Below are 110,413 nucleotides of genomic sequence, written 5' to 3'. Positions count from 1 at the left end.
AACACTAGCTCAGAGTGAGGGCTTGTAAACTCAAGACTTCTGACCATAGCAGTCTTCATGCTTAACCAAAGCTCGGCAGCTAGGATCTCATACCAAATATTGATTATATTGGATAATATATGTTTATTTTTAAATAGTAACCTTTAAATCTTAAGATTTCAAATGACCTTATTAAATTGATGAAGATTTACAAACTACTTTAAAATATCCTACATTAATATTATATGATATTCATTTGTTTCATACCTCTGTTGAATGTTCTATGAGCGTCTTTTCTATCTTGCTGGGCTCGACAGAAGTGATCTATAAAACCTCACAAATATCCGAAAGGTAATCACGCAGGTCATTACATTATAATAATTGTCTGTAGGGGGTTTGTCATTAGGTCTTCTACCACAACTGCCAAACGGCACACTGAACCTTTTTGAACCATTGTGCATATGAAGGCACACATCACGCCAATGTCTAACAAGGGAAGAGCGTTATTGTCCCTCATCCTTTCCTCAAGACCATTCTTACAGCTTCTCGTTACTGCACAGGAATCCATTAGTATTGAGACTAAATTCTCCCATGGAATGTCATTTGTTTCAAACAAGTTCTCAATAGCAAGAATAAACTCTCTGAATCTACTTTCACCACTTCTATAGAGGTTAATTGTTCAAGAATAACCTTCTCTTCATCATAGTCATAATAGTTACAAGATATTGTAAGGACATGCTGGTTGTTGTTAGCGGTGGCCTCATCCAAGTTAAGTGAGAAAGGAGTCTTCTTAAGTTTATCGACAATCCTTCTTGAGACAAAATTGTCCCATGGAATTTCATTTGTTTCGAACAAGTTCTCTATAGCTAGATTCAAACTTTCTTAATCAACTTTCACCACTTCTATAAAGGTTAACTGTTCAAGAATAATCTTGTCTTCATGGTGGTCAGAATAATTACGTAAGATTGTAAAAATCATGTTTGTTGTTAGCTGTGGCCTCATCCAAGTTTATTGAAAAAGAAGTTTTCATTAGTTTTTCCACAGTTCTTTCATCATCGTTTCAACGGACCAATTCATAAACCAACTTGTAGGAGGCAGGTGTCTGATCTATCGTCAAGTTTCTGTAACACATTTGGATCATTATCTAGTTCTTTCACCAAATTGATCAGGACTGATGCATTGATAATGAGTTTTTTCTATGCTTTAACTCCAATAATCATTGTCTACAAAAAATAATGAAATAAATTTAAGTAACAGAAAAAGCTGAAATATGCAAACATTATACAATAAAATTTCATGAAAAAAAACCTGAGGGTGAATGCGAAAAGGATCTAAGTGCCATTAGATAAAGAGGATAGATCCTTTTCGCTTTCACCCCTCGCCCTGGAAAGTTTCATCAACAGGATTTTGCCAGATTGTGTAGTATATAATAATGCCAAATATAAAAAATAAAATGCTAAATCTGTTATCAAAAAATGGAAATTGCTCTGCCAAAGAATAAGGGGATAGGAAAGTATTTCTTTCGCCCGCCAGGAGGTGAATATCACCAAAGTAATAAAAACCTATCTATATCTATATTTTTTGTGAGCATGTCATTAAGAATATAGAGACTAAATCAAACTTTATAAATTTCCTCTGCACATTTGCAATTCTGTCTTCAAGTGATATTACACGAGCTGGCGTTTCAGATTCTCTAGGTTACATGACACTTTCTTGAACATTCGATGGATGCCATAGTTGCTATTTATATCCATTATTTCCCAGTGAAAGATGTTGGTAATTTTTCATTTGTTTTTATTGTCTTTACTGGTTTCGTGTAATCAACAGATGAACAGTATTCAGCAAGTGCAATTTCAACCTGTGATCCGTATGGTAAGTGATGAAGGGATCACAAACCACATACTCAGCTGTTCGGTCCATTTCCAACTTGCAGTCGCAAGATGACATATATTGCTCCCATTCACCAATGTTTCTAGCCAATCTTGCTTTGAATTTATTTCTACTTTTAGAATCAGCCTTTCTGCAGTGATGACTGATGGGCAGCCCATGCATTTTGAAGTGGCACTGGAGGTGGTACATTTTCACATATGATATTTGGTTTTGCTGCATTTTTTAATTAACAGGACTAGCTGTAAACGCTGGTAACATTTGGTCACACTGTGAGGTCGTCTCATTTCTTCCATTTCCATTTACTAACTCCGAAATAATGACAAACAACCACATTCAATTACTAATTTGTATTTAGCGCTCGGGCAACCGACTGATATGTACATGTAACAAACATATTTATCATATATATTTCATATTAACACTGTATGTATTTTATAATACTTTAACATGAAAACACATCATATCATTTACTTTCTATACCTTCGTTTTCTCGTGTTCATCGGCTGCCCAAAGCTGAATGAGCCTAAACTGAGACTTGCATGTAAACCACGTGCATCTATCTAACTTGAGACACCTGACAGAGATATTCATGGATACAAAGGGAAATCAAGTTTCTACTAATTCATTGCATTCAAACTTAGAAAATTACATTATCCTGGGGTGAGGGTATTGTCAACAATGTTTTCAGTGTGGCTCACTACATCAAACAAATGATGTATATCTAGCACCAATCGTCCCGTCTGTAAAGCCGCAGTTTCAGGAGCTGCCTATGTAGATTGAAGTCCTATATTTCCAGCCATTTCTGCTTTTTTGTTTTTGGCATTAGTTGTTTTGCAACTTCTTTTTTCATTTTTGGTATGATTGTTTTTTTGATTGAGCTGATCATCTTGGATTTCACTGGCACTCAGTCTCCCTGTTTTGACCTTACTCTCTTTAATCCTGACTTGATACCGCGCTTAACATTAAAGAATTAAAGCATCCTGTAGGGCATTGGAGGGAGAATTCCCTTTCAGAACCACATTGTATGCTTGTGTCACATATGGAAGCAGAGTGTTCTTCATCTTCTGAAATGCAAAATTAACCATATTTATGAATTAAATCAATTGATCAATAATGATCAAATTTGAGAATTTGCTAATGTAAATGACTGGATGGAATTTGTGCTTTCATCTTAAACTGTTTCGGTGGATTAACAAAATAATGGAAAATCCTAAAAAAAATCCATAGTTTTGGGCAACTTGACCCTTACTAAGCTAACCACCCTTTGGGCAACCCCACCTTACTAAGCTACAAATATTAAAACATGTCTGAGAAACCAGTAACTCTATAGTGTCATATGACTGGTCAGGTGACAGATACAGATATCATACACATGTAGCAGTAAACAATAATCAGAGCGCAGAATGCGCAGAAATACTATATGCGGCAAGGACTCAAGCGTTTGTATCTAGGGCAACACAGACCTAAACTGGCTGATTGTTTTGTGCATGGGTGAAGAAGAAGGACAAGTAGGAACTCATTAAAATTTATTTCAAAAATGAAGCAGTTAACATAGGTGAAACGTGATAGGAATTTAAGATGTATGCTTCTTTGTTGAATGTGTTTGTAGTGTAAAGGTAAGTGTTCGAAGATGTGAATATGGAACGGGAACATATTAATTTACATGAAGCTGATAAGATACAAATGAACACAGCATATTGTAACAGGACATATTGTCTTGGACCTTTTTCTCGTTTATCCTGACTTGATACCGCGCTTAACATTAAAGGAATAAAGTTCTTCGGGAGCATCCTGTAGGCCATTTGACAGAGAATTCCCTTCAGAACCGCATTGTATGCTTGTGTCGCATATGAAAGCTAGAATGTTCTCATCTTCTCAAAATTAACGACACATTTATCAATTGATTGAACTGATCAAATATTATCAAATTTGAGAAAGTTCCATAACTGCTAATGACTGGATTGCAATGTGTACTTTCATCCTAAATGAAAACTGTTTTGGAGGTTTAACATATATGACAAATTAATGGAAAGTGCTAAAAAAGGGGTTCTTCAGTTCATGTTATAGTATGGTCAAACCTATAATTCAGGCTTTCAAGCGGGCCCTTCTTTTCCTTACTTTTTTGTTAGGCTCCTACTTTTCCCCACTTTTTCTTGAAAAAGCCCTACTATCCCTACTTTTTTGTAAAAAAAAGTTCGAGAAATAATGGAAAAGTTTAAACTAAATGCATTATTTGAAATTATCTAAATCTTGATTTTAATAAGAAGACATTTCTAGTATTTTGTAGGATTAGCTTGATGCAGTAGGTCTCCAGTGCTGCAAGAGGTGTTCATGATGAGAAAGAGTGGTGCATGTTGACAAGTCAAAGACACCCATTTCAGGTTCATCTTCTCATCCTGTGGCTAAATCCCTCTTGAAGCACTGATTTCTAAGCAAAGATAAATACATGTACATTACAGTTGATGAATAGGTTTAGTAGTCATTTATTTGCATCCGAAAAGGAAAGTAAAGAGCCCTACTATCCCTACTTTTTGCTCTTAAATCACTATTTTACCCTACTTTTTCCAAAAAATCCTCCTACTTTTATCCCTACTTTTTTGTTAATGGTCACTTGAAAGCCTGTATAAACATAAGATATATTTAAATACAACACAAGACAAATTGTCAAAAGACATAATACAGGGAACTATACAATAGCCACGCCTGTGTAATGGAACAAAATAGAAAGAAATAATGTCAAACTTTGCAGTTTGATGTCCAAGTTTTTAAAAGAATGGTTAAAGGAAAATAGAAAGTTAGTCTGGTGCGGTGATGATATAAATATCGACCAATGAAATTGTAAGTTAAATATATAAAACCAGTTTAAGACATCACCCGATACAAAACATTGTACATTCATGAAGATTACATGGACTTAACGAATAACAATTACATGGACAGCACAAGTGACATAACAAAACGGACTGCTGGGGTGAAGTTGACCTGTCTACATCTAAAAGTAGCATTAAATGAATTATATTGAAAACTAATTAAAACATGATTTAAGTTCATTTTAATTGACAAATTAAAGATTGAATTACATTTATTCTTTTTGATTGTCTTTGCAGCTAGCCTTATCAGTACACAAAATATTTTAATATGTCTATCAAAAGGTCCGTACCTAAAATCCTCTTTCTCAATTTCAGAGCAGTATTTTTACGCCTTCAGGACATATTTCAAAGTAAGATACTCTATGTTCCAACCTGTGTGCTGGTATATTTACTGTAAATTATATTTCCCATCACATTGAATGTTTATTCCCTTACTTGGCCATGGAATTTGGTCAGTGCAGCAGAGTAGCCTTCCCATTGGATAACAATTTAGTTCAATATTAACTTTGTATTTCTTTTATTGGTTTAATAGCAGATGTTAAAAGTATGTCTTTTTTTAACATATACTCCTTGTATTTTTGCAGCAAATCAATGCATTCAATCACTCTACATGCTAATAAAAAAGAACAACTGCAAAATATTACACTTGTTTTGTTTGTCTTATTTATTAATGAAACATTTTAAAAACATTACCATGTAAAAACATTCATTTTGCAAAATATTAAACATACACTACTTGACAACTGTACAATATCAGTTAGTACAATGTGGTCCATGTTATACAATAACTCCAGTATCTCTCTCATATGAACAAAATGTGTTTAACAAAAACAGCAAGTTAAAAAGCAGCACTGATTTGCTAGACAACTAGGGATTGAATCTGAATACTATAAAAAAATATTATATGACTAGATTATTATGTGACTGACTAGAAATACTTTTGTATAAAGGTACCTATTATATACATTTACAGGGTTCTCAATAAGAATTGTTGTAAGAGGCTTTCAAATATTTTGAACAGGCCCATATATTCGAGCGTCGCAACGCTCGCCTGCTAGGGGGGTCCGGAAATTTTTTGATTTCTAGGTGTCAAATCGTGCATTCTGGGCTATTTTGACCATGATAAGGGTAGTTATTGTTGAAGACAATATAACACAATTTTGATTTAAAATGAATTACTTTATTGAAAAAAAAAGAATCCAATTTTTTTGTTAAATATTAAAAAAGTAAATTTTGGACAAATCATGGTAAGTTAATTAATACTGACCACTTTCGATTATCATGTAAAACGTAACAAGAGATCCTTTTCGACGTGCCGGTAAACATTGGAATGTTACTGTACACAAAGAGTTTTTATGTCGTTTATTTGTACAATAGATAAAACATATTTTCTTTTTTTTTTACCAGTGGCTGTTCACGGCGAAGTGCAAACAAACTTTTTTCTATTTTTAACCTCGCCATCTTTTTTTGCGACGTAGGGGCTCAAAAATAGCAATTCTGGAAATTCCGATAATATCTATAATAAGCCGACCAATGAGAATTAACGGCTCGGTACGCGTGCAGTTCAAAAAGGTTAGATGCGCAGGTCACATGCGCAGGTCACATAATTTAGATTACGGTTTCCGGCAGGATGTTTACAAAATTTCTTCGATATCATTTTTAAGAATTCGCCGATTTGAACCGGCCCAAATTCATTTTGAAGCGGCCTTTTAAGCCGTCGGCCGGTTCCTTTTGTCGTAGTGATATCGGACATTCTTTGAAGTTAAAAAGTTTATTGATTGTTATATATCGTTTTAAAGGTATTAACAATATGATAGTCTTTATTTGAATTAAATCCATTTATCTATAAGAAAGTTATGGCCAAATGAAATTTGAAAAAAAATAATGTTTTTCTGGACCATTTCTGCCGTTTTCCCACGTCTCAAAACAAAAGTGGCAAACTGTTATTCAGCATTTTATTTGCCATGTTTTAAGCTCTACAATGACAAATACTATGTTTCTATGTATTTTTTTCTGAAAATAGGGCAAAATATATTGTCAGTATGTTTGGTGAAGATTGAGTAATAACTCACTGACTTACAGAGGGGACAACCTATGAAGACAGATGAGATACAATGTTGGACAAAGCATGACTACACTCTGATCTGACTAATTCAACAAGTCAGAAATGAACTTAACTGTAGAAACATGTTACCTTTATCATTTTAATATAGTTCATCTAGTCTTAAAACATACATGTCACACAAGTATCTCAAGGTCGTCCGATTCAATGTCGCTGTCCAGACGATGATACGTATATACAGCCTCGTCCCCGTCATAGACAATGTTGAACCATGCAGGGAAGGAGGGAACCTAAAATAAAGTACAAAATTTAGTTTCATTTCAATACCAATGTTTACTATCTTAAACGTTTTTATTGAAGCCCTGGGCAGAAAAATAATTTTAACTTCTGTATTTACTAGATCTAGTTCTTCCTTCTTCACTTCTTTGTTTCAACTTAAACATATGTTTTATTCTAACCTCATTTCTTTTCACTTCTTACTTTCGACTTCCAAACTGCTCCTGATTTGGAAGTTATGGGTTCGAATCCCAACACAAGCATCTGAAGTTCACATTCCCTTCTTTCAGCACGATTACCAATTAGTTCCAAAGGAGTAATCAAGAGTAGACTGATAAGTTGAAAGAACTTGTACAATGGACGTAAAATGAAGAGGTTTAAAGTAAATTATGTTCCTTAGACTGCCAGTGGTCAAACATTAAAACTTATACCGGGATAATACAAACTATGTCATATGTCATAGACACAAGTATTAGTATTAGTACTATTATTAAAACTACAGTTAGTAAGTGATGAAGTCTAAAAATCTAATGTTAGTAAGTGTTAAGACAATTCACCTGTGAGATTATGCAACCTGTGTACCATGCTTCCACAGTCTGCCCATTTCTGTTTTCTTTAAACCTGTGCCGTACACGCTTTCCTAACAGTATATGCTTTTCCACATTACTTTCAACGTCTCTGACAATTGCCTGCCTTACAATTGATTTCAAGTTTCCAGACAATTCTTCAACACTGAGACTTTTTCTTTTCCCATCAACAGATTTTGTCACATTGAATGCCTTCTTCTCCTCCGGTAATTGAAGAAGCACTTTCTGTCTGAATTTCAGTTGAGCTTTCAGTGCATTTATCTTGTCTGTAATGCTATTGTATGTTGCCAACATATTATCAACTTCGAATTCGGACTGCCACAACCCAAAATGAACTATGTCACTAGTACATTTCTCCTGTATTCTCAATCGTTCACGGTCTAAACTCTCTTTCTTCTGAATTTTCTCTTGCATTGCTATTCTTCTATTATTTTCTATCTCATGTATTCTTGCTTTGTACTTAAGTTTGACAGACTTTACTTCTTTTGAGGCTTCATGAATCAACTTGTTTCGTTCTACTTCATCTTTAGAGTTCAACCAGTCCGATGTCCGATTATTTAAGAACATAATGCATGATTCTGCGGCTATGGTTTTAAGGTGTGGTTTTGTTCGCATTAAGTGATCCAATTGCCCAAATATACTTTCCGCAAAACACGAAGTCTTGGGAACACCCTTGACTTTGTTTACATCACACTCCACAAGCTTACCATCTGGAAGGTGGTCTTTGTACAGTTTTTTTACATAATGTGCACAGAGCAGCAAGTATTACTTTCAAAAGTCCCTGACAAGCTTCATCATATCTACTTGGCCTAACAATATAGTCATAAATACAATCTCTCTTGACATGCTCATTAAAAATCTGTAGGTCTCCATTCATAAATTGTTCAGTGTTGTTTGCAGCATCCTGCAGAAATGTTACAAGCTCCAAATATTTGGCATTCATATCTACCATTGAAACATTTCTATCTTCCAATATGCACCACAAAGGTGATGTAACCATTTTACTAATCAAACCAAGAGCTTTCAGTCCTGCAACATATTCATGAACTTCCAAGTCAAACAAAATTGATTTCAGCAGTCTATTTTCTGCTCCTACATTCTTCAAAAAAACTTAACATATGTTCATGCAGGAAATACACAGATGCAGCATTAGCAAACAGAATGTTGAATCGTGAACCTCTATAAGATTTAAGGGGCACGGAAGTCAGATGATTGTCATGCAAGAAGTCATGAATGTAAGTTCTGAATGCACCTTGGCAACCGCTTTTTTCTTCGCCACCGCTACCGACACCAAAGGCTTTGGAAGCCACCCTGACTAATCTGCATGTACCTGGTTCATAACTTTTTCGGAACGATTTGTCATAGATAGGGCTTTCATTGTCAAAAATGCTATTCTCTACTTCTAGAATACACTTCTGAGTAGACTCGGCATAATTGACTAGTGCATGCAACCCACAAAAGTAATTATTCAGTGATTCCATGGAATTCTTTTCATCTTCTGTAAAAGTTTCATAATTTGAATACACCAAGGGTAGTACTTCTGTTCTATATGTACTTAAAAGATCGTTAAACTTCACTTCGGTTGCAGCACGATCAGACATAGTGGCTGTTATATGCGCGACTATATCTCTGGATGTTTCACTGTTGCTACACTTTGACGCACAATCCAAGTCTTCCAAAATCTCTTTTAGAACACTTAAAGTATTACTGGCATATTTTGTTTCTATTTCCCTAAGTCCTAAAACCCAAAAATTTCCTTCTGTATCAGTCGCCTCATACCCCATAAACTTATTGTCAAATTTTGAAGTCTCATCTGTCATAAGGCAAGTATGTTCTTCTTTTGAAAAAACTTCACCTAACTGTTTCTGTGCTAAGCAGAGTCTCTGCAAGTTCATTTCAAATACTGTAGAGGTTGCTGGAAGTCTATTGGGTTCGACACTAACCAATTTTAATACAGACTTTACTACATCTCCGACTTTGGAGGCACTTACATTAAGTTTGAGTAGTTCATAAACACAGTTTTTAAATTTTGAGGTGTACTTCCTACTTTTTTCATCATATACATCTACCACTCGATTTTCATTATCAATATCTTCTAGGAGATTAGTTACATACTCTAAATTCTCCTGAAGCAATCTGATCTCTTGTTCCTTATCAATAATCTGCTTTTGAAGGTCTTTTACCAGATTCTGATTGTCCCGGCAACATGTTCTATTAATATTTTCTTCTAGTTTTAGAACCTTTTTTTGAGCATAAGTTTCTCTTGCAGCCGTTCTTTTCAAGTTAAGTTTAAGAGCCTTTACTTGCTTTTCTTTGGAATTCAGAACGTTAATTACTTCACACTTTTCATTTTCAGTTGCAGCTAACTTCTCAATCATAAACTGATTTTTATTTTTTTCATCAACTAAAGTCTCTTTAAGATTCAAACTTTCATCATTACTGACCCGTTTACCTCTTTTGAGTATCTCCACATGGAAAATTATACCTACTTTTCATAAATTGGGCTAGTTCTTCAGCGGCTTTAGGCCTATGTTTACTTTTTGATAACTTATCAGTTCTATCAATAAAACGTTTAACTGAAACCTCAAAAGCCTTTTCTGTAGGCTGAAGACCACTATGCTGTATTAAAATAAAATCACTGCCATTTCCGGGTCGCGAAAACAGGTGACAAAATATTCGAAATGGCCGCCAATGCAAGGTCACAAAATTCAACTGGGCTGCGCGAAAATGCGTGGACATTGTTTTCTTCAGGGAATATATACTTCAAAAGCCATACTAACTGACTGGATGTGTTCTATAACATGGTTCATACAGAAGTTTCACCAAAATATTTAAGGACTTTTTAAGGACTAAATAAGGCCCAAACCCCTCATTATAAGGTCCTATAATCTCAACAACCTTACCTTGTAATTTTTATAACTGGCTTAGTTCAGCAATGCAGACTCAACATTCTTTAAGCTGTTGGACCTTCTCATCTAATTTCTTACTTATCTTGTCACTTAACGACATTTTGTCCTTTGCCTTTTGTCTCAAACTGTTTGAATGGGCAATAAATTATAAGTCTTTCAGTGCAGCTGACACAATTTCAAATGACTTGCATGTTGGTTTTGCAATCTTCTTTTTTTCAACATCCTTCACAAATTGTCCAATATTTCCCCACACCTCAATAGCTCTGTCAACAACAGGAACATTTTCCATCCACCTATGGGTTACAAACTTCATTGGCATTCTAGTAGACCCACTGCTTTTCTGATAATCCTCTTTCCTAGCAGGACTGTCCTTGAATAAGTAATACATGCTTGAGAGTACAGATGAGACATCCCAGGTGGTAGCATGACACCCTGTTTTAAATGCATTATGTACAATATGAAGTACACATGACCCGATGTTGATCAAACTTACTGAAAAGTCCTGCTCAATCTTTGTTGTTATCATATCCAAAAACTTCCAATTAACATTTGGTCCATCCATTGATATTTGCAACATGTTTTTTGTCTGCTTCTCTAAATCCCCAATCCCTTTCTGGAAGTGTTGAAGCATGTCCTCAGCAGTCGCATGTCCCAGAAACTGGGATCCCATGTATCTGGTGTGAACTAGACCATTGGTTCCCCAATATCTTACATGTATATCCATTTGTTTAGCTTGGGATTTCTTATTTAGACTCTCGTCAAATAAAACTACAAAGTAACCACTTTTAATAATATACTTTTCACATGTTCGGCAATGCCGAAGCAACAAAGGTAGGCAGTTTTTCTCTCCACAAGCAAATCTGTTGGCGATTTGACTGTCTGGAAACATCAATTTGAACAATTTTGATGTTTTCATTTGATTTATAAGAATTATGTGTAGTTATCGACTGCATTGTCCACAATATTTCTGCTTTTAACACATCGTTTGTTTGTACAAAGCTAGAAAGAGCAGTGCGCGGAATCGGAATCTCTGGTGCTGGTGCCGGTGGGTGGCGTATTATCAAGTCATCTATATCCCCACTAGCTGCTTCCGAAGGCTTTTCTGTCGATGACATGGTCTTTGGTTTTGGAGAAATGGTGAAAAAGGTGCTTACCGTGTTCTGCGTTTTCGGCTGCTCAAGATTTTTATGTCGGGTACTTTTTGCGTGCGATTTCACTGCGAGTTCGCCCATTTTGCAAAGATCGATCTCTTTTCGGCATAAAACGCAATTGGCTTTAAATTTGCAGTCCTTAACTTCTCTTATCCATGGGTATGTTTGTATCCATTTCACGTTAAATACACATTTTCCAGGCATGCTTGTTTTGTTCCGAAGAAACCGCGACTTAAATTTCTATTTTTCAGCAATGTGCTTTCAGCATCCGATAACGAGATGTAAGCAGCCCGCTGATTGGCTACTTCGCTCCAATGCATTACGTCATTACTTACGACGGTCACTGTAACTATGGGCAACTTAATCACAACATGGCTACTTAGTATCTTCATTGACGAACAGAGAGTAGTTCATAAACATTTTTCTTCCGACTTAAATCATTTTTAAGGCCAATAAAATCTTTTTAAGGCCATTTGCACCTAATATAAGGTGTTTTAAGGCCTTTCTGGCTTTTAATCGACTTTAAGGTCTTTTTAAGGCCAACCCTCTAGAATTAAGGACTTTTTAAGATCGTGCGAACCTTGTATAATGTTCCAGTCACTGGCAAATAAGCCTTACCCTCTCAAAAATTGCCATTTTTTTATACTAAATTTTCGACTTCTTTTGGAGCGAAACAGTAACATGTGACACATCGTTGTAACAAGCATTATTTCCCCTACAAGCTGATTATAATATTCCCAGAATTTAGAAGATATCCAGCCAATGAGACACTTTTACATCATGCTCGGTATCATGTGATTGTCCAAAATGGCAGCGCCCATGTTTGACAGTTGTCAACAACAACGGCTCTTTCACGACGAATTACAACAAGAAAAAGCGATATATGAATGTATAAAATAAGCAAAATAATGAAACATTACTTACTTGTTTGTAGGATGTTTCTAGCTTACGATATAGCGGCAGTATTTGCGTTGTGTCAGAAGGCAAATTCAATATGGCGGATACGATCGATATCACTATAGTTTTGAGAACCCTGTGATTAAGTCCAATAGATCTCATCAGCTGTATGGCTCTCAATCACTCTTGGTCATACAAAGTAGCTGACATTGTGAGCACCTTTTTCTTGCTTTCTCTTATAGCTTTATCTTAATTCACCGAGAATAAACTGCTTTGAAGCTTATTGACTAATTTCTACTGACACCTAGGAGCCATGCCATGGCTAAACTTGTAGCTGGCTGTTGTGTGATCCAAGCTTTGACAAGTGCTTTCATGTCCTTCAGACAGAGCATTGGTGAGAATAACAAAAGTAGGCAGAGGAATTTTACTTATAAACACACATTTTCACTTGTCAGTCAGAAAATACCCTGATGACTGCAACATTTAACAATGCTTCTCAAACACACTCCACATATAAGAATCATTTTCCAAAGTTCTCATACATTTTCTGAGGGGAACATGGGTTTCTCCCACTCAGATCAATTTGGGTTTTTCCAGTTAAAGACCTGCATGGCCCACATTTGTATATTAATTGCCATTTTTAACATACCTTCAAATTGATGCCTCTGACAAAAATGCTTTTATTAAAGCCTTATCATATGCTATGATGGCTCTAGTCTTTTCTGTTCAACATGTATGTATTAGTTTGTTTAATATTTTTGCTAAATATTTGCTTAATCGTGGGCCAATTGTCTTTCATATTTTGTTTGTCATTTGTTTAAATCATAAAAACATGTAAAACAAACACATATCATATATTTGCATGTTTTATTTATTTTGCATAGTTATACTGTCAAACTAAATGTATTCTAAAAATAAATAAACAATATAAAGAAAATCATGTTTTCAGCCTCGTTCTGGTTTCTGTCCCATTGACTGGTTCCCTGTAAATTGTGGCTGTTGGTCCTGATAAGCTGGGAGTCAATTCTATCTCCTGAAAAGAAAGAAAGTTAATGTACAAAGTATTTGTATTAGAATTTTACATTTGGAAACTTGTAAGTTGTAGAGTAACATCAGAAACTGTCATAATGCATGTGTGAAGTGCCTGTTGGTGCATGATACACCAATTCGAAGATTTAAATTGCCTGTCAATCAATCTACTTTGTTGATGAAGTGGGCGTACATAACTCATTCCATACTACCACAGTTGTCATTGATAAGTAAATGCTCTCGTATGAGATGTTAAAATCTCTCAGCTACAATAATGAAGGTTTTACGGCGTAAAGGAAGTGGCAGCCTGTGTGGCATATTTTGTTCTAAGAAAGATCACAAAACAATATTTTCTTATTTCATTGAATGAAGTTGCTGTTTTACCAAATCAGCTTTTATTTTATCATAATGGCCGATCTGAACATGCAAAGTTGAACTACGGTACACCGAGGCAAGAGAGCTGCGGAGCAAACATAAACGCTCTTCTGTTTGTTTTCTGTCAAAAAGGGCATAACTCAACAGTTTTCTAAGTTGAGAGTTATGGATCTTGTTATGCATGTTCATATTGGTTCTGACACATATACCAAGTTTCATTTGAATTTCTTGAATGGTTTTTGAGTTATGATCAAGGTTCAAGGTTTTGCACTATGCAAACAGTGACATATAATTATGTGGTATTATATTTCAATTAAATAGTTCACATTTTTAATTTATTTATCGACCTGAGGAGTTAATCATTTGGGGGAATTGTTGGAATTTTAGAAAAATGTACAATTTCAACTTTTGAATCAGATACGTTTGTAATACGGACCCTGGGGACTTGATTACAATCAGTCTCAAGTCCAAGTGTAGACTCGGACTCAGAATACCAACCTGGAAGAAAAGTCACTGTGAAATGAATATTTGCATAGTTCTATCACTTGAGTCTGAACTCAGACTTCTGACTGTTTGTATTTATGGCCCCTGGACTTTTATGCCAACGGAATTTTTTGATCAACAACCCAAATGATGTGCCTATACATTACCTATTTTACAAAGCTATAAATAGACTAGACACCAGATGGTCCAAAAATAGGCAAATGCAGTATTTCCTTAAAACAAGCCTTAAATTGTCATAGCCAGCTAGTGACAGGCTGATAATACATTATATTACATGACTCAAATAATAAACGCAACAATCATGTTGCTGTCTCATCTGTGTTTCCCCATTTAAAAATACCGCATTATGGTTACCTTGTTTAAATCATATCTATTTTATAAGTACAGATAAATATACTGACGCCATTTTTAAACTTACTGGGATTAACGTGGTAGACAACCCCAGTAAATTTCTTATTGGAAAAATGTGTCAAAATTGCAATAGATGCATCTGTCGTAAGTGATGCATACATCAGTAAGTAAGATTCAATGCTATGTACACAACTATATCATTTTAAGAAAGTTTTAAATAATTTTCTTTTTTTCTTGTGATTGTATCATCTGGTATCTAGTCCCTTTAAAATTGAAAGCAAAATCAAGCCCATAACAAACCTGAGCTGGATGGAGAAAAGAAACAAAGGCCAGAAAGAGAAGATCGAGTATAACTGCTATCACGAACAGCTTGCCGGCGAGAGGACCGCACTGGTAGTATCTGAAAATGGTCATAGCATCAAAATAGTAAGAACAGTTTGTAATTTAAGAGAGACGGCTTGCCACACTGGGAGTAACTGTTAACTGTTTAAGTTTTAGAATTTTATTTAGAGTTATTTGAAGCACTAGCCAGAATTCATTTACAGATATATAGGTAATATAGGTTTTTTTCCACTTTGAAGGGAATGGTGGCAGGGCTTTTTGAAAGGGGAAAATTGGCGAAAGTTAGGCAAAAATGGGGAAAAATACCATATATATATATATATACATATAACTTGTTTTCAAACCTTTTAATCAATAACCATATCAACATAATCATGAATGGCACTTTATTGATACATTTGCTAAATTTTAAGGGGTCAGTGCTCATCAAACAAAAATAATATTTTTTTCTTTTTTTTACCTGGGTTGGGGAAAAATATATACTGGTACTTTGTCATGAGGGAATCAAAACCTTAACTTTTTTCTTCAAGAAGCAAAGTTTATACCTCCTAATCCTTCTCTGTAGCTCCCGATGTGGCAGCGTACAGACCATATCGTAGACCTGTTCAGTTCTTCGGGCTACATTAGGCCATGTGTACATGTCTGCTATTTTCCTGTTTGCCTCAAATGGAGGTAGTATGTTGCCATGGCGATGATTCAATATGGCTTCCTCTAACTTGTCCAATAGATCTGCAATAAAAAGTATATTAAATATTGGCTGATTAACTTGTCAACGGGAAAATGATTTTTGAAAAACATCCAAATGAGCACATCTTCATCAGATTCATAGAGAATGGTGTTATAGAAATATTCAGTATAGAGCTTTAAAGGTTTTAAAACTGCATTTTAAACACACTTAATTTTTTTATATTTTTTTTTGCAACTGACTAAAAACGGTAGGGTCGGCACCAATTTTGTACATCAGGTTCCCTGAATCAAATGTTGTTTTTTTAAGCCTTAAAGGTAATATGATAAACACATTAATTTTTTGACAAACAGACATTGCAAGTGCAGACAAGGGGAAAACTTTACATACAAAATTTATACCCTGAAGCAGCAGAGATTTGGCAACTATAAACCACCACAGCTCAATTACGTAACAATTTTTTTCATAAGATTTAATTGGCAACCCCAACAACTGTTAATCGCTGTCATAAAGCATGGACAAATTCTGATAGCAGTGCTTTGCATCAAAATTTTGAGGAAATCCTGATGTACAAATTTCAGAATTTAAGCAAGCCTGGTTAGTATTGTATTAGTACAGGGCTTGCAGATTTGTAATTATTTTGATCACTGGTTTATCGTAGCCTTACCAGACACGCTTGGCTCAGCCAGTTTGATCATCTCCGGGGGTAACACCTCTGGCACCCCTCCCACCCTCGTACTCACCACCTGCAGGCTGACAGAGAAATATCAAATTGACAGACATTTTAAAAACACAATTTTACTTGTACAAAAACATATTTGCTTGGTTAAACGGATGTCATTTGACAGGAAAGATATAGTTACTTTTTGAAGTCACTGATATAATTACAAGTCCCAACTCATTGGATCTTAATCACTGATGTATCACATTGCTTCCGACACATGTATGTTTCGAAGTTTTTGCATATTTTTCCAGTTTGAAATATTACTGGGTTTGTCTTCCACGTAGTCCCAGTTAATTCAAAAATAGAGTCAGTATATGTTTCTGTACTAATCAAGTGACTTGTACATGCTAAATATACACACTATAAACTGGGAAACTATTGTGCGCTATATTTCAACAGGTAATCTCAGCGAAGACAGCAACAAAATTTTATTTTAATCATGTAAAACGATGTATTATCAGCCTCATACTACCTAGACTTGTTTTGAGGAAATACTGGATTTTTCAGTTTTGAACCATTAGGTGTCGTCTCCCTTTAATTATATTTCTTTATACATAATAAAGTACAACCAGGAAACAGAAACACAAGATTTAACAAGAAAAACAGCACAAGCTGTTGCAAACGCCTGTCTTGTTGTTGTTTTTAAAGTTAATAAAGTGGCATAACTCAATTATTAACAAAGCCAGAGTTCCAGAGTTATGAGCCTTGCTAAACAAGTGTGTTATTAGGATACTGTTCAAGATATTCACATTTCAGTGAACAATTTACCAGTAACAATACAGTGTATATATCTTGAACAGTATTCTAATTATGCCCCAGAAAAAAAGCAATTGAATAACAAATTACTATGCTGATCAAGACTAGAACAATACCTTGATTTTTTATTCCTTGAAAAACAGATAAAGTTGCACTTCAATATTAGATACTGCCAGGCCTTTTTCTGCCCATTTTGGGAAAATATGCAATTTTGAGAAAAAACTAGAACTGTAAGCCAAAGGCTAACGAATACCCCCCAACCCTTCCCTGTCTAGGTTGTTTGCCCTGGCCTTAGTTATGGTATCATTAGAAAGCACAAGGCAATACATTTATTTAGTTTATTTAGAATACCTATTACTGAATCAGGGACTGCCATGGCACTGCAGCAGAGATCACAAAATGGTCACTATAGTATGTTGGTACTGTGTCCACACTTATCCCCTCCAGGAGCCTGTTGCAGTGGAAATGATAATGACAAAGGAGTAGGCCACCGAAGCGAATATTACCCCACTCCCACCCACCTCAGGGGAGATAACAAACCTGTTTCTCTCATTTTCACCATAAAGGGGTCATGACTCCTGACAGGATATTCCAAAATGAAGGTGGACGGGTGAATTTGACAGTCTGCCAACCCAATTTCTGTTTACCCACCCCCACCACCTCCCCCCCACACATGAGTACCAAGGAAATAATACAGGTGCACAAAATCACATATACAAAGGTTCACATCATGGTCATGGATAGCTGAAAGTTTGAGAAAAATATATTGAAAAATGACAAAGGAGTAGGCCACCAAAGCGAATATTGTAACAAATTTAAGGCCTGTATGCACCTAACTTCAGGACTTTTGATGGTCTTTTTAAGGACAAAATCAATTAAAGGTCTTTTTAAGGCCATGCAAACATTCTGATTAATACAGGTGCACCAAATCACATATTCAACAGTTCATATCATGGTCATTGACATCTGAAAGTTTGAAAAAGATTTATAGAAAAAATGAGAAAAAATGACCAAGGATTAGGCTAGACAAAGCTGTATAATTTTTGCCTATTTTAACTTATTCAGGGGCCATAATTGGAGACATGATCATGTGATTCCAACCACAATCACAGGGGCAAATGTTCTCACCATGGCTAAAAGTTTGAAAAAGATTCATTCAAAAATGACGAAGGAGTAGGACGAACAAAACTAATTTTACCCAATTTAACTCATTAAGGGGCCACAACTCCACTCAGGATCATGTGACTCCCACCAAATTCATGGAGGCAAAGGTTTACATCATGGCCATTAATATTTGAAAGTTTGAAAAAGATTTGCTCAATAGCTTCAAAGAAGAATCCTGAACAAAGCTAATTTTGCCCAATTTAACTCATTAAGGGGCCACAACTCCACTCAGGATCATGCGACTCTGACCAAATCCACGGAGGCACAGGTTTACATCATGGTCATTAATATTTGAAAGTTTGAAAAAGATTTGTTCAATAACGACAAAGATGAATCTCGGACAAAAAAAAACGGACGGACAGACAGACAGACAGACGGACAGACGGACAATCCGATTCCTGTATACCCCCCCCCAAACTTTGTTTTTGGGGGTATAATAATAATCACTTTACATAAACAAGAGGCCCAACAGGGCCTATGATCTAATGGCATGGCTCTTGTGGTCATTTTCAATCCAGAGCATGTACGTATGAGTAACACTTTTTGTGTTTGGGTTAGCTGAAAATGCTCCATGTTCAACATTTGAGGACAGAAAGTGTTGTAAGCAGATTAGTTGCATGAACTATTTTGATATGTGCCAAGTAAAAGGTAATTTGAAGGTAAAAGGTATTTGCTTTCAAAACTCTACTCATGATCAAAATTTCATTTCTGTAGATTTAAACATAAAAAAGTTGGTCAAAAGGTCAAAGTCAAGGTCATCCGAGGACAACATTGATGCTCGTTTGGAAAACTGTACACATGGTCAAAATATAAGTTTCTTTTCCCCTTTCAAAAGACCTTAAGTGGCTGAAATATCAATCTGTGTGAGTATAAATATGATAAATATCTTTTGCAATAAATCATGACAGATTTATGAATGTGATAAAAACCAACAATTTCTGATCTCATTAATCTCAAAAACTTTACATCACACAATTCATTAGGATGTTGATTGAAAAAAATATTATATTATTTGCTAGGGAATGGGTCCAATAATCGGACTCGTGGGAACTATAGAAAAAAGGCCTGGCATCTGATAGTATAATCTAAACACAAAGCTTACCCACAGCATGCAGCCTCCACTATGGCAATACAGAAAGCCTCTGTAAGGGATGTGTTTATGAGAATATCGCCTTGAACCAGCACCTAGGGATGGAAATTTGTGCCTAAATCATAAACGATCATCTGCATATACATTTAAGCAAATTGAATTTTTAAAACAACAGTTGTCTCAGAATCGACGGATTTGAGAATCAATGCCTTCATTCAGTCATATTAGATTATTCACAATAGATCAAAACTCAAATGTTTGGTAAAACTGCAGAAAAGTTAATTTTTCTTCAAGAGTAAGTAACGCTTTTAGCCATAAAACATCAATTTTCGAACCTAAATATGAGAAATTGCGATCTGATCTTTTGTGCTCACAATCAAAATGATGATAACAGACAGCAGACAATGATTGATTACAATAGCTCTAGTTAACATTAGCATTTCAGTCAAAATAGAACTACAAGCTACTATGATGTCCCATACATCTCTAACTTGACTGTGCTCAAGGGCGCCAAGGAATGTAACTCTGTCTTGTAGTTGGTGCTTTTCGCGAACTTCTTCTAGAACGATACGCTTTGGCCCATCACCACCTACAAAAACGTGAAAAGATGGTTCACCATGAAGTATACCAAAAAAAAGAAGAAATGTATTGCAAGTCATAACAGATTTAGTTTTTGTTCAAGATTATTGATTTGACATACCAAATAAGCAGAATTTACAATTCTTTTTTACTTGACAGTCTACATGAAATAGACACATGTTTTTATTGGAAATAAAGCCACCTCGGTCAAGATCGGTCAATAATCTTGGACAACAACTGAAATTATGTAGCTTATTGTTATGCACAAATTGGCAAGCCCTTCCTAAGCTATGTTTAGTATAAGTTTGCATTTTGTCTGCTTAATAATCTGCCTTTCATAAACACTTAATAGACATATCAAAATTTTAAAGCTCAAAACATTGTCAAACTGACATCAAAATGTAGCTGCCTTTAATAATACGTTTGTCTAGACATACCATTATCATAAAACTTATAACATTAACTTTGAACTCACCAATGATAAACTGAACATCAGAGTGCTGAAAGCAGATCTCTGGTATAATTCCGGCCAGCAAATCCATGCCTTTCCTGTACACTAGTCGACTCACTACCACAATTGTAACTGCAATTTGTAAACATGTTGAAGAAGGATGAGAGTGGTCTAATGGTATACGTATAGGTGTCTACCTCTCACCCAAGAGATTGTGGGTTTGATCCTAAACAGAGGTACTTTCTTAGTGTGTAAACTTACAATCTAGCAATGTTGCCCAATAAGTAAAATAGTGGAGACACACATTTTAAACCTTGTAAAATTGGCCAAAATCAAGAAATAGATAGACCTTATGTACCTACAGTACCCAGATTTTGAAAAGTAAACAAGAGTACTGAGAAGTGAACGCAAATGCTAGTCTGTTGTTTTTCTTGTTGTTTTTTCTCGCAATCAAACAAGGGGCTTAACTCCACAGTTATCAAACTCAATGCCTTGCCAAGCAAGTGGCAACATGTGTACAAAGTTTCATTTTTATTTTGGAATGTTTCTTGAGTTACGGCCATGGGTCAAGTTTTTGTACTACTACGCAGGCGCTGACGATGACACCAATGACAACAAGGCTATGACAATATCTAACAAGACGCCAATGCGGCAACGCCGCATTAAAGCCGTATTTTTATTTGACGATGCAATTTTGCAAACCGAGGATAAGAGCTAGTGACATAGTATTTTTAACCAAAAAGACCCATATTTATACTTATCGGAGATATCGTTCATACAAATAGCCTGATGAACAGAAACTATTCCATTTGTGTGAGGAAAAATGAACATTTTATAATTACATCAGCTTTTCCAATAAGATCTGTCCCAGAGACCTAATTTTTTACCCTAGATGACACGCTTTATCATCTAAGATTTCATGTACACAAATTTTTTAAAGTCTTAAAATTTCTGGCACAAATACTGTATGTATCCTAAAGCACAGTTCAAGTCACAAAAGGGCGTGTCTATTTAGACACAAAAGAAGGAAAATATTAAGATCCTGAAAATACAATCATTGACTGTGGTGCTGACAGGTCAATGGTGTGTGTGCCAGTGTGAAAGCATGTGTGCGTGTGTGTGCATGTATGTAAAGTAACCAAATGTCATAAAAATTGATAAAAAAAACCTATGATATCCTTGAGAAAAAAAAATGTAAAAGTTTCTTGAAAATCTATTATACTTTAATGTGACTAAGATATCCTGGAGAAAAAAAAGTGTAAAAGTTTCATGAAAAGTTTCATGATTTTTTTTTTTTTTAATTATGACTTCAGGAAAATATTTCCTAATATTTGACCTAGTGACTAGTTTTTGATCTGAAGTGACCCATTTCACAAATGTTTAAGACAACAAGTAGACAAATATTCTGAGCAAGTTTCATAAAGATTTGACAAAAATTAATGAATGTTTATGGCCGTGGAATTCTTCCTCCTAAGATTTGACCTTGTGACCTAGATTTTGACCGGGGATGACCCATATTAAAAAAACTTCCAAGATATTATGAAGACAAATATTCTGACCAAGTTTCATAAAGATTTGACAAAAATTGTTGAATTTATGACGTGATGTGACCTAGTGACCTAGAATTTGACCCGGGATGACCCATATTAATATATATTCAAGATAACATGCCGACAAGTAGTCTGACCAAGTTTAATTACCATTGGATAAAAACTCTTGATTTTATTACATAAAACGAAAACTTTAACGCAGAATTGTTAACGCCCGCCCGGTTTTTGCCATTCTATAACCTTGTAATTTTTCGATGAAAAATCCGGCTAAAAATAGAAAAGTAAATATTTTATTATCATCTTTTATAATAATTACAGTGTAAGAGAATCAACATTTTTGTTTTTGTGTCAACCAAATTAACCATACTTTCCCAAGTTTTGATAAATTATAAAAATTGCAATATGCAAACACATATTCAAACCTGAAAAGAGATGTCTATATTTGTATTTAAGTAATTATTACTGTACCTATTACCATAATGATTGAGATTATACATGAGGCACAGCTTGAGTTCTGTATGATTTTAGTCACAAGGGTTGGGTTTAGAAAGGGTTTACTGTCAATAAAATATATTTTTTCAAGTTTACCGTGCAATTAGAAGTGTGTGTTTAATGAAAAATCGTTGTTTATTGTCTGTATTCTATTTATTGCACTGTAGTGTCTGATCAGAGAATTAATGCATAAGCAAAAACAAAGAAAACCCTCTCCAATATGGTACAAATCACAACATAGTATCATAGCAGGTAACAGTAAAATGAAAGCCTTCTATAAGCCCTTACTTTTTTCTGGATGTCTTTTTGAAGGATCAGGTACAAACATAGATGCGTCCACAGCATTTGGTATCACAGATACAGTTTCTGGTGGGATGGCTGCTCGCAATACTGTGTTTTCTTTACTGAAATTTATTAGTGCAATACTGTTTTTTTCTTTACTGAAATTTACAAGAGTAAACCAACCATGGAAAGCTTTTCCACCTAATCTTCAGTTGAAATTGTGTGAATAAAAACTAGTGATGTTCCGATGATCGATTATAATCGAAAATTGATTGGTTGGGCCTGAAATCGGCGACAATCGATAGTATTTAGTTATAATCGATTATCGAAAAAAAAAAAAAAAGTAAGTGCTCAGATGTTATCTTTAACAAAATGGCTGATGAAAGCCACAGTGAGCAAAAAAATGAACTATTTTTTTATACAACAACACTTAATAACTTCCATCATAGACATAAGGGATATGCATATAATGATTAAGAGTTTAATACTGTACATGACTAAAACTACAACTCGGGTACTATCTAGTATTTTAAGAACCGATTGTACTATCGATAATTGGTTACTTGAGTGGAACAGATCATCGATAGTAAAATTGCAACCGATTCCCAACACTAATAAAAACTGTTTAAAATGGAGTATGTAAGCCTGCTGTCTTTATAATTTTAGGATAGATTTTCAAAAGTATGGATAAAAGCCTAGGAGAGAGTGACCTTTATCTGTTAGGAATTAGCGCCAATACACAGGACTGGTGATCTCACATGAGTATTGCAAGGCAAACATCAAATCATGACAGTTTTGTTTTTTCAGTCAACCATTGTAATCATGTTTACTAGGTTTATCTTGAACATTTTCAGTAAATTAGACAGTTGTTTTTGGAAACAAAAACAGATGTCTTCACCCTACTCATTAGGTAAAATGACATTTCACTTCAGTAGATATGGAGTGGAGTGTGGATGTTGTGTCGATGATATGAACATTTTGCCCAATTTTCATGATAATCCTTCAAGGGGCTTTATAAGAGATATAGAGTGGGCATGGACTATGGCTCAAACCTTTGACCTGAATGTGGGTTCTGCAAGTCGTCCCAATTTGATGACCCAGCTCATGAAAATCATTCCAGTGATTTAGGAGATATGGAGAGAACAGAAAAACTATGGCTTGAACATTTGCCCTTGACCTTTAGACATCAAAGTGTGACGGACGAAAGGACAAACGCATAAGCAATTAGGAAGACAGTATATTGTATTTTTTGCATGATCCAATGCCAATGCAGACAATAAGGCTATGACACCAACTTGACTTCTGTTTAAAATGTTGAAAAGGTGCCCGCCTCACACACAAGAGGTTGTGGGTTTGATCCCTACCAGGGGTACTTTCTGAAGTACTCTCGTAAAGGACAACAGTACTGGTTTCTATCTAGGAAACAGACTTGACAGTTTTATATCAGAGTTCAGCTGTCCCTAAAATCATGCTGAAGTAAATTAGTATAAACTAAAGCTTAGACAAGCTTTGTACCTTGTGTGTGAGACACAGATAGCATGATGACAATCAGCCAATGAGAACTTGAGCAGTTTGTTGGTGAGAATTGAGCTAGCATCTGCAAACCCAAACAGTGAATGGTCCGTAAACACAGTCTTCAGCCCCATGTTCCGAGCATGGAACATCGCTTCATGGGCCATGGTAGAAAAGGCCTGAATAAAACAAATGATAAAAAATAATCAAAATGTTAATGTAATTTATTACAAAATGATAGAACTAAAAATATATAGTAATTGAATTAAAAAAATATATTTCAATCCCATTCATTGAAAATAGTCTGGCTCACAAAACAAAAAATTGTGGGAATCAAAAGCGCTCCTTAATTAAAAAAATATTTTGGGCAGACTATGTTTATACTGATTTCATATTTATTTGTCTGTACCACAAAACTGTAACAACAGCGCCATTGAGCGATTTCCAACACTGTTTTTTTAGTCAAACAAGGGACATGACTTGAAGTTTTTTTTATAGTTATTGCAAAGGTTAAGTTTTTGCAAAACTATCCAGCTTCAATGACAACAACATCAAGGCAATACCTCAATTTGTTTCAAGCAACAGATAAGGCAAAACCAAATGTAACTCACAGAGTGCCCATGCACTATGCTGATTTGTTCCCTTATAAATATGTTCCGCAGCAGTGGAAGTGTGGTCAGAATGGTCGGTAAGATACACTGGTTGTACATGGTTGGAAAGGGGAGGTAATACACCTGTAATAATATTATAACACATGTCATGGAGTAAGAGTCCTTGGATGGGTGCTTAAATATGAGTATTGTAGTGACTTGCCTAAGAGTTTCTCAAATGTGTATAAACATTGAAATGCAAAGATTGAATATCTTTAACAAACACTGCTGAACCTTGCCAAAAGAATAAACATGAAAACAGGACTATCTTTTATAAATACATTCAGGTTTACATATTTCTATATGCTTGGGAATCCTAGGATTATTCACCCTTTCCAGAGCTACACTTTAAAAATCGCCCATTATGACAAAAAAATCAAACAGCTGTTTGTACCGGTATGATTAAAAATAATAAATAGGGTGTAACGTTCTTCGGAGTATTTTTACCGTTCTAGCTAGCTGTTTTGACTAAATTTTAATCCGGTTTGTTAAAATAGATTCACTATCCTAAGAAACTTACAGAAGGCTATAAACCAATAAGTTAGTAAAGATGTTTAGATTAATTAGGTCTTGTAATTTGCTGGGCAACATTCCAATTTTGTGTAAGTTCTTATATAAATATGAACTATAAAAGTTCATTAAATAAAATTAGTCATTTATTTTTGTATTTTAATGTACCAGCACACTTTAGAAATCGCCATTACACTTTAATGAATGGCCCAAGGGTGTACCATACACTTTACTAGATTGCATAATAAGGGTGTAACATACACTATAAGTAAAAGTTATCTGTAGCTCTGACCTTTCTCTTTAAATATAGTTTGTCCAGTGTTGACTTAAAATTATACCTTCATTATGTGTTAATAATCTGGCAGCATCACCAAGTTTGATAACTAAAAACAAGGACAGAAGACAAGCTTGCTATTAAAATAAACTGACACACAATTTATCAATATACCTTGAGTCCATTCTTGAGGTAGCGTACACCTCTTCTGCTGCCATAGTAATGTGTGACAACTATGACCTTGTGACCACGGTTAATGAGACACTGAGACAGATGGTAAATATGGCTCTCAACACCTCCTTGGTTCGGGTAGAAGAAGTCGGAAACCATGCTGTAAAGTAAACCATTTGTAAGATCAAACTCACTGAATAAACAAATTAAGGATAAAGAGAAACAGTTACAAGATCAGAGTTTTAATTCTTAAGCATTCATGTAGATTATTTTTTGAATCACACTGAATTTTGTCCATCACTCAAAAAACTTTGTTACAATCATATGAACAATTAAAACATATGACAATGCCAACATGCAGGGCATGGGTGACAAAATTGAACAAAGAAGCCTAAGGCTGAGAGGGGATAAATGTTACATTTCCTAACCTTGTGACATTTGCGAGAAATATTATTTGCTAGTATCAACACAGTAGGGTAAACCCTTTGAAATACCAACCAGACGTTATGCTTCATTTTCCCGAAATTTGCGTCAGCAGTACAGGTTACTTCTTCACAATCACATCATTCTTTCAAGGATCCCCACTAGCATACAAAATGAAAAGCAATATTGTTAAATACTGATGACCTGCATTATCACATACTGGTTGATGTTACATTTCCTAACAGGGAACAAATCCCGAACACCTGATAAAACATGCGTTTGTTTACCGCGATCGATTATTCGATGATCTATATCAATACAGAGGCTTGCCTTGGTCACACTTGCAAAGTTTGACCTTGTTATGTTGAGTATTTTTGTCTAAAAATGCCATATAATGTTAAACATCAAAATGTAGCACATGGGGAATGACGTCAGAGGTCACATGCCCTTCTTTGATTGCCTTGCAGTTATGTTGACCTACATTGAAGATGGTTATAAATAGAAATCACGCTTTTACATTTAAATCGCATGTTTTGAAAAACATCAGAAACAATAAATAACTTAAACTTGCAGTTTAGTGTTTATTCAATATAGCATACTTATTAATTATAATTGTTTGACCATGTATTTTTGCTTTTCAAATTTCAAGTGTTCGGTATTTGTGCCCTCCATAACATAAATTGAAGGATGGTTTTACTGTCTATTAAATGAACGATTTTCAACATAAAATTGAAAAGATCGTGAATCTGTACTTTGTTGTCACATTAACCAAAGATGTTTCATAAAAAATTTCAACTGACAACAACAAAAAGTACAGTATTCAAGATACTCCAAAAACAAAACTCCAAAAGTTTACGGATTTGTGACCTTGGCCAGTACAGCATAAAAAAATAGTCAAATTTTCTACAGTGATTTTGGGACATGCCTGTTTGTGACAATAATTGGTTCTGTAACGTTTGACTTACATTGTCCGAAATTAAGTCGGTATCCGAAATAATGTAATTCATATTATACATTACGGTCTTCAAATAAAGTTATTTTTTATAAAATCGTCCACATCAAAAAGAGCTGGTTCAAAAAACAATATTAAATTGTGTTCCAATTAAAACTTGACCCTAAATGTGTGTATTAGAAACCAAAAATTATATTTTATTACTTTCTTAAAGCAGCAGACAACAGTAACAGCTGGAGGTAGCACTCGACACAATCACTCAAATAGGGCATTTTGGAATATTGATGGGTCGGTATGAAATGCATACAACAAAGAAATAGTGTAACGCATACAACATAGGCAAAGAAGGATTTTCACATTTGCATACAACATACACAAAGAAGGATGTTGAGAAACGCATACAACATAGAATAAGAACAAAAATATTGACAGTGAAATTTTATTATTTAAATCAATAAATTATTATGTTTATGAATTTAGTCAAGTGAAAAATAGTTAATTCACTTTATTTTTGAATTTTGCTTTTAGAATTAAAACCTAATTGATTGTTTTTTTAAAAAAAAATATGTTTGAATAGGGAAAAGAACCTTATTTCAATTCATTAAAATTGGTTTAATGGTTTAATATCTAGATTTATACAAAAACAATTTATTATTTCTTTTATGAAAACTTTGAATTTGGGAAAGGAAAGACACGGAACAACAATAACAAAATATAAATTTTAAGATTACCTGAAGAAGCATGAGGATTATAAAACCAAACACAGAATTACTTTTAATAACTTTCATTTCATCATAAGATGAAAAACTAAACCATTTTTTGGCAGTTGTTCTTGTATTGTAATAGGTGAAAATAGGATTTATAAGTTCTTTTATTATTGCAAAATGAGAAATAGAGATAATTATTAATATATTTTGTAAAGGGATAAACCTCAGATGTTAAATTTGTTTAATAGTTTAACTTTTAATGCAAAAAAAAACAACATTTGATCTTTCCGTATCCAATACATTCATCAGTACAAACAATCCCAAATATATAAAATGATCCTTTTGAAATTATAAATTGAAAGGAAAAATGAGTAAAAAGGGTAGGTATATATATTTCGTGTAGTAAATTTGGTTATTCTGTTAGATTAAATTTGTAGTTATTACATGTGCATATTATATTGATTGCAAATCCAATCGTTTGTTTGTTCTTTATTCACACATTGTTTATTTAAGGGATGCCATAAAGATAGGTGTTAGGTGACAAATGAAAAATATATAATGAATCATGATTATGTCATTAATGAATCATGATTATGTCATTAATGAATCATAATTATGTCATTTGGACACCTTATGGCAGACAATACACATAAGTAATCTCCAATAACTAGTATTTTATTGGACAAGTGACCCTTAATTTTATTGGATAAGTGACCCCTACCAATCTGTATATAGTACACAGTTTCTGTGTATTGATCTTAATCTTTATTGAATTTGATGATTTTGTAAATCTAGACAACTCATTAAGTTTAACGCCAAAGAAAACACAAAATCCTGGGAAAGCAAAAAACACTTTTTTTACTCTGCATTAACGCCAAAATTACTAATTAAACATCAAGGACTCCAAAGCAGGAAAAAAAAAAGATTTTTTTAAATTAAAGTTTGAGGCAAATTGAATTCATAAAATCCCAAAAAGAGAACCATTACCAGAAAAAGAAAAAAATGTGAAAGCTTTGTATATCTTGAAAACATAAGAAATTATAATGAACCAGTTTCAGAAATGTTTCTTACTGGTCAACCTTAATTTGACTGTTAATGACAAAAACTTAACAAAAAGCTTTCTTTGAAACATATGGAAGCAGCACATATTTTGTATAGAAAACATTTACTTAGTAAGTAATACTATATAATGTCTCCCACTTTTCGATGAGGATGAAGAACGGTGGAAATATAATTTTAAAATGGACCCAACAATTTCGCCTGCATGTCAAATTCACCAAACCCGTAAAGACCAACAAATATTGTGTTAACACACCTTCAGATAATTCAACAACCGCTGAGGAATTTCTGTGTTTTTCATGCAATATTTAAGTAAAAAATTACTCATTATAGTAAACAAATGAATGTACATTTATCATGTGTGAACTCTTTACATCCCACATGCTTCTTTGTTGTATTCATCATTTTCTATATAATATATTTATGCAAATGTGTTGTTCATTTCGGATACATTTTATAATTGTAACATGTAATTTACAATAATTCTTAAAAATACATGTATGTCTTTTCACTTGGGAAGAAACATTTTAGCACACTGTGACAGGGGTTCTCTCGAAAAAAAATACCCTATATATAAACTCTATCTATCTAGGGTTGGTCGGAATGATGGAAACAAACTTCTTCTTTTTTACATCCTTTTGGGATATTCTTGAAAGTGTAATTTAACACTACTGCGTATTGGTATTAGTAAATGTGAGAACTAACCGATGGTTAAAGTTTGGCCCAACAATGATATGTTGTAACCGCTCAAGCGATAACGGCGTTTAATTCGACATTTACCAAGCGTCTGTTAAAATGATGCTGACAGGTGGCGGGAAAAAGGAAAATGACAACAGAGGAAACTGACATACACACAAGTTTGAATTTATCATACTCAAACACACTTTTAATTCTGCTTCGTTATTGCCTAGAGCATAAGAGCATCGCGGACAAGTGACGCCATCAAAGCTGTAAAAAGCTACCCGACAAATTGGCCCCTTACCAAATTGGCCCCTAGTTGAAACAGGAACCTATTCGGCCCCTTACCAAATCGGCCCCACCCTGTAGACATTTCGGCCCCTGATTACGGAGACGTTTCGCCCCTTATTTTTTTTATTAATATTACATGTTATATAAATACGTTTTTGTTAAAATTGTTATTAAAATAGATGTTATAATGTAGATGAATTAAAAAAAGAAAAAATGTCTTTGATCAAGGCATTCTTTGTCAGGCATACTGTGTTGTGAGTGTGAACAAGACGTTCAAAGATGTGTGAATGAATTAATGTCTTTAATTTCTTAATGTGTTTGACAGTCATTAAAGCTGATATGAGTAGATAGACCTCGTGCAAATGGTCATGTATTTTCAGTCTCAAGTATATATATATTAAATAGGTTTAATGTTTAAAAATTTCTGGAATGTGAGTTACCAATCCTTTCTTCGAGATTTAGCTATATGAGCCAGCCAGCCGATCCCCCCAAAAAAGCGAGCTTTCCAATAATGGTAACCCCATTTATCTTCAGATTTAAAACATACATGATGCTAAAACAATATGAGGTATCATCAAAGCTGTTGTCATTAAATTTACCCAATATGTCAAATATTTACTTATGTCGGCCCCTCGCGCATAATGTGGCTCTAAAAGATGCTTCTCTACGTTTGTCGACATTATAAAACACCTCTGTCATTTGTCGGCATTTATAAAATAAACATGTATCTGACATTTACTGTGGTTATCTGATTTGTGAAAATATTTGCAATATGGTATATACAATTTCAATTGTTATTTTATTTATATTTTCATAACTATCTTTATAGGCATCTCCAGAGATTACTTTAAGGCCAAACAAGGTCACATGTTAGCAATTCCTCAAGAATGTGGGTGCCATCTACAGTGGATGCAGATAGATGTTGATACAGTATACATAGTTTTGACATTTGGTACAGTGAATTTAATGTAGTTTAAAAATACCTTAACATTTTTTGTGTAGTAAATGTATTGTTTATGTATTTTTGTTACATTTATTATGCCCCCTTTTGAAGAAGAGGGGTTTTTATGCTTTGCACTTGACTTGGTCCGTCCTTCTGTCGGTAGACCAATGCTTGTCCAAGTGATAACTTGGCAATCCCTGGACCTATTGTCATCAAACTTGACATGCAGGTAGGGCCTGACCAGTAGATGACCCTTATTATTTAAGGGGTCATCGGGTCAAAGGTCAAGGTCACAGTGACCTTTAATGGTAAAAGGATTTTATAGCTTGTCCGAGTGATAACTGAACAATGCCTAGACCTTTGGTCATCAAACTTGACATAAAGGTTGGGCCTGACCTGTAGATGATGCCTATTGATTTTGGGGGTTATCGGGCCAGAGGTCAAGGTCACAGTGACCTTTCATGCGAAAACGTTAACAATGCTTCTCCCAGTGACATCTCAATAATGCCTGGACCTATGATCATAAAACTTGACATGGAAGCTTGACCTGACCAGAATATGACCCCTTTTGAATTTAGGGGTCACTGGGTCAAAGGTCACAGTGACCTTCAATGATAAAAGGTCCCAGTGATAACTCTACAATGCCTGCACCCATGGCCCTCAAACTTGACTTGGAGGCTGGGCCTGACCAGTAGATGACCCCTATTGATTTTGGAGGCCATAAGGCCAAAGGTCATGGTCAGAGTAACCTTGAATGATAAAAGGTTGTCCAAGAGATAACTCAACAATGCCTGCACCCATGGCCCTCAAACTTGACTTGGGGGTTGGGCCTGACCTGTTAATGATCCCTTTTGACTTAAGAGTCATCGGGTCAAAGGTCAAGGTCACAGTGACCTTGAACGCAAAGAGCTTGTCTGTGTGATGACAATGCCTGCACCCATGACCTTCAAACTTAACATTTTGGTTGAGTGTGACCAGTCGATAACCCCTATGGATTTTGTGGTCATAGAGTCAAAGGTCATGGTCATAACTCATATTCATCTTTAAAATTTCGTCATATTTACTTATTCCCTGCTGCTAAGAGGATACAATTTTATCTGCAAATATCAGTCATCAACTGTACATGTTTAAAAACTGTACCTACTGTCCTCACACTTAATGGTCATAATCTTAAAACTGCCTCAAAGGCATGCAATGTCAATGACAAATCAGCTTTCATATCGGTCCATGCATATTTCAATTGTTCAAATAATCCTGACAACATGGCGCTCAGGGGGGGGGGGGGGGGGGGGGGCATAATGTTTGACAAACATCTCTTGTTTATAGTTGTTTTAAAATACAAATAAATTAAATATATTACCTTTTTTCTTCCAATATTTTATCAATATTTTCAGTAATATATGTTTTTTTTATGTTGAATTACAAATCTCATTACAACTTATATCGAAATAATATTTGAACATTTCTACTGTTTTAATTGTATTTAATATAAAAACTTAATTAAAATTAAGGGGCTGAAATGTCTCTGAAAATCAGTGAGAGGCTGAAATGTCTCTGATGGAAATCAGTAAGGGGCGGAAATGTCTCTGATGAAAATCAGTGAGGGGCTGAAATGTCTCTGATGGAAATCAGTAAGGGGCTGAAATGTCTCTGATGGAAATCAGTAAGGGGCTGAAATGTCTCTGATGAAAATCAGTAAGGGGCGGAAATGTCTCTGATGGAAATCAGTAAGGGGCTGAAATGTCTCTGATGGAAATCAGTAAGGGGCGGAAATGTCTCTGATGAAAATCAGTAAGGGGCGGAAATGTCTCTGATGAAAATCAGTAAGGGGCGGAAATGTCTCTGATGGAAATCAGTAAGGGGCGGAAATGTCTCTGATGAAAATCAGTAAGGGACCGAAATGTCTCTGATGGAAATCAGTAAGGGGCCGAAATGTCTCTGATGGAAATCAGTAAGGGGCTGAAATGTCTCTGATAAAAATCAGTAAGGGGCGGAAAAGACTATTCAATATTTTTTAGGGGGCGAAATGGCAGGGCCGAAACGTCTCAGGGGCCGATTTGGTAAGGGGCCGATTTGTCTCGCTCCACTGTAAAAGCCTTATACAAGTTATAGCATATATGGCATATTTACAATTGAAATAAAAAAAAAATGTGGCTGTTGCTTAGTCTGTGTATGTCTGCAGAGCGGTCTTGAAGCTGTCTACAGAGGTGATATTCACCAGGTCTCGAGGAAGGGAGCTGTTTTTGTATTGTTTGTAGTTAGGCCGGAGTTCAATATAGGCATTGTAATGTCTCCTTGTAGCATAGTAACGCTCTGGAGTAGCATAAGGTGTATACTGCTTTATGGAAATGGGTTAGTCTCTTCATCGAGTCTGTGTTGAAGTGATTGCCAGTTCATGTTGTTGAGCATAGTTGCGCTGTTTCAACATGAGTAGTTCGTGTTGACTCTCTTGCTTGACTTAATCGATGGATTGAACAGGATTTGTCAAGGGATTGAACATCCTGTTCAAAGTAGGGGTCCCAGACTGAGGAGAAGTATTCAAGATGTGGTGGTACTAGAGAGTTGAACGCTTTTTCTTTTACATCTTGCTTGCAGTTTTTAATATTATATGTATCCTCAGGATGAGTTTTTTTTAGTTTTTCTTCTAATGTTGCCAATATGAGTTTTCCAGGTTAAATCTGATGTTAATTCGACTCCCAGGTATAGAAGATCTCTGGAGGTGCATTGCCAGGCGAGTAAGAGACATCCCTGCCAACGCTAACATTGTTGTTATTTATTTCTGCTTTTAATACTAAAGTCAAACCCAATAAATCCGCAAATTGGCTGTGCCTGACTTCTGCAAATTCAGTGGTTTGGTATGGTTTTACTTGATGGGTAACCAGTACTAGGATATTTGGACCTATATCACGAAACATGTTTTCCATCTTTTCTTTATTTTTCAGAGGCTAAAAGCTGCTGTTCACCACACAACTCTACAGATATGTAATGAACACGCAGATGAGAAAAATGTACAGCATAACAAGATGGTTGTGGCCGCCATCTCCGAGACGACTTGGAAAAAATGTGAACAATTTGCTACAGATCTAGAGCTCTTTGCAAAGTACTATTTTTGATATTTTTAATCATTTTTGTCCTACTAAACTTAAGAATATTCCATGTACATGTATCTTCTTAGTTTCGCCATACAATTTTATAATTGACATTTTAAAATAATTGAAATAGTAGGTACATTTAAATGTTAATAATTACTTGTCCAGATGTTTCCAAACATATTTGGTATGATTGAACTCAAGTTTTAGAACATGTATAATCTATGTTGTATCTATAATTACTTGTCCAGATGTTTGCAAACACATTCGATATGATTTCCAAATGATATGATTGTATTTATGATTGGTATGGTTAAGCTCAAGCTTTAGAAAATATATTATCGGCCACTTACATTTTCATTTAACAACTTGTGCCATAGATATGTGTGGTCAATGCGGTCAAAAAATTGTTGGTAATCAATAAACACACAGTAAAGTTTTTCTTTTTCGCTTGGAACTTTTGAGATAATACATTGTAAAATAAAAATACAGTCAGATACAGATTTCCCTTTCTGAAAACCAAATTGATTTTTTTTGTGAGCTTTTCATTCACATTGGACCAATTTGTTAGTCTATTAAGGAGTATTTGTGGAGTATTATCAATGTTGTATCAATTTCAGGCATGTAAAAAGAAGCACAATCAATGCAGATGATGTTAAAATGTTGATAAGGAAGACACCCAAATTGGTATGACTTGATTTGTTATGTCAGGTTTCATTGTCAACCACATTTCAGACTTTATTCAACAAGCCCAAATTCTTTTATGTTTATATAATAATGGGTTTATAACCCACAAGCCTAAATATATACAGTAAAACTGCAATTGCTCAAGAACGCCTTGGACCCAGTTAAAACCTCGAATGTTCTGATGTTTTGAACAACCCAAGTGTCCATTTAAGTTTGTTATGAAATCTCTTACAATGTATTTTCAAAGTTTGAAGCCGTCAGTTTACTTCGGCACGGATTACGTATTTTGTTGTGGAAATCACTCATATGTTTAAAAGCTGTCATTTACTTAGTGTGAAAATGTAAAAGAAAAAAACAATATATGAGAATAAATAGCAATGTTTATTTAAAAAAAAATCTAAACAAACAACATGAAAATATGATTAAATTCTTGTCATTAACTTTTGACAATTATCTTCTCAAATGTCCTTATCAAGTATTAGTGGTCATGCGTAAATGGTGATAATCAAGTTTGGAAAACCTTATCAAATTCCCTCTCTTTTTTCACTGAACTTTTACAACTTCTGAAAATGTTAACTCCTGCGAATTGTATGTTAATATTTTACATGCTTTTGGGAAAATGTGTGAAATTATGACATCGAGGTAATCATAAGGTTTTGAGCGTTTGTGTATTTAGGACTGACAATGGTGCTCGACTCCTCGACTTTTTTAGGTTTTGATCCAGTGTCAGTATATTATATATGAAAAAAGAAGGTAATATGGAAGAGACTTAGCCTCGACTTTGACTTTGATTGATCGCCTTTTTTCCAACGACAGCCTGTTCGAACAATCTCAGTTTTACTGTACGGCTATGTATGTAAATGACAAGTTCCTAGCAAAATGTCCTACATGTGAACCTTTGGCAATGGCAGAGAAGTAGATACATGTGTACCTTCCTGCCTTTATAGAATTAAATGCTTAAGACACGTTCTTTTGTTTTGATTAAAGCTTAAAATATTGTTATAAATCCATACAAACATGACATAATTGGCAGTAAAAACCTACTTGTTACTTCAATTAAGCACAATTTCTACTATTTCTTGTGAACTTTTGTGACTCCCTTAGCACCCTGTCCTTTTTAATGTAGCACCCTGTCCTTTTTAATATAGCACCCAGTCCTTTTTAATGTAGCACCCTGTCCTTTTTAATGTAGCACCCTGTCCTTTTTCTGCAGCACCCTGTCCTTTTTCTGCAGCACCCTGTCCTTTTCTATGTAGCACCCTGTCCTTTTTCTGCAGCACCCTGTCCTTTTTAATGTAGCACCCTGTCCTTTTTCTGCAGCACCCTGTCTTTTTTAATGTAGCACCCTGTCCTTTTTCTGCAGCACCATGTCCTTTTTAATGCAGCACCCTGTCCTTTTTCTGTAGCACCCTGTCCTTTTTAATGTAGCACCTTGTCCTTTTTAAAGTAGCACCCTGTCCTTTTTAATGCAGCACCCTGTCCTTTTTAATGTAGCACCCTGTCCTTTTTAAGTAGCACCCTGTCCTTTCTAATGCAGCACCCTGTCCTTTTTAATGCAGCACCCTGTCCTTTTTAATGTAGCACCCTGTCCTTTTTAATGCAGCACCCTGTCCTTTTTAATGTAGCACCCTGTCCTTTTTCTGTATTACCCTGTCCTTTTTAATGTAGCACCCTGTCCTTTTTCTGCAGCACCCTGTCCTTTTTAATGCAGCACCCTGTCCTTTTTAATGTAGCACCCTGTCCTTTTTCTGCAGCACCCTGTCCTTTTTAATGTAGCACCCTGTCCTTTTTCTGCAGCACCCTGTCCTTTTTAATGCAGAACCCTGTCACTTTTCTGTAGCACCCTGTCCTTTTTAATGCAGCACCCTGTCCGTTTTAATGTAGTACCCTGTCCTTTTTAATGTAGCACCCTGTCCTTTTTAATGTAGCACCCTGTCCTTTTTCTGTATTACCCTGTCCTTTTTAATGTAGCACCCTGTCCTTTTTCTGCAGCACCCTGTCCTTTTTAATGTAGCACCCTGTCCTTTTTCTGCAGCACCCTGTCCTTTTTAAGTAGCACCCTGTCCTTTTTAATGTAGCACCCTGTCCTTTTTAATGTAGCACCCTGTCCTTTTTAATGTAGCACCCTGTCCTTTTTAAAGTAGCACCCTGTCCTTTTTCTGTATTACCCTGTCCTTTTTAATGTAGCACCCAGTCCTTTTTAATGTAGCACCCTGTCCTTTTTAATGTAGCACCCTGTCCTTTTTCTGCAGCACCCTGTCCTTTTTAATGTAGCACGCTGTCCTTTTTCTGCAGCACCCTCTCCTTTTTAATGTAGCACCCTGTCCTTTTTCTGCACCACCCTGTCTTTTTTAATGTAGCACCCTGTCCTTTTTCTGCAGCACCCTGTCCTTTTTAATGTGGCACCCTGTCCTTTTTAAGTAGCACCCTGTCCTTTTTAAGTAGCACCCTGTCCTTTTTAATGTAGCACCCTCTCCTTTTTTATGTAGCACCCTGTCCTTTTTAATGTAGCACCCTGTCCTTTTTAATGTAACACCCTGTCCTTTTTCTGCAGCAACCTGTCCTTTTTAAGTAGCACCCTGTCCTTTTTAATGTAGCACCCTGTCCTTTTTAATGCAGCACCCTGTCCTTTTTAATGTAGCACCCTGTCCTTTTTCTGTATTACCCTGTCCTTTTTAATGTAGCACCCAGTCCTTTTTAATGTAGCACCCTGTCCTTTTTCTGCAGCATCCTGTCCTTTTTAATGTAGCACCCTGTCCTTTTTCTCCAGCACCCTGTCCTTTTTAATGTAGCACCCTGTCCTTTTTCTGCAGCACCCTGTCCTTTTTAAGTAGCACCCTGTCCTTTTTCTGCAGCACCATGTCCTTTTTAATGCAGCACCCTGTCCTTTTTAATGCAGCACCCTGTCCTTTTTCTGTAGCACCCTGTCCTTTTTAATGTAGCACCCTGTCCTTTTTCTGTAGCACCCTGTCCTTTTTAATGCAGCACCCTGTCCTTTTTAATGCAGCACCCTGTCCTTTTTAATGTAGCACCCTGTCCTTTTTCTGCAGCACCCTGTCCTTTTTAATGTAGCACCCTGTCCTTTTTCTGCAGCACCCTGTCCTTTTTAAGTAGCACCCTGTACTTTTTCTGCAGCACCCTGTCCTTTTTAATGCAGCACCCAGTCCTTTTTAATGCAGCACCCTGTCCTTTTTAATGCAGCACCCTGTCCTTTTTCTGTAGCACCCTGTCCTTTTTCTGTAGCACCCTGTCCTTTTTCTGCAGCACCCTGTCCTTTTTAATGCAGCACCCTGTCCTTTTTCTGCAGCACCCTGTCCTTTTTAATGTAGCACCCTGTCCTTTTTAATGTAGCACCCTGTCCTTTTTAATGTAGCACCCTGTCCTTTTTAATGTAGCACCCTGTCCTTTTTAATGTAGCACCCTGTCCTTTTTAATGCAACACCCTGTCCTTTTTAATGCAGCACCCTGTCCTTTTTCTGTAGCACCCTGTCCTTTTTAATGTAGCACCCTGTCCTTTTTCTGCAGCACCCTGTCCTTTTTAATGCAGCTCCCTGTCGTTTTTAATGTAGCACCCTGTCCTTTTTCTTTATTATCCTGTCATTTTTAATGTAGCACCCTGTCCTTTTTAATGTAGCACCCTGTCCTTTTTAATGTAGCACCCTGTCCTTTTTCTGCATCACCCTGTCCTTTTTAATGCAGCACCCTGTCCTTTTTAATGTAGCACCCTGTCCTTTTTAATGCAGCACCCTGTCCTTTTTAATGCAGCACCCTGTCCTTTTTCTGTAGCACCCTGTCCTTTTTAATGTAGCACCCTGTCCTTTTTAATGCAGCACCCTGTCCTTTTTAATGTAGCACCCTGTCCTTTTTAATGCAGCACTCTGTCCTTTTTAATGCAGCACCCTGTCCTTTTTCTGTAGCACCCTGTCCATTTTAATGCAGCACCCTGTCCTTTTTAATGTAGCACCCAGTCCTTTTTAATGTAGCACCCTGTCCTTTTTAAGTAGCACCCTGTCCTTTTTAATGTAGCACCCTGTCCTTTTTAATGCAACACCCTGTCCTTTTTAATGCAGCACCCTGTCCTTTTTCTGTAGCACCCTGTCCTTTTTAATGTAGCACCCTGTCCTTTTTCTGCAGCACCCTGTCCTTTTTAATGCAGCTCCCTGTCGTTTTTAATGTAGCACCCTGTCCTTTTTCTTTATTATCCTGTCATTTTTAATGTAGCACCCTGTCCTTTTTAATGTAGCACCCTGTCCTTTTTAATGTAGCACCCTGTCCTTTTTCTGCATCACCCTGTCCTTTTTAATGCATCACCCTGTCTTTTTTAATGTAGCACCCTGTCCTTTTTAATGCAGCACCCTGTCCTTTTTAATGCAGCACCCTGTCCCTTTTCTGTAGCAACCTGTCCTTTTTAATGTAGCACCCTGTCCTTTTTAATGCAGCACCCTGTCCTTTTTAATGTAGCACCCTGTCCTTTTTAATGCAGCGTTCTGTCCTTTTTAATGCAGCACCCTGTCCTTTTTCTGTAGCACCCTGTCCATTTTAATGCAGCACCCTGTCCTTTTTAATGTAGCACCCAGTCCTTTTTAATGTAGCACCCTGTCCTTTTTAAGTAGCACCCTGTCCTTTTTAATGCAGCACCCTGTCCTTTTTAATGTAGCACCCTGTCCTTTTTAATGCAGCACCCTGTCCTTTTTAATGCAGCACCCTGTCCTTTTTCTGTAGCACCCTGTCCTTTTTAATGCAGCACCCTGTCCTTTTTAATGTAGCACCCTGTCCTTTTTCTGCAGCACCCTGTCGTTTTTAATGCAGCTCCCTGTCCTTTTTAATGTAGCACCCTGTCCTTTTTCTGTATTATCCTGTCCTTTTTAATGTAGCACCCTGTCCTTTTTAATATAGCACCCTGTCCTTTTTAATGTAGCACCCTGTCCTTTTTCTGCAGCACCCTGTCCTTTTTAATGCTGCTCCCTGTCCTTTTTAATGTAGCACCCTGTCCTTTTTCTGTATTATCCTGTCCTTTTTAATGTAGCACCCTGTCCTTTTTAATGTAGCACCCTGTCCTTTTTCTGCAGCACCCTGTCCTTTTTAATGTAGCACGCTGTCCTTTTTTTGCAGCACCCTCTCCTTTTTAATGTAGCACCCTGTCCTTTTTCTGCACCACCCTGTCTTTTTTAATGTAGCACCCTGTCCTTTTTCTGCAGCACCCTGTCCTTTTTTAATGCAGCACCCTGTCCTTTTTAATGTGGCACCCTGTCCTTTTTAAGTAGCACCCTGTCATTTTTAAGTAGCACCCTGTCCTTTTTAATGTAGCACCCTCTCCTTTTTTATGTAGCACCCTGTCCTTTTTAATGTAGCACCCTGTCCTTTTTAATGTAACACCCTGTCCTTTTTCTGCAGCAACCTGTCCTTTTTAAGTAGCACCCTGTCCTTTTTAATGTAGCACCCTGTCCTTTTTAATGTAGCACCCTGTCCTTTTTCTGCAGCACCCTGTCCTTTTTAATGCAGCTCCCTGTCCTTTTTAATGTAGCACCCTGTCCTTTTTCTGTATTATCCTGTCCTTTTTAATGTAGCACCCTGTCCTTTTTAATATAGCACCCGGTCCTTTTTAATGTAGCACCCTGTCCTTTTTCTGCAGCACCCTGTCCTTTTTAATGCTGCTCCCTGTCCTTTTTAATGTAGCACCCTGTCCTTTTTCTGTATTATCCTGTCCTTTTTAATGTAGCACCCTGTCCTTTTTAATGTAGCACCCTGTCCTTTTTAATGTAGCACCCTGTCCTTTTTCTTTATCACCCTGTCCTTTTGAAAACCTGGCTAAAACCCTATCATACATTGGCTCATTCAAAGACAAATTGCAAATTGGTAATAACTCTGTATAAAAATAGAAGGTAATACAACAGTCTTGCATTAAGCCCTCAATTTTTTCTACTTCTTTTTCTATTTTTAGCTGGACTATATCAATGGTGTGCAAGAAGAACTGAATGCTTCTAAACCAGAACCTAAGAAGAGAAGTAAGAAAGGTAAAGGGAAGGAGACGTCTGTTGGAGCTACCACCAGCGATCAGACTGAAACGGTCATTGTAGAGGAGGAGAGCTGAAAAAAACAGATCAAGGAGTGAAAATGTGGACTTATATTAAGAAACTGCTAGAACTGTTTTCACGCCTTTAAATGACTTTGCATGACTGATAAGTTGAAAGTGATATGTGTGGAACTTAGGAATTGGTTTTACAAAAGTTTTGTACAGTTATAAAAAGTGTGTTTTGCTTGGACAGATGCATCAAAATCAGTATTAAGTATTTGAACATTGAATGGATATAAATGACTTGGAAACAATTTCAAAAAGGGTCTAAGCCCCTTGATCCTGCTTTAAGCATGAATCCCTCATACCCAAACAGACCCCCAGGTATTTTGACCCCCCAAGCTAAATTTTTGATATCTCCATTAACAATGATTATTATAAGTTAAAAATGCCTGGGGACCACATATAATTTGGTACTGGATGAAAATCATATAGCTGGAGTTGCTGATTACTAATATGGAAAACAAATAACCAAAAGTACATTATATGATAAACTTTTTATACATAATGTAATAATTATTACAATTTGCATATGTCCTTTTTCATAGGAACAATAATTCTACATGAAATGACCTATGTTGGAATTTTTCAAGGCCTAAAAAGCTTGTTTGTGAAATGTATGTTATTTCAGGTATTTAGTAGATTCCTTTTCTGGACATTATTTCATTTCAAAAATACTACTTATCTCCCCTTAATCATTTTTTTCATGATTGGTGCTTACCTGGGTCTTGGTATATAGATAGATGGCAATTGAAGAACCATAATCCTTTCGTGTTTATTAAGTTATAATCCTGAGCTGCATGTTTTTAGTTATCTCCCCCTCCCCCCTATCTGCTTTTAAAAATCGAATATTTATGAAATTTCATTGCTGCTGTTTTCTTTCATCTCTTAAAATTTACTTTAAAATTTAATTCTCATACCTGTCCATATCTTTCTATGTTATGATTTTTTTCAAACTTGTGTATAATAATTGTTCAAGCATATACCTTTTAACATCAGGTTGTATGATAATTTCTGTCTTTCATAGATAAAAAGGCGTATGGTTAGCATTCCATTGCTTTCAGCGATATTCTTGTTTGTGTAACATTTCCTACAATTTTTACCATATTTTTCAGTACCAAAATGTTAATATCAACGCTATTGCATAGTCCATTCCCCTGCGTACTAAATCCAATAAAAAGTAAAGTGTTTGTTTATTATAGTGTCACCTCTCTTAGTTAAGGCCAGCCCGTTGGGCTTATGAGACACCTTCAATCGTGAATATCTTTACATCGATTCCTATCCCAAATGCGAGGCGCCTGGCAGGAAGGCAATCGGTACCCCTCGATTTAACTAGCTGCATGGTCGGCAACCTGCCATGTCGGAACAAGCCCCGTGTGAGACTCGAACGTTTGATCTCCCGCTCCGTAGACGGACGCCTTTACCACTAGGCCACGGAGACAGTTATGTAACATGGTGATAGGGGAAGTAATCCAACTTATATACATAGAGAAAAGTGATAGAGGAAGTAATCCAGTCTATATACATAGTGATAGGGGAAGTAATCCATACTCAGCTTTTACAGAGCGGCTTTGCACTTAGAAGGTGATAGTTGTCTAGTTGTACAGGTGTCCGCCTCTCACCCAAGGGGCTGCGGATGCAATCTCCACCACGGCCTCCTTCTCATACCCTCTCAAAATGGATACTAGGCCCAATCAAGTTTCTCGAAACTTCATTAGTGCCTTATTGTTAAGCTCACTACTTTTATTTATCTCTATTTATCGTAATACATGTATTTACAGTCGAGGCTCGCCATGTCAAACATTGCTATCTCGATGTTCTCCTTATGTCAAACTTTTTTCGATTGTGTTGAATTAATTTATACGCTATTTGTATTTCGGTTATATCGAAAGTTCGTTATCTCGAAGTATTTCCCGAGGTCAAACACTTTCGACATAGCGAGTTTTGACTGTACTTCTAATAGGAGTGTTATATTATAACTTATATCTAATAATTACAATAAACGATTTTTCATATATCAAAATCTCATTATGTCAAAAAATGACTAAATGGAATAAGCTGCTTATTTCTGTTAAACTTATGAAGTTTCGAGAAATTTGGGCCAGTACTGGTGTCTGCTCAAGAAACGGTCTTGAGCGTGTCAGCTTTTGTCGAGCTAATTTTTTTAGCATATACCTAACTATTAAATATGTGACCAATTGAAATACACTATTTAATTTCAGAGATATTCATTTTTCATTAAACAGAAGTGGAAGAAAATTCTTATTTGTTTCTAAATCATCTATAATTCATGGTTTGAAAAGCTTATTGAGACTTTATCAGAGTACATTTGATTGTGGTAAATGCCAGTTTGAATGTTAGCAACTTCTAGTATTATCTCAGCAAATACATCAAGTATTGCATTAAAACTTTTGACAGCTGTTCTTTACTATCCAATCTTCGTTAATCAAGTAAATTGCATAAAATGCAAATCATAACCCATTTTGTTCAAATTAGAAACTCTGGATAAGGTTTTGCATGTAATCTCATTTTATAGTGATTCACACATATTTTACCAAAACTTTGTAATCCTTAAAGCTGCACTCTCACAGATATACCATTTTTACAACTTTTTCTATTGTTTGTCTTTGAAAGAGCAATTTTTTTGCATAAATATCTGCAAACCAATGATTTAAGATTGCTGACAAATAATTAGATCGTAGATTTTCATATTTCCGTTCGGAAATTAATGTTTTATGGCTTAAACCATTACTAACGGTTTAAGAAAAATGCATAAAACATCAATATTTGAACTTAAATATCAAAAATCTGGGATCTAATTTGTTTGTCAGCAGTGTTTTATAACTGGTTTCTATGGATTTACACAAAAGTTGGCTTGTTCCAAGACAAAAACTTAAAAAGTTGTCAAAACGTTCAATCTGTGAGAGTGCAGCTTTAAACTTAAAAGGGGCTGAATAGTCGTGCATGATCCCTCTGATAGATCTTGTCAAATAAATGCTCTGTAGGGTGTAGTCAGATTATCACATTGAAACATTATTGTACCTTTATTATGATTGTACCATATTTATTTAGGTATTGACTTCAAACTTCATAATCATAATGACTGTGTTGAGAAGTGCTTGCTAAAGAAACAATATTTGTGTTTGGTATTTTGGAGATATTGCCCTTTGATTAGTTTTATATTTATGTTGTACTGTGACAAGTCTACTTATCTCCATTACTCTTTATTTTTGTTTTAAACTGCAAACACGTCTTGACTGTGTTGATGAGAAGTACTGTGCAAAACACATGCTTTCGTGTATGGTAGTTTTGGAGTTATTGACCTTTGATTATTTTACATCTATTTATATATGCGCTGGTCTGTCGAAAAGATGATGCAGTATTAACTTTAAAATAATAGCTGTTGAATAAGGTACGTGACTGTTTCAATTGACTGAGTCCAAAAGGTCAGAGTTCACGGGTTTGACTGTAACATATGCAACCAAAATAGCAGTTCATATTTTTATTTTGTTGATAAAATTTATCATTCAATTTTGATTCTTGTGTCGGTGCTGAAGAATTCGTCCATGTAAATCCAACCTTTTCATTCCTTTTTTTACCGTTACGTAGGAAACTCCTTGTTTTCTCTGGTTTAACTAATCGAGTTTTCAGATCTAGACGTTCGTTCGTTCGACATAATCGGTTGAACGTTACTACTGGCTTGAAGCGCTTGTGGCATTCGAGTGACTCTTTCTTGATTAGCATCGGTTGCTGCAGGCCCACTGCGTAGCATACGAGGAATTGCTTGCCCGGGCCCGCACAGCAAAGACAAGCTTAGGATGACAAAGAGCAATTGCGATGGAGACATACTTTTTGATTCAGGAGGCCTCCGGGTAAACTACAATATAATTATAAGTCAGCATCAAAACTTGAATTTCGAAAAAATATTAATAACTGAATAGGTTTAGCACAGGGAAAAGAGCTCTCGATCACTTCTCGCCAAAGTGTTTTGAAACAGTAAATTTACTAAATTGTACACGTAGATAATAATTCATTTAAATGCAGAACAACGATCTCACATTATCGAATTGCAATTTTAAATGCATGTATATATTGTGTGTATACGAAAGTTGTTAACGCATTTTATATTTTTGCTTTGCCGTGTATTTCCGCGGAAGTCTGTCTTCAATTTTCAAGTTTGTGATATTATCTATATAAACTGTCCAAGTCACGGTGACTTTTTGCCTCTTTCATCTGCATGGGCATATTTGTCAACGGTCATAATTAATCAACTATTGTAAACCACCAACCAAGCCCTCTATTGCACAACTAACAATTGATGCAGTATGTAGAAAATTAATTAATTCACTGAAATGCCCTTATGAAAAGGACGACAGAGTATAGTATCGGAGGCGTTACCGGCAAATTAGGTCCAGTGTTGCTAAACATTTATCGACCATTGGTTCAGAAACGGCTGACGATGATGCATTTGATAAAAGAGGTTCAGGGCCAAATTTCTGTGCTACAGCAAGTGGTATTTCTGATTTGAACTTTTCTGAATCAAAGCAATCGGACATGATCAAATGAAGATTAATTATTGCTACTTTTCAGCTGATGATTTTGCTAGTCAAGTAAAGGAAAGCAATCAGGATTTTCTGATACTTTGGGCCAATGTTCTAGTTTTTGTTTAACATCAAAATCAAGATAAACATTTTTGAGACTTGAGTCTCAAACTGAAGACGTCAGTGAATATGGATCCTGAAGATGACAAAGTTTTCTGACGTAATGAGTTTCAGTTTGCATAATTAAATATGCAAGGCGAAATAGGTTTAATTTACTTCTGGCGAGAACATACAATCAAATAATTGCATGAATTAATTGTAGCAAACACACCAAATGCTTAGGCTACTGGGATCATTCATTTACCTTTCATAACTTAAAGCTGCACTCTCAAAAATTGACCGTTTTGACTTTTTTTTTCATTTAGAATGTCAGCCAATATTTGCGTCAATGTCTGAAAACTTGTAATATAAGTAAAATTAAGATTCTTAATTGCATTTAGAGGAAGGGTCAACACAGCCGCTGCCCCCATGCTGGGCCCAGACTGGGCACTAATTAACACGTCACGTGCTTTCTTCCCGCTTATCAGCTCACGCTCGGCCCAACTATCATTCAATGCGCGCAAGCCTTGCGGTAAGTTTTATGACTAAAAGCGTTCTACTTACGGTATGAGTGTTTCGGCAGTTTTCCAAACTATATACTATATGTATGTTCTTCAATTAGTTATTTTAAATGACTGAATTGAAGGAATCGACACTAAAACCAGCTGATTCTGGAACATAAAATAAAACTTATAACTGCCAATCTATGGGAGTGCAGCTTTAAAACTAAATTCTTTAAGAATCTTTCATCACCTCACTATGTATTATTTAAAGGTCTTACCTTTTACATAGCCAAAGCAATTTTAAAATACGTGTCTGCTCTTTTCGGAGTCTAATATATATATAAATTATTCAACAATATGTTACATAATATATATGCAGACAGGAATTGACGGTAATTGCTTTGAAACATGTGTCTAATGTATAGGAATTATTTAACAATATATTGCAGCATAAATATGCAGGCGGCAATGATATATGTCCAGGCGGTAATGATATATATGCAGACAGTAATTGCTATGAAACATGTTTTAAAATATTTATAATGCATAAAATATATTCAGGCGGTAATTGTGTAGTAGGTAGTATTATGTAATACTGTATTATCGTCTACCTACACATAACGTTTCATATTACAATACATTTATCCCAAGACGCCGGATTTTGCAATAATAAGCTCAATACTTACTTGAACAGATGATAGAATTCATATGATTAAAATTGACTAAGCTCATTATAAATATTTTCCTTACAACTATCAAATTTTTGAAACAAAAGTACGATATATTTAAATACATACGCATAATTTCATCAATATGCAGTAATGTACATGTATATCCTTAAATGTGAAAACTTAGAATTAATTTGTTTTAACTTGTTATATTTTATGTAGAAAGTTAATAGTACTGATATAGTATAATACAGCATCATGTTTGGTGGATACATGTATTTGTGGACCAATTTAGTAGCGAGTATTATACTTCACATTGAGAACTTTTCTATGACAATTTGTTGTTGTTGTTGAGTTAATGAAAGTCTACCCGCGTCTTATAGTGGCTGCATTATGGCTTGACCCCGTCACATCCCCAAGTGTGACTGAATCATATTTTTGAGGGGGAGTTTTATTCACACCGTTTTGTGGGATATTCGCCAAACGAGTAATTTTGAACCCTACGATGAATGACATCTAGAGTGGTCCCACTGCTCTTTCTGTGACAATTCAGGTTTTTACCAGGCCTTTGGGTTGTCGGGGCCGACGTGCCTCTCCTTGGCGAGGCTAATTTCCGATATATCAAAACAGTAATCAATATTGACAAATCAAAGCTAAGGCTTCCGTTATAGTAGACCTATAGCAAGAAGGCGTGGCGGCCGTATAATCGTCTGCTTAGCTGTTATCGTAATGGTTAGCTGATCGCCAGAAGGCGTGTATGGAATAGTTCTCTAGACGCATCATCCAATCGCGTTCGCGGTTCTCCCCAACCCCTCCCACTATAATAAATTGGCATTACGTGTGAAATCAATGGACCTTTATCTTTCCAATCAATAACATTACTGGTCTTCGATTTCAAATTCAACAATGTGTAAATTAATGGAGGTACTCTATTTGTAATTTAACGCGAAGATTTAAACGCACACAGCGTTGCCTAGTTCTACAAAAGTCCGCCAAGTTGAAATTTTGGGCGATTTGGGCAAGGATTGCATCTTCCTTCCGTATATATATATATATATATATATATATATATATATATATATATATATATATATATATATATATATATATATATATATATATATATATATACGGAAGGCGAGTCGTGCGGACTACGATTTTTTGAACTTCCGGATAGGATTGACCATCTTGTCATACCGGGCCAAAAACTTGTGACGGGATCGCTCCACGGGGCTCAATCCTTTAAACCCAAGGGCCGTTATCCGGATAGCATGATCTTCGTTCTAGGACTGCAGTCCAGTCCAGTCAATTTTACCTGCCAAAAAAACTACCCGGAAATACGTTACTTTACTGCACAGCCATAACATGATGTGAATTTTATACATATGTATACAGTCACGATTATTGATTGCTATCTATAACAAAACCCGTAACATGTGTTTGTTTCGCTATTAGTGTGTTGATAGAGGAAGATCATGACGATACCAGAAACACGAGCCTTGATTAAAATTGCTGTTCTGATTAAAGGGAGACCAATTATTTTAGTATCACACCTTAACGTGACCGAAACATGGGCAACTTAGTTATCTCCCTTGATGGGTCGAATATTCCCGCCCAATCAAAGCCCAGTTACAGAACCCATCAGATTCACGAAATGTCCACAAGGATCAGAGTCTGTGTACCCACCTTCCGGATAGGGTCAACACAACATATCTTAACCCTCCCCAGACCCAGATATAGACTTCCTTTTATGTAATAGGAATCTGGGATCTAATTTGTTTCTCAGCAGTGTTTTATAACTGGTTTCTATGGATTTACACAAAAGTTGGCTTGTTCCAAGACAAAAACTTAAAAAGTTGTCAAAACGTTCAATCTGTGAGAGTGCAGCTTTAAACTTAAAAGGGGCTGAATAGTCGTGCATGATCCCTCTGATAGATCTTGTCAAATAAGTGCTCTGTAAGGTGTAGTCAGATTTTCACATTGAACCATTAATGTACTTTTATTATGATTGTACCATATTTATTTAGGTATTGACTTCAAACTTCATAATCATAATGACTGTTTTGAGAAGTGCTTGCTAAAGAAACAATATTTGTGTTTGGTATTTTGGAGTTATTGCCCTTTGATTAGTTTTATATTTATGTTGTACTGTGACAAGTCTACTTATCTCCATTACTCTTTATTTTTGTTTTAAACTGCAAACACGTCTTGACTATGTTGATGAGAAGTACTGTGCAAAACACATGCTTTCGTGTATGATACTTTTGGTGTTATTGACCTTTGATTATTTTATATCTATTTATATATGCGCTGTTTATGGTTCTGTCGAAAGATGATGAAGTATTAACTTGAAAATAATAGCTGTTGAATAGGGTACGTGACTGTTTCAATTGACTGAGTCCAAAAGGTCAGAGTTCACGGGTTTGACTGTAACATATGCAACCAAAATAGCAGTTCATATTTTTATTTTGTTGATAAAATTTATGATTCAATTTTGATTCTTGTGTCGGTGCTGAAGAATTCGTCCATGTAAATCCAACCTTTTCATTCCATTTTTACTAATCGAGTTTTCAGATCTAGACGTTCGTTCGTCCGGCATAATCGGTTGAACGTTACTACTGGCTTGAAGCGCTTGTGGCATTCGAGTGACTCCCTCTTGAAGCGCTTGTGGCATTCGAGTGACTCCCTCTTGAAGCGCTTGTGGCATTCGAGTGATTCCCTCTTGAACCGCTTGTGGCATTCGAGTGACTCCCTCTTGAACCGCTTGTGGCATTCGAGTGACTTCCTCTTGAACCGCTTGTGGCATTTGAGTGACTCCCTCTTGAACCGCTTGTGGCATTCGAGTGACTTCCTCTTGAACCGCTTGTAGCATTCGAGTGACTCCCTCTTGAACCGCTTGTGGCATTCGAGTGACTCCTTCTTGAAGCGCTTGTGGCATTCGAGTGACTCCCTCTTGAAGCGCTTGTGGGTTCGAGTGACTCCCTCTTGAAGCGCTTGTGGCATTCGAGTGACTCCCTCTTGAAGCGCTTGTGGCATTCGAGTGTTTCCCTCTTGAAGCGCTTGTGGCATTCGAGTGACTCTTTCTTGATTAGCATCGGTTGCTGCAGGCCCATTGCTTCGCAGACAAGGAATTGCTTGCCCTGGCCCGCACAGCAAAGACAAGCTTAGGATGACAAAGAGCATCTGCGATGTAGACATTCTTTTAGATTCAGGAGGCTTCCGGTGAACAACTACAATACATAAGTCAGCATCAAAACTTGAATTTTGAAAAAAATAATAGCTGAATCAGTTTACTGTTATCACAGGGACAAGGCCCCTCGATCACTTCTAGCCAAGGTGACATTGAGTCGATTCCCGGCTTGGGGGTATGCGAGCATGGCTCGGGGTCACTCATGCCGGACAAGTGGGTTATCTCCGGGTTCCCGGACAATACGTGCTAGACCTTACTCTCGCGCAGTATTGTGCCAACATGAGTGACTTACATGTAGCATCAGTGAATATAACTTTCTTTATAATCGTTTTAGAACAAATAGTCGAAACTAAACTGATTCTATATTCACAAACGCCTTAAGTCTAAGTTTGAAACTTAGTTTGAAAACTGGGCTCGAATGCACTAACGTCTTCGGGCTAGGGCCAATATTGATTAATTGCTAGATTTTTAATGGGAGCGGGGGTGACATCTTTGTTTCGTTAGATGACTGTTTCACTATTTAATACAGGACAACTGCGAAGACGCCGGGGATGCGAGCTGAAACCTCGAGGGAAGCGATGTTTCGACCCGAGTTCCAATTTTCCAAGCTGTATTTTAACTTTGAAGTCGTCAAACCGACTGTTTACTATGACAACGAGTATGTGTTATGTACAATATGTTTCGTAATATGCAGACGGTAATTGTATATACGCAAAATATATATATACGAAAATTGCTTTGAAACATGTGCCTAAAGTATAGCAATAATTCAAAAATAAATTGTATAATATGCACAGGAGTCTAATGTGTGGCAATTATTCAACAATATTTTGCATACTATGTAGACGGTCATTATATGTATATGCAGACAGTATTTGGTTTGAAACAGGAGTCTAATGTGTAGCAATTTTTCAACAATATTTTGCATACTATGTAGACGGTCATTATATGTATATGCAGACAGCATTTGGTTTGAAACAGGAGTCTAATGTGTAGCAATTATTCAACAATATTTTGCATACTATGTAGACGGTCATTATATGTATATGCAGACAGTATTTGGTTTGAAACAGGAGTCTAATGTGTAGCAATTATTCAACAATATGTTGCATACTATGTAGACGGTCATTATATGTATATGCAGACAGTATTTGGTTTGAAACAGGAGTCTAATGTGTAGCAATTATTCAACAATATTTTGCATACTATGTAGACGGTCATTATATGTATATGCAGACAGTATTTGGTTTGAAACAGGAGTCTAATGTGTAGCAATTATTCAACAATATTTTGCATACTATGTAGACGGTCATTATATGTATGCAGACAGTATTTGGTTTGAAACAGGAGTCTAATGTGTAGCAATTATTCAACAATATGTTGCATAATGATAATATATATGTATATTCAGACGGTAATGATTTATATGCAGAAGGTAATTGCTTTGAAACATGTTTCAAAGTAACTATAATCCATAAAATGTATGCAGACAATAATTGTGTAGGCATCTGATAATACCATGTGTTGGTAGGCGATAATAACTGCTTTGAAACATTTTCAACTCCGAGAAATCAGTTGGTCAAGTTTTCAGAAAAAGCTTATGATTTAAGAGAAAGTTCTATATAACCGTGGACAGTGCTCTCAATTGCAGGGTTAATGGTTTTTATATTACAAAATTCTCCCACTATTATGAAAGTTATCTAAAACAAACTACCTGAATCGAGATCTGTTGTTTACAGTATTTGGCGTGCACATGACCAAAAAGTCACGTGGGTTCTCCACCGTGATCAATCTCCCCAAATTCTTTTGACTGCCATACTTGTGACTGATACTCTCATTGCATTTACAAATAAAACAATATAGCGTCAAAAGATCGTTTTTCTGCTCCGTAGTTTTCCTAATGATGACGGTCCATAAATGGCTTCTGTGAAATGGTTTTGTTTGTCTCCTTTTTCCGTATTCATGTTTTTCACTAAACCATGTCATCCGGAGAATACACATCGATTCTAAGAATACCTACATGTACAGTATGACCAAAAATTATTGAGATTTATGATTTAATACATAGAACTAGAACAAAACATAGCATCAATTATTTGTTTATATCATGATATTGAACATATATTCACAATATAAAATCACCAGCTTTCAATATTGTGTAAGTCCGCCTTCCTGAGTAATACATGCTTCAATCCTCCTGGGCATACTCCCTATCAAAGAAGTTATCAAATCAGGGTCCACAGTGTCCCAGAAATGGACTACCTCCTGGTTCATTGCATCTATGGTAGTTAGGTTTTTCTGGTTGATATTGTTCTTCATTAATCCCCAAATTTTCTCAATAGGATTTAGATCAGGACTGTAACTTGGCCACTCCAAAACTGTGACATTTTCCGCGAAATACCAGGATTTTGCATGTTCGGCAGTATGTTTTGGATCATTATCTTGTTGCAAAATCCATTCATGTCCATACAAAACCTGGGCTGTTAGAATCAAATGTCCATGAAGAATGTATGTATACCGCTCACTGGTAAGATTACCTTCGAAGACACAAAGTGGCGTCACTCCAAAGAGACATACCCCACCCCACACATGGAACTTGGGACTGTGTTTTGGTCGCTGGTAAAGTAAAGATTTGTCGTCTTTAGTCCACATTTTCATACCATTTGGGTAGAGCCAGAAAGAGCTTTCATCAGAGAATATCACATTATCCCATTTAATGTCTCCGTGACGCAAACACCAATCCAACCTCTTCTGTTTTTGCTCTGGCTTCATGAGAGGAGATGGCGTTGCATTCTTTTTTCCAAGCCTATGGAATGAAGCTCTTTCCTCATGGTCTCTTTGGATACCGGCACAGTGCCCATGTAAATCATTTCACCTCTGATCATGGAAATACTCCATCTCCTGTTTTTGGATGTGACTAAACCCAACCTCCTCCGACTCACCAACTGTCAAACTTTGAAGCCTACCTGCTCCCTTCGTATGCTCTATTCCCTGTCCATTCTCAATTTTTCTCAAAACCCTGTATACCCTGAAAATGCTCCAACGCGTCTTCCGTTATAGTGCCAATGAGTGGAATATGGATGTAAACAGTGAGTATGGTTTCTTATTTTTCATTTTAGGGGTTTATTCGAGTAAATTTTATAAGATGGAGAAAGTAGTTCCACATAGGAATGGTTATGAGTTGTTCTAAATGTAAAAGTTGTGAATGAAAATTAATATCTGATCGTTTAGAACTTGCATAACTTGCTAGATGTTAGTGTTGACAAGGTAAAACTCTGGATTTTCGTGAGAATCGTTCTTGTACCTTAGGTTTAAGCATTTTCTTTACACGTGTGTGGCTTTTTTATTGACAAAAGGTTACCGCGTTACAAATTTTAGAACTTTATTTGTTATACTTGCTGCACTATACTCGATTTTCTGAACGTTGTGGTGCCAATGAATAGGTTGTGGTGCTCATGAATAGTAATTTAGAAGGAAACGAATTGTGAAAAAATGTAGCAATTTCATAACATGAAAATTAACTGAATTGATATCATTTTCGATCATTTTAAAGTATGACCAACTACCACACTGCTTTGCGAACTTTAAAGTTCATTTTGTGTCTAATAAATTAATACTTAAAAACAAATGATCGTCGTAATTCAAATTCTGTATTTCCTGGTATTATAGGGCAAAAATCTTACGATTGTGTTTATATATTTTCAGATGGGTGTCTTTAAAGGGAAAAAGAGGCGGGTATATTCATGTCGAGAAAAAAAATCACTCCGTAGCTCAAAATTTGCAAGAAAATGTATTTTACAGTCAATCACCTAAATTAACAAGCACTCCCTTGCGATCTTCAACACATAACAAAATGTTATGGCTCCAATGATTACCCGGCATGATACAGTAGATAGAGGAATGTTTGCAGTTTCTGAAATGGTGCTTGCAGTTGTAATCCCATCACTGCTTTCAAGGTCGTCTGCTCTAACAGACTACTGGACAATTTAAGGAAAGAGTCACGTCCCCTTATATTAAAAGAAGTTAATTGATGTTAAGCACAAAATAAATATGTTGCCACATCAAAGTTGTTAATAAAATTCTCAATAATTTCTGGTCAAACTATACATTCGATCATTTCTCCTATGACGTCATCGATTCTGCGAGATACTAGAAACTTTTTTTTGATGATGAACTCGACTCATTCCAATACACTATCCAGAGCAACTGATATATTACTCATTATAATAATATAAAAAAGGTATGGTCCTTTAAGTAAAACCTACGACATTAAATTATACAGCTACAAGAAGCAAATCACTTTTCGCAGCAAATGCTGTTCTTATATGTTTACCTTACAAGATGGATAAAAACCCAATCTCATTAAAATCATATCGTGACGTTCACTTCATTTCATTACGTTATGTAAAGCCCAGTTACAGAACCCATCAGATTCACGAAATGTCCACAAGGATCAGAGTCTGTGTACCCACCTTCCGGATAGGGTCAACACAACATATCTTAACCCTCCCCAGACCCAGATATTGACTTCCTTTACTGTTATAGGAACCAATATGATAGAGTTTGACACCACGTATAGAGTTGCCTACCCTTACAGGAAAGGATAGATAACCCCCAAAACAAGGGTTATAACACTGAACAGCCTGATCCACATCTTAGATAAAAGAAAATACAGGATGGAAAGGAATATTTATTATAAACTTAATCCAGTAGCAATCGGTTTACATCTACAAGTGACGGATGCCGGTGTTTACCTCGTAAATAAACGGCTATTGCAGCATCTTAAAATGGTGTCCTTTTAATGGCATTTGGTATACAGAGAGAAAAGTAGTTTCGAAAGAAACCCTGAAAGTTTCATCAAAACGACACCATTCTGAGCATACGAATTTGCTATTTTTTTGTAAAATTGCCATATACTCACAGCTTAATTCGGCCATGACGTTTGGAGAAAACGTCAGTTTCGTGTCTGCCTTCGACGTAACGAGCAATTTCATTGGCTAGTGGAGAGGTCAATCTGAGGTGACCCCTTACGCGAAGTCCTCAGATCCACATAGCGTAACGTCGTGAAGCGTGTATTGGGGATCTGATTAAAATTATATATATATATATATATATATATATATATATATATATATATATATATATATATATATATATATATATATATATATATATATAGATATATATATAGGATTGGATAGGATTGACCATCTTGCAAACTTGTAACGGGATCTCTCCCGGGGAATTAATCTTTTTATCTCAAGGGGCCGTTAGTCGTATAGTATAATCGTTAGTCTTGGACTGTAGTCCGTCAATTTTACCTGCCAAAAAACCCTGAACTATATAACTTTAGTTTAAACTTATTTATTTTACAACGATTGTGAAACTAGTTATTTTAACAATATATTAATCACTCTCGTTGGCACGATTTTACGCGAGAATGTGGTCTTTTGCGTGGGGGGGGGGGGGAACCTGAGTACCGGAGAAACCCACTGTCCGGCTTGGTGACCACAAACCAAACTCACATGCGCCATATGTTTCTTTTCTGAACAGCCATTACATGATGTGAATTTTATACATATTTATACAATATCGATTATTGATTGTGATCTGTAGTAAAACCGGTAACATTTGTTTGTTACTGGAAGGATTTTTTTTCTCATTTATTTTCAATATATGTCGTATTTACATAATGTATCAAGTATATATGTATATATATATATAAGATAATTAAAATATTACAGATATTACTGAACTTGCTTTTCTTGACAAATCCCAATAGGGCTTCATGCTTGTAAATTGTTATATTCATTGGCGTCAATGCAATAAAGTTGTTGAATTTGTTCCATAACTGTTGTGTTTTTGACACTCCCAATATAAATGTTCAATTGATTCTACATTTGAATTGCAAATTTTGAATTTTGATTTTAAACAGAAATTGGTTGGTCGGTAATATTCTTACTGCAGTATAACGAATTTGTAGTTGAAGCTATGCAATGTTGTATCTATAAATGATTTGTAAATGTTACCATATATGGTTTTCCATTCCAGCTTTTCACTTATTATCAGAGTTTCTTTCCATTTTATTTCAGAAGCCTTTTGTTTTGAGTTATTTGTTTTAAACTGTAAATACGTATTGACTGTGTTGGGGAGAAGTACTATGCAGCAAAAAACTCACATTACTTTGTATATTGTATTTCTGGAGTTATTGCCCTTTGATTACTTTACATCTATTCATACATGCACTGTATATGCTTCTGTCGAAAAGATGATGCAATAACTTTAAAATAATAGCTGTTGAATAGGGTAAGTGACTGTTTCAATTGACTGAGTCCAAAAGGTCAGGGCCCACGGGTTTGACTGTAACATATGCAACCAAAATAGCAGTTCATATTTTATTTCGTTGATAAAATTTATGCAATAATTCAATTTCGAATCTTACTTAGGGGCAGAAGAATTCGTCCATGTAACTCCATCCTTTTTATTCCTTTTTTATCGTTACGAAGGACGCTCCGTGTTTCCTCTAGTTTAACTAAGCGATTTTCGAGATCTAGACGTTTGTTCGTCCGGCATAATATGTTGAACGGTACTACTGGCTTGAAGCGCTTGTGGCATTCGAGTGACTCCCTCTTGAAGCGCTTGTGGCATTCGAGTGACTCCCTCTTGAAGCGCTTGTGGCATTCGAGTGACTCCCTCTTGAAGCACTTGTGGCATTCGAGTGACTCCTTCTTGATTAGCATCGGTTGCTGCAGGCCCACTGCGTAGCATACGAGGAATTGCTTGCCCTGGCCCGCACAGCAAAGACAAGCTTAGGATGACAAAGAGCAATTGCGATGGAGACATACTTTTTGATTCAGGAGGCCTCCGGGTAAACTACAATATAATTATAAGTCAGCATCAAAACTTTAATTTCGAAAAATTATTAATAACTGAATAAGTTTAGCACAGGGAAAAGAGCTCTCGATCACTTCTCGCCAAGGTGTTTTGAAACAGTAAATTTACTAAATTGTACACGTAGATAATAATTCATTTAAATGCAGAACAACGATCTCACATTATCGAATTGCAATTTTAAATGCATGTACATATTGTGTGTATACGAAAGTTGTTAACGCAATTTATATTTTTGCTTTGCCTTTGCCGTGTATTTCCGCGGAAGTCTGTCTTCAATTTTAAAGTTTGTGATATTATCTATATAAACTGTCCAAGTCACGGTGACTTTTTGCCTCTTTCATCTGCATGGGCATATTTGTCAACGGTCATAATTAATCAATTATGGTAAACCACCAACCAAGTCCTCCATTGCACAACTAACAATTGATGCAGTATGTAGAAAATTAATTAATTCACTGAAATGCCCTTATGAAAAGGACGACAGAATATCGGAGGCGTTACCGGCAAATTAGGTCCAGTGTTGCTAAACATTTATCGACCATTGGTTCAGATACGGCTGACGATGATGCATTTGATAAAAGAGGTTCAGGGTCAAATTTCTGTGCTAGAGCAAGTGGTATTTCTGATTTGAACTTTTCAGAATCAAAGCAATCGGACATGATCAAATGAAGATTATTTATTGCTACTTTTCAGCTGATGATTTTGCTAGTCTAGTAAAGGAAAGCAATCAGGATTTTCTGATACTTTTGGCCAATGTTCTAGTTTTTGTTTAACATCAAAATCAAGATAAACATTTTTGAGACTTGAGTCTCAAACTGAAGACGTCAGTGAATATGGATCCTGAAGATGACAAAGTTTTCTGACGTAATGAGTTTCAGTTTGCATAATTAAATATGCAAGGCGAAATAGGTTTAATTTACTTCTGGCGAGAACATACAATCAAATAATTGCATGAATTAATTGTAGCAAACACACCAAATGCTTAGGCTACTGGGATCATTCATTTACCTTTCATAACTTAAAGCTGCACTCTCAAAAATTGACCGTTTTGACTTTTTTTTCATTTAGAATGTCAGCCAATATTTGCGTCAATGTCTGAAAACTTGTAATATAAGTAAAATTAAGATTCTTAATTGCATTTAGAGGAAGGGTCAACACAGCCGCTGCCCCCATGCTGGGCCCAGACTGGGCACTAATTAACACGTCACGTGCTTTCTTCCCGCTTATCAGCTCACGCTCGGCCTAACTATCATTCAATGCGCGCAAGCCTTGCGGTAAGTTTTATGACTAAAAGCGTTCTACTTACGGTATGAGCAGTTTTCCATACAATTGAGATACAATATGTATTTTCTTTAATTAGTTATTTTAAACGACTGAATTGAAGGAATCGACAATAAAACCAGCTGATTCTGGAACATAAAATAAAACTTATAACTGCCAATCTATGGGAGTGCAGCTTTAAAACTAAATTCTTTAAGAATCTTTCATCACCTCCCTATGTATTATTTAAAGGTCTTACCTTTTACATAGCCAAAGTAATTTTAAAATACGTGTCTGCTCTTTTCGGAGTCTAATATACATAAAAATTATTCAACAATATGTTACATAATATATATGCAGACAGGAATTGACGGTAATTGCTTTGAAACATGTGTCTAATGTATAGGAATTATTTAACAATATATTGCAGCATAAATATGCAGGCGGCAATGATATATGTCCAGGCGGTAATGATATATATGCAGATAGAAATTGCTATGAAACATGTTTTAAAATATTTATAATGCATAAAATATATTCAGGCGGTAATTGTGTAGTAGGTAGTATTATGTAATACTGTATTATCGTCTACCTACACATAACGTTTCATATTACAATACATTTATCCCAAGACGCCGGATTTTGCAATAATAAGCTCAATACTTACTTGAACAGATGATAGGATTCATATGATTAAAATTGATTAAGCTCATTATAAATATTTTCCTTACAACTATCAAATTTTTGAAACAAAAGTATGATACATTTAAATGCATACGCATAATTTCATCAATATGCAGTAATGTACATGTATATCCTTAAATGTGAAAACTTAGAATTAATTTGTTTTAACTTGTTATATTTTATGTAGAAAGTTAATAGTACTGATATAGTATAATACAAAATCATGTTTGGTGGATACATGTATTTGTGGACCAATTTAGTAGCGAGTATTATACTTCACATTGAGAACTTTTCTGTGAGAATTTGTTGTTGAGTTAATAAAAGTCTACCCGCGCCTTATAGTGGCTGCATTATGGCTTGACCCCGTCATATCCCCAAGTGTGACTGAATCATATTTTTGAGGCCAAATGGGGAGTTTTATTCACACCGTTTTGTGGGATATTCGCCAAACGAGTAATTTTGAACCCTACGATGAATGACATCTAGAGTGGTCCCACTGCTCTTTCTGTGACAATTCAGGTTTTCACCAGGCCTTTGGGTTGTCGGGGCCGACGTGCCTCTCCTTGGCGAGGCTAATAACCGATATATCAAAACAGTAATAAATATTGACAAATCAAAGCTAAGGCTTCCGTTATAGTAGACCTATAGCAAGAAGGCGTGGCGGCCGTATAATCGTCTGCTTAGCTGTTATCGTAATGGTTTGCTGATCGCCAGAATGCGTGTATGGAATAGTTCTCTAGACGCATCATCCAATCGCGTTCGCGGTTCTCCCCAACCCCTCCCACTATAATAAATTGGCATTACGTGTGAAATCAATGGACCTTTATCTTTCCAATCAATAACATTACTGGTCTTCGATTTCAAATTCAACAATGTGTAAGTTAATGGAGGTACTCTATTTGTAATTTAACGCGAAGATTTAAACGCACACAGCGTTGCCTAGTTCTACAAAAGTCCGCCAAGTTGAAATTTTGGGCAAGGATTGCATCTTCAATATACAAGTAAATCTAAAATATTTCATACGTGTAGAAGCATAAAATAATATATATATATATATATATATATATATATATATATATATATATATATATATATATATATATATATATATATATATATATATATATATATATATATATAGATATATATATATATATATATATATATATATATATATATATATATATATATATATACGGAAGGCGAGTCGTGCGGACTACGAGTTTTTGAACTTCCGGATAGGATTGACCATCTTGTCATACCGGGCCAAAAACTTGTGACGGGATCGCTCCACGGGGCTCAATCCTTTAAACCCAAGGGCCGTTATCCGGATAGCATGATCTTCGTTCTAGGACTGCAGTCCAGTCCAGTCAATTTTACCTGCCAAAAAAACTACCCTGAAATATGTTACTTTACTGCACAGCCATAACATGATGTGAATTTTATACAGATTAATACAGTCACGATTATTGATTGCTATCAATAACAAAACCCGTAACATATGTTTGTTTCGCTAATAGTGCGTTGATAGAGGGAGATCATGACGATACAAGAAACACGAGCCTTAATTAAAATTGCTGCACTGATTAAAGGGAGACCAATTATTTTAGTATCACACCTTAACGTGACCGAAACATGGGCAACTTAGTTATCTCCCTTGATGGGTCGAACATTCCCGCCCAACCAAAGCCCAGTTACAGAACCCATCAGATTCACGAAATGTCCACAAGGATCAGAGTCTGTGTACTCACCTTCCGGATAGGGTCAACACAACATATCTTAACCCTCCCCAGACCCAGATATAGACTTCCTTTACTGTAATAGGAACCAATATGATAGAGTTTGACACCACATATAGAGTTGCCTACCCTTTCAGGACAAGAATAGATAACCCTCAAAACAAGGGTTATAACACTGAACAGCCTGATTCACATCTTAGATATCCAAGATATGACGTATTTGAGTACATTAATTCCTTTGAAATATGCAGGCAAATAAATCGTGGGTCTCCATACTTACAACAACTTACCTAGTTAGCAGCCTAACAGGGAGGACTAGAGGTATTCTGACTTAACTGCAAAGAATTGAAAGGACAAACATTTACACAGAAACTGAGAGAAAGATGTGGGTAAATTAATCAGAAAAAGGTTTTCAGAGTTAAGCTGAGAGGACGAATCAGAAAAGTAGGAGAAAGTATTTCCGACCTTGCCCAAGACAATAAAAAGATGACAATCTTAGCTTATCAAAATGCCCACATTGAATTTCTGGAGACCATTTACAAGGATCACTTCTTTGATTCATCATATGAGCAAGAGATGAGATTGAAATTGAGAGAAGCAGACCCATAACACTCTCCTAAGCAGAGCAAATGGCAACAAGACTTGAGGCCTATAAAATAGCTGACAAGCAAGATACGAGACAATCCCAGTGACAGCTGGACTTAGAGCACATGATCAGAGAAATTCTGTGGGGCAGTATCCGCAAAACCGTAACACGTACAGTATCCGACAGAATCCCTCGATAAACCATACCACTGAAAATAAAGTAGCTGAGGAAAACCACAACACACTTAAATACAATTGAGCAACTGACCAAAGCCCTTAATACGTTAACGCAACAGAACCAGAACTTCAGACCATTTAAAAACCAAGAGCAAGTTAGCTGAACCAACCCTAGATACCCGGACAGGCCAAATACTTGTCAGGGTCCTCCTAGAAATAACTCCCCCCAAAATGACAAATAGGTCACAGAGACCAATATCAAATAGCAATAACAACTCAAATACACCAAAGATCAACAGATGTTTCCCAGACTACCAAAGTAAAACCAACACAGTTCGGGAAACTGACTAACTTGTATAACACAAAGATGCATTTTGCTTCTCAGGTGATGACATTGGCCATTCTGATTAAGTAGAGTTTGCAATAGATACGGGGGCAATTTACCTGAACGCACCCCTGCCAACGATTGCGATTATCAAAAAAAGAGTAAGATAACGATTTAATAGAGTCCTATTAAAGTCCATGGCTATCATCTGTTGTAGTTGTGCCAAAATCCGACAAAAAGTCCGTCAGACTATGTATTGATTTCAGGAAAGTAAATGTCATAGTAAAATATGATGCTCATCCCCTGTCAAGAATAGATCAGCCACTTGAATCTTTGTCTGGAAACAAGTATTTCTCTTCGATGTACTGCAGATCTGCTTACCATCAATTTTCAGAAGCTAAGGAGGATCGACCAGCAACACCCTTTACCATAGGGCGTGAAACCTACCATTGTAGTGTTATGCATTTTGGCATGGCAACCTGCCTAGCAGTCTTTGAAAGGATTATTGAAAAGGTAATGAAAGGTTTAAACCTACAAAATATGTCTTGTCTATCTGGATGATCTTTGCTTCTCCAACACATTTCATGAACACCTTGCCAGTCTGAAACTAATGTTTCAAAGATTAAGAGAAGCAAACTTCAAACAAAGCTATGTCCAAAGAAATGTCATCTTTTCCAAACAAAGTAAAGTTTCCTAAGACATCGAATAAGTGAATTTGGAATTGAAGCTTGCACAATGAAAACTGAGAAGATCCGTTCCTTGCCTAGACCTGGAAATGTCAAACAACTCAGATCAGTTCTAGGTTTATGCAGATATTACCGTAAAATGGTCCCACATGTTTGCCACGAGTGCAAAACCATTGTCCACTCAGACCGATGCTAGCCATCTATTCCCATGGGATGACTATGAAGAAGCTTTCTTTACTGAGCTAAAACAAAAACTATGCTCAGCTCCAATTCTTGTTTTCCCAATTGAAACATTTATATGAGATACTGATGCGTTGAAGGAAGCTTAAGGCGTAGTTCCAGATCCAGATCCAAGAAGGACAAGAGAAGGTTATTGGCTACTTTTCACGATGTTTCTCAAACTCACGAAATAAATTATTGTATTACCCGGAAAGAACTGTATGCAATAATATTAGCCATCAAGAATTACCACCATTTTCTCTATGACCATACTTTCACAATCCGCATTGACCATGGTAATTTAAAATGGATCATATACTTAAGAAACTTTGATGGGCAGTTAGCTAGGTGGCTAGAAATGCTAGCCAACTACAATTTCAACATTGAATGCAGAGTCGGTAGGGTGTATAACAGTTGTGATATCTTGTCAAGAAGACCATGAAAAGAAACAAAGAAAAAAAGAAAAGACTGCCAACATTGTGAGGGAATGGAGAGGAAATTCCAGGAAAATGACACTGTAATGGTACGCAATGCGTAAACACAACTCAACCCAATTCCTAAACAAACGAAGAGTAGGAATTGTCCAAAGTGGAAAGACTAGAGAACATGGCTGAAGAGCAACGAAAAGACGAGATATTGAAGGATGTTATTTCCTGAATAGAGAGGGCAAACCAAAATGTCAGGATATTTCTAAGCAAGGGCAAAACATCAAACATTAGTGGTCCAACTTTGACTTACTCGAAATAGAAAATGAGAAACTCCTTCAAAAAGTTCCTAGTGAATTTTTTTTTGATAAGGTTGATTGTGGCCCCAGAAAGCCCTAGAAATTTGTTTTCGACACATATACTTGCAGAAAACAACCCCAAAGAAAAGCCAAAGGTCCATTGCAAATAAATTGGTCAAGTTATGGAAAGAATAGCCATTGATATCCAGAGCCCGTACCCTGTCTCAAACCGACAAAAAAGGTACATACTACATGAAGTTGTTTGTGACTTCTTTTCGAAATGGATACAAGCCATTCCACAGAAACAAATTGATGCTAAATATGTGGCCAGAAATTGATCAATAAATTCATCAGAATGTTTGCTAGTTATAAGAGTAATAATTTTCAGATAGAGGATCAAACTTTGACTCAGATCTATTCAAAGAAGTGTGTTACAGTTTAGGAATACACAAAACATGAACATCAGTGGGACGCCCAAGTACAGATGGCCTAATAGAAAAAAAATAAACCGGATGATACAGAACATGTTATCAACATTTGTACAGAGTGACCAGCGTGACTGGTGTACCAATTTACCTTCACTTGTGATGGCCTATCGACCTAGCCTTTGGGAAACCTGTAGGCGAAAAACACATTTAACCGCAACATATGTTCTTGAACTAGTAGACACTCTAACAGAGATACATAACATAGCAAGTAAGAATTTAGGGAATTTAGCCGAGAACATGAAAACGAATTACAAATATGTGTCAAAAGAAGATTTCACACCAATCAGATATTGGTGAACAAGTGTGGTACTACAATGCAAAGGAGATCCCAGGTTGTAACATTTCACCATAAAACATGTTCACGACTCAGCTCCAGCCTCAAGAATCCATAAGTGTTCTCCATTTACTTGCCAAGCCCATTATTCAGTTTGAAAAATAGAAAAATCTACAAAAGTCACTCCCATATACCGAATTATTTGTTTATATCTCCTAGGACAATACTTCACATGCTAATATGTGATATTATTCAGGCTCGAGAGTGACAGTGGCAGCCCAAACATTGATAAAGGGTTTACAAGGAAATCAACACCCAAATACATGTACAAACAACACACCTAAATATAAGTGCATAAGATGTCTAGCCGTAATACACCACGAAAGAGGACCACAGGTTCACCAAGAGAGTGAGGTGGAAAGATATCATCTTGTTTAGAACCGAAATATATCATCTTGTTTAGAACCATATCAAACATTAAGGAAGCGCGGCCGGATAAACCCTTAAAAGTGACACTTTTATTCAATATCAATGCATACACATGTATAACAAACATATATTTTGAATGGTAAACCTTTAACTACTTGCTTAAAAATGCATTTATGGAAAATATTAATTAATAATTACTGAAAACACGAGTTAACCGTGTATTTAAAAGCTGAAAACGCAAACATATTTAATGATTGGTGAATGGCTATAAGATTTACTGTGATCTACTATCATATCAAATGGTAGAAATACTGTGTTTTATGCACATTTCTTTCAAATTAAAGTAGGTATCCTTTATTAACCATTGTTTCGACATTTATTCACCCTTTTTGGAATAATAAAAAATAGTATTTATTGTGGTAAATCTTATGTGGGAGTAAGAGTGCATCTTTAAACATATGAACATAAATTATTTTTATCCACATGTCTTAAACAGAAAGCTGAAAATTCGAATGAAATGACATCTTACACCATTAAAGGCCAACAAGTAACATAGTGAACCAGAAACTTCAAGCCAAATAATAAAAAAATATACTCAAACAAAACTCCAACTTACCAGAAACCAGAAACCATAACAAAGCCTCAAACCAATGAATCAATAATGGAAACCCAAACAAAAACTACATGTACAACCAAAGAATCAAAAACAGATGCCAAAACTAAACAACACTTGAAGATCAGAATTCCAACACCAAAACTAAACCTCAAACCAGAGAACCAAAAAAGGACGACAAAACAAAGCTACAAGCTAAAGATAATAAATCAGAAACTAAACACCAAAGGAAAGACTCAAAATTGGATGCCAAAACAAAACTACAAGAAAAAAAAACAAATCTCACAGGGAAAGTACGTTACCCTACTTCACGGTGATTTTTACCTTTCGAAGGATAGTGGTGAGGAAGACTTCTTTGACAAGATTTTGGATTTGAATACTTTTGAAAATATAGAATTAGGTTTTAACTTCAATGACGACGACAGAGACAAAGGAAAAGAAGATCAAAATGATGAGGGCGATCAAGTAATCCAAACGGCACTCCAAAAGACGTTAGATATGCCAAAGGAGAATCACCATCAAAACATACTCTTCATAGAAAAAAATAATATTTAAAATCCAAAAGCCTTAAGCAAGAAACAGGAAAGCCTGCAAGCCGTAAAGAAGTAAGCTCAATATATTTCAACAAAATACCAAAACTGACAGCAAAAGAAGTACTTCGCAACAGAAATAAATTACAAAATACTCACACGACCTCCCCGTTATCTGTAGTAAATAAAATAATAGTTATAAACCAAGAGCTGACCCAAATTATAAAAAATAACCAGAAAATTGCTGATGAAAGCAAATAGATCAATAAAATAACGAAAAGGAAAGCCCCGACGGACAAAACAATTAAGAAAGTCAATTTTTCCGACATTTTCACATTTTCATTAACTATATTGATACATCTAAAGTACATGTATTCTTCTAGAATGTTGCTGGGGCTGTGTGTGCACACATTAAATTCGGGGCGTTTGAGGCTGATTATTGGAGCTGATTCAGAGGTAGCTAAAGAACTTCAGCGAACACATTATATATTACCTTTTAAGATGTGTTCGCTAAAGAGAACGCCGTATCCAAACCCTACCAGAATTCGTGACATTTTATGCCACGCTGTTATTTCACTTATATGCATTGTACAGACAAAATAACTGTATCCTCAGGTAAATGAAGTAAAATGTAGTTCACAAACACATTTTCAAAACCAAAAAACGCTTTTTAGATAGTTGATTTACCATTTAAATAATTCCGATTATAAGCATTCCTTAACTAGGTCATAGTTGTGTTCAAATTTAATCACGTGATAACAAGATTTTCAGAAAATACCCATGTGACCTACATTTGACATCACAAATGTAATGTTTATTTTGATGTTTTTTTTCTATTTCGAATAATAAGTAAATAACTAATAACAAATTTGGAATGAATTCATTGTTTTTACTTATCAAAAGGTATTTTCAACCTTACTGCAATTGCATTCTACTAAATGAACAATGTGAATCCGATGCTAAAAATAGAATCCATCGACGTCATCATGGTCATGTGATTGCAGATTGCAACATCACACTCAGTTGATTCTGGTTGACTTTAGTATGGGGGTTACGCCATAACTTTAATGTGTAGTAAACATCAAAAAAAAAATATCAACATTAAAGTTATGGAAGCCAGAACTTTAATGTGTAGTAAACATCAAGAAAATAAATATCAACATTAAAGTTATGGAAGCCAGAACTAATTCAGAGGAATTGGATTGGCCTACAGAGACATTCTGTTTATTTAAGTGCTGGGAGTAGAGACTGCCTTTTTATTCATGATTATTATTGCTAGCTAGCCACATGTAAGTTTCTCAGTATGTGGTTTCCTTGAATCAGAGATTGGAGGTCTTACATTGATTTTGAAGTACTTGGTACCTTTAGTACCCTCTATTTTATAGGTCATTCGAGACTGGTGGGCTATGAGCAGTCATCCCTAGTTCTCCTAATTTAAAATGTTTTCAACCATTTAAGGCATTATTATTATTATCATTATTATTATTATTATTATTATTAGGCGCCTGAGGTAGATGCCGCCCCCTTGATGGAGTTGTTGCCCCGAGGACTAGTTATAGTTAGTGTTTTATAGACTTAGATATGATATCCTGAGGTTGTCCATTTGTCTCCGCTTTGATTTTTTGTGTGCCATAAACAAGCTCCCAAAATAACTTTGACTGCCAGACTTGTGACTGAAACTTCCATTGCATTTACCGAAAAACTAATATGGCGTAAAAATGTTTGTTTCCACAAACTCGACCGACCCTATATTTTCCTCCCAATCATATGCTACCTACACTGGATTTTATTTCGTAATTTCGTAAAAAATGTGCTTTTTTATGTAAACGTGCTAAAGCTTGACCGTTTAATACTTAACAAGGTGAAATATCAATCACTTCAGTAGTTGTAATTATTGTAATTAATGTTACAATATTTGTTTCTCAAAAGACACCCTAACGTGCAATATCACACGTTATTTACAGCAAACAGAATCAAAATAGACTATAGATTAACTATTTCCTACGGACGAAACCTGACTTGCCATGTTATGGTCGTGTTTTACGCTGTTTTTTTTTTTAACTTTTAATGCTCGCGGATCATACTTGCCATATAAAATGTCATGTTTACAGTGTAGAGAAAACCAAATACATACATTGAATCAATGATAACAGGAGGTCATCTTGCACATATCCTTGTAAAAACATTTCAATTTTTAATAAACTGTTTTACCTCTGGTCGTGTTTACCACCACAATAAAGCGTTATCCCACCACTAACCAACGTTACTTCCATCACTTTTCTTCGAAACGATTGGGTGAAAAACAACACAACAACATCACTATCAACTTAGGACGTTTTGCAACTGTATTTCACTGTATGCTATTGTGTATGGCTAAGAGGTTGTTATGACATTAATGCTCAAAAACTATGTTGGGTAATGTTATGTTGTGTGTTGTTATGTTATGTTATATGTACGTTCAACACCATTGCAATGGTATGTTTACAGCAATAAGAAGTACATGTACATGTATTACAGTCGAACCCCGTTGGCTCGAACTCCCAAGGACCGGCAAAAATATCTCGAGCCACGAAAAATTCGAGCCATGCGGAAATGATTTCCTTCAGTATATAGATTTCTCTAGAAATCGGTCCTTTACACCCAGTTCGAACCAACGAGGAATTCTAGCCAAACGAATTCGAGCCAACAGGGTTCGACTGTATGTTCCTATATCCATTTAAATCAACAATATTGCTACTCCTTTCTAGAACAATTTTCTCCTTTCCAACCATTGAAACACACACAAGAAACAGTCTTTCCCTTCAATTCATCGTTCAAAATGAGCCTCAATACAGTTTTAAAACCTTCAAGAATGCTCGTTATCAAATCTAGTGCAGTATTCTTAAGGTATTTATACACACGATATCCATGTGATTTTGAAAAGAATTTACTGTGTAAGTTTGTATAATATATCCCGAAGGTTGTGTTGACACAACGTCCATGGCCACTGCAAATGTTCCTGCTGCACTCCAATGCATCTTTACTTAACTCCCGAATGTACGGACCCAGCTGGTTGTCCAGGTACGCTTTGGTAGCCTCACATTCTGTCCGCGTCTTGAAGGACTCTGAACTGTCCCATAATGCAACACCGCTGAACCCAGCCTCCGCTGATTGGCGTAGAGTATTGTTCAAGTCCGCCTGAAAGTCGACAAAAACGTTACAGACAGTCGTCTACAAAACTAGTGTATATCTTTATTACATAGTACCAGTGTTTTGACCCAAAGAGAGCTCGTCCCAGCGAAATCAACCCAGGGGTTTAGACAAATTAGAGAATATGTAGTCTTTATATCGCTGATGGAATGATGGGTTTTGTACATATCCTTTCGTCCGCATTGTTCTGTCTACCAATCTTCTCGGTATTGATAAAACAAGTTCTAGTTTGTTATATTTCAAATTCCTGACTGCTGAGAATGTTAAGTACTCTGTGAGAACATTTGTGAATCTGATTAAACGCACAGGTCTACTGCATAGTTAAATAGTCTTCTTCTGAAATATAATGTATAGTTCACATAATTTTTCAAACCTAGTACTTATTTACCCCTCAAGTGAAGGTGAACATAACACTGGGGGTTATCGCATTTTCAAACAATTACTTTATTTAACCAAAAATCCTTGGGAAGCAGGGGACAATTTCATCAAAAACCTAGTAACAGTGCAGTACTACTGTTGAAAATCTCAATGAGCCTCATTCTAGTACTTACCAAGTCGTAGAATCTCCCCGTATCTCCGTACCGGAACCTTGAGTAAGCGACAAGAGGTGTGTTATGTACCGAATACGCATTTGCAACTCTCAGCGCCTCTCCAAGCTCCCCGTGCGCGCGTGCTTGACGGGCATTGTGGGTTCCGATCTTTTCAGACAGGTAGATCGAGGGTAGAAGCACAGAACTAATGTTGAATAACCAATCCAGCCTACAAGAAATAATGCATATTTGAGGATAGTTGAACCATGAATATTAAATTTGCTTTGATGAACTAGTCTAGCATGTACGGCATTATCTTTTAAGTATGTACGTGGCCGATTGTTAAAGTTAACAACGTGAATAACGAAACGTTGTTAACTTTCAAACGTAAAATAGTTCATGATGTGCTAATAAAGTCAAATAAAACAAGTAAAGCTGATACATTTGTCTCAAACCTTGTGAAGAACCCTGCAGTTCACATGTGTGTTCATGAATTAAACTTCAGGATCATTAAATATACTTAAAAGTTATCGACGATATTACGTTAACAACATTGTTAACTTAACCATTGTATATTAAAGTGGCGATTGTTTCTTATGTAATCAGAGGATAACATTGCTTGGGTAAAACTCTGGATTTGTATTAGAACAAAGAGTCATTTCATCGTCCGCCTCATGGTTTAATATGACGTTCAATGTATGTCACGTGACCGTGCTTGTCCTAAGTGTGTTAGTTTTATTGTCCAACAAGAAAAATCGACAAAAAGGAGCAAAAAGTTCTGTGTTAAAATATGGTAGCACCTGTCATTGAGGCTCTTGGTCTCGTTACTGCAGGTACTCTCTCCTTTGTGGTAGTTATAGCAGGCTGGAAACCCGTAAAAGCCCCAGTGGCCACGTGGTCGGAGTTGCCGACATGTCACGAGGGTGCCTTCCATTAAACGTCTGAAACGAAGTTGGTTTGATGAGTCGGAAACTGCAGGGATAAGCCCTGTAGCTTAATACTCTCTGTGGTCTTAGTTAAAGCGGCACTACCACAGATTGACAGTTTTGACCTTTTTTTAATTCTTGTCTCAGAATCAGCTGATTTGGGCATCAATGCCTTCAATGCAGTCATATGAGATAACTCTCTATAGAACAGATCTCAGTTAGTTGTTGTTGAATACTGCCGAAATTTTCATTTTAATAAACGCTTTTAGCCATAAAAACATCAATTTTCGAACGTAAATATGAAAATCTGTGATCTGATTTTCCGCCAGCAGTCCTCTTTCACTGGTTTCAAGACATTTGCACAACAATGCGCTCATTCAAAGACAAAAATAAGAAAGGTCACAAAACGGTCAAAATGTATGTGAGAGTGCAGCTTTAATGACAACAGGACCAATTGAGAGCCAAGCTTTAAAGATAATCGAGAAAAGGCACAAGACGTAAAACGGTTCACACTATTAAAGCTGCACTCTCACAGATTTATCGTTTTGACAACTTTTTTTATTTTTTGTTTTGAAATGAGCCATTATTTGTGTAATTATCTGCATACCAGTGATAAAAGACTACTGACGAAAGATCAGATCGCAGATTTTCATATTTCTGTTCGAAAATGAATGTGTTATGGCTAAAAACGTTACTTAAACGGTTTAAGAAAAATGCATAAAACATCAATTTTTAAACTTAGATATGATAATCTGCGATCTGATTGTTCGTCAGCAGGCTTATATTATTGGTTGCATGCATTTTCACATAAATTGGCTCGTTCCAAAAAAAAAAAGTTGTCAAAACGTTCAATCTGTGAGAGTGCAGCTTTAAGAAAGCACAATATAGAATGATACAAACAAAAATGTTTTAACATGTTTAACTGATTTGACTCTAATGATATAAAAGCATATTATGTGTGTACAGATCAAATTAGCCTTTATAAATGGTATTTTCAATTAATAGGTAAGTGTCACAAAATTCCCAGTTAAAAACTCGCCGAATATCGCTAATATTAATTTTGGCAAACCTGGCAGCCTGCTGGAACTCCGTCTCCGCATGAGAATGTACCTGCTTTACTGACCAGTCGGGGTGTAGCTTCCTGACCTGCGCCTCACTCGCCCGGATGTAGACTCGCTGTTCTTCGTTGTAGTTATTTCTTTCAAATATTGGACGCCATCGTTCCCAGTCGATTACCGCGAGCCCAGAGAAATTGACGTCAGGGATGAAATTGTTGACGTCATCGACCACCTTCTGAATATGGACGCTGTAATCGGCAAGCTACAAAGGTAGCATTTTGAAAAAAATAAATATATATATTATTGATTATAAACATCTTTTGATTGGTTTGTTTCAACAATTTTGATTATTTTAACTAGACCTATTTCCATGAACGTTTTCTTGAAAGTATTTAGAACAGAATTGTTATGGATTGAGCAGAACATTAGTTGTATACTGTATGGAGTAGTATATATAGATGGTCCGTCACGTAACAGTAAATAAAAAAGTAGATTAAAAAATCGCGTTTTTCTTATTAAAGTTGTTTAAACTTGTGTACGTATATGTTGAACTTTTCCACGTTTATGGTGTTGGGGGTCGTTGAGCACTTTAAATCAGTGCAATTTCGCGTGCAAATAAATAACTTTTCGAAGACTGATTTTAAAGACATTTTAAAATAAGACATTTTTGTGGTCAATATTGTATTTGTTTACATATCGTAGCACCTCATGTAAATAGAACGAAGGAAACATGATTACCAATTTTGTTTTAATTTCATTAAAGTTGCACTCTCATAAATTGGCCGTTTTGACACCATATTTCTTTTTTTGTCTTGAAATGAACTAATATTTGCGTAAATATCGGGAAACCAGTGATATAAGACTGGTAACAAATTATCAGATCTCAGTTTTTGATATTTACGTTCAAAAAGTTTTGTGGCTAAAAGCGTTACTAACGCTTTAAGAAAAATGAGTTTTCGGCATGAAACATCTAAACTTTCCAGCGCAAATATCAACCACTGCGAATTTCTGATTTGTATGTTGTCTTCGTCTCTACATTGAACATTATAAAGTGGGATTGATCTTCTTGCAAACACTGACTAAACAATGAATGACACGAAAATATTTCCGAGAAATGCCAACGTGATGTTTTCATAACTAACGGTATTGTAATAACTTACATGGGATGGATTGATCTATTACCGACCTGAAACAATGTCTTACACATAGTTATTTTTTAAGAAAAACCCACCGTGGTGTTTCCATAACGGAGTTGTTATTACCCACGTGGTGTTTCCATTACGGAGTTGTAATAACATACAAAGATTTCTGAAAATGCTATCATATTTGGAAACTGATAACCAGGAATTCACATAACTATGAATGTATTTTTCACGAAATACGCATGAACAGTCCCCATACAGCAGAGGGTGTATTTTCTAATACCCGTACAACAATGACCGTACTGCCAAATTCCCGTACAGCAATGACCGTACTGCCAAATCCCCGTACAACAATGACCGTACTGCCAAATCCCCGTACAACAATGACCGTACTGCCAAATCCCCGCACAGCAATGACCATACTACCAAATCCCCGTACAGCAATAACCATACTACCAAATCCCCGTACAGCAATGACCGTAGTGCCAAATCCCCATACAACAATGACCGATCTGCCAAATCCCCGCACAGCAATGACCATAGTGCCAAATCCCCGTGCAGCAATGACCGATCTGCCAAATCCCCGTACAGCAATGACCGATCTGCCAAATCCCCGTACAGCAATGACCATAGTGCCAAATCCCCGTGCAGCAATGACCGATCTGCCAAATCCTCGTACAGCAATGACAGTAGTGCCAAATCCCCGTGCAGCAATGACCGATCTGCCAAATCCCCGTACAGCAATGACCGTAGTGCCAAATCCCCATACAACAATGACCGATCTGCCAATTCCCGTAAAGCAATGACCGTAGTGCCAAATCCCCGTGCAGCAATGACCGTAATAGTTCGTTCTCGTATGGTATGAAACCAATGGGGGTGTACATCACATACCCCCAGCTACTAACAGTGTAACTAATAATTCCCGAACAGCAATGACCATAAAACCAAATCCCCGTTATAAATGAATGCATCCATATATTACATATTTGTCAAGGCAGGTAAATTTTTGGTCACATTTGAAAATAAATCCATCAATCAAAACCATCAATTAATGAAATAAATGAGGCATTAAACAGTCAATGAGACTACTTGAGATCAGACTGTAATTATAGATACTATACATAATATACTACTAGAATTATACAATGAAACATAGCTTCAAGATGGTAAGACAGTGTGTTCTCTCTTAACAGTTATTTCAGCATTCGGGAATAACTTGAATTCATACGTTATATCATCTCCTGTCTTATTTGCAAATACTGCCAGTACTCCCCATTCGGAACACCTCGGCCATTTTCCATCGAAAACAACCTGAATTAAAATTTTATGAACTACTTCGCCATACATCTGAGGTTGTTTTCGGTGGATAATGGCCGAGGAATTCCGAATGAGTACGTCCGGGTGTACATATCGATTTGTTTTCCCCCGAAATGGCAAGTGCTTATAACTCTTAAAACAGAATTGAAAAGCAAAGGCTAAGAAGATGTATTTACATGGAACGATTAACAGGTTCACTGTAGTTTTGCCGAATATAAAGGTTCGGATTGCTCGAAATCGGTTCTTTCATCAATGTGTTGTACAGGGGGTACACGCCTCGCCCATACAGCAGATACTAGAAGCTTATGACAGATATCTCTTTCAAGTATTAGGGCATACAATTCAAAATGATTGAGGTACGTTCCTTCAACCAACGCTATATACATATGCGTCACCGATGGTGTAGCTCTCAAGAAAACAACAAAATTAATACAGTCAAAACTCGCTATGTCGAAGTCGTTCGGGAAATGCTTCGAGATTTTGAAAATTCGATATAACCGAAATACAAAACATTCGAAAAAGTTCGGTCTAACCAGAAAATCGAGACAACCGAGTTCGACATAGCGAGTTTCGACTGTACCTTTTATATGTATAAAACCCGTACCTGTGGAAGACCACCGTTGATGTAATTCCCGTCTTCGTCTATCCACGGGTAGAACCCAAGGCGGTTTTCGTAGAATATTACAATTTCATCCCCTTCAAACGTGTCACCTTTATTCGCGACAATATCGAATGAGCTAAGGTCAAGGTCAATTCCGTATTTTCGGAAGCAGGTAAGACTTGGGGCGTTCCAAATTGTTATGAACGGTTTGTTGAAATTCTCTTCAAGCCCAGCGAGTATAACATTATTTGTTAACACATTTGTGTTCACAATAACAGCTTTTAAGAGAACCAACACAATTACGATCCCGTTCATGATTTATTTTCACCACTAATAAACTTTAACATATATACTCCATGTTAAACTTAATAAATTCACAACGATTATGAACCAAGTCATTCCAACATTATATTTATCACTCTCGATGACACGATGGTACGCGTATGGTCACTGGAGAACCGGATGACATCCACTTGTCTGACTTAAAGCTGCACTCTCACAGATTTACCGTTTTGAACTCTTTTTATATTTTATCTTGAAATGCGCCAATGTTTGCTTAAATATATGAAAACCAGTGATATAAGACTGCTGACAAAGTACTCCAGTTTTAAGCATCTACGAGGTGTCATGTGATTCATAGAATATATGAATGCTTGAAGTAGCAATTTCCGCTATTTCAATTAGAACAATAATGATTGTTCAAGTCCCAATCCGATTATAATCATCCTCATAAACTCTACTTAAGACGTTCTTAAAGCTGCACTCTCACAGATTGGCCGTTTTGACAACTGTTTTTTGTCTTAAAATCAGTCATTTTTTGCGTTAATGGCTGGAAACCAGTGATATAAGACTGCTGAAAATATATCAGATCGCAGGTTGTCAAAGCAGTCAATCTAGCCGTGAGAGTGCAGCTTTAAGCGGATTGTCCAAAAAAGAAGTGATAAACACTCTGTATTTTGTTTTATCTAGTTTGTGTCGAAAATAAAAGTAGACCAATTTGTAATGGCATGTTATTTTTAAAAGCTGTTTTATAACTTGTACAAAAAATAAAGATATTTTAAAATTCAAATAAATGTCTTCAATACAAAACTAATATATTATCTTACTAGTATGTCAGAAAAGTCAAATTGAGGTGACAGGCCGAAAACACGGAATGCATGATAATAATATGTTCAAGTTTCTTACAAGTTAAAGTACCTAAAAATCGTACTACCCAGAATGATGTATGAAGTTCAATTGCTCGTGGGTCAAACTAATAAAAACAATCTGGGTTTTTATTCTGTGCAGTTTTTTCCGTGTCTTTACAATAAAAATAGACAGTAAAATTTGGCTTTCTTAAATTATTGAAAACGAAATACTGAAATACTATGGTATACATAGACGATACAAATGGTAAATTGCAGTAGTTAAAAACGGTTTATAAATGCAATTTTTACGATCAATTAAGTACTATCCTCTTATGTATTTCAACACCATAGTCACGAGACTACGTACGTTGGGTAGTTGCACCCATCGCCTATAGCCTAGCTTATAGCACCGCCTGTATATATATTTATATAGATATGTAACGTGTGAGGCCAACAAGGCCAACAGATCCCTTCAGAGAAAAGCATGCTCGACACTGAAGCTACCTACTAGCACGGACCTATAAACCAGTTCCGTGCCTACTACAGTATGGTACAGTAAACATTCGTCCGAAATATAATATTTTGGGATAATTTCCATTTTATTCGTTATTTATAAACATGAGGGGCGTTGGATCGGCGAAACAAACATTGAGTAAATAATACGTAGTGGGGGGTCAATATATTGCAACAACAACAACAATTCACTTGCCCAAAAGCGACGAAACCAAGAAACTGTTACCTGCTTCAATAATATTTCTTTTCGTCAATTTTCTTTGGGTTCATTTTTAAAATGTTACGCTCTTCAACAAATTATCAGTGGAGGTAACAAGAAATTCCCATTGTTGGAAATTATGGTTCTTTTTGCTAAATATCAAAGATAGCGCCAAGCAAACGAAGGTAAGCCGGGCTGATATGATTGAAATTAATGTCAACGTATTTGCCTGTACAACTGACAACCGCCCACAGCTTTTAGATTCCACATAAAATGACCTTTTTATTTCGAATTCACTACAGCAGTATCTGCAGTTTTGCAGATTTGCATTTTCTTGTGCCCTCAGCTAATTTCGTTTCGAGTCACTAGATAATAGACTGCTTTCTTGATTAACCCATGTTTATAATGAAATTTTGGGAACAAATTCAAAGCTTCATTCATTTTAATGGCAGTTCTTGAATAAATGTTTGATCGAATTTCATAGTGACGATGGGGACGGAGTTGGAGAACCTGAAGGAAGTGCCGGGATTCAAGGCAGTACTGCGTGCAGTCATTAAGGCCCAGATACAGCTGTTGGTAGGTTCATTAGTCAGTCCGTATTAATAGATGGCATGGCTTCTGTTTAAAACTGCAATGTTTTTAGATACTGTATTTTCATATCCGAGTGTTGTTGTGGTCAGGTAGTGCAAAATGAAAGATCTTTTTTAACTATAGCTCAAAAGCCATGGAGATTTATTGATAGAATTGGAACACTTGTTTCAAGATACAAATCAATATGCATATGTACAATAATGCTGATAACTCTGGCTCTAATAACTGTTGGGTTATCTCCCCTGATATACTAAAAAGCAGTGGAACATAACTTTTTGTCCCATGATGCTGTTTTAATATTTGGCAGCCAATGTGTCTATGTAATTGTTGCAAGCTAAAGGTTCAAACATTTTGGATTAAAATTTTAAAGGTGAAATGTTGGAAGTTGAAAATCTCAAAAGTCGATATCAATGTTGATTTAAGCCATCTCTTTAGGAAGCATAAATAAAATAAATTGTTAAAGATGAAGGTATTTTTCCCAATTGATGATGATGATGATGGTGATGATGATGATTTCATATTTTGTAGTGTTAAGACTTGCACTTCCATGTTTTGGAGAAAATTTACCATTAAAATAAAAAGTAACAAAAAACTGCAAATACAATACAAAAACAAATTGTTATTTGACTATGTCCATGATAAATCAATATTGCTAAGTCAAATTTAGATATTGAGAAACCTGACTGACCTACGGCAACAGTCTCCCTCTGGTAAAAATTGAATGGGACAGATAAAGCATTTGCCAAATCAACTGCTTAGCATGGCTCACCTTGATGTAGGGCATGATTTTGCGGTCAACTAACATTATATGGTGTATACATTATGTGTATGAAACAGAAGTATTTTCTCAATTTCAGTTACAGCAGCTATCAGATCATGCTGATGATGAATCGCTGGTGCTAACAGCAGGCGTTAATGATGGAACCATTTCCCAGCTGGGCTCGGGAACTGGAAAGGGCTTCCTTGAAGGGCACGAAGAAATAAAGTCTCAGTTTCTTGGGCATTGCTTGAAAAGTAAGAATATGATGTTCTTGGATTATTCAAGTTCAATAACTGAAGTAGATTTTGATTTGATCTATGGTGACCATATTACCTAGGTTAAATATTGTATGCATTTGCATTGTCTTATCGATACAAATGCAGAGTTACAATTAATATTTTGAATGAATGTATATTTGAGAAAATTGGCTCATGCTACACAGAACATGAAGATAAAAAACCATACTTTTTACCCCATTCTTAGTCATTGTTAAATCATTTACAGTCAGGATCAATTTATAATGATAGTAAATGAATCAAGCAGTTTACAAACTAAGCCATTTTACCTGATTTTTATAAAATTTAATTATTTCCTATTTTTTTTAGCTCTACTGGCCAAAGGCCAAGAGAGCTTATGCCATGGCACAGTGTCTGTCGTCTATCATCTGAAATACATTGCTGGTGAAAATGAAACAGCCTTCAGATTGTATTGTATCTTAATCAAACTGCCACAGTGGTTAGATATCCCTGAAACCTCGATTCCTTTCGAAAACCAGCCAGATTCTTCCATGCATGTAAGGATTTAAGGCCCATGAAATGCTGCAGTATTTCTAGGGGAGACAACTCTCTTTGAGAGTTGCCAAATTATTGAAGTATATGCCCTTTGGAAAACATAACATAGGTTTCACTGATTTAGTGATTGCTTTACTTTGAATGTGAGTTCAGTATATAACAAAAAAAAAATCATGTCAGAAGGCTCTAATTGGCCTCTTGTTTTCAAAAATATTATGCATCAATTGTTTCCTTTTAATATTTGAAAATTACTTATTGATTTATTGCAGCACACCACAGCAAGACACCAACTGAAACCAGAGGGTCACCGTACCAGAGACCTCTGGACCCTTTTAGCAAAAAAAATGTGCCTAAATCTAGCAAAACCCTTGCCCAACCCCCAGCTCTGAAAAACTTTGGGGAGGGGTATAATAAACATACAGGTGACAAGACTATCGCTCAGATGCTGGCAGATAAAACTGGTTCAGCTAGTCAGAGTAATGTGAATATCGATAAAGGTGAGAATATGGTGAACTTTGATGCAACAAAAGTGACATTCGATGCAGGACTTGACTTAAACCATACCCAAACCAGTTGTGCTAATGAAAGTGAACAGTCTGACAATGAATTGAAGAAAATGGACAAACTTGGACACAAACTAGCTCCTGATTCCACTCTTGAAAGTGAAAACTTGTCGAACCCAACCAGTATAAAGATTGAACCAATAACTGAGAACGAAATGGAGCTAGAAATCACAGGAGTTGAACCAGGTCAACCAAAAGCTCCACCTACCCAGACTTGGCCCCAGGGCCCCGCGTTTACCGTCACAACCAGCGGGGGTGAGGTTGACCAAGGGGAAGAAACTACAGACGATGGTTCAGAAGCTTATAGTAAGTGCAGTCTGGATTAAGCATGAATCTTTTTACATCAAGGCTCAGTTTTTTTTCAAAACTTAAGTTTTCTTGTTAAAGCCTGAATTCTTAGACTTATGCTACTGGCTGACATGATTTCTTTGAACAGGCCCTGTTATATCAAATCCAGAATTTTAGCATCCTTTGAAAGCATTTTTACCAATGCAATGCCTGCTTTTTTCTGCTACTGCTATTAGCCAGGAATCAAGCTCTAGGAAGATTTTGGAAACATATCTCTTATTTGCCTTATTTTAAAACTTAATAAAATTCTGAGATTGATTTCCAGTTGCCTTTTTGAGATAACTTCTTGTTAATACTAATTATCAATTCTTCAGTTGCTCCTCTTCAGGAATTGCATGTAATCCATACTAATTCTGCTATTAAAAATTCAATTGAAGATATATTACGTTTTGAAGAACTGTGCCTTGATGTACAATTCAGGGTTTTTGTAACAGTTATGAAAATAATTATGTTCAAAATATTGTAATGAAAACAAATTTTCTGAATCACTGAAAAAAAACCTTTCTCACAAAATATTTTTTTAAATCAGCAAGTCAACGCCAGAGCTCCAGATAAGCTTTATTAGAACATGTATGAAATTTTAATCACAGAAAAGGCAATTAAAAGTATTTTGAAGCTTATAAAATCACAAACAATCAGCACGAGTTCTACTGATTTAAAAAAGTAATAATGTATAGTTAGGGTTACATATTGTCCAAAAACAAAAAAAAAGATGTAGGGTAGGTAGGCTTTAAAAAAAATTAGATTTTGTGTAAGGATGTTTTAATCATCATTGGGGAATGGTGTTAAAATTATACTCAGTATTAAACTGATTTTATTTATTTTAACCAACTGATTATAAAAACTGTAGGGTCTGCGCCTGTTTCGTAGGTAGGGCTGGGTTACTTGAACCAGAAATGTTTTTTCAAGGCCTTGTCATTGTCAGCAGTCGAACAAAGAAAATCAGGCAACTGCTGATATATATAAATAAGTTTTAAATTAGTAATATGAACTACTAATCACACACAACTTCAAATGTCTGGAAATTAACCAATCAAAATGGTAGGATTTAAAAAATGACCGCAAGCTAATGGAATTGATTTATACTATAAAGCAGAAACACCCATTGCAAACATGACTGCTGGCTCCAAATGCTGGGCCTAAAAAAATACATTTGGTTCAGGTTACCCAACCCTACATGTACCTACGAAATAGGCTCTCCCTGCACCGTTTTTATGGATAAAAATAAAACAATATACCTACCTGATGCAACAGTCTGAATTCTCTATTGCAAAAATTGTGAGTGGGTTATACATTTACCAAAAATTATTGAAAATTCTTCTCTGGAGCTCTGGGAAACACAAATTATGCCAACTTAATGTGCATTATTTTAATCAAAGCAAAACAAAAACCCTGATTTTCAATAGTATAGCTTGCTTGAAGCCTTCTCAAATCTATTAATGGCTTTTAAAAGCTTGGGGTTTAAAGGTATTTTATTGTATACTAGTGCATTTTTGTTAGTGTTCATCATGTATGACATAACTTTGTGTAAGATTTATCCCATTGACAGAGTTTTACTGCCTTTACGGTGATTTTATTAATATACAAGGCACATTACTCTGGCTTGACTTTGTTGATATTTGAGAGGAATGGAAGACAGTTGGCGTACCCCTATGGTGCTATTGTGAAGTCTTGAAAGGGTTTTTTGCTGGTATACACACACGCTCTTTCGTCCCTATTTTATGTTAATAGGCTTATTGGATATTGTTGAATACATACACTTATAAAAGTAAGTGTACAGTGTATCAGTGATTTCATTTTGTTTGGACAAATTAGAAGGTGATTGCTGAATGTAGGCAGAGATTTAGGGGAACTTCCCCACAAGGTTTCAGAGGGGCAGCATAAAGAAAGGTGGGTGGCCAACACTAATTGCTTTTAGTTTTTAAACTGACTGGTTATCCATTTTGGAACCCCTGGTGTATATTTAATGCATTCAATTTTTATGCATATATAGTTAAGCCTAGAATGTTAACATGTGTATATATACATGTGCGGTTAAATCATCAACCTTTTCAAATGCCAACTTTATGACAGGTCTATTTGAAACATTGCCAATATACATGTAACTGATTTTCATATCATTTTGCTTCAACAATTATAATTATGTACAAACAGTTGATGCTGTACAGTGTACCACTAGTTAACATTTAAGTGTGTGGAGACATTCTGGTCTTTGATCCTAGCTTATCCTCATACAAATAACATTGTACCATTTTAATAGACTCATGTTACTTAAAAAATAATACGCTTTTTGAACTATTTCATGAACTGCAATAGCTGTTTTATTTGTACCAGCATGAGAAAACCCATCTAAAAGAGATTCTTCTGCTCCAAAATTCATGGGCTAAGCTTCATCTCATCATCTCATACCGTATCATGTCCCATTAAACATGCATTCCTCAATACCAGTACACATTCTGGGGTCTTTTTTTTCCGCTTCTGTAACATGCACAATGATTACCTAACCACTCAATTCCCCAAAACGGTCTTTTTTCCTGATGGAAAGCATGCTTTAGGCCGCCATTTTAGAGAACATGTTGATGTTATGCATATATCTGGAAAAAACCATACCCTATACTACACAATGACAATGCGCTAAAATAAATCTGTGTTCACTGGACCATTTTATTGATTTACACAGCAGGTTATGTATACAGCTACGATGCAAAAGATAATGTGATTCATCTGGTATTTCATGTTTTTGACTCAAATTAAGTGGATTTTAAAAAGTTGCCGAATAGCGAAAAATGTGGGGAGGGGTTAACGCGCAGGGTCCACAGAAAGACGTGTATGCAGTGTGCACCTTGCGGTTTTAATAGGACAATCATGCTTTCTTGAAATTTTGCAATTTACTGACAAACAGTGGTCATTGCATGTTTGTTCTAGAGCACCATTCTGCAATAAAAACAGTCAGCAACATCAACTTGTACAGATGATGTAAAATATTCATGCAACGTTTAATTAATTAGAACTTTTAATGAATGCTGATGTCAAATGTTTGTCAACTTGTAGTGTTTATTGTTGCTCTGTATTTATGTTGTGTTGTTTAAACCACACAACAACATGTCCCTTGTCGTACTTGTTTGTAAACCAACTTGATGTTTATATAGTATAGTACATGTTGTCATGAGGGAATGGGGCCAAAGTTCGGCCCATAAAATGGACCATAAAAACACTGATGTTTAAACGTTGAGCAGAGCCAATTATAAGATATATGACAAGGTGAACTTTTATTCAAGCCTGTGAATGGCCTTAATATGCTAGGCAAACAATATGCTGTTGGGGTGACAGTTGTGGTCAGATGGCAATTATTGCTGAGCCAAGAAACTTCATTTATTGAGTCACAATCATACACATAACCCATGACATGTTGAAATCACCGTCATATTTTAAGGATATGCATTGGGCAAATTCAGGGCTTTTTCTACCCAATTTGGGAAAAAGACCCTAGACATTTTGGGAAATTTTGCGTCATGAAAATGCCGAAATTGGGAAATTTTACAGCTAAAAGAAAAAGCTGTCTAGTGTCATGCAAATTAGGAAATGGTTAATATTAGTTTATTTCCCTTTAAAAAAAACAAAATGGCTGAAATATCAATCCTTGGGTGAAAATATCTATTGCAATAAATCATGACAGATAATATTTCATTCTGATAGAAGTCTCTGAATGAGTTCAATTATCAATAAAAAATTAAATCACATAATTTATTAGGATGTTGAAAGTGAACCAGTACAGGTAAAGACTTTCTAATTTTTTTTATATTTTTTGTTTTTTATTGGGATTTTTTTCTGAAGATTGGGAAAAATATCTTATATTTTGCTTTGGGTATGGGTCCGATAGTCGGACCCGTAGGTACTATAGAAAAAGCCCTGAAATTATACAACTCTTTTATATCAATACCTTTGTGTTGCTAATTATACCCCCACAAACGAAGTTTGAGGGGGTATATAGGAGTGAGCTTGTCTGTCGGTCGGTCGGTCTGTCGGTTTTCATGGTTTCCGGACGATAACTCATGAAAGGCTTGACAGATTTGAAAAATTTTTGGTACACAGGTGTAACATCAGAAGATACATGTCAAGTTTGATATTGGGACTAGTGGGGCCAAGGTCAAGGTCACTGTTACTAAAAATAGAAAAATGGTTTCCGGACGATAACTCATGAAAGGCTAGACAGATTTGAACAATTTTTGGTACACAGGTGTAACATCAGAAGATACAGGTCAAGTTTGATATTGGGGCTGGTTGGGCCAAGGTCAAGGTCATTGTTACTAAAAATAGAAAAATGGTTTCCGGGCGATAACTCATGAAAGGCTAGACAGGTTTGAAAATATTTTGGTACACAGGTGTAACATCAGAAGATGCAGGTCAAGTTCGATATTGGGGCTGGTGGGGCCAAGGTCAAGGTCACTGTTACTAAAAATAGAAAAACAGTTTCCGGACGATAACTCATGAAAGGCTTGACAAAAAATACAGGTCAAGTTTGATATTGGGGCTTGTGGGGCCAAAGTCAAGGTCACTGTTACTAAAAATAAAAAAATGGTTTCCGGACGATAAATCATGAAAGGCTTGACAGATTTGAACAATATTTGGTACACAGGTGTAACATCAAAAGATACAGGTCAAGTTCGATATTGGGGCTGGTGGGGCCAAGGTCAAGGTCACTGTTACTAAAAATAGAAAAATGGTTTCCGGACGATAACTCATGAAAGGCTAGTTTTTCTTGTCAGCAGTGTGACTTCTAAATTACTCGACAGATTTAAATAAAACAATACATGCATAAAACAATACATGCATAATAAAAGAAGATGCAGTGTGCGGTAACCTTGGAGTTATGGCCTCTTTTCAAAGGAATGGTTTGCCATTCCTGTGTCCAAGCGGCATTTGGGGGTATTCATCACTCCTGTGACAGCTCTAGTTTCTGCTGCCATTAGTTTGTGCAGTAAAAATATTTCACAATGGTATATTGCTCAAATTTATGATTTCTTTAGCCTTTTTGAGTTTAAAACAGTGCTGTAAACCCAGCTATTGTTCTAGTATTGTTATTTCAAAAATAGTTTTATGTTTTTTTCTCCATGGAATAGTGAATGTATTTTAATTAGCTTTGGAACCTCTGTGATGAACATCAACTTGCTGCCACTATGTGTGTCCCAAAACACCATCACCATATCAGTGACCTTTACTATATGTGTGCTGAAGTAGCGACTTGCAAAGTTGAAAGTGTTTTGACACAGAAGAACAATGAATTGAAGTGGATTTATTCACAGAGGATGTGTTTGTGTACTTTCAGTGCAAGAAACTTTCCATGCTCCTCCCTTTCCTGTGGGTCTTGGATTTGGACCTTCAGTATTTCCGTCTTCTACCAAGTATGATTCTTCAATCAAATCAGCTGCTTCTTTGAACTTTGAACAGCAAAATGTCAAGCTTAATTCCTTTACCAAGTTTGGTGCATCTGTGACTAAGTTTGATGCTGTTCCTAAGTTTGATACTTCTGTTACCAAGTTTGATGTACCGTCTTCCAAGTTTGATTTATCTTCAACTGATGCTTTCGCTACGAAGTTTGATTCGCCTCTGTCAATGAGGCCAGAATCATCTTCTACCCAGTTGGACCAAAAAGCAATTAACTCGATGCTTTGGCCGAGTGGTTCAATGATACATGTAAGTGGAGCCGCTCCTCAAACAAGGGATTTTGGTGAGGCTGAGGACATGGTGTTACGAATGAAGACCCCTGACGGAGGAACGGTGTTTAAGTGTGGACTTTGCAATAAATGCTTCGGGCAAAAGATTGTGTTGGTGCGTCATTTGAGGCGCCATACTGGAGAGAAACCATTCAAATGCCGCGAATGTGATAGTTCGTTCTCGAGAAAGTCAACACTAAGATATCACATGTCTTCTCGGCATCCAGGCATAGCCTTGGGGCTTGATATGCCCCTAACATATACTTGATGCGTACATGTGTATTCTGTGCCGTGAATAATTAAATTACATAGTGGACTGCATACCAATGTTGTTCTTTCATCTTAAACATAATATTTCTGTTGTCCAAAGATTTTATCACTTCATATTTTCAGTAGTGTTTAAACCTGCACTCCTACAGATTTGCTGTTTTGACAACTTTTTTATTTTTTGTCTTGGAACAAGCCAATTTTGTGAAAATACATGGAAACAATTAATTTAAGACTGCTGAAAAAAAAAAAAATCACAGATTTTTATATTTAAGTTCAAAAATTAATGTTTTATGCATTTGTCTTAAACCGTTAGTAACGGTTTAATCCATAAAACATCGAACGGAAATATGCAAATCAGTGATCTAATCTTTTGTCAGCAATCTTTTATCACTGGGTATAGTTGATTGGATTGTGGCTAATTAGTAATACTGACTTACTGTATTTATAGTGTTAGAAGAATGAAAAGGGAAGATATAATCTCATTTTGGATGTTTTGTAAAATAACAAGTCTTTTATACAAGATAAACAAAATGTTTTGTGTGAGTGTAACATATTTAATTGGCATGTTATTAGTGATGTAGATATGTGCATCAAGCTTTGCACTTAGAAGTCCAGTAATGCCTTACATACTTAGCTTGGATGATCATTTAATCATTTTGAGAAAATGTTGACTTTTCTTTAACTCGTCTTAGGAGTAACTTTTCATTGTTTGCATTTATATTATTTAAATAATTCAACATAAGTATCATTGTCATCCTGGTAAAACCTTAACCACATGGCCAACAATAGCCTTGGTGTCATTGTCATCATGCCAAAACATTGACCTCAGGCCAACAATAGCATTGGTGTCATTGTCATCATGCCACAACCTTGACCTCAGGCCAACAATAGCATTGGTGTCATTATCATCATGCCAAAACCTTAACCTCATGGCGAACAATAGCCTTGGTGCCATTGTCATCATGCCAAAACCTTGACCTCAGGCCAACAATAACATTGGTGTCATTATCATAATGCCAAAACCTTGACCTCATGGCCAACAGTAGCCTTGGATGTCATTGTCATCATGCCAAAACCTTGACCTCATGGCCAACAATAGCCTTGGTGTCATTGTCATCATGCCAAAACCTTGACCTCAGGCCAACAATAGCCTTGGTGTCATTGTCATCATGCCAAAACCTTGACCTCATGGCCGACAAAAGCATTGGTGTCATTGTCATCATGCCAAAACCTTGACCTCATGGCCGACAAAAGTGTTGGTGTCATTGTCATCATGCCAAAACTTTGACCTCAGGCCAACAATAGCATTGGTGTCATTATCATCATGCCACAACCTTGACCTCATGGCCAACAATAGCCTTGGTGTCATTGTCATCATGCCAAAACCTTGACCTCATGGCCAACAATAGCCTTGGTGTCATTGTCATCATGCCAAAACCTTGACCTCATGGCCAACAGTAGCCTTGGATGTCATTGTCATCATGCCAAAACTTTGACCTCATGGCCAACAATAGCCTTGGTGTCATTGTCATCATGCCAAAACCTTGACCTCATGGCCAACAATAGCCTTGGTGTCATTGTCATCATGCCAAAACCTTGACCTCATGGCCAACAATAGCCTTGGTGTCATTGTCATCATGCCAAAACCTTGACCTCATGGCCAACAATAACATTGGTGTCATTGTCAACCTGGCAAAACCATAACCTCATGGCCAACAATAGCCTTGGTGTCATTGTCAACCTGGCAAAACCATAACCTCATGGCCAACAATAGCTTGACATAACCTTAACCTTATGGTCAACAATAGACTTGGTGTCATTGTCATCCTGTCAAAACCTTAATCTCATGGCCAACAATAGCTTGGATGTCATTGTCATCATGCCAAAACCTTAACCTCATGGCCAACAATAGCATTGGTTTCATTGTCATCACGCCAAAACCTTAACCTTATGGCCATGTAATAAAAAACTGTTCAAGATATTGCACCAAAACTTGGGACACATGTTACCATTTGTCAATATGCACTGTATAGTAAGAGCCATAACTCAAGCTTAATATTTCTATTTTCTTGTGATTTGTAGCTTGTATGGTTATGCCCCTTTTTTGACTGTACTGAAGCAACAAAAAAATCTCTGCAGCACTCTTGTTACTAAATCCAATATCATAAATTGAAGCTGCCACAAAGTTTAAAGTTATTATTGTCATTTAAATATTCAGTAATTAAATATAATAAAAATTAAGATCAGGAAATTTTGATCAGATATAATTTGTATTATGTTTTATGTATTCTTTTAGTATTTATTCAGATTTTGTATTTTCTAATAATAATATTTTAAACAATATTTTTATCATATGATGTTGCTTGTTTGAATGTATTTAACAACCATTATATATTTTTTACATAACTGTAATATGACTTGACGTTGACATGAATTTGCCGTAATAATGCAGTGTCAGGTAAAAACGAATAAAATCTTTAAATCTTTTAGCTACCAATGTGTTTTATGATATTAAGAAGTTTAGATTTATAGCCATTTCATACAAAATCTAAGGAGTTACTTCCCTTTTAAAACTTATTAAATAAACATACAATACTTATGAATCTAGTTACATGTATACAGCTTGTTGTTTTATTATTATAAATGCATTAGTTATGTATGTCATGTTTGTATTTCATGCAAATTGAATAAAAAAAAAGATATTTTATTGTACTTATTTTATAAATTACAAATACTACTGCAAGAAGTTTCAGCCTATAAAGGAAATTGTGTTAATCACAATTGCAATCACTGGTAATTACTTGACTGGACTGTGAATAAGCAGTGTGAGTCAAGCAAAGACTATAGGCCGAAGACTATAGGCCGATTTCCCATGAATACCTGCTTGCCTCTGTTTTCTTTTTTCAGCATACCAAGCTTTCTGTTAAGGGCTTTTCAATCAATGTGTGCATACATTGAAAATAAGTTACTTTTGTATGAGTTAAAATTGTTAATTTTGAGTAAAAAGTACAGATACACCATAATTTGATTAACCAAACAGAGACATAATATGCTTGTATAATGATTACATGATAGTTAACTTTGTTTTGTTCAATAAGGAGATATATTTGGACAAGTACACAGCTGCTGAAAACCGCTAGGTGAATCTAATATGGTTTTTACAGCTGTGTACGAGTGTAAATTAGGAATAGAATAACTGTTAATATTGGAATAAGAAGAAAGATGAGTAAACATATTTCATTATTAAGACCTCACGCTTTCCCAATATAGACCTCTCTATTTATGGCAAAAAAAGTTTCTGCTTGATATTTCATAACTTTACAACAGAAATGTATGTCCACAACTAGTTTGATTCTGTGAAAATGGGTATTAAATGAATTGTCACTGAAGGGAACACGTACACTGAAGCGAATGCGACTTGTGGAAAGCCCCTGCGTATTTCTACTGGAGTGATTTTCATGCACACGAAGGAAGAGGACCATGAATCACATGTTATGGAAGAACAGCCCTTTTGTGATAATCCACACACGGAAATAGTTGTTCTCTTCATAATGTATTAAATTTAATATTTGTATTTTATTTAATATCATAAATTTAGATTTGATCAATTCAGTTATTCTCTCTGATATCATGGTGTAACTTATATATATATACATTACATAAAATTATGATATTAAGAGCCTTGCATTCATATGTAGAAGTCCAGTGATATACAGGGTCGTAACTAGTTTAATACATAGACTTAACCACATGTGTAACATAAGTTTCAAAAATTAAAATTAGTTACATGGTTTGTCAAAACTTGCAAAAAAGGGGTCATAGGGAAAGGGATTATGGAGGGTATTTTCTGTAGCTGTAACATCCAATGGTTAAGATTTACTCCTATCTAATGCGTCTTGTTTCTCTTCCCCACTTTAACCTCATTAGGTTTCTATGTTTAGCGTCTGGTGGACGGATAGGTTTTGAGCTTCCCAGTTGAAAACATTATTGCACTCAAGCTTTTATCTAATTTGAAGCCAGAAAAGCCCTCAAAAGAGCTTTCACCCTCTGAAAGGCAACCTCGGAACTCCATTGGAAGCTGCCAATTTTAAGCATCCCAAAAAAAAACCTCAACGAAATGGGTTCAGGCTGCCAGGTCAGTCGCATTCCTGGAATCTGTATCAAGCTTGAAGACACTTTATACTACACACTTATCCTTACCTTATGCAATCTTGTTTCTGATTTGGCAGTCTAAGATGCACTTTTCACTTCCCCTTTCAGGTCATTGGCCAATACACATCAAACCAAAGGAAACCAGTAAGCAGACGGACGATAATGCCGCCACAATTGTTAAAAAAATCCCTGTAATACCCATAAAATTATCCGAACTGGGAATTAATCAACAACAAAGTACAGAAGATTTACCGTTGGCTGATACTTTTATGACGAGGTTATGTAAACGAGGCCGGAAGGCTAAGGAGGGGACTCTGCATCTGTATTCGCATGCATGTGTATACTGCGGAAAACTGTTTCAGACATCGCATAATAGGGTCAGACATGAACGTATTCATACACGGGAAATGCCGTATGTGTGTGGTGTTTGTGGAAAGTCTTTTAATCAGAAATACTCGATGAAGATGCACGAAAAGAGACACTATATTGAAGAGGAGTCATTGTATACCGAGAATGAGGCATCGTTGCATAACTAAGAACATTATACAGATATTGACTTTTATTTTAAGCTTAGTATGGAGTATGATGTCATTACACACACACTATTCCCATATTGAAGGCGGAATTAGCCCTATGTACTTATTTATAGCCATGAGCATTTGATGCTTATTATTAACTGTTCAATATAACTTGATTACCATCACAAACTGGATGATTACCCACAAATGTGCTTATGACATATGATGTGGTGTTCCTTTGTTAAGAATTTAAAATACAACCAATCAGAGAATGATTTTTTTATAATTCATATATTAAAGCTACAATTTGGCATTTCTCTAAAGAAAAGAGTTAACTGGATAGTGAAAGCAGTTCAAATGCATGATATAGTGCTGTTTTTTGTAAGACATAATTACACTTACGGTACACTCTACATCTGTAAACATGTCAGAATGTTTTCTTTTTGATCTTCCTTTTTATCTTTGCATGCATAGTTATAGCCCTTGTGTTGTCATGCAAAAAAACTTGCTAATGACCAACAATAGCTTTGGTTTCATTGTCCTCATGCAAAAACCTTTACCTCATGACCAACAATAGCTTTGGTTTTATTGTCCTCATGCAAAAACCTTAACCTCATGGCCAACAATAGCCTTGGTTTCAATGTCCTCATGCAAAAACCTTAACCTCATGGCCAACAAAAGCATTGGTTTCATTGTCCTCATGCAAAAACCTTAACCTCATGGCCAACAATAGCTTTGGTTTCAATGTCCTCATGCAAAAACCTTGACCTCATGACCAACAATAGCTTTGGTTTTATTGTCCTCATGCAAAAACCTTAACCTCATGTCCAACAATAGCGTTGGTTTCATTGTCATCATGCCAAAACCTTAACCTCATGGCCAACAATAGCTTTGGTTTCATTGTCCTCATGCAAAAACCTTAACCTCATGACCAACAAAAGCATTGGTTTCATTGTCCTCATGCAAAAACCTTAACCTCATGACCAACAAAAGCATTGGTTTCATTGTACTCATGCAAAAACCTTAACCTCATGACCAACAAAAGCATTGGTTTCATTGTCCTCATGCAAAAACCTTAAAGTCATGGGCAACAATAGTGTTGGTTTCATTGTCATCCTAGCTAAAGCTTAACCTCCTGGCAAAAATAGCGTTGGTTTTATTGTCATACTAGCAAAACATTAACCTCATGACCAACAATAGCGTTGGTGTCATTGTCATCATGCCAAAACCTCAACCTCATTGTAAACAATAGCGTTGGTGTCATTGTCATCATGCCAAAACCTCAACCTCATGTCTAACAATAGCGTTGGTTTCATTGTCATCATGCCAAAACCTTAACCTCATGGCCAACAATAGCTTTGGTTTCATTGTTCTCATGCCAAAACCTCAACCTCATGTCCAACAATAGCGTTGGTTTCATTGTCATCATGCAAAAACCTTAACCTCATGGCCAACAATAGCTTTGGTTTCATTGTCCTCATGCAAAAACCTTAACCTCATGACCAACAACAGCTTTGATGTGAATTTCTTCATGCAAAAACCTTAACCTCATGGCCAACAATAGTGTTGGTTTCATTGTCATCCTAGCAAAACCTTAACTTCCTGGCAAAAATAGTGTTGGTTTTATTGTCATCCTGGCAAAACTTGAACCTCCTGACCAACTAACTAGCTGGTGTCATTGTCATCATGCCAAAGCCATGACCTCATAGCCAACAATAGCGTTGGTGTCTTCATCGTGCAAAAAACTCAACCTCATGGCCAACAATAGCCTTGGTTTCATTGTCATCATGCAAAAGTCTTAAATTCTTCTTTCACATGTATGCAGGGCGGAGCGAAACGTCCGACCCGAAATCATGTGCAGACTCTTGGCGAGGATGAAATGTCATTTAAGAGTTTACCAGTAAAAGTTCTTATCTCAAGTGGGAGGGCCATATTCAATATAAATTTTATTCTTATCCTTAAACATGCCTCAGTGATTCCATTCAGTCTTTTGGCCAGTTATTTTTACTGTCCAATCAAAACACTTGGATTCTATTCTTATAATTAAGTGATATCTAAGGTGTTTATTGAATGCAGCGCCAGTAATTGACTTGTGTTAAAGTTTATCTTTATGTATTTCTATTGTAATTTGTTGTGCCTACATGTTAAGGTAGACTATAGAAGTAGAGCTTACTTTAGTTTACCATTTAATGGGTCTTGCTCATGTTTTTTGGCCAATTTTTTTTTTAACAGGAATGCATCTGAAACACTAATATTATTATAATTATATTATTTTTTTATACCGAAATTGCAGAAGAAAATACGAAAAATTCCCAGTTTTATTTGGGAGTGAACCAACCTAGAAAAATGACAACAAAACCACTCGCCCACGAGGACTTACATCAGCTAAGGGATAATTTAACCTTTAAGCCTTTTTGCTGATAAAATTGTGGACTCAAAGGCAATATTTCAGCCTATATTAACATTTTGTTGAAAGGTTCTTAAGCATCAGTGACTTAGTTTTAAAAATCCTAATGATTTGCAACACTCGATTTCATCATAAAAAAGAGCCCCTTTTACAAAACATGAGTGAGTCCCTTTAAAGAAGTTTTAACAAATGCTTTTTTCTTGCCATTTATAAGTTTTTTAAATGATCATTTTGTTGTTCATGACCAATGATAAAAGAAAGTTATGTTCAAAATTTATGTATATATTCAGATAAAGAAAAACTATTGTATTAATATTCAAAACTATTAATGCATGTATATTGCTTTAAGTATTTTAAATGTTGTTATTGATCCAGTATATTGTTAATGTTTATTTATAGTTTTAGATTTAGAAAATTAAAATATTAAAATGATTTTGTTGGTTTTCCCATATCCCAGTAACATTTAAACTCTTACTAGAATTAGTGGCATAATTTATAGAGAGGTGAAGATGGTATTTGCAGTAAGGTGCTTATAAATTAATTGCTTGATTTTCATTCCCGCCCGCCCCCTCTTTTTTCTGCTGTCCTCTTAAATTTTATTGACTCAATTAAAAATGTTGAGCTCGGGTCGGTAATTGCGTATCCATCGGGTAATGTCAGTGAACAGTGTTTATTCATACCAAACAGTGTTGATGTACCGGTAAACATTCACATGTAAAAAAAGGGGAATTGTTACGATGGTGTTCTTGGTTTGTCTAGAAACACATGTTTATGGCCCCTTATGCAATAAGAAAGGGCTTGAACACATATTGACAGTCACTGAAGAAAGATGAAAAATAAAAAATAAAAATGTTACCCCCGGCCCTTACTCAAAAGAAATTGAATAGAAATCTAGCAATTAGTTTATATTTGCCTTTTGATTAGAAACTGTTGTATTTACTTCTTCTATTGGTAGAAAAAAACAAAACAGTCATGGTTTGTAAATTTTCTTCTTCTAAGATTGCATTTGAAAACTGTATTACAGACACATGTTGAAAAAACAAACAAAATGATTCTGATACAATCTGATACACATTTGGCTGATTGTTCAGAAAGTTAACAACATGATTAACAACATCATTGTTAACTTTAAAATGTTAAATATTTTATGGTGTGCTCACATGTTGAAATATAAACAAGTTCAGCTTAAATAGTTGTCTCAATTCTTGTTAAAAATACAGCAGATCACAAGTTGATCCAATAAACTTTCACAGCAGTAATGATATTAAAGTGGACAAACAATGAGGTTACCAGTGTTGTTAACTTAAGTAAAGTTCTGAAAAATCGACCAATTTTTAAATTGGACAGCTACATGTCTGGCATAAGTTATTGTTGGAATTATGTGTCTAAACTGAGATTTACATATCAGACAACTTTACTTTGTAGCAAAGCTAGCTAGAGCCAACAAAATGTGTTACTGAAAATTGTTTGATTTATTTTTTTATGCACATTTCTCTCCGCCTTTCAGAACGTTGGCCATCTTACGTCAAGCCAAAGGTAGCCAGTAAACATAGTAACATCATCTCCATGGAAACAAGTTTTGAACTCCCTGCATACCTTGAATCTTCACAGCTAAATTCCCAGTGGCAACCAGACATGCATAGTTTCACACAAGCCAATATGGACAGCTTCATACAACCGAATATAAGCGTTAAGTATGAAGCAAATTTTGAACAATATTGTAGAAGAGGAAGAAGATCTTCTGGTCACCCAAGATTATTGAATCTCTACAAATATGCGTGCACATATTGTGGAAGGCTATTCCAGTCAAATAGGAATCGACTAAGACATGAACTAATCCACACAAATGAGAAACCGTTTGAGTGTAGCGTGTGTGGGATGAGGTTTAATCAGAAACACTCGATGAAAAATCATGAGAAAAGACACTTAGCTAAGAATTGTGTGAAAATGAAATAAATATGGTATGGTTATGAAATAATATACATTATTGTGATGAAATAATATACATTGTTGTGATGAAATAATAAAAACACATACAGTTTGGTGATAAAATACTGAACTGTATGGTGAGGTTAAAAAAGAAATTGTGGTGCTGAAATAATAAACAGTATGCATGCTGAAATAATATACAGTATGGTGCTGAAATAATATAAAGTATGGTGGTGAAATAATATTAAGTATGGTGCTGAAATGATATTAAGTATGGTGCTGAAATAATATTAAGTATGGTGCTGAAATAATATACAGTATGCTTTTTAAATTATGTACAGTGTGGTGATGAAATAATGCACAGTATGCCTGGTGATGAAATAATGTACAGTATGCTGATGAAATAATGTATAGTATGCTGATGAAATAATGTATAGTATGGTGATGAAATAATTTGCAATATGTTGATAAAATAATGTACAGTTTGGTGTCGAAATACTAAACTGTTAACAGTAATAAGTAAACAGTATGGTTCTGAAATAATATTTAGTATGGTGATAGTATAGTAAGATGCTGAAGAAATATTCAGTACTGTGATTATATTATGGAAATAAAAAAAATAAACAGCATGGGATGAAATAATACACAGTAAATTGATAATATACCGTATAGTGATGAAATAATATACAGTTTGGTGATGAAATATTATACAGTATGATGATGAAATAGTATACAGTATTTTGATGCAATAATGTAAGGTATGGTGATGAAATAATATACACTATGGGGATGAAATACTGAACAGTATGGTCATGAAATAATGTACATTATGATGATAAAATACTATACCCAATGGTGCTAATATGCAAACAGTTTACAATGGTGCATGGTTTGTGTGGCTGGTATATTTTTCTTTAAATTTAGTTTCGGTAATCTTGAATTATTTTGTGATGGAGAAATGAATGACACTATAATTCATTATTTTTGTGGCCTGAAAATAGCATGAAGGATGCTAGTACAATTTATCATAGTAATAAAGATGATTAGATTCAGCATTCAAAGCTTATAATAAAGATATAATTTTAATGATGTTTCAGTGTTTTTTTTAAATGCACACTTTAATAATTTGAATGACAGACCTGAAAGAACTAATGCCATTGAGTGAGTCTTAATGAGTGAATAAAATTGATTTTATGATTGTTTATTTTTTTAAAAATCACTATATTATGATTAAAGTATCATGCATATTGAAAATGTATAAAATGTTAATTAAACTTTACTCATAACTCATAGTATAATTATTATTATATTTTTTTAGGTCATAAAGTCTTCTGTATTGTTCAATGACTATGAAATACAAAATGTAAATAAAAGGTTGGCATATTATTTTGTCTATTTGACCATTTCATTCAAATTTCTTGGCCATGCAATGTATGTGGCAATTATGACAGACATGTATATATTGTTGATACATATAACTGCCAAAGATCAACATTACTAGTCTTGATCAACTATGGTCGGATTGTTAAGAACTTTGTTGAGGTTAACAACCTTGTTTACAATACTATTGTTAACTCTAAAAGGTGTAATAATTTACGATGCTCTTATATTTAAGTAAATCATGTATGCCTGTAACAGTTGTCTCGAACCTTGTTAGAGAGACATGATCAGATCAAGAATGTGGCCATAATGGTTCCAGAGCAATATAGATTTAAGATATTACAATTATGTCGTAAACAATGTCATTTAAAAGATATAGCCGGGAATTCACATAACTGGGGTTTCCCATGCCGGTACAAATAAAAGGTGAATTTCGAACTATTAAAATTCATGTTAAAGACCAATGACTCTATTCTTTTCGAGGTAGCATGTGTATGCTGAGACGGTATTATTTTGTTTGTACCGGAGGTTTAGCTTTGGAAAACCAGAATGTTTATAATTCCGGCTTAAACTATTCAACAAAGGTCTATACAATCAGCGACATGTGTACAATCTACCAAATAAATGTAGGAATGGTTTATGATCATACTCAAATATGTTACACTATGTATTTCTCAGGAGACATACTGGGATGATCTTACATGAAATGTTACGTTTCAGAAAAGCAAAATGGCCGAACTTCACAGTCCACTATATAAGATATTCTTGTTTAATTGTCTAAATAAAAAAACAAACATTTTTCATCACTTTTCATGTAAATTTCTATCCCCCTTTCAGAATGGTGGCCGTCCTACATCAAGCCAAAACCTACCAGTTGCCGTAGCAACAACATCTCCATGGCAACAAGTTTGCCAATTCCTGTACACTTGAATTTGGCAAAACCAGAAGTTCAAGATCCACTTCCATTGGATATTCCTGCGCAACAAAGCGTTGATTCATCAAGGCAACAAAGTATGGATTTATCTATGCAACAAAATACAGATATTACTGCATCATCGGAGATAGATGCAGAACTATTTAACTGCACAAGAGGAAGAAAATCTTCTGGCAAGCCACGATTGTTAAGTCTTTACAAATACCCATGTGCGTATTGTGGAAAACTTTCCCAGTCAAATCGGGACCGACAGCGACACGAGCTGGTACATACGAAAGAAAGGCCATTTAAGTGTCGTGTTTGCGGAAGGGGGTTCACTCAGCAACATGCTGTGAGGAGTCATGAGAAACGACATTACATGAAAAAGATATGATCGTGAAGTAAATGATTTATGGTGCAGTCTATAATTGCACCTTTGACTGTCTCAGTTTTTCGGTGGCTCTTGTTATAACGTACATACTGAACTATTGTTTAGATCTTGTTTACATTATCACAGATTTTCTTGTATTTAATAAAGAAATTTGTTCATCATTTGTTCCTTTGTTAGAATTCAGGGGCCAATTCAATAAAGGATTATAGTTGCAACTTGATCAATCTTAAATCTCTGTAAACATCACCAATGGCAAGACATTGATTTTTTTTATTGCCTCAACAATGTGTCCATTTTAAAGTGACACTGTTATTCGAAATCAATACATACACATATATAATAATCATAAATTTTGAGTGATAAACCTTTAAAAACTTACAAAATAGTGCATTTATGAAAAATATAAATAACCGTATATTTAATAGCTGAAAACACAAAAATATTAAATGATTGGTGAGTGCTTAAAGTAATGAAACAAATATGACACTTAAAAGATTATTTCAATTCGACTAAGATCTTTATTGAAATGGCCCCCAGTCAGAACTAGCCCATGAATATGGGTTACGGTAGTTATAGTGCACAAATACTCGGCCGTGATTGGCTGGTTCAAAACAGTGATCTATAACTATAAGTTACATGAAAAGTTGAAGTACATGTGATATGTGATCAGTTATGTGGCTGTATTCAGTATAATTTTTATCCTTGACCTTAGACATGCCTCAATGATTCCATTCATTCCATTGGCCAGTTATTTTTACAGTCCAATCAAAACACTTGGATTCTAATCTAAAAATTTAGTGAAATCTTAGGTGGTTACTGAATTATTATCAGCACCATGGTTTATAAAGACATCAAATTTTAAATAAAACACTTAGAATAAAATTGAATTTATTATTATATGAGTTTGAGCTGTAATTTAGACACCACTTTGATATACCAGTACATGAATTGAATTAACATAATATTAAGTTTTATTTACTTTACTTTAAAAAAAAGCAGATGGAATATTGTTATAGCAATGTTGTCGAAGCAAAAACTTTCTGATTGCCACTCCTTAGACACCAAGGCCAGTATTTATAAAACATCTTAAGTCATTTACTAACTTAATTCATTTACTATCTTAAGTCATTTTCTTTAGTGAAGTATCTCACTCGTCATATGATATAATAACTTAATAATATTCAAAATATCTCATTTTCATGTTATGTAATATAACTGAAGTTAAGAAATGACTTTAAATGTTTTATAAATTCCAGGCAAGTGAATAAAGAGTATATTACCGGTTAAACTAGGTGGACACTTTTGTAAATTTGCGGATAAAACATTTTGGTTTTATGATTTAATATCATTGGAGAATATTTGGGGACAAAAAATTATTGAAGCAGTTACTTGTGCATGCATTTTTTATTTGACAATATTTTCTTCATAATTGCTTCATGATGTATCATAATTGCTTCATGATGTATCATGCATATTTGTAGTGGAAATCAACATCAGCAGGAAGTACAATCTTAAGTTTTTAAAAGTAACTGTTAATACTGATTATTTTGAGGTTCATTTTGTGATGTGTTCCCAGTATAATTACTACCATTGGCTTTGTTCAATGAAATGTCAGTGCATTATATGTACGGTGTACACATGAGTGTATGGAAGTTATAAAAAACACATCAGTAATGTCCTTTTCTGCTAAATTTGGACTCCTAATCACCTTATTTCGATGTAATTCATTTGTTTCTAATGCTTTATCTTAAGCAACTATTTTATATAAGATGTTGGAGAGGGTTGTTGTTTTTTGTCTATACATTTACTGTGATATTGGAAAGGTAATAAGTAGGCGGTGCTTAAGTGTACAGTAACATGCAGATAAATTACAATGGTATTATGTTATACACACACTAGTTATTGAACAATGTCCTTGACTGGATAGTAGAAAAAACAGTTACTCTTGATTAAAAATATATAACTCACACTACACACTCGTGTGTAAATCTGATACCTCTGGCAGGGGCTTAGCTGGCCTTCTTTTCATGTGGATTCATAATTGTGGTAGGGGGGCTAGGGGATATTGGTCCCCCGGAACAATGGTGCTATCTGGTGCATTCTGGGTGTTCTGTGTTGCTTTATTTAGAACTTGGAAATTAACAGTTTTAGGATCATATATCAACGAATAAAACCTTGACACGGCAGATGGCTGTTGTTGTTTTTTGTCAGAATCATATGGATTCAGCCGCACACTCGCGTATAGGCAGCTACGCGCCTGTCTGGAATTTGGTGGCATCATTTTTACAGATTCACAAACTTTTTTCAGTTTACAGGAAAAAAAACTCAGGATAATTTATAACTTTGATTATACTGACAGCATGAATGTCATAAAAAATAACACCAATATAAAACCAAACAGGCATGTTTTTATTGTTAGATCAATTTGAATATGTATTTAACTTTGTAGAAAGGATGTGCATGCTATTATTAGGAATTTTGCTTAAAGGCCTAGTTTAAGAATTGTCTAGATTGTTAATTTCTGGCTGACCTGAGCACCTGTTTAGAGCCCTGGGCCAGTATTTATAAAACTACTTAAGTCATTTCTTAACTTCTGAGTCAATTTCCAAAAAATTTCATAGTTAAATTTATAGAATAGTGCTAGTGTTTTTAATATGAAAGAATGTGAATCATATCAATGATAATAAATTATTTCAGATGTTATGAAGAAATTATATCATAAGATATGTCCGATACTTAACTTAAGAAGATGACTTTAGTTATGAAATTAGTTTAGATGTTTTATGAATATGGCCCCTGATGCCTTTCACGGCTGTGTTAAAAAAGGGGCCGCTCAAGTACATGTATGCTTTGAATGATCATAAGCACTGAGATCGGAGATCTGGGTTGGTATTCTTTAAACTTCTTTAGTCATTTCCCAACTTGAGTCACTCCCTGATTTTAGTCACTCTTCAGTCATATGAAATAAAAACAAGAATTTCCAAAAACCATTAGTTTCGTTGCCCTTATAAAAAAAACATACTTGAATGTTAAATTCCTTTCACAATTTTTAAGAAATCGACTTAAGTTAGGACATGACTGAAGATACTTTATGAATACAGCCCCTTATTTATGAATACAGCCCCTTATTTAGGAAAACAGACACCAGAGTTCAATCGAGATTATATTTAAGGACCAACAGACTTATGGAATGGTTAAACTAGGCCTTTTACTGCATGCAGCCAACCTTAGAAAAAACCTTTGCAAAAAAAGGTTTTCTTGCATACCGGACATGGATTTCTGGACATGTGACCAGTGCAGGAAAAATCGATATCCTGATATGTTAGTATATAAATTTAAGCCATATTTTAATCATTACATTTCAAATAGTTGAATAAAATTTAGAAATGTTTTAGAAATAAGAATTACAGTAGTGTTCGAACTCTTTGAAAAAAATTATTTTCTATTAACGATTTATCATCGATCAACTGAGATTTTCATATTTTTGACCATTTCATCCAGAGTTCATATTTACTTCTTAATGTATGCTGTAACACACCTTTTGGTGAAAAGTTTTACTTTTTAAAGTATACTGTATGCAAGAAAACAAACCAATCATGTTCTTGCGGTGTGGTTGGAAAATCCAACCCTTGTGTTAGCTGCTTAGCTGGAAACTCTGCATGCATTGTTACTGGCTTTAGCACGAGCCCCTTGAGTCAGAATTTTCAATCCACACCAGAAACATTTTAGAGATACTCAAGACCTGTACTTGGTGTTTATTTGAATAATGTCTGATAGACATTTTAAAACTACAAGCAAAATATTTTTTAACAATGATATGCTCTTACCATTACAATGCCCATAATTATAGCAACGTCAGAATTCCTCTTGAAGTTTTATTTCCATATTTCAGCTGAAGCCAAGCCTTCTCAACCAGCCTCCAGCCCACCTGCCGACCAGATTGACCTTACAGCAGATGATGACCAAGAGGACACTGACCAGGGGGTGGTGTATAGTTACCATGACAATAGTGATGGTGCAGGGACCTTCATTGTGACAACAGTGCCTAGTATTGCCCAGTCAGAAGACCCAGTGTGTAATTTAAGCATTATAGATGTGTCTTCACTGTCAACATCTCAAATTGAAGCTAACTCCTTTCAAAATCCAAGCACTTTGGTCCCAAGTTTTTTATATGACAGTTCTGGGAACATCACTGCAAACTATTCTCAAACTCAAAATGCTGCTATTGCAGTAAATGATGTGAACAATCCTGGTCTTACATACAGTAGTTCTGGTTACTATTGTGTTTCAAGTGCTGTTAATCTTAGTTCAGGACCTGCTGATGAAGCAATGTCAAGGTCATGGAAATATTCTGATGCAAGCTCTTCAGCGACTTGGACTCAACAAAGCTCTTCATTGACGCAGACCACCAATGAAATTGAAGAAGGGGAGGAAACAGTTATTGAAGAGTCATATCAGGACCCTAGCCAGCCTATGTTAGAATCCATACCAATAAATCCATTCAAAGCAGTGAAATTCAATAAGGAGTTCTATGGTCGGAGTAAAACTAGAATTTTGTTGAAGAAACAAATTTGTCATATTTGTAATAAAAGATTGTTAAAGAAGAGTGATTTGGAAAGACATATTCGAACACACACCGGTGAAAGACCATTCAGATGCCCTGCCTGTGGGAGAAAATTCAGTCAGAAACATAACTTGTACTTGCATAGGCGTCAGTTCAGACATTAGTACAATGGGAAAATTGACTGTTAAAATCTTGTTTTCATGAATATTTGTGAGGTAGGGGAGAAAACTCTTCTACTAATGAAATTGCATATTACAACTTTGATACCTTTCATCTTAAAGATGAACCATGACAGCTTAAAGAGGTTTTGTTACTAAATATAAAAAAGAATACAGGACCTAATTTCATTTGCTAAGATTCCGAAGTGGTCCCAATTTAGCACCAATAAAACTACCTCATGTTCATGATTACAAGATTTTCGTAGCAAAATGTCCCACAGTTCTCAATGCAGCAGAGCAATAGTGTACATGAGGTTAATCAGACAATGTTTACATACTAGATTACAGGTGTACTGTGGTGTACTGTGGTGTATAGTGGTGTACTGTGGTGTACAGTGGTGTACTGTGGTGTTCAGTGGTGTACTGTGGTATACACTGGTGTTGAACAATTTCAAAGATGCCTGGGGAAAGTTTTTTGTTTTGAAATTCAGTTTTCCATAGACTCATGCTTTTGTATTTTATGCATAAATGTAAAGACAAACTACATGTAGAAAATTACATATTTAAGAGCAGTTGTGAAACCTTTTTTCGTACCGGTATGTGTATTTATAGACTTCACTAGGCACAAGAGAGTTGAAAATGCCCTCTATTTCTATATTGAGTAAAAATACAATTAAAGGTTATTAGTACTGTACTGTTTTGATATGGGAGATTGTATTCAGCTCTCTTCGAAATCTGCAAAGATCCACGAGAGTTGAATACAACAATCCGGATCAAAACTCAGTACTAATGACCTTTTTATTATACATGTTACTGGTTAGATCACTTAAAAGCCACATATTTTCATAGTGAATGTCATTTTAACGATGCACTATTATGTTTTATTCCATCATTTTAACATCGCGCAACGATACTTTTTATGACGTGATGTCACAAGAGTGGAATACAGCTGTATTGCACTGGAGTGGAATACGGACTTCCGTATTTTGCTATATGTATTGCTTGTGGATTTATGATAGGTATAATTATAATAAAAACCCTTATGCACTTAAGTCCACAATCTGCTGTGTGTGGATCGAGGGAGCCCACTTCTTTTACCATCTATTGATTTGACACTAAATTTGAATTATGACCACCCTAATTCATTATACCTAGAATCTGCTTAAAAAGACAATATTGTTTAAAGCAGCACTCTCACAGATTGATTTTTTTGACAACTTTGTTTTTATTTTTTGTTTTGGAATGAGCCAATTTTTGTGTAAATATCTGGAAACTAGTAATATTAGTATGCTGACTAAAGAGCAGATCACAATTTTAATATTGATGTTTGAAAATTGATGTTTTATGGCTAAAAGCATAACTAATGCTTTAAAAAATGGATTTTTTTGGCAATTCCAAACAACTGAGACCTGTAAGTTCTATTGCGAGTTTACTTATATGACTGAATTGAAGGCACTGATGCCAAACTGAGCTTCTGTTAGATTCTGAATAAAAAATAAAGGTCAATATCTGTCATTATTTGAGAGTGCAGCTTTAAGGAAAGAATATATTGTTTAAATAAATATTTTTTTAACTTAGTTTGTCCAAGGTTATCATGAAGCTAGTAATTCCTTCCATTGGTTAAACAGTTCTGAATATTCATATCAGGGTGGCTTGGCGTCATGGCAGTTGTAAGAGGCATAAACAGAAATAAAATGAATTTATCTTTGCCCTCTGGATGGACAACAAGTTATTGTACTATATATTTCACATTTTGTGCCAAATGAGGGAACATTGTATTGTTGAATAGTTTTAATGAGAGAGGGTGTAGTTCATGAAAATGAATACTTTTACTTTGTCTTGATTTGCAGTTGTTAATGTGTAAACAGATAAAGGGGTTAAGCTTATGAATTCTAGGAGGGAGCTGCTTCTTGCCCTTTCTGTTATCATCCCTCTGATTCATGCAAAATCCAGCATGTGCATCATTTTACATTGTACCTTCTTGTAGTTGAATGCTTTAGATAACAACATGTTTCCTTAGTTTTATTACATGTACATACAAACTTGATATATCTGGCAGTTGAAGCCTAAAACTACTTCAATTAAACACATTTCTATATTTCGGTCTAATTTATTATATTCAAGTTATAGACAATTCTGTTTCCAAGGTTTGAGCGCATTTGCATATCTCTATTTAGTAACGGTAGGCCTGGTCAAGCACATGTTTCTGGAACTTGTAATCTTTTTTTTCATTTCAAGAAAAATAGGAATGCACATCAAAGCCTACCATGCATTGAAAAATCTGCAAGTTAGCATGCCCCCTGAGCCTTCCTAGCAAATGGGGCCTGAATATCAATTCTGGGGCAGTGATTGCAAACCGTCTTAAGCTTGAGTATATCAGACTAAAAATTGCAAATTTTAAGTAACTTTACGTCTTACATAGCATTGATGGTGAAATTTGCTCATTTATATTACTATTTCAATGTTGTACCTTAATATACTTATATAATTCTTAACTGAAATGGAATAAAAAATTGATTGTTTGATCCTTAATGGAAATGCTTTTCTGAATCAAAGTCTAGACTTAGACTTAAGACTGGTTGAATTCATGGCCCTAGGTCTAGAGATATGCCCCTGGAACTGTACATACTCCAGTTGTAATATATCCTGAATTGTTAGTTTTGTTATCTTTGTACAATTCATTTGCATGTGTAATTATTTCTTGAATATGTTCATTAAAGGTAAAAAATCACTGTCAGTCACATTTATGTTCTTATTGATATCATGGGAAGGCTGAACAATTCTTGTCAATATTAGTGTGGTGAAACTATGGTACTTCCTTATCAATATTACTGTGGTGTTACACTGTCAATATTAATGTGGTGTTACCTTGTCAATATCACTGTGGTATTACCTTGTCAATATCACTGTGGTATTACCTTGTCAATAATTCTGTGGTATAACCTTGTCAATATCACTGGGATGTTACCATGTCAATATTACTGGGATGTTACCATGTCAATATCACTGGGGTGTTACCTTGCAATATAACGATGGTGTTACCTTGTCAATATCACTGTGGTGTTACCTCGTCAATATAAGAGTGGTGTTACCTTGTCAATATCACTGTGGTGTTACCTCGTCAATATAAGAGTGGTGTTACCTTGTCAATATCACTGTGGTGTTACCTCGTCAATATAAGAGTGGTGTTACCTTGTCAATATCACTGTGGTGTTACCTCGTCAATATAAGAGTGGTGTTACCTTGTCAATATCACTGTGGTGTTACCTCGTCAATATAAGAGTGGTGTTACCTTGTCAAAATCACTGGGGTGTTACCTCGTCAATATAACGGTGGTGTTACCTTGTCAATATCACTGGGGTGTTACCTCGTCAATATAACGGTGGTGTTACCTTGTAAAAATCACTGGGGTGTTACCTCGTCAATATAACGGTGGTATTACCTTGTCAATATCACTGGGGTGTTACCTTGTCAATATCACTGGGATGTTACCTTGTCAATATCACTGGGGTGTTACCTTGTCAATATCACTAGGGTGTTACCTTGTCAATATCACTGGGGTGTTACCTCGTCAATATAAGGGTGGTGTTACCTTGTCAATATCACTGGGGTGTTACCTCGTCAATATAACGGTGGTGTTACCTTGTCAAAATCACTGGGGTGTTACCTCGTCAATATAACGGTGGTATTACCTTGTCAATATCACTGGGGTGTTACCTTGTCAATATCACTGGGATGTTACCTTGTCAATATCACTGGGGTGTTACCTTGTCAATATCACTAGGGTGTTACCTTGTCAATATCACTAGGGTGTTACCTTGTCAATATCACTGGGGTGTTACCTTGTCAATATCACTGGGGTGTTACCTTGTCAATATCACTGGGGTGTTACCTTGTCAATATCACTGGGGTGTTACCTTGTCAATATCACTGGGATGTTACCTTGTCAATATCACTGGGGTGTTACCTTGTCAATATAACGGTGGTGTTACCTTGTCAATATCACTGGGGTGTTACCTTGTCAATATCACTGGGGTGTTACCTTGTCAATATTACTGTGGTATTACCTTGTCAATATTACTGTGGCATTACTGTGTCAATATCAATGTGGTGTTACATTGTCAATATAACTGTGGTGTTACATTGTCAATATTACTGTGGTGTAACCATGTCGATATACATCTGGTGTTACCCTGTCAGTATTACTGTGGTGTTACCTTACTGTGGCATTACTGTGTTAATATCTCTGTGGCGTTACCTTGTCAATATAACTGGCGTTACCTTGTCACTATACCTGTGGTGTTACCTTGTCAATATCAAAGTGGTGTAACCTTGTCAATATTACTGTGGCATTACCTTGTCACTATACCTGTGGTGTTACCTTGTCAATATCAAAGTGGTGTAACCTTGTCAATATTACTGTGGCATTACCTTGTCACTATACCTGTGGTGTTACCTTGTCAATATTACTTTGGCATTACCTTGTCACTATACCTGTGGTGTTACCTTGTCAATATCAAAGTGGTGTAACCTTGTCAATATTACTTTGGCATTACCTTGGCACTATACCTGTGGTGTAACCTTGTCAATATTACTGTGGCATTACCTTGTCACTATACCTGTGGTGTTACCTTGTCAATATTACTCTGGTGTTACTTTGTCAATATAACTTTGGTATTATCTTTTTAATATGACTTTGGTTATGTAAGAAATTCAGTTCATGATTATTAAATACCATTCATTGCAGTGTGTTTTTATTCTGACAATGTTCTGCCACTTTTAATGCGAAGACATATTCTTTTTTCCAAAAAATCCCCGTTTCCACAAAAGCGTGAGAAAACACTCTGACAGTCTTTTTTAAACCTTATTGGCCAATGGCCAAAAGACCTTAATCAATGGCAAGGTGTCCATCTTCAGTGTGTGCGTCCATGCATCTGTAAATAATTGCTTTAGAACGCTATAAAGTTTTATTAAAACTGAATACTACTTATACAGTAGTTAGATATCAAAGAAGAATCAGTTCCTTTCGAAAACCAGCCAGATCAGTCTATATATGAGTGGATAATTGCACTTGAAATGTACTTTTTATGGGAGATAACATTGTTAAGAGAGATGTGAATTCATTGTAGTGTCTGTCATCTTTTAAAACAGATGGTTACAGTCTGTATTATAAATGACCAAAAACCAGGGGAGACAACTTTGGACAGAAAGTTTAGTATTTTTCTAGTGTTGTCTCCCTTTTAAACCTATACAAGAGCCATGCTAGTAGCCTTCATGGGCCTCTTGTTTTTCTTTTGAGATTACCACATTTATCCATGCATTCCTTGAAATAAGTGAGTAAAGAATATTGAAATTGGCCAGGTAAAACAGCAATCCTTTATCAAGATATTAATAAATTTACAAATACGAATTGACCACAAGTATATTTCTGCCTTAATACGTTAATTTGTCTACTGCTTCGTCAGCAGTTTCCGGAATTAATGCTTAGATTTTAAACAAGCATGTCAAGACATGACTCTTATGACATAATGTTATAAATGGTGTTTTGGAAAGATTCAAGTCCAGTTTTGCAAGAGCCTTCATGTTGTCTGATTTCTGTAGTTGGTTATTTTTGCAAATTTTGAATGATGTCCCAATCCATAACTGCAAAATGTAAAATTTGGTTACAAAACGTAATATTTAACAAACAATGACAAAAAGTGTGTATCAAATCCCATGTTTTGCAAGACCCTGTTTTTTTTGTTTTTTGTTTTTTTGTTTTTTTTGGAGGGGGGGGGGGGGTATAAATAGATCTACATTGTTTAAAAAGCAATTCAGCAATAGTGAATACGTAAGTTTGATATGAAATGATATATAGCTCAGTTACCAAAAATATACCACACTACCTTTTTAAGTTGGCTAAGGTATGTTCTTTTAATGTTCTTCTAATATTATAGCATGGTTTGCTTCTAAAACTGGTAATCGTCTCAGTATATGCCTCTAAAATAATATTCTTGTAGAATGTGACTTGTTTTTAAAATGAATTGAGGAATGCTCTGACAGTAATTGCTCCTAAAACGGTGACATATTTTAAAATGGGTCAAAGTATGCTCACTATATGCTAACTAAGCAGGCAATGGTTTGCCTCTCAAATGGGTTCAAGTTTACTTCCCAAAGTGACAATACGTGTATTTAAAATGAGATCACACTATGCCTGCAAAATATAATGATGCTTAGTATTGCTTGTTATAAAATAGACTTGGCTTGCTTCTAAATAGGTAATGGTTTACCCACTTAATGCTTCCTAATAAGAAATGACTTGCATCAACCAATCAATGGGACTATCGGTACGAGACAGAATAGTAATGACAATCTTCATAATTAAGTTATTTCTAGAATTCTTAAGAAACACATGTGTTGCAGGTAAAATATCTTTATTCCGTTAGTATAGTTTGAGGGAACAGCAGACTGAAGTTTTAAATTGAACACGTATGTTTACAATTCGTTTTATTTTCATTTGCAAGGGACCGACGACAAGGATGCCCGCACATTCCAGCAAGTTCCAAGCACATCGTCTGACCAAGGGCAGCAAGAAAATTTCGTGTTCTACCAAACGGTCAGTCCCGTCACGCATGCGCAGAACTTTCAGCAGTCACGTGATAAAGCTGACCAATCATTCACCACCTTACGTCGACTTGACCTTTGCACACCGCCAAACGTTACACTTATTCCTTATAGCGAGGCTGTGTCAGATTCTGGCAACGTGCCAACCGACCGGAAGTCAACATTCCCACCGGAAATGCATGTAGTTCCCTCTCCTCTGCTTACAGTGGCACCAAATGAAAGAATTGTTCTACCGTCGAGTGTAGAAGACCAGTGTTTGCCTTTTACAAAAGATAATTATGGAAAAGAAAAGGATAAGTGGGTCTTGAAAAGACATATTTGTGCATACTGTGGCAAGAGGTGCCTAAAGCCTTCGGATTTATCTAGGCACGTTAAAATACATACAGGGGAATATTCTTACGAGTGTCCACAGTGTAAGTCAAAGTTCAGAGAAAGGTTTAACCTAAAAAGCCACATGAAAAAAGGAAGTTGCATTCCAAAATTTTAGGCCAATATTGTAATTGTAAAATTAAAATCGTACTGGATTTTTACTTCGTCTGTTGAAAAGGGGGTTCTATTAAGGACCATTTTGTCCGGCATCGGATTTCAGCATCGACAACCAGCGTTGGCGTCACATTTTTTGTGGTTTTAGTTTAAAGATCAAGGTCATTAATAAATGCCAACACATCGTTTTCCTTTATAAAGGCACACACTTGTTATCTTGAATAGAATTATATCAAACAGTCTCAAGTTTGCGTTTAGACTCATGTGGCAAAACTGCAAATCTTAATTCCACTGTAGCGTTCCTTCTAGTTGAGTATTGGTGATGAAGTTTAATGATTTTTATTACTATTTGAAATTGTACAATGACTTATAGTTATTTTTGTAGAACGAATGGAATAAAGAGATTGTTTGTATGTAGTAACGTTGCTTTTCTGAGTCTAGACATAGACTTGAGACTTTTCATAATCATGTTCCCAGGTTCTCAGAAAACATCACATGGATGTGTTTGTGAGCAAAATGAAAATAATGTAATCCCTTAACACTTTGCATACATTGGGTTTAAGAATTGGTGACACAAAAATGAATTGTCCATTGACTACTAGGCGCCATCATCGGTGACAAGGCGCAGACCTTTAGTGAATTTAAAGGTCTTTTCAATAAAAAAGAGCCCTTAAACACTTGGCATACATGAGGCTTAAGAATTGGTAACTGTCCATTGATATAGGGACCATCGTCGGTGTCGAGGCGCAGACCTTCAGTGAATTTAAAGGTCATTTCAATAACAAAACAGTCGACATAAGTATTGCAATAACCGTTGATTTTACTGTTTGTCTTGAATTGCTTTAATTGCTTTTAGTTTCCCCAGGGTTCTTGTATTCTAAATATTATTCCTAGCACGTCCGTTTTAATAAGATATCGTAGTTGCAAAGCTTACACTGGGGGCACCAGCAGAATCTATACAAATAACGTTCGTACGATTTGGTTTGTTTTTTTCATTATATTCGCCAAAACAGCGTCACGTCCTTGAAATTTACGATCTTAAACCTAAAGGTCTTTTTTGAAATGGGACCCTGCTTTTTAACAACAGTCAGGTATTGTCTGAATAGAGTTGTTTAGAGGTTGCTGTTATTAATTGCTTTTATAGTTCCTTTAATTTATGTTTTATTTATGTGCAATTGTGTATAAACATCTTCTATTTAATAATTTAGGGCATATAATATCCACCACGTTATGGATATTAATAGTAACGTGTAGTTGTACGAATCTGTTGCTCATGCTTTCAATATAATATATTTGCATTGCTTGTATGTGTTGAATAAAAATGAATTGTAATAATTATGTTGATATTTCATTGGTTCTTTCCTGTCACGTGATACGATGTAATGAGCGCGAAACCGGTACTTCTGAAAGCAACTTTGAGTCACTAAGAAATACTAAGTCCTGCTAAGAAGTATTTAGAGCTACCAAGAAGTATTTAGAGCTACTAAAAATATAAAGAGCTACTAAGGGCTATAAAGAGCTACAGAGAGCCACTTAAAAAAACAAACAGCGACTAAGAATTACGAAGAGCTACTTAAATCTGTTAAGAGCTACTAAGAAATATTAAAACTACTGAGACTTACTAAGCACTACCA

At 35.6% G+C, this 110,413-nt stretch overlaps 4 protein-coding genes and 2 long non-coding RNA genes across 12 annotated transcripts; 2 read left to right on the top strand and 4 right to left on the bottom strand.

Moving 5' to 3' along the window:
* Positions 1–13,474: 13,474 nt before the first annotated feature.
* LOC128246750 (phosphatidylinositol N-acetylglucosaminyltransferase subunit A-like) lies at positions 13,475–27,728 on the bottom strand. Of its 2 annotated transcripts, none has more exons than XM_052965163.1 (13): positions 27,501–27,728; positions 26,611–26,696; positions 26,116–26,272; positions 25,119–25,241; positions 24,511–24,686; positions 23,002–23,117; positions 20,696–20,803; positions 20,124–20,230; positions 19,654–19,736; positions 16,575–16,660; positions 15,768–15,951; positions 15,181–15,280; positions 13,475–13,654 (listed from the first exon to the last, which is right to left on the bottom strand). In XM_052965163.1, the coding sequence occupies exons 2-13, from the start codon at positions 26,625–26,627 to the stop codon at positions 13,559–13,561; spliced, it is 1,353 nt and encodes a 450-aa protein (XP_052821123.1). In that variant the 5' UTR covers positions 26,628–26,696; positions 27,501–27,728; the 3' UTR covers positions 13,475–13,558. The 2 variants fall into 2 exon arrangements, with proteins under 2 accessions (XP_052821123.1, XP_052821124.1); XM_052965164.1 differs by having other exon boundaries at positions 27,692–27,724.
* Positions 27,729–33,513: 5,785 nt separating this feature from the next.
* Positions 33,514–41,829, top strand: LOC128245975 (centromere protein S-like). The gene is made up of 5 exons (XM_052964189.1): positions 33,514–33,517; positions 33,866–33,900; positions 34,108–34,265; positions 34,875–34,941; positions 40,883–41,829. Exons 1-5 carry the CDS (start codon positions 33,514–33,516, stop codon positions 41,030–41,032), a joined length of 414 nt encoding a protein of 137 aa, XP_052820149.1. The 3' UTR covers positions 41,033–41,829.
* Positions 41,830–44,501: 2,672 nt separating this feature from the next.
* Positions 44,502–46,618, bottom strand: LOC128246752 (uncharacterized). The gene is made up of 2 exons (XR_008263352.1): positions 46,436–46,618; positions 44,502–44,891 (listed from the first exon to the last, which is right to left on the bottom strand). It is a non-coding gene; the product is annotated as an uncharacterized LOC128246752 (long non-coding RNA).
* A 9,778-nt stretch (positions 46,619–56,396) lies between these two features.
* On the bottom strand, positions 56,397–58,611 carry LOC128246751 (uncharacterized). The gene is made up of 2 exons (XR_008263351.1): positions 58,429–58,611; positions 56,397–56,888 (listed from the first exon to the last, which is right to left on the bottom strand). It is a non-coding gene; the product is annotated as an uncharacterized LOC128246751 (long non-coding RNA).
* Positions 58,612–67,962: 9,351 nt separating this feature from the next.
* LOC128246749 (hyaluronidase-1-like) lies at positions 67,963–74,998 on the bottom strand. The gene is made up of 5 exons (XM_052965162.1): positions 74,409–74,998; positions 71,357–71,607; positions 70,162–70,302; positions 69,383–69,590; positions 67,963–68,819 (listed from the first exon to the last, which is right to left on the bottom strand). Exons 1-5 carry the CDS (start codon positions 74,718–74,720, stop codon positions 68,376–68,378), a joined length of 1,356 nt encoding a protein of 451 aa, XP_052821122.1. The 5' UTR covers positions 74,721–74,998; the 3' UTR covers positions 67,963–68,375.
* Positions 74,999–76,304: 1,306 nt separating this feature from the next.
* On the top strand, positions 76,305–110,098 carry LOC128246748 (homeotic protein spalt-major-like). 6 transcript variants are annotated; one of them, XM_052965157.1, is made up of 5 exons: positions 76,305–76,429; positions 76,729–76,820; positions 77,693–77,849; positions 78,656–79,255; positions 108,197–110,098. In XM_052965157.1, the coding sequence occupies exons 2-5, from the start codon at positions 76,734–76,736 to the stop codon at positions 108,781–108,783; spliced, it is 1,431 nt and encodes a 476-aa protein (XP_052821117.1). In that variant the 5' UTR covers positions 76,305–76,429; positions 76,729–76,733; the 3' UTR covers positions 108,784–110,098. The 6 variants fall into 6 exon arrangements, with proteins under 6 accessions (XP_052821117.1, XP_052821115.1, XP_052821119.1 ...); XM_052965155.1 differs by lacking the exon at positions 108,197–110,098 and adding an exon at positions 100,864–104,537; XM_052965159.1 differs by lacking the exon at positions 108,197–110,098 and adding an exon at positions 96,505–97,337.
* The last annotated feature ends 315 nt before the right edge of the window (positions 110,099–110,413 follow it).

This window comes from Mya arenaria, chromosome 9 (assembly GCF_026914265.1).
Source record: "Mya arenaria isolate MELC-2E11 chromosome 9, ASM2691426v1".
NCBI lineage: Eukaryota > Metazoa > Mollusca > Bivalvia > Myida > Myidae > Mya > Mya arenaria.
The sequence above is the reverse complement of the archived record's forward strand: the minus strand, read 5'-3'. Positions and strand labels throughout refer to the sequence as shown.

Coding starts and splice junctions, on each gene's coding strand:
- LOC128245975 (XM_052964189.1), top strand. Junction 34,266..34,874: donor GATCTAGAGCTCTTTGCAAA/GTACTATTTTTG, acceptor TATCAATTTCAG/GCATGTAAAAAGAAGCACAA. Junction 34,942..40,882: donor TAAGGAAGACACCCAAATTG/GTATGACTTGAT, acceptor TTCTATTTTTAG/CTGGACTATATCAATGGTGT.
- LOC128246750 (XM_052965163.1), bottom strand. Junction 25,242..26,115: donor ACCTCAAGAATGGACTCAAG/GTATATTGATAA, acceptor ATATTATTACAG/GTGTATTACCTCCCCTTTCC. Junction 13,655..15,180: donor CTTTTCTCCATCCAGCTCAG/GTTTGTTATGGG, acceptor CTTTCTTTTCAG/GAGATAGAATTGACTCCCAG.
- LOC128246749 (XM_052965162.1), bottom strand. CDS start 74,720: ATGAACGGGATCGTAATTGTGTTGGTTCTCTTAAAAGCTGTTATTGTG. Junction 70,303..71,356: donor GAGTTCCAGCAGGCTGCCAG/GTTTGCCAAAAT, acceptor ACTTCGTTTCAG/ACGTTTAATGGAAGGCACCC. Junction 69,591..70,161: donor ACCAAGAGCCTCAATGACAG/GTGCTACCATAT, acceptor TATTTCTTGTAG/GCTGGATTGGTTATTCAACA.
- LOC128246748 (XM_052965155.1), top strand. CDS start 76,734: ATGGGGACGGAGTTGGAGAACCTGAAGGAAGTGCCGGGATTCAAGGCA. Junction 77,850..78,655: donor TCTTGGGCATTGCTTGAAAA/GTAAGAATATGA, acceptor GATTTATTGCAG/CACACCACAGCAAGACACCA. Junction 79,256..100,863: donor CGATGGTTCAGAAGCTTATA/GTAAGTGCAGTC, acceptor TCCATATTTCAG/CTGAAGCCAAGCCTTCTCAA.